The sequence below is a fragment of the Teleopsis dalmanni genome, chromosome 1 (genome assembly GCF_002237135.1).
Source record: "Teleopsis dalmanni isolate 2A chromosome 1, ASM223713v2, whole genome shotgun sequence".
In the NCBI taxonomy this organism is placed as follows: Eukaryota; Metazoa; Arthropoda; class Insecta; order Diptera; family Diopsidae; genus Teleopsis; species Teleopsis dalmanni.
The window spans coordinates 55,922,935-56,039,508 of NC_051846.1; the positions used below are offsets into that span (position 1 = coordinate 55,922,935).

At 27.3% G+C, this 116,574-nt stretch overlaps 1 protein-coding gene across 1 annotated transcript; it reads left to right on the top strand.

Annotated features, from left to right (window-relative positions):
* Window positions 1-33,382: 33,382 nt before the first annotated feature.
* Window positions 33,383-88,873, top strand: LOC119666469 (putative uncharacterized protein DDB_G0277255). Its single transcript, XM_038075750.1, has 11 exons — window positions 33,383-33,918; window positions 58,349-58,612; window positions 59,111-60,172; window positions 62,875-63,759; window positions 67,573-67,749; window positions 84,537-84,710; window positions 84,814-85,876; window positions 87,473-87,620; window positions 87,760-87,986; window positions 88,064-88,458; window positions 88,535-88,873. Exons 3-11 carry the CDS (start codon window positions 59,582-59,584, stop codon window positions 88,871-88,873), a joined length of 3,999 nt encoding a protein of 1,332 aa, XP_037931678.1. The 5' UTR covers window positions 33,383-33,918; window positions 58,349-58,612; window positions 59,111-59,581.
* Window positions 88,874-116,574: the final 27,701 nt, after the last annotated feature.

A 116,574-nucleotide genomic window follows, 5' to 3' on the forward strand; every position in this document is an offset into this window, starting at 1 on the left:
TAAAGTGTCTGATTGGATTTAACATGGTAAATGCCAGCGCGATCCTTGTCAGTGTTCTCTCCAAGTTGACACACAGCCTCCACGTGGTTCCTCTGGATAGCTACAATCATCCGTGCGTAGTGAACTAATGTGTGCAGCGAAATCCACCTCAGGGATATATGAGGTTATGCGTCGGGCTTGGAACCCACCATTTAAAAAATTCTTTCAATGCAAACGAAGAGGCAGCCTCGGATAAGGAAACGATCTACTGATGACGACAAACGCAAACATATTAAGGAACACGATTTAAAAATATGCACCTGAAATGTCCGAACTCTTTACAAAGAAGGTGCATCTATACAGCTGGTTAATGTCCTCAAGGAATATAAGGCTGACATTACCGCTCTCCAGGAAATGCGATGGACGGGACAAGGATGCTCTAAACGAGATCATTGTGACATCTACTACAGCTGCCATGCAACAAAGCACGAGTTTGGAGTCGGATTTGCGGTAGGCCAAAAGCTGAGAAATTTGGTCTCAACGTTTACACCAATAAACGAAAGGCTCGCAAAAATCCGGATTAAGGCAAAATTTTTCTTTATCACTCTAATATGTGCGCATGCCCCGACGGAAGATAAAGATGACGACACCAAGGAAATTTTCTATGAACAGCTTGAACAAGCATATGAACGCTGTCCCCATCATGACATCAAAATCGTTGTTGGAGACTTCAACGCAGAAGGTATCTTTGGTGCTACTGTCGGAAAGTTCAGCCTTCACACGAAAACTTCTGATAATGGAAGAAGGCTGATTGATTTCGCCGCGGCTAGAAACATGGTGGTTAGTAGTACCAGATTCCAGCATCTCAACATACATAAGGCAACATGGCTGTCACCTGATCAAAACACAAGATCTCAAATTGATCACGTTGTGATAGACAGAAGGCATGCTTCCAGTGTCTTGGATGTACGTACTATCCGTGGAGCCAACATCGACTCGGATCATTACCTTGTTGCAGCCAAGATCCGCACACGTTTATGTGCGATGAAAAAGGTACGTGAACAAGCACAGCGAAAGCTAGACGTCGAAAAGCTGCAATCACAACAGACAGCTAATGACTTCGCTACTCGACTCTCCCAATATCTGGAAAATTCATCTGAAGAAGCCGATATATGCGCGCAATGGAACCACATCTCCAACTCTATGCGTACCGCTGCAGAAGAGGTGATCGGCTATCACCGTATACAAAGAAACAGCTGGTACGACCAAGAGTGTCGCAATGCTACCGCAGAGAAAGACGCAGCATATCAAGCCACCCTGCGGTCAGTTGCGACGCGCGCTGTTAAAGAGCGATATCGGCAAAAGAGAAGGGAAGAGAAACGTCTTTTCAGGCGAAAAAAGAAGGAAACAGAAAGACGTGAGTACGAAGAGCTTGAGAAGCTGGGCGACAGGAATATGGCTCGAAAATTCTATCAAAAAATTATGGTTATAAACCCGGAGCTAATTCCTACAAAGATGAAAACGGTAATCTGATGATAGATGTCCAAAGCATGCTTAATATTTGGAGGGATCACTTCTCGAAACTACTAAATGGCGGTAGTAGCAATGTGACTGAAAGCGAAGATGATCCCGAATTTTCAATCGTTGACGATGAAATAATCGTCCCGCCTCCCGATCATAATGAAGTTAAAACAGCTATAACGCGGCTCAAAAACAACAAAGCTGCAGGCGCCGATGGTTTACCGGCTGAGCTGTTTAAAGCTGGTGGCGAAGAGCTATCAAAATGCATGCTACAGCTAATTCGCAACATTTAGTCGGATGAATGCATGCCCAACAATTGGAATTTAAGTGTGCTTTGCCCAATCCACAAAAAAGGTGATCCTGCAAACTGCGCCAACTACCGCGGGATCAGTCTTTTAAATATCGCATATAAGGTTCTGTCAAACGTACTATGTGAAAGATTAAAGCCAATCGTCAACCAACTGATTGGACCTTATCAGTGTGGCTTCAGACCTGGCAAATCCACTCTAGACCAGACAGTGCGTCAAATCCTGGAGAAGACTCAAGAAAAACAAATCGACACACACCACCTATTTGTCGACTTCAAAGCTGCTTTTGACACTACTACTAGAAGTACACTCTATGCCGCTATGTCTGAATTTGGTATCCCAGCAAAACTTTTACGGCTATGTAAAATGACGTTGATACCTCTCCGAGCCGTTTGATACCAAACGAGGTTTCAGACAGGGTGACTCCTTGTCGTGTGACTACTTTAACCTAATGTTGGAAACGATAATTCAAGCAGCAGATTTAAACCGTACTGGCACAATATTCTACAAAAGTGTAATGCTGCTTGCGTATGCCGACGATATTGATATCATTAGTCTGAACACTCGCGTCGTCAGTGCGGCATTTTCCAACTTAGAAAAACAAGCAAAGCAAATGGGTCTTGTGGTAAATGAGGACAAAACAAAGTACTTTCTGTCAACAAACAAATCTCCTGAGCGTCTTGGGACCTACGTTACTGTTGACAATTATAAGTTCGAAGTTGTGAAAGACTTTGTTTATTTAGGAACCAGCTTAAACACCAAAAATGACGTCAACCTAGAGATTCAACGAATAATTACTCTTGCCAACAAATGTTACTTCGGGCTAAGTAAGCAATTGAGAAATAAAGCCCTCTCTCGACAAACAAAAATCACGCTCACAAATCCGTTATCATGCCTGTCCTGCTGTATGGTGCAGAAGCTTGGACAATTACCAACAGTAATGAGAAGGCGTTAGGAGCATTCGAGAGAAAAATTCTTCGAAAGATCTATGATCCCTTACGCGTTGGCGACGAGTATCGAATTAGATGGAACGATGAGCTGTATGAGCTATACCGCGACATTAACATAGTTAAGCGCATAAAAATTCAGCGGCTACGCTGGCTTGGTCATGTCGTGCGAATGGAAGAAAGTGCTCCAGCTAGAAAGGTATTTGACTCGGTACCCGCAGGTGGAAAACGCGGTAGAGGACGTCCGCATCTTCGGTGGAAGGACCAGGTGACCAACGATTTGGGGGCGCTCGGTACTACCAACTGACGTCAGAAAGCAACTAATCGGGCTGACTGGCGGAGGCTACTCGACGCGGCCAAGGACGACACACGTCTGTAATGGCCAACTAAGATAAAACTAACCTTTTTTTAAAAGCCCAAATCAATTCCATTTAATAAGCATAATTTTCAGTCAGATAGAGAAATTATAAGAAAAGAGAGAACGAGTGAAATTATCTTAACTATATTAATAAGTTAATTGTGCCTGCGAAATACATTTTTAAGATCAATATGTGTGAATATAGCATTCTGAGTGGCACATTTAAAACATTTATAACTCTCATCTCCCATGAAGAACTCTACAAGGGGGAGTGAGGAAGTAACACTCGTTGAGTTTCACTATATCACTGCTATATAACATACCAGTAATGAGATTTATGAATTACAACTGAAATCTATTTGATCACAAAGGGAATAATTTACTATCAAGGAATTTTGACTAGTGCAATAACAATAGTCATTGTATTACTAATTTTGAAATGTTTGTAAACCATGTGGATCTAATAAATTCATTATAGTGGAGAATACTTATTCTCCAGTTTTCTCGACGGGTCAAAACTAGCACTATTTAATTTGATATTTTTTTTCCAAGCTATATTAAGGTTAAAATTTATTTCAAAATATTTAAAGTAGCGTTTTTATATATTAAATTTTGTATATTAGTAAAACTTAAGGCTGCAAAACCACTAATTTCAATTCAAAAATGGTGTAAAATATCGCTACAATTTAAATTATGTTATATACATGTATAACATACTGCTATATACTGTTATATATTTTCAATTATAAACACAATTTATGAAATAAAATCAGAACTTCACTTCAATTTCTTTGCACTAAAGTAATGTAAACGTGCGTTGCTCTTCATCAAAAGCACCATTCATTTTTCTCACTCTCAAGTGCAACATGCACAATGCAATCCTTTGTTGTATGCATCGATTGCTATGCTAACATGTGTGGGTTGTATAGGGTTAAGGTTTATCGATTTTGGCTGCTGTTAAGCAAATCAAAATTAAATGCAAGGAAAAAGTTGAAATAACTTTAGCTTTTACTTGCGGCACTGTGAGATCTTTAAAGCTATGATGAGGATGCAACCGCAAAATCTGTAAAAAATAAAATGGAAGTAAAACATGTTGCAGCTTCAAGCAAAAAGAGTGAAAATTATATTATTTGTGCAACAAATCGATTAGTCGCGTGTACATTTATAAAAGTAAAAACTATTCAATATACGGAAATGTAGGCATTTTTATAATCTGGAAATAATTTTATTTTTGCTATTAGTTTCTATGATTGCTTTCATTGTACTCATAAAAACAAAAGGAAAAAGCATATCAACTGCTTCACAATAACTCTACTGGAAAAATACCAATACACCATCCGACAAGCAATCAGGCAATCAGGCAGTCATCAGGCATTCATTTTTTACACAAAAAGTGTAAAATTTGATATTAACTCTGTGTGTATAATCAGATGAAGGCACATGTTGCAGCTACAATCGTGTCAGGAGATTAGAGATTATGATAAAAATAGTGTGGATTAAAATTCGATTTCTTGGCAACGTGCACTAAAGTTTTAGGTACATTTAATGGTACTTAATTTTAGTTATTTCTTCTTTAAGTAATTACATTAGGCTTTCGATTAAATTTCCGGTTTGATTACTTTTGCATCAATAATAGTACGATATATTTTTTTTGTGCTGTGTGTATGTATATGCATTTTATACTAACAAAACCAATTTTTTTAATTCCATGAAATTGTTAAATTAAAAATATTATTTAGATGGTACATAATAGTGAAAAAACAACAAAAATTATTATTATTTAATTTAATTTTCTGGCTAAACATGTAACTTTTTGCTGTTTTACCAATTCTTCTTCATTATATGTTTTTTTTTATTTGTTGATTTTATAAGTCCATATATATTATTTTTGGACTCAAATGAGGGAAATAATATATCATTTTAGAAACAATTTTCTGCTTTCATAGCCTCGAACCAAAACTCAACCGAAACGACAAAATTGTTAGCTGAAAGCTCTAACTTTTATTCATATATACGTATATTTATTTATTTTATTTTTTTTTTTTGTTAAACATCTTTTATTGAATATGAATAGTACAATCTTAACTATGTGTTAATTTATTACTATTGTTGAAGTGTAGTCAATAGATATTAAGTAGACGTGTGCAGGCTTACTGAACTAGCTCCCATAAAAATAATTTATGATATAATTGCCGTAATTTTTTCTTTCATAGGACAAAAAAATACTCGCAAGTCCCGAAGGAAAGCATATAAAATAACAACAATACTCTTAAAATCATCAGAGTAAGGTTTTGCTCGTAAAAATTTTTATGCTTTTAGTTTAAGTGCAACCAAATTCAATAATCAATTTATTGTCAATATATACTGGAATTATATTGCAAAATTCCAGTCATCCATTAAAATCATGTGACCATTTCATTAACTAATAAATTCAAATACATAAATAAATTAATTAATTAAAATACCAACCATTGCCTTTATAATATTCTTTTTTATATTATATAAATTAATTAATTTTTAGTGTTTACAATTTTTATATATCAAATTATTCATAATGTTGTGTTGACATATGACAAAAAAAAGTTATTTAACATATTTTAAAAATGATACCAAATTGTTTCAATCAGACTTAATGCTGTTTATCACAACTCTGAAAGAAAAAATTACGGGTAATATTATATATGTTAACTCATGAGGTTTTGTTCACTTTAACCTTCTCAGTTCATTGGTAATATACGTAAATGCTTTCAAAATATTTCCAAAGTCAAGTTCTTAAAGTATATTAGATATACTTTAACTATAAGCTTCGAATAATTCTTTATCTCTAAGAAAAGATTAACTTTAAATTATAAATATTGCTAACATTATTTATTTGTTTGAATTTTATAATTTAAATTTTGACTACATTAGATCGTACACATCAGGTAACATAACTTTTCAGGAAACAGAATAATTTAGTTCTTAGGCAATAATAGTCCCGATAATTTAGGTGACTCATATCATTCCCAATAAATTTCAGTTTTTCAATTAAATTTTCACAATTTATATCTTGAAAAACGGTCCAAAAGATATTGCATAAAGTTGATACTATGAGAATTTTTGGTTTGATCTGTTACCTATGTATATTTGCTTCACCCGTTTATGTTATTATACTAATGTTCTTTCATGTTCACGTCGACTTTCATGGGCATTATATTGCATTAGTTTTTGGTGAAAAAATTTAACGAACATGATGGATTAAACACTATATTCCACCATACTCTCTACTCTAAACCGTACCGTACAGCGTACCTGTGTGTTATTTCTTTGTTCCCAAAACATAGAATTTTGCCTTAATATTTAAGTTAGGTTTTTGTTATAACTTTACACATTCGTTACACAACCTTATACATTCGTTACACAACCTTACACATCATGTCCGAATATTCTTACTTAGCATAGGTATTAGCGCTTTCCGACATGAGAATATAGGTTGGTTGCCAGTAGCAAAGCATCTTACAATTTCATATTGTTTTATTGTATTTCGGGAAGTCAATAGAGCGACCATACAAAAAATTTTGATAATGATGTTGAAGACCAACTTTATTCAGAACTATTTGGTCAAGCGGTATTATTGTATTTCAGCAAAGTTTTTTAAACTGATAGTAACCATAAAAGCATTTTGGTGGTGATGTCGAAGACCATACCTTATTTAGGACTATTGGGTCAGGTGCTTTTATAGTTGTATTGCACTTGCAACAAAATAAATTGTGATTAATAAACGATTTTTTTTATGCTTTGTTTTATAATTCTGTATTAAATAAAACAAAATATAGTACTTATATATACCAAGTTTTCATCTGGAACATTAAACATTAAAATTTGTCCTTCATAAGGTGTTTTAGATCTGAAAATAACAACTGTTTTAATTTTGCAATAAATTCCTTTACATATTTATGCTCTTTCTTTTATACTTGAAAGAACTTAAATAATGTTCCAGTCTTGCCAATAAAATGCTCAAAAAATGCTTGTAGCAAATCACGTCTCGTGAATAAAAATGCACCTTAAAAGCATTCAGCGAAAAATACTATTGTATCTAACTTCTTGTTAGCATTTTTTTTTTCAAATACATAACTTAGTTTATAAACAATGACTTAGTCCAATACAGTTTTAAACAACAACACAATTTAGACTACATTGGCTGCATAATATCACTCGTTGATTGCGTTGCAACTATGCCTCAATGTTTACTACATTGTTCAGAGAGATGCAATGCAATGCAATCAATGCAACCATGGTTGTTTTGTTGTTGCTTTTGTTTCACGCTGCCAACAATGCTCACCGAAACTACTATTTGACTGGGATTAACCTTTTGCGCTAGACTTTTACTTTTTAATCATAGAATTACATGTACACGTCTTTCTATTAGTTAAATACATTGATTTTGGCTCTGTTAATAGCCTGCAGTTAAATAAAGATCAGTGATGTCAAGTCTTTAGGTTTAATGGGAATTTAAGATTTTGACAGAGAAGGAGAAGATTACTTTTCCTGTTTATTTAAATTATTTGGTTCTACTTTTATTTATTGTACAAGTGCAATTAGTAATTATTGACTTGAGATCGATATCTCTCAAGTATACAGATAGGCGGCGCTGGCAGGTTGCAACAGGTGTTATGGTATGTATGCATTATGCATAAAATGTTATTAAATATATATTTTTTTCTTATATGTTTATATTTTTAACAAACACTTGAGTGCTTGCAATTGCATTGACATGCGAGCTTGGCATTCGGCTGACATGTGCTGCATATTTTCGCTCCTTTGTTTTTAGTATGTTTTTGACCCTAAGTCAAAAGACTCCGACGAGTGCAGTGCCTTTTCGAGTTGCTGTGTAATGAATGTGTAAAAGGAGTTTATTGCCACGATTTTCAATGATCGATCAGGGATTTGAACAAGCGAGAAACTTTTTTATTTTTATTATTATTATTATTGTTATTGTTATTTTTATTTTTATGTGAGGTGGTGTTATTTTATCTTGCATGCTTACAGGTGAGTGCCAGGTCAAAAATTGGTCAAAACTTACATGAATTTAATTTCTTTAAGCTTCTGGGCATGTTACGTTGTAATTTTTTTTTTTTTGTATTATTAAAAAATATTTCATTTTATTTGAATTTTTTTCTTTATGGTGTTATATAGCAAAACACCAAAGTTGTGTTTTATTTCTTTTTCGGTTTATGGTAGTTTTTGTTTCTTTTAAAAACTTTAAACAAAGTTATATATCATTTTCGTGCTTAAAATTATGCATGGCAATAAGTGAAAGTTTTTTTATACAAGAAAAAATAAAGCTTGTATATTTGTTTTTTGCTGGCATGAATTAAGAATCAACAGCTTATAACAGTTTTTTATATGCAAAAATGTAAGAATTTACAATTAAATTTGACATTTAATAAATTTTAATTTTTTGTTTAAATTTTGCACAAAATTATAGCCTTTTGTGCTGCAAGCATTTTATGCAAATTAACGTAATTGCCACATAGCAATTTATGTTTCTTTGATTTTAAATTTAATTTTATAATTTTTATTTTCATATATCCGTAACTGTTTTATTTTTTTAATAACCTAATTACATGCAATATTTGAAATGCCGTTTCGTTGCTCATTTTCCAATATAATTTTGTTTTTTATTATTAAGTTTTTTTTTCAGTTTTTGTGTTAATTATGTTTTTGCTATATACTATTAGCTTGAGGTGTTTGCTTAAAAATTCAGGGATTGACCAATTAGAATTTTACCACTAACATTGACTTCAAAGGTTAAAAATTTAGGTGTGTTTTTATAGATAAATTGTAGTCTTATTATTCTCAGGAAAATATTTTTAAAATTTTTCCGCAAGTGATTCAAAAATTCTTAAAAAAAATTTTATTAACGTAGTTTGTATTGTTAACTATTAGAAAAAATTTAAAACCAGGTGTTGTGTAATATCCATGCTTTTATATATTTTAAACAAAATTTAATTAATTGCTTAAATTTTTAATTATAAACTTATCTATCGGTCTAACCAAAGTATAATTAATAGTTTAAGATTTTAATTATAAGATTATCTAAACTTTGACTATAGTAATATTTACAAGGTCTAAAAGTTGTTAACATAAATTGAGTTTTTATGCAATATTACAGAGTTCTGTATTTATACAAAAAATTAATTATTTTTGAAATAATTTATAAATTATTTAAGTTTATAATAATAAGTTTATAAAGCTTACTTTTATTTTTTTAGTATAAAAGTTTTTATACTAAATTACTACCTATTTACTTACTTATTTGGCCATAACAACCCATTACCGAGTTTCAACCTGATGCAGCAAGTCTCCCAAGGCGCCTCTGCTGCGTACGCGCCTTCTCCCTAGTGGTTTCTCAACTTGATACCTCTACGTTTTCTTTCGTCAACTATTGCTTCAAACACCTTTTTTGCTGGAGCATTTTCATCCATTCTCACGACTTGACCAAGCCAGTGAAGCCACTGGAGGTTAATCGCTGAATTATATCAATGTCGTGATAAAGTTCGTACAGCTCTAGATTCATTCGTATGCGATAGTCGTCGCCAACTTGTAGAGGACCCAATATTTTACGAAGAACTTTTCTCTCGAACATTTCCAGTGCTGCATCATCATTTTTTGATAACGTCCATGCTTCTGCGCAATACAGAAGCACAGGGAGGGTGAGCGACCAATACGTGTATTAAAGTAAAAAAAGTTTTTTATAAACTTAAAACGTATAGCTCTACCATTTTATTATGTATAAGAATACTTAATGAAGTGTCTATAAACACTTAGCTACATTAAGTAATGATTCTCAAGTAAATACTTATTAAACATATTACTACCTGAAGTATCTATAAATACACAGCTAGATATACAATTAACAAAATGAAAAATTATAATTCACATTGAAAAATTTGATATATTGCGTATTATCCCAGAAGTATTGTGTTATCCTAGAAAAAATACTTGAAATGATTGATAATATCAATATAGGCTTTATTTGGTGGAAAGACATATACAGTTTCAATTCAAACAATATTTAATGTCTATCTCCTTATGATACTATTCTATCTTTCAATATTCAAGTCGAATTCTTTAAATATTTTCTGATACGGTGGTATGAACTATGAAGTACGAGAACAAGCCTTGTAGTTTTGTGAAGCGAACCTTTTTTACAATAAAATTTTTTTTTTGATTAATCAAAAATTTGCAAATAAATATAATCTCTCGAAAACACTTCACTTAAAAAAATTTTATAGTGTGAAATATGGTACGGTTCCAATTGTTTTTTTATTAAAATTCTTATATTTATTTATTTATTTAATAACAACAACAATATTATTAACAATAAAATTAATTTTAAAGTTAACTAAGAGTAAGGAACTGTACTGCTAGGTCCTTTGTCCTGATATTTCTTGATACATGTTTCACTTTAGTTGTGAATTATATGAATGTGGACAGTTTTTTGTAAGCACATGAATTTCAAATTAGATAGTATTAAAATATAATTGAAAATATATTATATTTAAATTAGATGTAAATAAACAAAGTTTTATCACTGTTTGCATTCATTTAAGACACATTTTCGTACAAATTTCTATAGATCTTAAGTAGGTAGGATATAATAATAATTCAAGGATCTACTTAAGTTTATTGGTCCACACAAATCTTGAAGACTTTATAAACATGTAAAACATACAATGATTCTTGAATAGAAGACTTTATAAACATGTAAAACATTGAGAAAGCATACAATGCTTCTTGAATAGAGATTCTCAGCTAACTAAAATCGTCTAAAAAATGAGCTCTTAGCATATTTATTCTTCGTGCAAAGTAAGTGTAATGCTGTTTAAGGAGAGATCCTAGAGCGGACAAGGATCCTCTAAAAAATAATCTCTTCGATAATGTATTGATGTATTTTATTGCTTTAAAAATAAAAGCATTAAATAAATGATAGTATTTTTTAATGAACGTTTAGTATTTTAGTACTAGTATATTAGTACTATTTTAGTACTAATAGTATTTTTGAAGATTTGCCAGATTTCAAAACAAACTTATAACAAATTAAATTAAAATAACTGATAGTTTTAACATTCTATCCCTTAAATAGCTTATAATCGGAGAAATTGAGGCTGGTAACCAGTAATTTAATTCGTTGCTAATAACTTGTATTTCTATAAATTTTACAAAATCTACTATAAACAGCGCTTTCTGATTTTTCTCTTACATAACTAAACTGTCACTAAATTCCTGTCATTAAAATTAATAGTTTTTACGTCTCAAAAAATAATTAAAATAATTTTTATAAATAGTGGTGATTTCTCTTCAATCTCATATTTATATGTTACATGAATATTTTTATGTATGTCTTTATAATAAAATCCAAATAAAGTTGGGTATCAACTAATAAACGTCAAATTCAATTTGTCATAAAAGTGCACCGCAGCATTGTAGCTGTCAATTTAGCCTAATCGGGTACGAAATCATTTTTCACATTTCACATGAACTTCTTCCAAGATATCCAAGATGCTCGCTCATGTCCATACCATATCATACCACGCACTACTCGTACGCCGAAGGTTGTTGTTAAAACAGTTTTGCTGTCACTTTAATTATGATTATTAATTTTGCTATATTTGGCATAGCCAGTATCATCAACAACTCGTCAAGTGAAGATTGGATATAGGAAAACCTTGTTTTGTTTATGATTTATAAACTGTGATAATCATATGTTGCAACATTTAATTAAAATATTCAAAAATCAATCAAAAATCATTTTTGTTTTTATTTGATTTTTTATATTTCTCTATTGTATCTTCGATTTTAATGCCATAAGTTTGCCCTCAAAACACAATAACATCTGCATAAAAGTTCACCCATTGAATTCAATGGTTTTCGTGTTGAACTATAAACTGATTGTCACTTTGACATTTTTATATATACTTTCGATTAATTTTTTTTTTTTTGTTTTATTATTTTTCTTATTGTCAGTTTTGTCTTCAAGAAATTGGGGCATTTTTTTTTTGTTGATTGTTATTTGATGTGTTTTAAGCACTTCAAAATCTTTGTGCTCAAGTAATCAACCCACATCTATTTAATCCCAAAGAATTTGACACTTAATCCGTTAGTGGTTTTAAATTGAGTTTTTTTATATCTGAAAATCTTTGCATTTAATTGGTTTAATTTATTTTTAAGATATTTTAGTATTAAATAATGGATATTTATCTTCTAAAATAGAAAGCAAAGTTTTGGACTTTACTTTAATTTTTATTCTCTTTGAATCAATAAAAATGAAAGGAAATCGATTATAAAATTTATTCTTTTCTTTTTTTTAATTTCAGGTATGTTTTCATTCCATTTAATTAATTCGAGTAATTCGTAAGTATTATATTTATAAAAAAAGTCATCGAAATTATGGACAATTTGGTAAATTAAATAATATCACATTTTTAATCATTTAAAAAAATTTTTAATTTTACTAAGTAGTTTGTAAGATGTGACCTAAATGGTATTTAATAGTTAGTTAATAGTTAGGAGATATTAAAACATTGAATAAATATTTAATTCGCAGAGTACATCAAATGTCAAATAGAACATAATAAATTTTTTTTATAAGATTTCAAAATATTTCTTCTCTTCAATATATATTTTAATTATAGAAGAACATTCATATAATGTATTATAGTACGTTCACATTGTGGAATTAACAGTAGATTAAAGCAATCATCGACATTATCTTTCAAATCTAGTTCTTAAATTGTAGACTTCCATAGGAAAAGAAAAATCTAGTTCTGTTCGAGATTATTAAAAATCTCATTTAAAAAGGGGGGCTTAAATATTGGAAAGCGAAATACAATGTAGTATGTGAACATTTTAAATGTATTTGCACAACTTTTTCACTTATTAGAATATTAAGTGGAAGTTGATGTTAGGCAAATTCACATTTCTTCCAATTTTTAGAAGAGATTTGAGTATTTTACTACCAGCCAAACACATGCGGTGCACTTGTAGTATTTATTTGATTTCTATGTTAGAAATGGTGTGTCGATGTATTTAAACTTTGAGAGTGACACTACGGATGTTGTGGTGTCTCTTACTTTGGTGTCGACGATTACGATCTACAAATGTTATGATAAGCAATGCCTTATATGATTTATATTGACAGAATAAAAACTTACCATAGATGTAATAAGTCGCATATATCTTCTTAGTGCTTTGTATTAATCGCATTTCTGAAGTAATTTTACAGTGAAACAAAACCAATTAAATATAGTATAAAATATTTATAATTAATCGTTTGATCGATATTATATCACTACCATAATATGTCCTTTGGTTACTTGCTTCATCCCGAACTAGTTTCTTATATTAGGAATCTATCTTAAAAATTTGTTGTAATCAAAAATGTTGAATACTTTTGAAAACAACTAAATGAGTGAATTTAAACAAAAAAGTATTGAAATAATAAACGTTAATTTCAAATCAGTCCATTCAAATAAAACTTAAATCATCTCGTCAGTCGCATATATCTTCTCAGTGCTTTGTACTAATCGCATTTCTGAAGTAATTTCACAGTGAAACAAAACCAATTAAATACAGTATAAAATATTTATAATTAATCGTTTGATCGATATTATATCACTACCATAATATGTCCTTTGGTTGCTTGTTTCATCCCGAACTAGTTTCTTATATTAGGAATCTATCTTAAAAATTTGTTGTAATCAAAAATGTTGAATACATTTGAAAACAACTGAATGAGTGAAATTAAACAAAAAAGTATTGAAATAATAAACATTAATTTCAAATCAGTCCATTCAAATAAACCTTAAATCATCTTGTCAGTGCTTAATTTTCCCAATTTTGTTGTATTTATATACAAAGTTTTTGATTTTGCGAATGTTTTATAGACAATATAAGTACCAATATCCACGTTATTCAATAAGTATTTTTTAAATTGGTTAACCATTTTTAATAATTACAGCAAAAACTATAAAAAATGCCAGAAATATAAAAAATGCCAGCTAACAACACCAAAAATAAAAAGAAAATTATGCAACAGAGTTTCATACAGCAGTCTATAGAAAATATTTGTTTAAACATTTTCAATTTTTAAAATAGAATCAATATAATTTAATCAGAATGAAACTATCGGACCTATTCTGTGCACTTTATAAACTTGTCAAACATTGACACTTGTCAAAATTGATTTCTGTAAAGGTTTTGGTATTCTGTGACATAAATAAAAAGCTTTTTTCCTTGTTAGTTGTCAATACTACAAATGCTGTTGACAACTATAAAAATATGCTCTTTTTAAGCATTTTTTATTTTTTGCATGCATGACAAATATTCTTAACTAAAATATACGCTCTTTACAAGCATATTTTTTATTGTTATTTGACTGCATGAAAAATGCTTTTGGCAACTTAAAATATGTGCTCTTTACAAGCATTTTTACGAACAGTTACGAACAATTACGAACAGTTTTCTATACAAAACACTTTACACCATAGTGTGGTGAGAAGCATTAGGTAGTTGAGCTTTGAAATTTGTCAAGATGTGTCCAGAATACCAAAAAGCTTTCTGCTTTATAAAAATCAAAAATTGTATTAAATAATTTGACAAATCTGTCAAGTACACAGAATAGATCCGTATATCTAAATAAAATGTTTCGGAATAAAGTGCTCCTAATATAGTAGAAACGCTGCACCCTTAAAGCTTTTGTATAAAAAAACGCGACTTTAAACTTGTCATTTATTTTCAAAATCGTTTTCATTGTAATTAGGTTGTTTTAAGATCCTCTATAGTATTTATTTCAAATCGTTAAAATAAAAAAAGTTGTTATGGATAAATACTTGATGATCTCATAATTTGTTTTATATATCTTAGTTAAAATGTAAAATTTCTGTTTATTAGTCAAGAGATGTGGTGAAAGGAGTAAACACTAATTATTTGTCTTAATTTGTGGCTTTCTATGTCATTTAATCAACTTAAAAGCAGACACCTTAAAAATAATTAAGTAGCTAAACTCTAGACTGTATTATCTTTTTAGTGGAAATTTGCTGCACCTAGTTTAACACTTTGAATAAATTTGAGCAAAACAAAAACTCCATTGTATCAAACACCTTTCCCCAACCCTATTTTGGCTTATTTACTTTCTATATTTTTGTTATAAATAAATGGCAAAAAAATACACTAACTAAGCTAAATGTGTTTCATTTAAAATAATTAATACGTTTTTCCTGATTTTTCCGACCTCTCTTATGTATATTATGCGCTCTGAAGTAGGAAACTCTTCCATCATTCCATTTTATGTTTTATGATATTACATTGTTTAGTTTAATTTAATTATAAATTGTAAGTAAATTAAAGGAAATTGTTGCCAATATTAGCAGTCGAAAATGGAAGTGGCTTCGTAAGAGCCATATAAATGGCTTCGAGTGCACTGAATCACAGTTGGCTGGCTGTATTGGTACTTCTCGTACTGGTGCCAGTTGCTTTGATTTTTCCACTTCACTGTTCAAAATCGACTTGTAATTTTTGGCCTGTAAACCTTGTTTTCATATTTTGACCGTCAATGCAAATCTCTTTTCCTGTTTCGTGTTATTTTGAATAAAAAAATACTTTTTAAATAATATTAATATTATCACCTGCGGGTTTGTTTTAATATTTTTAATAGTTTGATTAATTTTTATAGTTTAATAAAACATGTTTTAACGCTAAATTTAGTGTTTATAATAGTTTCTTACTGACTATAGTTGTATCTTTTGGTTCGAACCAAACTAAACAAAACTTGTGACAGGTTTCACGTTTAAATGTGTACAAAGAGATTAATGTTATCAGATATTGATCGATAGATTAGGATCTCTAATATACGTTTTGTTGATTTAGCTTTTCTCTTTTCAAATATTAATATATTTTTGTTAGTTATGAATTGCTTTAAATTTATGCAATTTAACTATTTCAAAGAAAAGACTAAGCCGGACTTGACTTTAACACTGAAATCAGAGACCAGAAAATTACACTCATTAATATTTATATATTGCAAATAAACGGTTTTCTTATAAATATTGCCATACATTATGGTCATGAAAGTTAAAATGATTATTAAAATTGTAGATATTCAAGATAAAATTAAGATGTGAATGATAAAAATATTGATATACATTACAGATAAATGGATTCACACCTTAAATGAGGTTGTATTACAATATGTCGGAATAATTTAAAAAAATAATATTTTCCTACAATTTTGTTTTTGGAAAAAAAATTACTTTATTAAAATGACTAAAGTTATATAAAATAGTATACCTATCAACTAGTATATGTTATATTATATAGCACATTTTTCAAAAGCAAACATTCACAATTTTGTATTTGTGTTATTCATATATGCATTCTGGGCTTGGTTTAAATACCGAGACTCTTTAAACGTGACCAAGTGCAGGATAATAGAAGTAAACTGCATCTGCAAAAGTAATTACAGTTACTTATAACTATGTATATAATTATATAATTACTGTTTATAATTTAACAGTATGCATCTATCTATCTATATAGATGAACACAGAGTCTCTCTGTTTTTAAGCTAAACGGATGTAATACTACTAAATATCTTCGTTGTATACAATACATGAAGTTAAAAACGGATCTTTAGCATATATGTTATTATATGAGCCGATATCGTAAAACCACATTTATTGTTTATATATAGGTTGTTTCCAACTTATTCGGCATAAATGCAGAAAGTTATTAATTGATCAAAAAAATCGGTACACATTCACTTTTAATATTTACCGAGATATCTTATATTTAAGAAACAAAAAAAATTGCAGTAATGAAATCTCCAGCAACTCAAATATAGTTTATTGTATATAAATTACGTGCTTTTTATATCAATCTTTATTTCATTAAATATTCCTTATATATTTATACTTATATTGGTTTATAAATTATGATGGTTCAGTTAAAATTTCTTTTTTAAATTTATATATTTTTCTAAAGAAAATATATAATTTTTTTTTTTTTCTCGTTCATTTTTGGTTAATCAATATTTAGTTGTACTATCTTGAATACATTTTCTAGAAAGAGTTTTTCTTCTATGGAAGAAGCTGATTACTCATTTTTACAATAACAATATACATACAATCAGTATGTTAGCTACACAGTAGGTGAAGTAGAAGGAAAATCGAATCCTTCTCAATTAGCTAAGAAAACTATTTTGATTCCACATTCCTCAAAGTCATAGTTAGAAGGTTCTGTATAATAAAACCAGTCGGAATTAGTGATAAATGCAATTATCTAGACAGTTCTAATTTTAATTCTAATTCTAATTGAATGAATTATTCCAAAGAAATATGTACTGAAGTCTTAGTAATAAATTATTTAAAATATTTTCATTCATTTATGATGGTATGCTATAAAAATAAAATAATATATTTTTTCAAAAAAATTTGCATAATTTGCATGGTAGATTAGAAACATGTCGCGAATCGTACAAATGTTAGTCGCCGGACGCATGAGTTTCGTAGGCTCTACTTTGGGCAGCCCTGATCTCGAAGATCACTATGATCACTGAAGAATGAAATGTATATTTTTTGTGTATAGAATAAAATTAATTAATAATTAATCAAAATAAAGCTAATCATATATATATATATATATATATATTTCGAAAAAAAAGTTTTTTTAACATTAATCTAAAGAGGTTTTTTCGAACAGTAGTGAAATACAACAACAAAAAAAAATTTTTTTTTTTTTTTTTTATATTATTTTAATTAATTGAATTTTTGGCTGACCATACAGCTGTTTCGAGTATTGCCAAATACCCATCATCAGTGGTCTTGGAAATAATTCTTGTATTTAATTATTCGTAAATAATTATTTTTGAGACTGCAAGTACCAGGAATCGAACTCGGGTCCTGCCAAATGTGAAGCTCAGAATCAGCGCACCTTAACCAACTGATCCAAAGCCGTACTTGACTTTTTTGTTCGCATATTTTTCTGGAGTTTTGTTACTATTACTATGAAAGTTTTTATTAACAATTTTACTTGCTGTGTTTATATTAGAACGAAATCATAAACCAGCTGTAGAATAATTGAATTAATTAATTAATTATAATTTTATTTTCAATTGTTAAATTTCAATACTATTCTGTTCGCAGAGGCATTATTAAATCAATATTTGCTTGTAAGTATTATATAGTATACTTATTCTATTAGCACATACATAATAACAGCCGGGTTTCGTGTATTTTTAATACAAAGTATAAACCAGTAGTATCTGATTTACTTTAAAAAATTTATACGATAATAAATATACAATCTCGCTTTAATATTACTAAATTTAATAACAACAGTTAATAGCATATAATTAAGATATATATTTTATAAATAAAACCAAATGCAGTCGAAAATGCTTATTTTTATTCTGCTTTTCATCGGAAAATAGTTAATTTTATTATCATTTTAAAAGTATCAGCTGCTACTTGTAATAACTCAAATCTTTATTTTGTTTATTTTTATTTATTAATATAAAAAATGTTATAAAAAAGCAATTATTTCAAATGAGTTTAATCAAGCTTATCAATATTTATATATTAATATTTTTATATAGATATTTTTTAATTATTGTTTGTATCCGCCCGTTAAAAAAAAAGTATCTAAATAACGCATTTTTGTAATATTATTTTCCCATTACTAATAAAAAAATATGCTTTTGTTATTATCATTTTTCTATACCAATTATTTTATAATATAATTTTTCCATCCAACTACAGTTACATGAAACTAAAGTAATCTAATTTTAATTACCAAAAAAAGAAAAATAGAAAAAATATTACAATATTAATTACGCTTTAACTGCACCACCTTTTTTATTGGTTATTTATTTCGTAAGGCCTTCTTTATATGCATTTTTTTATAAACAAACAAAGGCTATCAAAAAACTGCCAGTGGACTTTAAAGCCACATATGCCTAATGATAATTTCATTATACAATATCATAAAAACATAATACCAAAATATGTGTAGTGTAAGCAATTACCACACCTCAGGTAACCAACAAAACAGAAACTCAAAACAAATAAAAAAAAACGCGTTGAAAAAGATTGGTAACTATAATGTGAAAAATCTCACATGTGTACAATTTCTGCCAGACACTTACTTTTTGACCACAATTGAATTGCATTTTAATGCAGTTGAATTAAGAAAAAAAAAAAAATATTATTGCTGCAACGTGCAAGTGGGAACGTTTTTTTCTTCATTCATTTTTAAGTTGAGCTTTGCACATAAAAGTGCATAACTTTTGACAGTGTCAAATTTCACACCACAAACCTAAAAACAATTACTTTTTCATTTCTCAGTTAAAAGAACAGACATTAAAAATTATAAAGCCTAACCAAAGCCACCTCAAAGTGACCCTTAAGCTTTGCAATAATAATTATTCGTTTACTATTATGTTTCGTTTCGTTTGTGGGCATGAAACCAAAAAGTGGCACATCTACAAGTACTAAATTTTTGCAGAACCCATACACTGACTGCCCCGACTGCCCAATGATACTTTAACCACATACTTGGTCCAATAAACTGAATGACCTTGCAACGGTAATGCTTGTTTATGTTTGGCCTTAAGGCTGCAAACCTATAGTATGTTAGACCATGTTGTTTACTCTATTAATTATTGTTAACTGTATTTTTTATTATCATCTACGTTTATTTTTTCCATACGTAAGTATTTTTATTACGTTGAAAACCAGGTTTATTGGCCGGCTCTCAGCTTGTGCGAAAATTTTTGTAATTTGATGCAAAATCTTTCATTAACTTAACTGGCCGCTGCTTGCATTGTTTTAATCTTGACCATTCATCAACTTCATTATGATGATGGCTTAAGTGATTATTTTAATAGCCAAGGACGTATGCCATTACATGCTGCTGGTACCTGCATTCAACATGTGTCCATTATTATGTACATAACTAATATATTGATTTGAAATTTGATATTTTTTATTACTTTTTATTTTATTTTTTTATTTTACTAAAATATATATGGCTTCGCACAATTTGTTGTTTTTTTTTTCTCTCCATTATAAATCTTTACAAGTTCATTAACATTATTGGGAAATTTTTAGGGTTTTAATGAGATTTACTCGTAAACTTTGCATTCAATCAAATTTATGCTTTATCTGCCTTATAATTAAGCCATATTTTTGCAAACCTAGTTTGAAATTTTTAAATTTTACTTCACTTGATATTTTTTTTTAAATATTACTTTGAAACTATAAAAAAGTTTAAACTTTAAAGTGATTAATTTATTTAATAAAATTTCGTGGAATTTTTAATTAAATCCGAAAAATTCATATGAATATTGTTTTTTAATAATTTTTAATAATATAGCATTGGCTATATGAGGTGGAGCCACTTTATTAATAAAAAATCATGAAAAATAGTTATTATTAAAATTATTAACTTAACATGACATAAAAATATTAATTTTTTTTAATTTTCTTTTCACATAGTTATTGGCCCCGATTTAAAATATAGACCACCTAAATTTTTACCTAGCTTTTTTGTTAAATTTTTTTATATATTCAAAACTCGGTCATAATTGCATTATTCACGCCGCGACAAATTATACTCCAAAAAATGTTTTAAAAATATGAAAAAAGGCATATTTTTAAAAAATCTTTTAAAAAAATGCATTGGCATGTGGTTGATTGAATGATAGTCGAACTTCCATAACTCGAAGTACCATTTTGCAAGGAAAAGAATTAAAGAATTTTTTGTTATTGTATGTAATTTGCTCTCCAAACCCTGTTGCACCCTATTTAGTTTGAGTTATAGAAAATTCTAGTTATAGAAATTTGAGCTATGGAAGTTTGACTGTATCTCCTAAACTTTATAAAATTGAACTTATTCATTATTTAAAATATGCTATATATTTTGTTGATCCAAAACTATTTTTTGGGTTTAACAATTTACGAAAATTTCGATCCACTTTATTGATTGGTTATTGCAACCGTAGTATGTCAGAGTTTGGGCGCATCTAACATTATCCGCCCGTCTCCTCTAAATATTGCTCGCTGATTATAGAGAGATTGATCATGGTGCAACAAGTTACCCAGTTGTAAATAGTCTTTCATTTTGAAGAAATCGATCCACTTTCTCGATTTTCAAAACGCTTCAAATATTTTTTAATTGGAGCATATTTTTCCATCTCAAGTTTGGCTTAACTACTTATATCATTGTGGCGATACAGCTCATATTATTATTATTATTTTTTTTATGACAGTCCCCACCATAAGAGACATGAGAACTCACATAGACCAACAGTTTGTTGTGACTTTATTAGAGATACATCGCGTCCTTTTATCGAGAACAATATTCACCATTAATCCTGATCCGGTAGATTATTTGAATTTATTTGAATTGTAATTTTGCATAAAGTATAAAAATTTATTTAATAATTTTTTTTAAAATATTTATTAAATAATTTTATTATTTTGAACACATTTTATATTTATTATCTACTGTTTCTATAATGGGGTTCTGAACTGATATACATCGCTTTGAAAATGTTTGTACAAAGGGTTGTTTTGCAAATTTTGTTCCTCTATTCCTCTAGAACAGTACTTTTTAGTGCTGTTTTTTGCCAGATTTTGGTGCTGTTATCTGATAGACCATTGTTTTGTCATTGTGTCATTGATTTTGTTTTTTGTTTTTTTGTTGGGATTAGCTTTTTCGCTTGTTTCATCTGTTTTTGATGCTATTAACTTGCACTTTGATTTTTGTTTATTTATTTTAGTATACCTATATGAACCAATTTGAAGTTTACTATTAATATGAGTTCAGTATATTAAGGAAAAACATGAAAAATACTAAAAGTAGTTTCAATAAATAATAGAGTTTTTGTTATTAATTTCTTGAAAAAATATTATTTAATAAAACAATAAATTTCGAAACATTTGCTACAAAAAATGTTATTTATTTCAAAATATTTGCATGAATTGATTTATACATTATACCTTAAAAACATTTAATATACGCATAATATATCAATATTTAAGAATATTAATAATAAGTCTTTGTCAGAAATCATTCGACTACTAATTATCCATATAATTGTCAATTTTACTAATAATCACCTAATAACAATACAAATAACCGAATCACGTATATTACACACATAACAAAGATACATTTTATATCTTCATGTCATTGAAATGTGAGACAAACAAGAAATATTTCATTATTAAAACTGAAGCGGAAAAATGACAATTTTGAAGAAAAGCGACTCTAACCAGAAAAACAATTACAAATAACACGAATACTGCACATATACACATCCGCAACGAACAACTCCATTTCTTATATACCAATGTACAATAGATAAAAATGAACTACATATTTAAAAAAAATAATATAGTTTTTTAACTTAACATAAGTTAACATAATGACGCTGACAAATTGATAAGCATGCAACATTAACTGAACCTACTAAGACTGAGATAGACTCTGGCTTTCAGACCGACTTTGTAGAACAGATTTTGTCGGACGGTACAAATACTTATATGTACTAGAAATAGTTGTAAACAATAAACAATAAACAATATTCACGCTTCATATTATTGGTATTAACTATGGTCATAAGGAAGTGACGACTGAAATGGTGATTAGCCGGTAGAGACATCTTTGCCAGTCTATGGCATAATATTTAGTGCATCTCAGATGTCACGTTGTAGAGACAAATTACACGCTTCCACATACTTGCGCATGTGCATTAGAAAACATTTTTCTGACACATGATTGTGTCAGAAAATGAGTTTGTACTCGTACGCGAGGTTGATTCAGTGTTGCAGTTTTAAATGCAAGTTGCGGCACATGTATCTTATGTTCTGCTCCAAACATATTTGACCTAAAAAGTCGAAATGTTTAGAACGCTTTGAAAGAGAAAAAAAAACAAAAAAGGAACAATAAACACAAATGTTAAAATAAGAAGTTAAATAAAAACAAGAAATCGAAAGAGAAATTTTTCTTCGAAAACAAAAAGACCATGCATGGTACGAGAAAATAGATGCTTTAGGAAGAAACACGGTTGAGTAAAAGATATCAAATTAAACAATGGTAGACATAATCTCGTCAAGATGTCACGTTCAGATTTTTTTACAGTTGTATGTATTCATTGGAAGAGTGTGGATATTATTGTAGTAACTTTGTTTCTTTGCTGTATGATGAGGCGCATAATGACACCTCTTTCTACTTTTTTGTTGGCGTCACGTTTAGTGGAGTCTTTGTAGTATTACCATAATTACTTTTTTATATTAATTTCTACTGTGTCAGAGCTTATTATATTAAAAACGTTTTATATACAATATTCATCTTTTGTGATATGATGAGTGGTTAGTCTGGTTGGTTATAAAAAGTTATTACAACACTTTAAAATGCCATTTAAAGTTTTACCGGGATTAAGACGAGCTTACATAATAACATGATTAGTTTATATAAAAATTAAAAAATAAGTTTAATTTAATTTCTAAGCTAAAAAGAAAATCAAAAAAAAAAACAACTTAAGTTTGAGTTTACCAAAACTTCGATAGTCTTTCTAGAAATGGTGTTATTATTGATCATTTATTCAATATTTACTAATAACATTTTTTCAGCTTTATTTATGACATTTCTAACAATAAGCGCACTTTTATTGAATTTATGAACGTAAGTTTATCGCTGTCAATTATTTTGTATAAACGCCACATGATTTAGTCAAGTAATAACTGTAATACTAATTTGTCAGTTGCAGTACTTTAACTTCACAAAGGTTTCACTGTAAAGAGTTGTGTGCATCCTAACCTAGTTCTAGGACATCAGTTTATTACATTTTTGTTTTGAATATATCCATATGAATTTTTTACATAAAAATTATAATGAACTTAAATGACAATTCACAATCTAAAATTGGTTTTAGGGACTTACAACTTAAAACGCTTTAAAGATTGCACAGCACAATCAAAAAATAACTGAAGAATTATTGCGGAATTATTAACCGATCACTGTAGATTGAATAATTACATATCGAAGTTAGGAACTCAATCCAACTCAGACTACAGATACTGTAAAGAAGAGTAAATAATACTGTGCTTGAGCAGTGTTTGTGGAATGTCCGGCACTGATGTACAAGCGGAAGAAACGCCTAGGAGAGTATTTTATGGATCATAAGGATTCAAGACTAGGAAAGATAGGCGCTATACTGTCTTTCGGTAAAGAAATCGGACTTGAAGAAACACTCTAATCAGACTAAGGGGCACAATAGATCTTTTAGATTGTAGTGCACCATCCCTTTTCTTCAACAACATAATAGATGGTAGTTTGCGCCCTTTATAATCGAGGCAGCATATATGGCATTGTGTAATGCTCTTACAAGCATTACTTTATTACGAGATGGCATTAATAACTATACTAATTTTCTGTTGTTTAACTGTGATATTGGAAGTAGTTCCAAAAAAAAAAATACGGATGGTTAATATTGTTAAAAAATGCACAAATAAAAAATGGAATTATAGGTTTATTTATTATAAAATATTAATTGTAGTAAAATTTGAATACAGTAATTAGCTTTGTTTTTTTTATATGAGGTATGTAGGGTTCATTTTTCTTATAAAAATTTCAATTATAATCAAAATGTTTTATGAAAAAAAGCAGCAACAAAAAGTTGTCTAAACTTATATATAAGTATATAGTTATCATTCTTAGAACTTTTATCCTCAATATTATGCATGCTTTTTATATATGAACATTTTAAAATAAAACTCAAAAAATAATTATTAAATTTGCCTTATATGTATTATATTTCTCAAAAATAATTATTTGATATACTTTTTATTTTTTCGCGCAAACGTTACTCTTAAAATTTTGGCTTTTATTTTAAAACGCACTAATAACTGTTACTTTTACGTTATAAATATACAAATCATGAATAACTGGCAATTTTTTGCCCAATACTTTTAAAACGGAAATATAAAATGCAATTTTCATACAAAGTAGTTGTTTTTATAATTCCATACAGTATGTATTTAAGGGCTGCCTATTGAATTTTCACGATCATACAGCTATTTTGAGTATTGCCAAATACCTATCAGTAGTCTTGGAAATTATTTCTCATATTTTATTATTCGTAAATAACCTTTTTTTTTTTTTGAGACTACAAGTACGACTGGCTGAGCTCATGCCCTGCCAAATTTGAGGGTCAGAGTCAGTGTTCATTAGGCAACTGAACCAACGCGGTATTAACTTGTATGGTCGAACTCGGAGTTTTATTAATTTACTGTGAAATAATAATTGAATTAATTTATATTATAATAATAATTTATTATATTAATTAATATATGAATAAAGTATTCGTGTTGCTGTAAAGCTAGACTTTCTTTGTATGGTGACAAAGAAGCTTTATTAAAATTTAGAGGGGTTTTGAATAGCAAAGCAGTCCAAACAAATTATATAAGGACTATAAACTAATTAAATAAAAATTCGATTATTCCAAAGACCACTGATGAAGAGTACTTGGCAATACTCGAAACAGCGTTGTATGGTCAGCCAAACTTCAATAAAATTAATATTTTTAATTTCTATTGTTAAATTTTAATAATATTCTTTTGTAGAATCATTATTTATTGCATGAATTTATCATTCTTGTGTATAGAACCTTATAATTTTATTATCCTAATAACTTATGTTATTATTAGTAATAATTATAAAAATATAGAAACTATATGAAATTTTACTTTGCTAAATATTACTTTATTGAAATAAAACATTTGGTGGCGAATTTAAATGAAAAATATGAACATTTTTTTAGTAAATAAAAAGAAAACAGTAAAGGAATGCGTAATGTTTTCATTTTGGCCATGAGTCAACGAACCTAGTTTGTATCGCCTCATTAAATGAAAAATGAAGAAACACTTCTGGCGTCTTTCAGCGCAAAGAATAAGAGCACACATCTTCACGGTGTTTGTAGTCTTATGACTGCAGTCATGTTTTTCCCCGTCTGCTCAATACTTTTTAGACATCTTCTTCAATGGCCGCTAAAGTTAGTGGCTATGAAAATAGCCTAAACTCTGAATAAAAATTTACATTTAAAAAATTTTAAATAAAAAGAAAACTTCAACAAATAAATTATAAACATACACACATAGATAAAAATGACACGTAAGTGTGCGTCATGCGTTTTTCATTAGAAGCCAAAAATTATTTGAAATCAGAAATGAAAAGAAAGCAGCAATAGACTAAAAAATGTACATAAAACCTAAAATTATTCGCTCAAATCGTTGCCAAAATATTTCAACGAAAATTTAGAAAGATTTTCCACTAAGAAATGAGCACATCACATCAATTTAGCCTAGTCTAATTGTATGAGTATCACGTATTTGGAACTATCGTGATCTCTGAAGATCGAGTAATTGATGCAATTGAGGTTGTCAAACAGGGAATAATTGTAGCATTCAAAGACTTATAGAAAAATAATTGAGAAACAAGGACATTCACTTTTTGTTAATTATATTTTGTTTTCTGTATATATTAGCATAGTTTTAAATAGATAATGCATTTCCCCAGAGTAAAACAATTCATTTAAGTTCATTTTTATTGTAGTATATTTTGTCTACAGTTTTCGTCTCAATTAGTCACGAATTTCGAAAGAAATAAAACTGTTTTCAGTTGTACTCGCTGTTTGTGGTGATTGTAATTTTTATGCTTTAAATCTCTGAAACTGATAGACAAAAGATTTATGCAAAATATGGGAGTGGCTCCTACCTGCCCATAAAGCATAGAGAGAAAGGCGCCTAAATAGCAGACATTGTTCAGAATTATATTCGTGTAGATAATACAATTCAATTTCAATTATGCCAAAATATCAATAACAATAATAATTACAAACAAAGAATATATATCAGATATGCGTTTTGTACAATTATTTTAAGGCCATTAGAACATTTCTATTAATCTTATGATTGACAAACAATAACAAATATTTTTAGTTCTTACAGTTTTTACATATAATGTAAATAAAACATTTATCTGAATAATAGGCGAGTTATGGATAAATGTTTGTCAAATCTATTTGCTAGAAAAAAGAATTATTAGAAAAAAATTTAATTAAAATTATAAAGCAATAAGTATTTCTTAATTTTTTTTTATTAATGTGAGTTAAATACAAGTATATTATTAAAAGTATATAAAAATATATTCTTTAATAATAAAGTATATTATTAAATGTATATTTTATATCACTTCAAACTTTATACTTACTCTTTATATATACTTTAATTACTTAATAATACTTACGGACCTATTCTGTGCACTTTATAAACTTGTCAAACATTGACACTTGTCAAAATTGACTGCTGTAAAGGTTTTGGTATTCTGTGACATAAATAAAAAGCTCTTTTCTTTGTTAGTTGTCAATACTACAAATGCTGTTGACAATTATAAAAATATGCTCTTTTTAAGCATTTTTTATTTTTTGCATGCATGACAAATATTGTTAACTAAAATATATGCTCTTTACAAGCATATTTTGTATTGTTATTTAAATGCATGAAAAATGCTTTTGGCAACTTAAAATATGTGCTCTTTTCAAGCATTTTTTACGAACAGTTTTCTATACAAAACACTTTACACCATAGTGTGGTGAGAAGCACTAGGTACTTGAGCTTTGAAATTTGTCAAGATGTGTCCAGAATACCAAAAGGCTTTCTGCTTTATAAAAATCAAACATTTTAATAAAGTAAGAATTTAACAAATCTGTCAAGTGCACAGAATAGGTCCGTTAATTTAAGAAAAATTGAAGTAAGTATAGTGCATCTCAAGATATTTAATCAAATCTTATTGTCTGTAAAACAATCATCGGTTTCGAGTCAAATAAGCAACTGTAACACCTACATAATTCTGCCACTTAGAAGAAAAAGGTTCTGTATAATACAAAAGCAAGTAATAGTATAACGATAATCACAATACTGTAATTTACACAAAATGTTATTTTATTTTTTTTCAACACTTTACAGTTATAGCTGTCAGAAATTTATTGCTAGTGTTATTTTAACATTAATATTACCACCATTTTATTTTTTGCTGAAGAAATTACCTTCACCATTGGAACCAATCGATCCAAAACTTCTTTCTTCTGCTTTTCCAGTATATCGACAGCATCAAAAGTCATCATATAAGATTTTAACTCACTTAACTAATCTTTTAGGAATAAATAATTAAGATTTTAGCTGTTGAAAGTGCCCTGAAAGTCAGAGTGACGAAACCCCACTCTAGTGATTAAAGGGATATTAAAAATTATTTGGCTTAATGCTTAAGAATCTATATTTATAGAAGTCAAAGTAGGAAAACATTATTATTGCCAGGCTAAGAGCCGCTGAGGGAGTTTTTTTATTTCCCTTATAAACCACATTTCCACATTATAGTACTTATCTAAAATTGAACAGAAGTTCAAATATATATTATTTCTTTCTTTAACTAAGAAAGCTAAATCTTAAATTCACATATTAAATCTTAATATCATAATATCATAAAATTAAATTCGACTTAATCTTTTTTAATTTTATAAATAAACATAAATATTCATAAAATAAAATTCGGCTTTTAATCTTTTTTAATTTTATAAATAAACACTTTTTTCGGTCATCGTCATCATTATTAATTCACTTATTCAAAATATTTCTTTGGCTTCGTTAATAAATTGCAACCATGTACTGTACTTACCAAAAAATTTAAAAAACGGATTATAAAGAAAAGCATAATTATTGAATGCTGCCCATTGCATAGATATACCTAGTGTTATCCACCAGTTTGTACCATTTTTTTATGTACCGATAGGGATAAAGCCTACATATTTCATATGATCGTTTTTGGATAAACTTCTTTCATCATATTGTGGTAACTTTCTAATATAGATTATGCTTTCTAATCTATATTTTATACGTTATACTATGATTTCTTTACATCGACTAAGGTACTTTGTTAATCTTAAGTTTCCTTAGGTGTACACACGAATATTTTCCATGCGGTTTATAATTCCAAAATCTTTGGTTAAAGAAAAGTGAATTTCTAAAATAAAAGCTAATATAATAACTTTAAACTATGCTTATCATACTGTTTGAGTAGTAAAAAAAATAACGGGGTTCTGGCCTTCAGCAGAATAGAAGACTGTTAGCATATTAAAATGTTTGTGCTACTTACTGCCCCTAACCTACCACAAAATATTCTGCCATTCCATTGAGTACCAGCATATATTTTTTATAGAATGTTCTTATATCAGACAAAGATAGAGATTACTGGTCAAGATAAAACCCGAACCGTCATTAGAAGTGTTTCTATAAATGTAGATGACATTTAACATATAACATACTATATAAATTACATGTAAATATGATATTTTCTTATCTAGATTTAAAAGATCGGTAAGCTACCACCGAACTTATGGAAAGTCAATGAGAAATTAAATATATATCTTTGATTAATTAATTTGATTAATTAAGTAGCAATGTATTGCAGTAATAAACGTTATGCTATATTTGATATATGTATTAAATATCTTAATATTTTAATAATGTACAAGGACCACGTAGTCATCTTTTAAATTTTTTTCTTTCGGATAAGTATATATGTTGTTAGAAATTTTTTTAAATAAATAAAAAATATTAGTGTTAAATATATTTTACATTCATTAATTTTTATTTTATTGGAATTTAAAAGTAATGAAAATAATTTGTTTTTAATTTTTTATATGAAATAGAATTTAATTTATTATATTTTCAAGAAATACAACAATGTTGTCGAGCCAAATACCCGCCTAACTGCCAAATGTCATAATCAACTTAAAGCTTATATTCTATAAAATCATATAATTTTAAAACTAAATCATTTAATTATAGTAATACTTAAAAGAAAAATTCATCAATAATTATTAAAGTCCACATTAATATAATAATGTCATAACATAACATTATTTAGTAGAAATAATATCTTGAGGCTTTTATTCTCACAATTTAGACATAATAATGGTATACCATACAATACTGATAGCACAAGCAACTAGTGAATGGAGTGAGAAATATATAGTAAAAATGTCATTGTACTCTGTACTATACAACAATAATTTAACTTATGTTCCATTTATATATATATATATATATTTTTTTTTTAATTTTAAAATTTATTGCGCAAAGCGAACGTACTGGAGCAGTGAAATCCTTTTTGCTGTCGAAAAAATTATGATGTTGCGCTTGTAACGGTGCAGTCGTGTTAAAATAAATGTCCACCTTTTGCCACTTGTGACATTTGCATCGCTTGGATGTGTCAATTGTGTTTGTTATTATGCTTGCTTGGTTAGTCACAGTCTTGTCTGGTGCAGGTGGAAAAACTGTAACCTTTTTCACCTTAGACATGTTGATTTTTTCCACTCCAAGTGCAACCGTCAATCGCCGAACGCTCATGAAACCACTGTCGATGCAGTTTTGCAGTTTTATTTGCTTTACGTGAATTGTTTGTCAAAATAAACTTTAATTGACAATTTATTTAACATTTACCGTATTTTTATATTTTTTTTAAAATTTGTTTTTCCATACATATTTCAGTAAATTATTATCTATGATCCTTAAAATTATGATGCAATAATGCTACTAAAGGTTAACTAACACATTTTACCATTAATTTAGTAAGCACCTTTGAAGTAAAATGAATGTAAAATTTAATAATTAATTTTATGTCAAAATACTTTAAATATTGTATTTTAAAAGAGAAAATCATTAAGTAATTTATTTTATTATGATAGATATTTATTATAAATAAGTAAATAAAAATTAAGTGAAATTTTTAAGCTAACATTAACAAACATTTGTGCATGTTAAACAAATTATAATTAACAATAATAATTATTTAAAAATAAATTTTTATAGAAAGTTTTAAATAGTGAGTTATTAATTGTAGGTTTTATGTTTTTTTTAAAGAGTAAAAAGAATAAGGACTTCTCACTAAAATGGTTATAGTTAAAATTCTTTGGATAATTTCATGAATCTGGATTTATATTTAAATGTATGAATAAATATATCAGTAACTCATTAACGATAAACTACTTCAATTTTTTTTTTATCTAAAATAAACTTATACTAATCTTTAAACTGTAAGATAGAAGTTATAATTAATTTTGTTTTTTATTTTTCTGATTCGTATTTACATTGAAAAGGTTTATACTCAACTTTTCAGAAATTTTCAAACTTAACAACACTTACTTTAAATATAATATATATGAAATTTGATTTTTACGTCGACATGATAGCACTTTAATAGACTTTATTATTAGCATTATTTTTACTTTAATAGAAACTGTGTTTGTAGTGAACTACAACAACAAATATTATTTTTTTATATTATGTTAATATAATTTTTTGTTCTTATATTTACTACTTTTCGAAACCTCTCTGTAATATATATGTTTATATTAAATATTCAAATCAACAACAGAAGAAACGAGAAGAGCGCACTAAAATTTCAATTATACTCATATGTTGAAAATAAATCATAAACCAGCTGTAGAATAATTGAGTTAATTAATTAATTATATTTTTATTTTTAATTGTTAAATTTCAATACTATTCTGTTCTGAGGCATTATTTGTTGCATGATTTCTTCTTTCTTATGTATAGAACCTAATCTAGGAACGTAATGCTGAGAATTAATTTTTAATTTTATATGATGTATTACTCTTTATGAATGTTTATAAACTCTTTTAGTTATATACCACAACACAACCGACCTATAGATCTTAAAAGACCCTAGCATTGTAACAATCCAAGTTGTATCGTAATTACCCAAGCTAATGTCCATTTTCAAGTACGATTTTCTCTTTTTTTATTAAGAAATTAATTAGTCATTACCTTAGTCTTCCTCAATTTTTTGATTTTAAATGTGTACCCAAGATATCATTAATAATCATTCATATAAAAATATGAATTAAATATAACAGAAGAAATTTTCATGAAGATGTTAGTGTATTTAATTTACAGAGATTATGATCTACTGTTGATCTTGTAAAGATTTCTAATCGTCAATCATTAAATGAAAAGTAAAAGATAGTATAAGACTTATAATAAATATAGTAAAATACTACTAGTAAAACTAAGAATATAGTCACAGAGCTGACAATTCAAAAGCAAAAGATTTGCTTGAAGCACAAATTATTCTTAAAAAGAATTTACATTAAGACCGAAAAGTTTTCGGAAATTCTCATTTAAAATTCGCGCGCTGTATATTTTTCGATATTTTAAGTTTATGTAGTTTGGCAGCACTGTCCTTAATTACTATGCCAAAAATGAGCGCGATCTGTCAGACAGTTCGTTTACGGCAGCTGTTGAAACCAGTTCACCTCAGTAGGGCGTTGCGAAAAAAACAATGGAAAAAAATATTGAACAAAGAGTTTGCATCAAATTTTGTGTTTCGAACGAAATTTCGTGTGCAGAATCGTTGCGAATGCTACAAAAGGCTTATGGGGAATCAGTTTTATCGAAAACTCAAGTTTATGAGTGGTACAAAGCCTTTCAGGACGGTCGTACGACCGTCGAAGACATTTCGCAACGCACTACTGAGGTGAACTGGTTTCAACAGCTGCCGTAAACGAACTGTCTGACAGATCGAGCTCATTTTATTTAATAGTATTATATGTAGTAGAATAGTATATTATTATTATATTTAATCCTTTTATTCCTAGGTGGAACAGAGGGCCGTAACAAATAGTTTCCATTGAACTCTATCTAATGCAAGACGTTTTGTTTCACTCCAGCTCTTTCCAGCATTTCTTAATTCGGCTTCAGTTTGTCGTTTCCAAGTGTTGCGCGGACGCCCTGGTCTTCTGGTCTTCTTCTTCCTGGTTGCTAATACGAAAATAGTATTAGCACTCTCACAACATTTTTTCTAGAAATCATGAATTTTCATTGAAAATGAAAATTTTTTTAAATTTAAGTATTAAGTACTACTGTTCTATATTTTATATTAGTTACTAATTTTCTGGTAAAACCAAATTAAAAATGTTCATTCCAAGCGATTCAAAATAATTTGTTGCACTTTCAAAACTTAACACAAATTTATCTTACATTCCAATTTTTATGAACGATTTTAATGATTTTCTTAATTCTGCAAAATTTTTAGTACCACTTCTTCCGGCAATTCTAATAATATTCTATCTTTTAAATATTTTCAGGTGTTATACCATGAAATAGTATCACATGCTCGAGTGGTAAGTGCATGCATACGTGCAGCATCTGAAAGAGAACAGCAACAACAATATCAAGAAGAGCAGCAACAGCAACAGTTGCAGCAGCTGCAACAACCGCAATTATTCAACAGCAACTTAAGCTCAATTGGTCAACAAAACAATTTATCGCTTTCATCGACAGATGAAACATCAACAACTGCATCATCATCGATAACGACTCAGACGATAAGCAGCATCGGTAGTGGCAGTGGCAGTGGTAGTGGCAGCGGTAGTTGTTATAGTAGTGGCATCGGGAGTGAAGTTACTAATTCTTTAAGTGGTTGTAAAGGCATCACTACTGAAAGCACTAAAACAACCGCAGGCGCACATCTAGCGGTAGGGGCGACAGCAATAGCAGCAACTGCAACTAAAAAAAGTGAAGGAAATTTGGAACGCTTACAGAATCGTTATCATTTGCTATACTTGAAAGCGTTTGAGGTGCAATTGTGTTTAGACGGTTTATTACGCAAGAAGAGCTCATCAGCGGTAAGTTTATTGCAAATTTTCTTTATCTGCAATTTTTATATTTTTGTTGTGCCAACATAAGTACAAAAGGAGGCGTAACATAGACATTCAGTTCCCTCGGTTGTTGTAATGAAGCCGTCATTAGTGTTGTTCATAATAGCATAAATTGCGTAATAAATGTACTCTACAACTTATTCACCTATTCATTTTATTTTAAGTATTTCCGCCCAGAAATCTTCACAGTAAAAAATAGGAAAATATAAAAATAACTTTGTATTTTTACTTTACAATGTTTGAAATGAAGAAATTTATTCAAAAATGCCTAACTTGAACTTGAAAGCACTTAAGTACCAGAAAACTTTCGATAAAAATAAAACATTATTTTCACTCACAACACATGAGATTCGTTTGCATTCGTTAGGAAACTTGTTTAATTTCATTAAAAAAATTTCAAATAATTTAAATATTTTAGCTGCATTTTTTCATAGCTTGGCAAAGAGTTTTAGATAGGCAATTTGAATAGGTGTAACATGTAAGGAGAAATATTTATTCGCCATTGTTATATGAAATGGGGACATTGCACTAAATACTTTACGAATTTTTTTTGAATTCTTTTTACAGTCGAGGTATTATTTCTATGTAGTTTCTGTGGTACAATCAAAAGTCTTTTAAACAAACACTGATACGACCGGCAATTCTGTCTGACTAAACTAGATAGACCAGCGATATTACACTGTTATAATAACTGGCTGAACACATCTAATTGCGTGTGATGTGGGATGTAATTAGAATTCGTTTTTTTTATGCACTATCTCTGCTATCTCACTATCTCTGCTCTCATTTCTTGTAGGCTTATTTACTATAGTTAGAATAATCCCATAGGTCAAATATGCGGCGTAACTTGTTGCCAATTTGAACGCATTATGTCTGTCTTATAGAAGTCCTCGCCCCTATTGACAAAAAATTGAGACAGTCAATTTTCGGAAACCTCTCTTGAAGCGAATTTTTTACCAGAAAAAAAGTTCGCCATGAACAGGAACAGATGGTTATCAATTAATGCCAGGTCTGGACTAAACAGATGTATAAGAAGTTTCCCACTAAAAAAAGGGGTTTTTTGTGCAATATGTAATCATTAGCTCTTAAAGAATCGATACAATGTTTACATGACGGTTGGATTCGACATGAATTTCACGATTTTATCGACATTTTTGACAATTGACCTTCAAATTCGTGATGCATCATTGACATCGAAATTACCGGAACGCAAATGACGAAACCAAATCCACTATTCACATTTTCAACCATTTAGATTGCGTTTTCGCCCTTATTAAAGAAAAACTGTTAAACTTCGTATGAAATTTCATCTTTCTTACCTTATTTCGGATGTCAGTATGCTATTAATGAACATATTCATCAAATTAACGAATTAATATCATTTAAAAAATATTAAATTGATTGTAATGATTATATATCTTTCATTCTTTCATCGAAAATCCATTGAACTTTCAGAAAATCCATATGAGTACTTCGGAGCATGAAATATACAAGATTCAATAAGTTTTTTTCACTGTAAACTGACAGCATAAATTTCACCAATTTATATACAATGTATTTACTAAACATTACATCACATAAATGCCAATTTAAAAAACGTTAACAAGTTTCAGTCAATTATAGCCCAAAGATTTTTAAAAGCAACAAATTGCCTCCTTTCGATTTGTTATACATATAGTAGATAAATTTTATACATTGAAATTTAATTATTATGCCAATTCGAATGTAGACTTCAACATCTGATTGAAATTTTATCACAAAATTGACGAATGCATTTTTCAAATTGTTAAAAAATAAATCATTAAAATTGTTAACAAGATTGTTTTGTTTAATTATTGCTATCGAATTTGATTGCTTATTAAATTCGAAGTATCTGCAAAACTTGCTTCGACTTTTAATAGGTATGCACTGCAGTCACGCCCAAGTCGTTTACAACAAAAACAAAAAAAGCAATTGTATTACATTGTTTTATAAGCAAAAAAAATATCTAAGCAATTTCACTACAATTGTTGATATATGTAAGGCAAATTCACATATGCCTCTAGTTAGGTTTTGAATTTAGCGTAAAGTATATATCTTATTTAAATTGGCTAACACATATAAAATAACACTCATCGAGACACCTGGTATGCGATTTTAACGAGATGGCTATCAAAACTTGTGTAGAATGGTCACAACTTGGTGCAGGCATGCTATTTGAGAATGTTTCTTTAAGTTATGAAAAAAAAATCTAAGCTCAGATCAATCACTAGTTCTTTAATGAGATATGCTACTATGAACTACCACTTTCAAAGTTGTGATTAAAAGAAACCGACACATGTGAAATTTGTAAGATACACACTAAAACTTTAGCAGATCTTTTGCTATTTTTTTTTTTTTTTGATTGTGCGGAAGATCAATAGCTTTACATGTAATGGTTGGTTAGTTGCAGTGGCAGGCCATTAGATAACTTCCATGTACTTCAATTAGCGATTTTTCGCCGTTTTGCTATACCACATTTCTCGCAAGAATACTAGTATAGAAGGGTTATGACTAAATCCATTCCGACGAATTTAGATAATTAAATAGGTCTTTCGTCTTCATTAATGAACAGTCTGATAGACTATCAAAGATATGTCTTCCTAAGAATCTCTATCTTCTGGACGCTAAAGCCGGGCATTTTTTTTTTCACTATATGTAATATTTATTAAAATTTTTGTTTCATAAATTAAAGTCTCTTCAAATTATATTAATGAAACTACTGTACTTTAACATTAAAGAATAACCATTGTTATTTATTTGTATTTTTTTTAAATATAAGACCCGAGTACCTTTCATATTTACTTGTTTTCCCCTCCGTCTCCTTATTTGTTATTTTCGGTATCCAGCTTGAATTTTTTTTTTTTATTTATTATCTATAGCGTCTTACAACTTCTTCGTATGTTCATTTTATCATACTATCAATCTATAATAACAAAACTTAATAGTTTATCTAATATTGACTAAAGTGATAAATGCAGACATTGCATTTACATAATTGTTGTTGTGCGATACATATGAAGAGTTATGCTAAAAATCAATAATTAGCTAACAAAATTTCCATTTTTAATAAGTCATTTGCAATAAATAGTTTACTCTTTCAATTATACATTTAATTTAATTTTAAACTAACAAAAAGATGCATGTAGTTCATAAGTCAACATCATTGTTATTGCAAGTTTGTTGTTTTTTTTATCATAGTATTTGCATTTACCATTTTGTTTCTTATGCTCTTATGCCCTTCAATTCAACTCTAATGTGTAGATTATGCTATGAAAAAGAAAACAGTAATAATTGTTGAATGAAAGTGCCACTGGACTTGAAAATGTCTATAGTAAAATCTGTATAGAAATTTTTATTGTTGAATAATCAAAGTCTAAATAATTTACTAAAAAATATAAAATAAACATTTATATTAAAAATAATATATTAAGTTGTAAATTTCTTAAAAATTTCTCATATTTGTGCACTAATTTTCAAACATTTATCACTTTTCATATATTTCAAATTTTAAGTTCGTACTATACATGTAAATTAATGACACAAATAAACTCATAAACAATTTCAGTTTTACTATAAACATATTTCCTTTTAAATTCAGTCAAAGAAGTGGAGCAACATTTTTCCGATTACCTACCTCAGGTGTTTTTATGGAGATATTTTTCCTTTGGTGAGAAAGAAAAAGTGTTGAAATTGATCGTGATTTGGAGCGATACTAAATGTAATCATGCAAATCGTAAATAAATTTTTTTTATGCTCCAGAATTGTGCACATGAAAAATGTGTCATGGAAAAAGTATAAAAAACTGAACTGAAGATAAAATAAAATTGCTGTAGTAAAATCTAAATTACAGAAAAAATTTAGTTTCAGATTGTTCAATACTTGGACTGATTGATGGATGGTTCATGAAATAATGTAATCATTTAAGCAATGTTAAAGAAATTTTTTTCTTCTTTCCAACACTCATTGTGAACTTTACTTTCAATTGTAAAACTGCACTAGTTTCGTCTTTTATATTTTTCTATTTTGAGTTCTATTTTAAGTATTAGTGTTTTTTTGTTTTTTGCTCGATGTATTGCTTTTAATGGTCATAGAAAAATTGCTTTATAAATTATTCCATAACCTCTAGGCAATATGTATACATCACCATCGATTGCCATGATTTGTTGTCTAATACAATACATTGTGACCGAAAAGTTTCCGGTCATAAATAAATAAAACGCAAAATTCTTAATCTTCATCAATATTTATTTTATCTCCTTCAAAATATGCTCCATTAGAAGCGATACACAAATGCCAACGTTTCTTCCAATCATCAAAACATTTTTTATAGGCGCTTTCCGGTATGGCTTTGAGTTCCCTCTGCGAATTCTGTTTTACGTCTTCTATGGATTCAAAACGCGTTCCTCTGAGTGGTAATTTGAGGTTGGGAAACAGGAAAAAGTCACACGGTGCAAGATCAGGTGAATACGGTGGCTGTTCGATGGTATTTATTGAATGTTTGGCCTTAAAATCGTTGATAATGTTGAACAAATTGAGGTGAATCGGAACAAGCCGGGCGTTGACACGTCGCATACACAAATTGTCCACCAAAATCAAACGAGCCATCTCACGACCGATGCCTAGCTCTCGTGCTATCTCTCTAACACTCACATGAGGATTTTTGAACACGATTTCCTTTGCCTTTTCAATGTTTTCGTCGGTGGTAGAGGTCGAAGGTCGTCCAGAACGCGGCATGTCTTCGACGGTCGTACGACAGTCCTGAAAGGCTTTGTACCACTCATAAACTTGAGTTTTCGATAAAACTGATTCCCCATAAGCCTTTTGTAGCATTCGCAACGATTCTGCACACGAAATTTCGTTCGAAAAACAAAATTTGATGCAAACTCTTTGTTCAATATTTTTTTCCATTGTTTTTTTCGCAACGCACTACTGAGGTGAACTGGTTTCAACAGCTGCCGTAAACGAACTGTCTGACAGATCGCGCTCATTTTTGGCATAGTAATTAAGGACAGTGCTGCCAAACTACATAAACTTAAAATATCGAAAAATATACAGCGCGCGAATTTTAAATGAGAACCTCCGAAAACCTTTCGGTCACAATGTAAACTGCGATTTATAGATGCAACGGAAAATATCGTAAATTGTGTAAATTAGTTTAACCCAATTTTCGCACTTGAAATCATACACAATTAAATCAATGATTATAAATTATTGAAGTTTTTGTAACTAAAAGAAAGCCTTTAGGTTTTAGTCACGAATAATATTTATATATCTGTGTGGTTAACTATTTTGAAAATAGATTATGAAATTAAATTTTATAATCTTAATAATTACATCAACAAAAAAAGTTACTTCGCATACAGGACTTTCCTTAGATCTCTAAACGTTTCACTTTCATAGTGCATATATATATATATATATATATATATTAATTATATATAAATATATATTAATAAATATATTAATATATTAATAAATTGTAATGTCTATTTTACTTAATAGAAACTATTGTAATTTGTTAGAGAGGTTTCGAAAAGTAGTGAACTATAATAACAAAAATTCTTTTTTATATTGCTTTATTAATCAAATTTTTGACTGATGATACAATTGTTTCGAGTATTGCCATATACCCATCATCAGTGGCAATACTCGAAGCAGTTATATGGTAAAAAATTCAATTAATTAAATAGTATAAAAGAGAATTGTCGGGTGAAAAAATGAAATAAATTGAATTTTATTTGCATCCTAGTAATAAGACCAGAGTAGCCTAATGAAAATTTTAACTTAGAGAATTTTTGTTGTTGTAGTTCACTACTGCTCGAAATGTCTCTAAGAGTTTTCTACAAAAACAATACTTCCATTTTTAAGTATTATTAACTGCCATTTTTTTACTTCGTATTTGCCTTATATTGTTTTCAACACATGACCAATATTTTAAAAACGTTTACCTAGAATGTATATTTAAATCACCTGTCCAAAAACTTGACTATTTTTTACCCTCATTTCTGACTTATAGCCCCACATAAAATATTGAACAAAGCTAAGCCATCCAAGATAATTATGCTTATTAAAGAACAAAATAGATTATTTGATTAGCAGTGCATACTATATCACATACAGTAATCATTAATACCTTAATCTATTAGGAGCTTAAATATATTTAATAAAATCTTAATTAATTGCAATACTTACCTATAGATTTCGTAAATATTTCGTTTGCTATTATTTTTCGTCAATATCACATAAATCGTCGTCTTACGAATCTATCTACATATAATCTTTTGGTTTTCATTGAAGAGTTTCATTGCATATTACATAGGGTGTGTCTATATATTTCCAATTTTTGATATAAATTTTAATATTTTCTTAGTTTGTGCCTTGGAATAGCACTGCGCCTATTTGAAAAATATCTCTAATAGTAATTTAAAAGCTTCTTTATCTATATTTTATTTTGTATTTCATTATTGATTCACCAAATATGAAAACCAAAGACGAAAACAGAATATATACAAGCGTTGTAAATGTGAATATGTATCTTCAGTTAAGTAAATTATTTATTTTAGTTCAATACGTTACTTAATACGGTACTTAATATTGCTAAAGTGGTTATTACTTTAGGTTAGTTTATGCTGGCAGATTATAAGGCCACGCGTAGAACATTAAGGTCCATTGCGACACCAGATCAGAGTCTTAATTTTTTAAGTGATAGTCTGCATCATTTAAGATGTGCGTGTTATTAGCGAATTTTATTAGGATTTCAACAGAAACCTCAGATATGTGCTAGAGTTCTGTAAAACTGACAGTCCCCAAGAATTTTTGTCGCATTCTCAAGACAGCAGAGACTCCACAGCAGATGCTCCAGAGGTTTTTAGCGTCCGGCTCGTTGCATTTTCTACAAGTTTTGCTGTGAATTTGGTTTAGTTTATGCGCATGTGATGGGACCAGACAGTAACCTGTCAATACACCAATTAATGTGCTATACTTCATTCGGCTGTTATTACTTTAGATACTCTACTATATATATATCGCTTGTTGCACCACAAATGATGTTAGCATAAGTTAGATGATGTATGTGTAGATTCTTTTGACGATAGATATCGACTTGAAAATATTTATGTATAATTTCTACCAAATTATTAATTTTTACTTAAATGTTTCCTCATTTGGTATAATCTTGATTTTCGTGGTGTCAATTAACTATTCAAGATATCCATTTGTATTCAACCTTTATTTTTGCTACTTCCTTACATTAATACTATGCATGACTCTTACTATCACCTCATAGTATTAAATTTTTATTAGGTTCATGTATTTTTTAGTGCTGAACAGCTGTATCTGCCCAAAATTCAATAAATAAAAAAATAATAAAATTTTGTTGTTGCAATTCTCTACCGTTTGAAAAACCTCGTTATTATTTAATAAAACAAACAAAATTTTATTGTTAAAATGTAGCATTTTTGAAATTCTTAATAATGTATCTATTTGTGTTTGTATATAAAATTTTAATACATATTTTTGGAAATCAAAAATTAAGATTGCCAAAAATTCAGTTGAAGATAGACTTTATTCTGCTTAGTAATATTGTTAGCTGGACACTAATTATGTTCAATTTGTCATATGGAAATATTTTCGTTAGGAAACTATGTTTAAAAAGCTTGTTTGTGATGCAATTCTTCGGTGTTTTATTTAAAATTTGCTTACAGTAACAAACATATGCCCTTTAATATATTTTAGTTTTACCACTAACCCACAAAATGTTATTTGAGAGTTATTTGTATTTATCTCATCTGTTTAAAAATGCTGTTCACTTTTATAATAAAATATCATATGTATTATTCATATAAATAAATGGCTTTTTTTTAATAATCACAAAATCGTTTCTTATACTATTAGTAATATATTTAAAATTCAAAAACTCAATACTCTGAACCATTCAATATAGGAAGACCGTTGAAGAGTGGTTTTAAATTACATGTAAATTTATTGCTTTTGTAGGCTTTAAGAAAATCGTTGCACTAAGCGCCGCTTAAGCCCATTCGAAATGAAAGCTTAAAATGTCCAGTAATTGACTTTGCATTTAAACAGTCAACGTTATTATAACAAAGACAGACGAGTGTCTCAGTAGCCAGCCAGTGAGTTTTCATTGATTTTCGATTAAAAATCATATGCGGCGCATTTGAAAGACCACAAAACAAAAGTGTCATTTTAATTTGTTTTATGTTGCACTACACATTGCATGTTAACTTTAAGTATGATCAGTTGTAAGGCATACGAATTAAGTGCACTTAAGTGTAGTTTTTATTTCATATTTTTTAAGACGATGTATAACAAAATTGACACTTGTAAGCTGTGTGGCAAATGCCGGCACACGTCGCCTATTTTACTGAGTATTTATTTGGTACCAAAGTAAAAGCTTTAGCATTTAAATCTAATTTAAATATAGTTGGAAACTACAAGTGAACGATACTTGCAAAAAGTATTTTCAAATTAAATGAAAACTTAAAACAGTCTTAAGATATTCACCAACCATCCTCATTGATTTGAAATTCAAAATAATATTTCATATTGCATCGATGTTTGGCAATCAACAAATGCTTCCGCATTGCAACACTTGATGACTATTGATATTTCGATGTATCCTTATATATCTCACTAATGTTTAACATACTTCTTGCATTATATTTTTATGCTCAACATAAAAATATTGATTTTTAAGTAGTTTGGAAAATATTAAACTCCCCTTGCTCGATATAATAACATTTTCTGTTAATCAACATCACGTGCTGCCTGCTGCACTGAGTTGCATAATAAATGCTGCTGCACGTTGCCAAATGCGGTAGTAGCAAGGTTTGTTGCATATAATTTGCATTTCGAAACTCTTATCCGATCATGGCAATCTCAGTTTTCATTTACTGAATGTATAACAAAACTCAAAATTTTTTGAAAATATATGAGCAAAACATGTTTGTTTTAATATGCAAATCATGTTTTATGCTTAAAGTACATTTTGTGTGTTTTGTAAACGTTTAGACATTTCTGATTGATTTTTTACCGCCTTAAGCCGTCATAATAACATTTAATTTTTTTTTTATTTATGCATAAATTTATACAACGTGATAAGCATAAAATTTATTTAGTGTTAAAAGCCGATTTAACGTTATTTAAATATATAATTTAATATTGTATTTAGCAATTTTAAGTGATTTTTATCACTTGTTAATTTGTATATAAATTAACATTTACTACTTTATAAATCATCATAATTATTGCAATTTAAAATTACTTAATTATATGTACAATCTATTATGCGGCTTATTTTTATAAGTTTTATTATAATTTATTACTTTTATAAGTATTAATTAACTACGTAAAAGTGCTACCTTTAAAAAAAAATGAGTAATTTGCTGTACTTGCTGTATAACTTCATCAACTGCATTCGTTTTTAAATATTTTTATTCAATGACATTTATAAATATCTCTCATTAAAGATATATTAAGCTTTGAAAACATTTGACTACATATAAATTTCCTAACAAACTTAAATTCATATCAACGACGAAATAAAAACTATCACTTCAATCACGCATGCTGTCAGTGCTCATACATTAATGTAATAAAATTTATTTCACCAAAATTCATTATTAATTTATATTTAAAAAATCATATAATAAATTTGATTAAGTTGCATAAAAATATAGATTAAGTACAAACTAAAGTCAACATAATTATTTGCATATATATTTATATTATATATCTTTGTAGTAAAACTTATTTCACTCATATCGCAAACTATTCCCCTGTTTACTCGGAATTGAGTAGAGCTAAAAGGGTTAAGGCTCAGTTAGTCGGTACGTACCGTAAGAACTTAAGCGAACTTTAACCTAAGCGAAATAGACAGTATGGTTGGTTGTGCATTTTGCTTTGACATAAGATCTTACGGTACGTACCGACTAACTAAGCCTTTACTATATTTTGCTAATAATTAAATCCTACATAAATGTAATGCCTACAGTGCATACTTAAAGGCTCAGTAAGTCGGTACGTACTGTAAGGACTTAAGTCGAAGCGAAATGCACAACCCACCATACCTGCGTCTTTGATACGACCGAAGCAAAGAAAAGTTGCGAACTTTGTTTATTTCGTTCCTATCAATTACACAGGTTTGGTTGGTTGTTCATTTAGCTTTGACTTATGTTCCTACGGTACGTACCAACTAAATAAAACAAATTTTTAAATACCTTTAGTCAAATTACTTTGTGAAGAACCATCAGTAATACATACATATACTACAAAATATTCTTTAATATCAAAAATTTACCTTTCTATTTACCAGCTCAGAACTTTTGTAGACATTTTACCTTAACCTGAATCTCGATTGTAAGTAGTAAATCTTCATTTGACTTTAACTGAAAGTACATTACTACTTTAGAGTTAGCATATTGTGAATATACCATAGACACATCTAACACACTTTATGTTATGTCGTAAAGTGATAAAAGTACCAAAATCAACTATCAGGGAAGGAAATATTTGCCAATTACAAATAAAACTACACCAATAAACATGATTTTTAACTTGTGACAAAAAAAACTTTTTGGCAACAACTGTAAATATTGCAGCAAATACGTGCCGTGCCGTGCAAAACTGTTGCCACACATTTTTGGTAGCCATATTGACGTCGGCTACTGCCTAAAATGTATACCCACTGTGCCCATATTTACACCAACACTGCTACTTTTAGTCACAACACGCAATTGAGGCTTGTCAGGCCATGTGCAAGCGCACATTTTACATTGAAGCTCATTAATCAAATGCAACCAAATGCAATTCAAATGCAACTCTGCAAAGCAACAGCATTGATGCAACTATAAGTATCAGTATCAGTCTCAGTCTCAGTTTCAATTTATGTTTCGTTTCATCATCAATAGAAACTTTTGGTTGTTATGCCTTTTATAGTAAATTTCCTTATTTCCAAACCGCACTCCCTCATCTCCCTCATCTGTCTGCATCCGACTTCAAACTGCCAAACTGCCGTTACGAGTTTTATTTGCGGCAATGTGACATTTGACAAATGTCACAATGAAACATATTTTCCCTCGATATTTATGCAATGTTGCAGCAAGTGCAATCTGCATTAGGTATGGTAATGTCAGCAAAAAGTTTCGCTCCACAACTGCTGTACTCGTACACCACAGTTAACTCAAAACTGTAGACAAGTGCTTGCCACATTGTGAACACTTTTTGTTAAACCGCCATCGCATATGTTGGTTGTTGGTTGTAACTGTTGCCACACTTAAAAATTAATTGGTTCAAATTTGCTATGCCACCAGCTCTTTAATAAATTACTATTTGCTCTCATGTGATTGATGTTTGATAAATTTACTCAATTTTGCTACTTGAAGGCGTTTTGCATCTAATTTTTTGTCATTATAGGAAATAAATTTGTTTTGTTATTGTGATTTAGTGCTTTATTTAAAAAAAACCTTGATGTTTATAGTTAACATTTTCATGTAGCTCAGTTTTTATTTTTGCATTGGTGACATAAACGTGAGCCTTTTTTAGCTGAGACTATATTAAATTTTAATATATTTTGTGAAACATGACTGTTGCAGCAACATTATCTGACTGTCATATCATATTTGTTGAGTTTATTGAATTTTCTTTACAAATTAGCTATGGTTGCATTTTATGTGAAGTACTTTTCGGATATTAGGATATTAGGTTTTTATATTTGTGAGAAAGTTTAAATGGGACAAACCAAAAAGCATTATTAACTGCTTGATATTTTTGGCTGACTATACTATTGTTTTCAATACTAAGATAATGGGAAAGATAATATTCAACTGTCTCGCCAAACCTTAACTGACTACATTAGATCATTAACAACTATTACGCCATATTGGCAGAGTAGCTAGTGTTATTGATGGAGAGTAGTACAGCTGGATATGCTTTGACATAACTATCATAATAAAGTTTAACCATTTATTATATTGTTAAGAAAAAAGCACCGAAGTTTTGATTGTCTTCGACATTTATGGGTAAATGACTAATGATATGGATTGTGTGCATATCGAATTTTAGTAAGTCATACTTGTAAATTTAAATAGTATACTGATACTACTGTATCTATATTCTTCTCTTTTCTTTTCTTTTTTCTTCTCTCGCTCTCTTTTCCTGTATTCTTCAATACAGGGGTATTCTGAAGGTCCATCAAGTATGTATTTTTGCTAGCTTTATACTCATATGTGAAATTATTAAAATATAATTATGGCTTTGTTTATGAATATGTGGACTGATTTACTCTTAATAACATAATATAAATTTATTTTTTTTTTAATGAGAAGTCCCAAAAGACATTTATGCTGCACTTTTACTATATTTTCATTGTTGCCATCTTTCTTATAGATAAGAAAGAAATTGAATTCGAAAATGTATTTATACTAAGCATTTCATATGGGCAGCATTTAAAGTTTGTCTTTGGTTGATATTAAATATACGTATATATATTTATTAAAATTTCAATTATTAAAATTAAAATTGTGCTCAGAGCGTATTTCCATTTAAGTTTTGATTTACTTAATAATTCTTTATTAATTATCCATTATTTAGTCTTTAGTTGCTCAAGAATGAACATAGCTTATTTTACTTTACATATAAGTTATTTTCTAATTTATTTAATACTTACCTATTAAAAAATTGTTATTATAAAATATTTTTAAAAACAAATAACATATATAGCATAATAAAAGCTCATAAATTATATAAAATTATATATTATATTGAGCAAATTTTCATTTAATAAAGCCAGCGCCTTTATTATGTTTAATAATGAACATGTTTTATTTTTATGCCAAATTATAATTTTAATATTAAAATATGTTTAATTTAGTAATCAGTATTGACTAAAACTATTCACTATAAACAGACTATTCTTTTTATCAAAATGTTAACAATTTTACCTTTTTCACTTTACTTTGGCATAATATTGATATTTATATCAGAATTTCTTTTGTTCTCACAATAATTTACAAATTAATTAAAACACAGCTGATTTTAACAGCTGTCGTTAACAAATCGACACAATCGAGTGTGCTCACGAGTTAAAATAACTGCTTGCACTTTTACTCGGTAACCGAGTTCATTACTCGAACTCGTGAATACCCCTATTGAATCATAATCAAATTTTGTAATTCACTCTCTGAGCACAAATGCTTATTTTGCAAATGAAAGAGTTTATAGTGTTTTCTTATGGTGTTTTCAATTGTTAAATCTAAATTTAATCTAAGTTTACTCTAAATCTGTCACATTTTGTTGATCAATCACACATTTTTAGAGTAATCTAATATTTTTTAAGAAGTCTTAGTAAACATTTATATTTTTCATGAACACAAATATCGATCAAATCATACTTTTTATGTCAACAACTCTAATTTTAGGGTAATCTCACTACTCTGGTAAAATATCTAGTGTTTATAAATTGCTCTCGAGTGTTAAACATTTTGTTCCAGATTTATTAACCGAAAATAAAATTGCGCTAAAAGTGCATTAAAAGAGCATCTTGTTTGAAAAATCAACCCAGATTTACTAATCGAAAATGCTATTAGATTTATGGTATACTTATGAATAATTATACGTTGTTGCAGATTAAACCGCGATCGAACGGCAAAATTCAAAATTTTGTTGTTTTCTGATAGACTTTTGTTTGACAATCTATATTGCGGGTAATAATGAAAATACATTCCTTTAACATATGATTTTATTCGTTTCTCATAAGAGGAAGAAATCACCTATCAGCTTTAATGCGTTTTTTTATATAAATTCAATATAACAAACTATTATTAATTTTTGCTTTATTGTTCATTGTGTATTAAACCAAAATATAATTTACCAATCATTGTGTAATATATTGCTGCAACTATAGCAGACATGTTGTAATCCCGCTAACAATTAAACCATTTGATTTCTAGTTAAATAATAGTTATATTTTATGACATATCACTAAAGCTGAAAACAAATAATTACCGTGTAGTATCTTAAATGCATAAAATTTTATGTTTTTTAGATTTAAATTAGAAACGGTTTTTGGAATCATTTCTTGCGTGTTGAAGAAAAACCATTAAATAATATGGACTATAAAATAATACTCGTAAAAAAAAAAGATACATAGAAAGATTGAATTGTTATCATAACATTTTTACGCCATACCCCAAAAGTTTACCATAATATGTGTGGTACTGATTTTATCTCTAGAACGTTACCACTATTGTGTTGTGTGGGTTTTATAACATTCATTTTGATGCACGCCTCAAAAGACATTATAATATTTTTTCTTTCAGAAATCTCATAAACAATTCTAACATTGTTCTGTAATAAAATAACAGAAAATATATAAAAACAAATTAGAATTATAAATAAATAATACGCTATACGCGTATAACAAAAATCATGGAAAAATACAAATATAATACCAGCATTTGTCACTTCTGCATGTCATTCTCACTGTCAAAAGTAACATTTTGTGGTTAAGAAACTTATTACCAAATAGGCTGAACTTCGTCTTCTTACTTTTTAATTTCATTATACACATACACATATATAACTACTTTGTGTCATGCAGTTATGTATATAAATATATATAAAATGTATCTTGTCTTCTCAGTGTTCAATGACCGCGCGTACTCGTATATACAACCGGCATTTCAAGTGTTTCATTATTTGTAATTTATTGCGTTATTATGAATGTACGCATGCGCATGCGTACACATAAAAAGTAAGCTTCAGCAGTTGCTATTCAGAGTCAGTCACTATAAGATATATTGCTTTGAATGCAGTTTTGTGACTGTACATTGGCTTATATGGTATGCTACTTTTGGATATGGGTAGCTTAGATTAACTTAAAGATATAATTGGCGCAATTACTTTTCTATTAGGCGACAAATATTATTTTAGAATAAATTTTTTTCTTTCCAGAATTTATTTTATATGTATATTATCTTTTTTTATGCCTCTACAGCTTTTAAGTTACTTTAGGTTACATAGCAGGCAGTTCAATGTAGAAACTTAGATCCTTTCGTTGATTGTAATACCATTACATAAGTCTGAACTAACAATTCATCAGCTGTTAGTCAATTATGGAGTAATTTCAAAGAGCAAAATATTTTTAATCTTAACACTGTGCACTTATATAAGGAACTTCAAATATAATTGCCTTAGATATTTTCTCGGGTTCTGGCTAAAGCAGAAAAAAATGTACCTAAACATACATTTTCATATATTTATTAAAGTATCAAAAGCAATATATATATAATATTGAATACAATTTATGTTAGCCTTAACCTTAAAATCCAATTTAAAATATTATTCTAAATAGAGTCAGTTAAATTAAACATAATATTAATTATTATAATAAAATATATTATAATTATAATATGATTATAATATAATACATATATACCAACAGAATGGTATTAAAATTTAACAATTAAAAATAAAAATATAATTAATTAATTTAATTACTCTATAGCTGCTTTATGATTTCGTTCTAATATAAACACAGCAAGTGAATTTATTAATTTTTATTTATTTTACCACCAATTAACAAAACTCCAGAAAAATATGCGAACATAAAAGTCAAGTACGACTTTGGGTCAGTTGGTTAATGAACGCTGACTCTGAGCTTCAAATTTGGCAGGGCACCAGTGAGACTCCTGATACTTGTAGTCTCAAAAAATTATTTCTGAATAAGTAAATACAAGAATTATTTCCAAGACCACTGATGATAAGTATTTGCCTATACTCGAAACAGCTGTATGATCAGCTAAAAATTCAATTAATTAAAAATAAAGAATTAATTTTTGTTTTTGTAGTTCACTACTGTTCGAAAAACTTCATAATAATATTATAATAAAATTTTTAATTATTTTTATCAATTTTTCTTACATAAAAACCTACTTCAGGCCAGAAAAATATTCAATATGTTTTAAAAGATTTAGCACTGATATATTCGAAAAAAAAAATTATTGAAAATAATAAAAATATAATAAAATTATTGTTTGTAAACATCAATAAAAAATTTAAACTAATTTTCAGATACAATAGAATGTTTTGAAAAATAATGTGTTGCCACAACAAAATTATATTTTTTAGTTAATTGAATTTTCAACTGAATAAAGAACTACCGATCAATATTATCTTTAAAAATGTTTTTTGAATTTAGTTATTCGTGAGCAATAATTTTTAGTTTGTAACTACACTACCAAGGATTAAAGACAAGATTCGATTTTGTTATTGGAATTTACATTCTAAAATATTAAATAATTAAATCCAAAAAAAAATATTTTATAAGACCGCTGGTGGTGATGGGTATTTCGTAGTATTCGATACAGTAAACCAAAAATTCAATTATTATAAAAATAAAATTTTATTGTTGTAATTCGTTACTGTTCACTCCTTTTACGAAAACACAATATTTTATAGACCAGTAGTTCTACTGTCGCGGACCGACGGTTGAAAAACTTTGGTCTATATAGCGTTGACTACCATTACTGCTACCATTACTGAAAATACTGAATAGACAGTAATGCCAGCTTACTCTGATTTTATATCTCACGAACTTTGTGTAATATGCAGTTACAATGATTTAGTTGCTGTCATTGTTATAGCTTAAGGCCCACAAAGTGTTTGTGTCACGTTAATTTATAAGTTTGTAAAAAATTAAACATTTTAATTCATGACAAGTTAGTTTTAAATATTTGTTATGTTATAAGTTCATATAAGTGCATATTAAATAAGCAGAAAAAATTTATCAATTTTCATTAATCTGTAATTATTTTATTACTTTTTTTTTTATAAAGAAAAGGTGAAAGTAGCGGGGTGGACAGTTATAATTATTTTGAAAAGTGTGCTTGAAAATGCTACCACATTTCCTTCACGTCAGCACGTGATTAATTTTACTTATAAACATTTACATTTTGTAGATACTATATATGTATATACGTATTGCACTAAATCTTAACGACTTTATGTGTTGACAGGTTCACACCTTTAAAGCAATTAAATGTCCATGATCTTGAATGTAACAATTCACCGAAACCGTATTATTAAACTCAGATTAGTCAAAATGTTTGAGATAAACATCTTACTAAGTTGTACTTTACAATTTCCACTATCTTTTACTACTGCAGTTAAGTGGTAATTTTATGTCATTTGTCACAAAGTGGATCGAGTCAATTGTTTGATTTTAGTTTCAAATCAAGACTAGATTTTATTAAAGAGTATAGTATTTCAGTTGAGTTTCATATTATTAAAATTTTCCTGCGAAAAACTTTTACCAAATTCATCAGTATGCATTTAGATTGTGGGAAATGTTTTCATGAAATTTATTTAACATTTACTTACACGTTATAACATTATATGCTATATGCTATACATATGTAGTCTCGTCAAAAACATAAATTAATAATTTTATACACGCAACGTCTTAATTGCCGCACTTCGTTTTGTCACGTCCATATCGCGATATTTGAGGAAAACATACACGTGATTTGTAAAAGTTTTTATCTTCATTAAGATTTTATATTTTATAAATATATTAAAATGAAACTCAAAAATTAAGAAATATTTTTTTTCTGTTTTTCTATATGAGTAATCAAATACTTTAATTTTATATTTAAGAAAAAAAAACCATATAAAAATATTAAAAACAAATATAGTTTTTTATTACATACATGTGTGTGGAATCTGTCAAAGAAATGTTTACAAATTGTATTTAATTAAAAATCAATTAAATAAAAATAGAAATAACATTTAAGTAAGTTTCATAATTTTTACATAATTTTTTTTTTATAATTTTTAAGTAAAAAAAATATAAGAAATATAAAATGTTTGTAAATATTTTATTTACACTCTGTAGAAGCAAAATAAAGGGTGCTTTTGACCTAATAACATAACCTTAAAGAAGATACTTTCATATTACATATAAAAAAGCTGAAATATAAAATTAAATTAGACATTGACTATGCTTTAATTACTAAGTGTTTTTACTTTTTTGTTTTGATTATTTATACAAATAGTTAAGTTGGAAATCTATAATTCTGTATCTGTATTGAAAATTTGGAAATTAGATACAGAAAATGTCAATATCATAACGCTTTTGCAATAAATACTATTTTGTTGAAATAATTTTTATGTATACAAGCCAACTTTTATATAGTACAAATGGCAGTTCGGTACATAGTTTTTGCATTAACATGGGTGCAAAAAGCAGTAATATGCTTTAGTTTCTTCTTTTAATCAATCACATATTGAAACTTTTGAAATAAAAGAAAAAAGGAACACATACAAAACTTATAGCAATGAGAATACCAGGAACATTATGACCATTAAAAACTATCTGAAATATAAATTTTGTAAAAAAATTCAATATCTCAAGACTGAATGATGTACCATTCTTTAATCCCTTTATAATATCCCTTATTTTAATATCTAATATATTTTTATATCTGATAGTTTAAAATTACTTTTTGGAAAATTTACTTTCTTTCTTTTTAGAAGACCTCATTTATCCTTTTATATCAACATCTGCAATCATGTCTCTAAAGTAAAAAACACCCTGTATATGCTTGTATATATTATTTTCTTTCATACTTGTATCTTAAAATATATTTTGTGTTAATAAAAATACTTTTTTTATATTTTTACTAAACATGTACAACCTTGAAAATAAATCTAAATCTGAAATTGTTTAAAGTGTTTAGACTTGTATATTCTACAGCTTCTTTCGCAATATTTTATGTTCTTAGGCAATTAATTTTGAAATGCTTAAAAATATCTCAGGAATTTTACATCAATATTTCAGAATTGAAGAAACGTTTTTAGATGTTTTTGTTTTTTTCCTTTATGTTTGCTTATTAGAATATAACAGAATGTGCTTAGATGAATGATACTTTTTTTAGATAAGGCCAAGATATGCCAACAGGGCTCTTAGAGATTTGAACTATTAAAAACAAGTGTGCTTTTGATGTACTACTCGTTTATATTAATGTACTATACTATACATTTATATGTATAGATAAACTACCCACTTTGAAAGTTTTTCATAGAAGATATTCTTTCTAATAAAAGTACTTTCTGTTAGATATGATACCGATATATAAATAGATTTATTAAACTGATCATTGACACGTAACTGACTTGCTTTTCTTATTTTGATAAGAATAGGAAATAATCTTTAACTTATATACTTTTACTGAATAAATCAGTAAACCAAGTTTTATTTTTAAAAAATTGTTTGGAATGAAGTCATATCGCAGCTATAGAAGAGTAGCGATATTAAAATGGTAGGTGTACAATTGTTTTAGAATTTAATATTTTTTACTTCCACTAACCAATAACAATTTAATTAAATTATTGTTTTATTTTAGATTTTTAAATGTTGAAATAGGCAAAAATTTACAAATTCCAAGCCATATATTTTTCCTTCTACTACACACTATCATTATCATTTCTTTATTAAACCCTTACGTTTGATTTATAGTTCCTAACCAAAACGATTTTTTCTTCGTTTCTTGGAGAAAGGAATCAACTCCACAAGTTTCAGTACTTACTAACAAGCATGTTAAATGTATGATTCAAGGCAATTCAAGCAGAACTCTACAGTTTAATATGAACAAACGTGAACTCAGTTCCTCAAATTGTCTTTAAAGACTTTGTGTCTTCAAGACTGTCCTGTCCGGTGACAGCGTCTCCATTATTAGGCATTATTGGATTGCAAATGCATGATTCAAAACAATATCAAACAGAATCCTACAGTTTAATATGAACCAACGTGAACTCAGTTCCTCAAATTGTCTTTGAAGATTATGTATGTTCAAGACTGTCCGGTGACAGCGTCTCCATTATTAGGCATTATTAGATTGCAATCAAATGCATGATTCAAAGCAATATCCAACAGTACCCTACAGTTTAATATAAACAAACGTGAACTCAGTTCCTCAAAGTGTCTTTGAAGACTTAGTGTCTTCAAGACTGTTCGGTGACAGCGTCTGCATTATTAGACAATTACTCAATCAACGATGCAAATTGCATATGAGTAGACAAACTTGAAATGAAATAACAAAGGTCAACTGCTATAAGGGGCGCTGTTTATGACATGGACACATTCAGTCTTGAAGTCACGTATGCAAAATGTCATTGAAGACTTTTGACTCATTTGTTCGAAAGTATTTTCAAGAACATTCATTCACTTGAATCGACTTTAGATATGCGTTAATTTCTTTGAGACGTATCGATTCGTTTCCAACTGGAATATCTTTGCTACAACGTTATATAGTGGCTTGTTAAAACGCATAATATTTTGTCATTGATGTAGTTTTTGACAGTATCAATTCGTAGATCTCTGTTTATATTCGTAAGTAGTTTTCTGAAATAGCACAGCGCTTTAACAATTCCCTTCACCGGTATGCTCTCAAAAATTAGTAATTGTTTTATGGTTGTCACAATAATCCTCAAAGGATGCAGTGACGCGGTGACAAGTTCCCAACCCATTTTAAAAATTGTTTTATGGTAGATTTGCATTGACCAAGCTTAACAAATATTTGATCTAACAATTAATCAATTAATTATTTTATTAATATGCAAAATAAAATTAAAAATAACATTTGTTAAATTTGTTAAACATTAAAAACTGTTTTTATAAAATTATAATTGATTTGATGAAATTAATCATCGCTTCTAATTTGACAGGCACGAGTTCTGGCACTTGTAGTCCAAACAATAGGGACTACAAGTGAACTATATATACGGACTATAAACTAATTTAGTAATTCGAATATTTCTTAAGACCACTGATGATAAGAACTTATCAATACTGGAAACAGCGTTATGTGTTCGAACAAATTTCAATAGATTAAATAAAATTTATGTCCTTGTCTTTTCATTGCTATTCGAATCGGTCTAATTTTTTTTTTGTTAAATTAGTTCAAAAAAATGTTTTGTGTTTTATTAGTAGATAAATTGAAGTTTGAATTGTTCAGTCGACTTAATTTTCTATAAATATCTTAGGCTTATTATGTATTGCAATAATTACATGTCTTATTAAAAAATTTTCGTTTAATTTATTTGAACATAGAAAATATCAATTCAATTTTGTTAAATGTGACGGAAATTGTTTGAATTTAATTTTTTCTATCTACTCAGTAAAATGTAACTGACAAAAAAAAACATATTTTCACATAATTAAATTCCAATGCATACAGCAATTTCTATAATCAATATTTGCTGCTTTTGGGAGATTGCAATCTTATTTTTCTCAATTTGCACAATTTTTGTTTGTGCAATTTTGTGAATGTTCAACCATTCGAGCATAAGTAAGATTTACAATGTATCCTAAATCGTGGGTTTCGTGTCTTTTTTCTGAAATTCTATACAAACATTTCTTAAATGTGATCACGAATGTTGCAGATAATGTCAGGTATACGGCAAAAATTGACAAGTCATTTTTTCAAGAATTAAGTAAAGTATTTTCTTTATTTTTATTTTTTATGAAATTTTACATTTTTTTTTCGATAATTGCATTTATCATTTAACTTGCATTTATTAAAAATTTATTGCGGAAATTAAAAAATATTTATGCATAATATAATTTTTTTAAATCAGAATTAAAAAAATTAAATTAAACATCATTATAAGAGTAACATTCGATTGCAGTGATCAGGGCATAGAACAGAATTTCAGAAATCCTAATATTTATATAGGTAAAAATATTCTATAAGACTGAAAGAGACAACAACGTTTGAAGAAGTATAAAGATTTAATTCAAATAAGACTTGTATCAAAATACTTTAATAATTGAATTTATATATCCGCGGTTATATTTAAGACTTGAAGAGGATTAAAGTACAGCTACTCAATTTAAATTGTACTCAAGTTAGATTGTAACACGTGGTAAGATTGACTATTTTCTATCTACTTTGTATTTTGGATATTAAGCTTAAGGTAAGGTAAGCTATATATCTGTCTTGTTATAATTCTCGTTTCTGTACCGTATTAAAATTTTACAGATTTTACAAGTTCTTTCCAACTGTTTCTATGCCTAGCCAAGTTGGTCTCAGTTCGTTAAACGATTAGGCAGTCTCCAGCAGATTCTTTGTGAATACAACGTATGGTATTCAGTCACATCCTTTACTAAATGTATGTGCTATTCTTTCTTTACTTCATTTCTTCTTCTTCTTGGAGTTGACATTGACTTTATTCAATTGTTACCACAACTCTTCGTTGAAGATGGTCGTCGGATACCATCTATGTATAGAATTTGTATATATTAAGAGTGAAATTATTTAGACTTAAATTGTTTTTATGTGTTTTGATTGAGAATAACATTTTATTCTAACTTATAACTACATTTTATTCTATTTTATTACTTTTTACTAATTACTATAAGTAGCTGACTAACAGTATAATAGTATTTATACGATTAAAAGATTTGTGTTTCATTCTAATTTTAATAAAAATTTTATAGTTGTGATTGTTTCTCCTATTCAATTACAAAATTAATCATTTCAAATGAGTATCGTTTCCATTTAACCACAAAATTACTCAGTTTTGAAAAACATGTTTAAAAGTCCAAATAAACTTATTTTAATTACATATTTCTAAGAATGGAGATATATTTATTGTTTATTATATAAAAAGTGTTATTAAACATTAATAATTTTATATTAATTAAAACAAATAATTAACCATTTCTTGTGCTGTTACAAAATAATCGTTATTCAAATATATTATCGTTGAACATAAAAATTCGTATCTCAAAGTTGTCTTTATTAATAACTCTCAAACAATTATTTCTTTGAATTATTAAGAGTCAAATTTGCAATCACAGAGCTCCTTTTAAATGAGAAATTTAATTTTAATTCGCAATGTTATTCTGTATCTGCTACATAATAAAACATGAAGCAATTTTATTGCCGAGTAGTCCGCATACCAATGTTTGAGGAAGTCTAGCTTAGATAATAGTTTCGTTTTTTCCACATATGTCAGCAATTTCATATTTCTTTGATTTTTGATTACAGTATATATTCTGACATACACAGCTTTTTTTTTACATTTTTATAAAACGTATTAATTTCGTGCAAACTCCCCGATTTTTAGATCTTAGAGATTATATTAAATTTCAATTAATCTATTGGAATCATCAACAATTTCTTGACACTAACTATGAGTTTTATATTTGGTAGTATACGAGTTCAACTCTTGGTACTTGCACTCTTGAAAAAATTATTTACGAATAATTGAATATAAGAAATAATTCCAAGACCACTGATGATGGGTATTTGGCAATACTTGAAGTAGCTGTATACTTAGCGAAAAATGCAATTTATTAAAATTCAATAAAAATTTGTTGCAATTTACTATTGTTCGAAAACTCTCTATTGTGTCGTATGATATAATATAATACTAAATAAGTCTAAGATTCGAATGAACTTCAGACTCTGAAGTCATAGTCTTTAAATTGATAATAGTCTCACCACAAATTCTTTCTTTTTTTTCGATACACTGTTTACTTTAGAACCCATCTTGTTTAAGTTTATTATTTACTAAATAAGAGCTTTTTAAACAAAATCTTTTTACAAAGGTTTTATAGTGCCTTTAGTTAATACTTTTTTCTTTCTTTTTTTTTTTTCTTTTTCTTTGAACGCAATGACACTGAGGGTCTTAATTATGATTAGTAAAATTAATGTTTTCTATAACTATAACCATATTTAAAGTAATCTATGATTTATCAGATCTTTATTTTGAATAATATAATTTTATGTTGTATAATTTTATACTTGAGTACTACCAAAATTATGAGAATACGATTACATCATAGTGTATGTATTTCTTGTCTTTCAATATGAGGTTTAATAATAAATCAAACTACTATAAAACGCTAAACATTTATATAAGTTAATATTATATTAATTATTAATTTTAATTTACTTAACGCCACTTGAAAATCAGTTATAACATCATTTTCTAGACTTGTTTCTTCGTTATACTGACAAAATTTAAAAAACTGCAATCCAGTAATCAAACTCCATTGAAACTTCATCTCATACCGTTAGTGTTAATCAATTGATTAATGAGAAATAGTAACGTTAGTGAAAAATATATATGATACTATATTATTTCTTATATTATGCGATTAAGTAATTAATTGTTTATTAGAAATAATTTGCGGAAAATTTGAAAATTAGTGCCTTCCCCAGGTGCTGTGGTGTTGCAACATAGTTAAACCATTTCAGGCCCCTGCAGTCTTAAGTATTAAATTTTAATAGGTTTCGTTTATGCATATTTAAATGATTATTAAATGAATTTACTTTTCATTTCATTGCAGAGCGTATTGGACGACGAAATCGAAGACGACGAAGACGAAGACGATTATTCATCGGAATTGTGTGTCGATGGTAGCGGTGCCGCCACAGAAGATGATTTAAACGATGTTGCTTCTGAATTAGAAAGTGACGACGTTGTTACCAATAATTCATCGTCGTTTTGTGAGTTGGTACGTTGCAATATTGACAACAAACACTTGTCAATTGAAGCAACATCTCCAGCAGCAACAACAACAGCGCAACCACGTGAATGTATAAAAAATAAGGTAAGATTAATTTTTTTTATTTTTTTTTTTTTTGTTTTTGATTTTCTAGTAACAATATTAATAAGAAACGTGAGTTAGAGTTCGATTTGTTAACGTTGATTGTCGTTTAACTGACACTTTATGCATGCAGTACTGTCAACTTAGTATATTTGGAAAGTCAAAAGTAATATTGTTTACCTTTATTCAAAATTTTAGTTTAGATGCATTTTTAGATATAAAATTTACTAACCAAAATTTTTCTGTCAAAATTATTATGCAAAAATTACTGCAATAAAAATAAGTTGACAAGACTGCAGGCCCTGCGGCCTAATACCGCATGCACCCGGATCTATACTTGTGTTAAATGTTGTGCGCGTTCAAAAAAAATTGTTTGTTTTCGAAAAAAAATAATTATGAAATTTTATTATATAAGAGCAAGAAAAAGCTTTAAAAATGCTTTCTTTTTGCATGCTTTCCTTGAATTTCTTTTAAAACTAAACTAAAAATTAACAAAATCAGCTCGATTGTGAAGACGGTGACGACGAGCAGGAAGAAGGGGACGACGAAGACGAAGTTGATACACCCAACTTCCAACAAGTTTGCCGCAAATTAAATTACAGCAGTTTCTCAAGTGCTTGTGATAAGAGTTCAAATTTTGGAAGAAACAGTACATTTAATACCACAACAGCAACATTGACTGATTTTGAGGCTGATTCTGAAAGTAGCGATTACGAGACTTTCAAAAATTTCGGTCGTCGCAAATTTACTGATTTCCATTGCAACAGCAATTACGTGCAGCAACAAGTAAAGGTATCAACGAACCTACACCCAATAACAAAATCAACAACAACTGAACTGTTGACTAACAATTTCGGCAAACACTCTTCAACACAATTAGTAACAATTAATCAAAACGCACCATTAGCAACAGACACAGCAAGAGCAACAGCAATTACGCACTTTACTAACAATGTTACTACTGCTTTAGGCATGGATAATTTGTGTTATCAACAGTGCATCAAATTACCGGAAGCAATAACTAACACAACCACAACTGGGGAAACGGTAGCAACTAAAGAAACTACAATAACAGAAACGTTTAATGCTCTTGTAATGCAAACCAAAATGGGTATAAATGTTGTTGATATTCAACAGCAACAACAACAACAACCGCAACAGCAGCAACAACAACATCGTACCACATTGTTACAAACCTTAAATAATATGAATGTTGATACAGAATTACAAAGTCAGCAACAAAAATTGCAAACGTTCTCAACAAACAGTAATAGCAGTCAGACGATAACGTCAGCGGGCAAACAAAAAAATATTGCTATTATAACACCTAACAATAGTCATAATAATAGTGGCAGCAATAGAATTGTTGGTGATGCTAATAGCAGCAAATCACCAAAAGTGTTGCGCAAACGTCAGCAGCAGCAACATCGCCACATAGATATATCCAAATTTAATCGTTCCAATCGTAAATCAAAGAATTGTGCCATTTTCTATTTTAAACATTTGGACACCGACAATGAAACAAATTATGGTCTTTCCTCATCGGCATCTCATACCAGCGATGTAAGTAAAATATTTAAACAGCAACATGTACGTGTATATATATAGGAATACATATCTATATTGATATTCGTATGATGCCTAGTAGAACTTTTAAATTCATACATACATACTTATGAGTTTGTGGGATGTTGCTCGTCTCGATGGGTATGGAAAGAAATGTGAATAATATTTATGGATATGCAAGTCAATGGTTCTGGTTTTGCATAAGTGATGACTAACAAAAATTTTTATTATATTCTAGATTTGCATATAGTTTGTTTTATGGTTGTGGAATGTTCAAGGCATTTTATATATTTTTTATTGAATTTAAAGTAATATACTAACAAACAAAGAATTTATGAGTAATGTTTTACATATATTTCATAAATAAATATTAATAAATTTAATATATTAAATACAGTAATAACTCTGTTAAGCGGATGCTTAATCTTTTTTAACCGCACATTATTGCTGGTCCATGCGTATACCTTCTTTTATACGGACAGTTATCTTAACCGGGCAAATTTGCTAATCCAATCGATGTCCGCTTTCACTGAAATACTAAATGTAGTAATCGACAAAAAATAAATAAAAAGTTCAATGAAATCTTTATTAAATGAATACTCTCCTAAATGCATATTTCACTTAAACGTAAAGGGTTATTAGTCCATAGTTTTTACGTTTTATACGTCGAAAACCGATATTAATTCAGAAACGAAAACCGGAACCGAAGCGATATATTTGTTTTCTTTTGAACGGAACGGAAAAAATGGCAGTTCAATCAGGGCTTCGAACCGGAACCGAACTGAAAACCGCAAAAAACGGATATTTTTTGCAGTGACGAAAATTGGAATCGAACCGATATATTTTATTTGTTTTGAACCATGCGTGGAACAGACAGTTCATTTAAACGAACACTATTGCTGATCTAGTTTGCATTCGCTTTAATTATATTATTAATTCGAATATAAGTAATTATGAAGTAATTATTATTAATTAATGTTTATTTTTTTTGTCGAATGTGACGAGTTCTATGACAAAATGAAAGGGTTCCAACAATAATGAAGAAGCAACAATAAAAATTTGATTAATTTATTGAAATTTAGCTGACCATGCAACGTTGTTTCGATTATTGCCAAGTACTCATCATTAGTGATCTTAGTAAATATTCGAATTTTTATTTAATTATTTTATAGTCTGTATATAATTTACTGGACCCCAAGTACCAGGCTAAGGACTCGTGCATCTCAAATTACTACTCATGTTTTTCCATAAGTAGCCAAGGCTACACAAACTTTTAATGCTCAAGTTCCAAGTTTTTTTATCACTTTATTTGTAAGTGACACTAACCAAAGTAGTTGCCATCCTTTTTAAATTAGAACGAGCTTATAAATTATAGCTTTATTTGGAAATACGATTTCAACGAATTGAAATTTATTTTTGTAGTTGTCTATGTTTTATTTCAAAGCTATTATAATTATAATTAAAATAATAATTATAATTATTAATAATTTCTTCATAAATAAACTGTAGCATAAAAAAATCTTATAATGGATTCATCACACTAACGCCCCCTTTCTTGACGAGCAATTTTTTCAATACTTTTTTTTTTAACAATAACTAAAATGAAATGTGAATTTTATCCGGAGACTACAGTGGAACGTATAAAAATTGACTGGGCAATGCATATCCGCTAAAGAGAGTTTTCACTGTATTTACGTATATATATATATATATATAAATTTTAAACATGATTAATCCTAATATGCGTATAATATCACTAATTAATTAAATTTCATGTAGGCTATGCTTAATTATTTTCCCTTTTCATAAAAAGAAATTGAATTGATTTCACTCTTTAATGGAAAGCTGCTGTCTTAACATCGTACACATCATTCAACTCAGCTCAGAAAGTTGTCATCATTCGTAAAAATTTATAATTAATTATTGCGATCAGTCATCCATATTAAATTGAATTCATTATTAAAATCCAGTTTGCAATCATGTTATGTCCTTTATTTAAAATATGCAAAAAAGAAAAGAAAAATAAATGATATCGTAGTTAATTCCTAATCGTAACTCTCAAATCTTAATCAAAATATCCGCATTCAATCAAGCTCAATTCGAAAACATTTAACTCTAGATAATCCATCATTTTTTGCTAATCATTAACGAGTACCAAAAAGATATAAACATGTATAAAAAAATTCATACAATTTAAAATTATATATTTGTGAAAAAAAGCAAAATATTGAATTTTTTAAGATTAACTAATCATAATGATTATAATTAAAAAATCAGCAATAATTTAAAATCACAGTTTGCTCTACAAATGAAATCATGAATCTCATTTCGCATTTCGCGCTTAAATTTGTTAAGATTAATCATAATTTTATTATCGTTTTTCATCTTTGCTTATGCTCATTTATGTTAAATGTAGTTTTTATTTGTTGTTTTTATTTGGTAATTTGTATCTAAATAGTCTATTACATAGCGAGATTTTTGTATCTGCAAGTTGCAATTTGCCATTTGTACAAGTAACGCTAATTAAGCTAAGCCTCATGTATTTCTTCTTTCTATCAATTTATCTATCTATTTTTCTTTGGTTTTTTTTTTTTGTTTTAATATGTTTGGCATAATTGCGGCGCGTTTTTGTACATTTTCTCATTATAATCTTTTGCTATTTTCTCTTTGAATTTCTTTGCTTAACCGCAAACTCACAGTTACTCAAATCCGCTGATGCATCATCAGACGACGATGAAGGTTGGCTATATACAACGGCACCACCAGCAGTCACAGCTACACAAGCAACAATAGCAGCCGCAACAGTAACCGACAACGATTTGGATTGTTTGGATTCTACTTCTGCAAATAGTACGTTGAATTCTTCCATAGTTGCCGATGGTATTCAATCTTCCACAGTGTCATCTTCTACTGGTGAAACAATTTCAACAAACGTAACTGCTGCTGCCGGTACCTCTGCCATTGCTATCATTAGCGACGATTCTGATAAAGAGAATAAGGAAGCTTTAGCAGCAATTGCAGCACATAATCGCATTGTGGTCACATCATCATCAGCATCATTATTGAATTCCGCACAATTTTCAAACACCGATTTTCAATTGACAACAACATCAGCGTCATCTTCAGCTGCATATATTGCTAATAACAGCATCATTAACAGCAACTGCAACAACAGCAACAACAACAAGAACAACAACAGCAACAGTAACAACAATAGTAGTGGCAGCAGCAGCTGTAACAGCAGTAAGATCAGCAGATCAGATTGCGGCAGCAGTTGTTCATCGAATGATTTGCTCACTGAAACAACAACAACTGCAACTACAACAACACAAATAACAGAGATGCATTGTCAGCATTTGAATCGTAACGAAATGCAATTACAAATCAATAATGGTCACAATGGCAACAACAACAACAATGTCGAGAAATCAAATCACATCATTGTTGCCGGTAATAACAATAGCAATCATGTCAGCTATAATAAGTACTGCAATAAAAACAATAATCAGCAATGTCTGGATATGAAAAATTTGCACCAGCAACATTTGTCAGCAGCTGAGGACAACAATGGGAATACACAAAAGGTAAGAGCAATACTTAAAGATAATAGACTTAACTAACGACACAAAATTAATTACATTGAGTATACTTATGTTATTAGCAAGCGTGCATATCCTCGATTTGCCATCACAATTAGAAATAATCATTTAGACAGGCCAACGCCAGATCAATGTTAGATTTAATGAAAATCCGATTTCACTTTGAAACCATTGATAATACTCGTGTTATTCAAAATAAAATTAAAGATATTACAAAGAAAAGATGGTGATAAAATGTTTAATAATTCAGATAGTATAAAAACATAAATTGGTTTTAGGTTAAGTTTCAGTGAAAAGGCTGAATTAATTAATTATCAATTTTAATTCAATTTTCTTAATTAAACCCTTGTTTTTATAAAAAATTAGCTTAAGTTTTAAGCGCGAATAGGTGAAAAATTCCACTTGGATCCCATATGGGTTTTTTGTGTTATTCTAGGATTGTTGTTTGATTATTAAAAAGATTTCTTTGTTTCGTGTACATTAACCAATTTATTTTCTTTAAGAATTTTTTGTAAAACCTCCGATATAGCGATAAACAATAAAAAGTTACACAAAAACAGTAGCCCTCTTCCTTACCAAAGCTGGTCTTCTATACAATCGATGAAAGCATAAAAATTTTCCTATTTCCTTTATATTCTTTATATTGTTAAGCAATACCCGGTTACAAGAGATTTAATATAGCCGATTTTAGTCCTATTCAAATAAACTAGTTTCCTAATTCTAAATGGCCTTATGAATAGGTAAATTTGTTTCTTTTTAGCGTTAGTGTTCTTTTTTACCTTATTTGTGTTTTTTAAGTGAAATTTATAGTATCATACATTTACAGGTTTTGATTTGTTTGTAAATATCTAGAGAATAATCTATGTAGTTATGGGTTTCAACTTTTCGTTCAAGTTCATATGCTATATAGTTGTCGTGGTAGTGACTGTGTCATCATTATATGTTTCTATAATAAATTCGTGTAATAACATTAATTAATCATTTTGACTTGTCGATGCAGTAAAGGAGACCACATAACTCTAGTTATAGAAAGTAATCAATAGACACCTTCTCCTCTTTCTCATTTTAACTAAGTTCGCTTGTTGGAATATATAATCATCAAAGTATCGGCACAATAGTATAGTGTCTCATTTGTACTACAGTAAATACACGGTCTATAGATCTTCTAACATCTACAAGATTTTTCATCTAACCTAATCTTAGTCATTGGTTATTTTTTATTATTAGATTTTACATACCCCGTACTACTAGTTTTTAAGAATTTAATAAAAATTGAAAAACTTGATGAAATCATATAACAATAAAAATAGCTCTTATTATAAGAACTTTCTATTAACGAGGTACGAAAATAAAAGGTGGGAATTGGGATAGAATTTGTATTGTTAGAGAGAGAGATTAAAATGAAGTATACAGTATAGTAGGAAAACTCAAAGTTAAATATTTAATAATAATTTGTTTCGACAAACTTAGCAATAAATGTCATAAAGGTATATTTAGTTGTCCCCTGAACATATCTCAATATTGGAAAAATTCTTATGTATTCCTCGATTTATATATTGAACAATTTTTAAATAAAATAGCATGTGCTATTTATTCTTATTTAAAAATAAAATAAACAGTCCGTTAAACTTATATAACGGACTGTTTATTTATTGTGTATAAAAATTGATTTTACATAATGGAAATTTCTGTGATATTTAGAAAGTCAAATTAGAAATTGTAGAACAATTACAAATTAAATGTTAATTTTTTTTTGCCGAATGTGGCGCGTCTTATGATGAAAAGAAATTATATAAAAGTTAGAAGGGTTCGAATAGAAATGAAAAGACAACAACAAAAATTTAGGTTATTTTTTGATATTTGGCTGATCATACAACACTTTTTCGAGTAATGCCAAGTACTCATCATCAGTGGTCTTAGGGAATTTTGGAATTTGTTTTCAATTACTTTATAGTCCATATATAATTTGTTAGAACTGCAAGTTCCAGACTTCGAACTCGTGCCTGACTAATGTCTTTTTCCACAAGTAGCTTAAATTTAATTATAAATTAAATTATAATATTTTTATTTTAGTATTTAACATGGAAATACTCTGCATTAGTTTTCGTTTTATATATTTTTTTTATTAAATTTTTATTTTTTACTGCATGAAATATACATTTTGGTTGAGTTGAAAGTAACTACCTCTTTGAATAACACAAAAAAAAGCTCTATATAAATGCAAAAACTATGTACAAAAAAGCTTTATATGCGCAATAAAGCTCATGATGTGATCTAAGTTTATTTGACAGTACAAAATTTATTATTGGATCTTATATACATAGTTACTAAGTTAATAATTAATTGATTTGTAATGTGTTTATTCATGTGAAGGGTATATCGATAAGAAAGTAAGTCATCTTAATAATAACATTTTTAATGACTAATTTAATTGCAATAGTTAATGATATTGAGGACATTTTTGTTTTTGTTGATTTAACAACAAAAATGCTCCGAGACTCTGAATTCAATTTTATAAATGTAAAAATGATTTTAATATCAATTGAAATTACCTAATAAATAATTTTATAAGTCAAAATTAATCCGGATTTATTGTATCATTAAATAGTAAATAGTACAGAAAACCAAAGCAATATTTGCCTATCGTTTATGTCCAAGAAAGTGATTGCCTTTTTATTTCATAAATCATGAGTACATTAATAACTAAATTAACCTATTAACCCATTTTGCTATAATTAATTACTTGCAAATAAAAAGAGTTTATTATGCATTATTAAGCTTTAAACTGAAGTTTGCAATAACATAGGATTTTTGTACAATAATAAAATTGTTCAACATAAAAAGGCTTTAGGTTCAACAATTTTCTTCATTAATCACACTTTTACTATTATTTTAATTGTAGTAATTTTTTTTTGCAGGTTTTTATATTATTATTCATTTAAAATTAATAAATTATTTCTGTACTTAATATACATTTTTTTGAAATAAGATCACTTACTTTCAAGTTCTTCTCATGGGTTATCATGATTAAGCAGTAAAATAATGAAAGTCAATCATGCACTGCTACCTTTTACCATTAAATCTGTTGTATTTGCTACTATTTTACTACCACTATTATTATTTCACTATAAATAGCAGCCTTAGCTTTCCAGCAAAGGCCATCAAAACTTTTTAAGGTCTCTCTTTACTTTTCTAATGGCGATGATGCTGATGACGATCATCACGACGTTGATCATGAAAACGAAAATCATGTTTCAACTTAGACTAAGCATGGCATGTTTATGTTCAATTTTCATTTGAGAACGTGTGATTTATGACTTTATAGAAATTAGTTTCAAATCGTACAATTATAAAAAAAATGTATATAAAGTAAAATTTAAGTATTCATTAAAGAATTGAACAAAAAATAATTAAAATTTAATTTTACAAAACAAAAAAATTTTAGCAGTAAAGTAAGTGAATTTCAAAGAAATTAAAGAATTTTACTAAGACTTTCTTAGCATAATTTTTAATAGTAATGCTTTTAGCAATAATAGCAACAAGTTATATATAATACTAGTATATTTTATTTTCAAAGAATTTTCATTTTCTATTTAATACAAAATAATGTTAAATACTTTATAGTTTTCCTTCTTCTGTCTGCCACTTACCACCATTAAATGATGAGAAATTTTTCCGGTTTTTACTTTTTACAACAAATCTTTTTTATTTTATTTCTCAATAATAACTCAATATGGTTTTTCTATAAAAATTTATTTGAAATAATTTTTTTTTTATTATTATTTTCTGCTAAAACAGGATAAATTATGTTTCTACACACGCGCCGACATCTGCAATATAACCGTCAAACCAAGCGATACAATGTACATTCAGCAACAACAATTGTTAAGTCCAGGAAAGCGTTTACCTCCACGATCACCGGCCAAATCGCATAAATCCAAAAGTGGCAATAATGCAACTATGTCAACAACAAAGGTAAGAAGCAATTTTTTAATGATCGATTTAATAGCTAGAGAAATATGTAATTGAAGTTTTTTACATTCGGTAGTTATGAACTCTTTTACTAATATCTGATTCATATGATGATAATTGATCAGATTATAATTTGATCTTGATGATAGATATAATATTTGTAGTCATTATATCTATGACTGATTTGTAGTCAAAATAATGAAGATTTGTAGATCACTTTAATTTAATTAAAAATCTTTAACATCAGTGAACAATAGTAAACAATAATATATATATTTTTTTTAATTTCTGTAGCATTACAAACTTTAGCTTAAACTTTAATAATTAATACTACCACAACACAAATATTATTGAACGAACAATCAAATTTTGAATCAAAATTCATAGAACTTTTACTTTTTGTATTTATTTATCTATATATATTCATTATCTATACTAAATTGAATCTATTTGGGACATAAATAAGGGATTGACCTAATTGAATTTTCTTGTATAAGAATAGTAAAAAATTCAAAATCATAATAACATCAGAAAGTAAAAACACAATGTATCTATTTTAAAGTGATGTCATATAAATATTACTGCATAAGCAGAAAAACAGTCACTTGCAGTCACCAGATAGATTTAGCCAAAAATATGACATAGAAGATCAAACACTACCTTAAATTCAATAAAAAGTTCTTACAGTTTATATCCACTATGTCTCTTTTGAATAGTTTTGCAAGTAAATAGAATGGACGTCAATAGAATGGAAATAGAATGGAATACAAGAGTAATTAGGATAAGGACATAGTGAATACGATTTATGCTTTATTTAGGCACTATTTAACTCTCTTCAAGCAATGCAGTAAACTACTTTGAAGATTATAATTTTTAAATTGAAAGAATTCGGTATAGTTGATTTAATGTAACTTATTAAACTTATCATTGAAACCTGATGGTTTACCACAGGTTATCGATGAGTTTATAAAAACTCCATAATGCAATCTCTATCTAAATCAATAATAATAAATTCTTGTAAAGAACAACGCATACGTGACATCCACTTTGTAGTTTCTAATATTTAAAAATAAAATTTACAAGAATTTTAAAAAACTAAGATATATTTAAAATTAAATAATTTCTATAATGCTAATGTCTCAATAAAAGTAAAAAAAATTATTTTAGCTTAATTTCCTTATAAAATGGATATTAATAATACATACTTATTTCCAATAATCACAATTTGCAGAATTTGGTCTATTTCAACATAACATACTATCTAATAATCCTATGGCACAAAAAAAAACTTCCAAATCATATTGCAATAGAAGGATATATGTATAAATATCCTGAAAAGTCTGTATTAAAATCTAATATTATTGTTTTTAAGTTAGTATCAGAAGCTAATAATTAATAAATTTAAAAATAAATTAAGATTTTTAATTTAAACATTTGTGCTCACTTCAAAAATTAGCTAGGTAAACATAAACTGGCTGTCTGTTAAAAATGATAGTTCTAAAAATACTCACCTAACCTAAAAATTGTAAGAAACTATATATAATTTAGGTGTATAATATATCTATGTTACATATCTGCAGATGTTGTATATGGTATATCCGTATATAATATAATAGAATTTTAGTTAGTTGTGGTAGACTTTTTTATTAACAGCTAATTTTAAACTAATATAAGACAACAAAGTTTTTTAAACAAAGATCTAAATCATACTTGTTCAGAATTTTGCAATATCAGACGGTGGGAAAGAGCTCAAAATATTATTATTGCCAAATATAGACCCTATTCTGATGGCGATTAAAACAACCCGTCAAGTAACCTGCTAGCAATCTGTTTCAATGTGGAGCGAAATCTTTTTGGAAATTGTATCAAATTTACTATAAGCTAGTTGGAAATTATAATGCTAAGGAAGATATGACTAAATATTCCATATTGAAAATATTGTTATGAATTTAGAACTTAACTGAACTAAGAAATAGTTTTCCGATTATGGCAGTTAGTTGGGAAATAAATTGTATAATATTAGGATTATTAAAGAAAATTGTTTATTGGCGATTGCTAGAAGTTAGTGCAATAAAAGAGCTTATATAAAACTAGACTCAACTATTTAATTGTTTACAACGCTCCAGCGATTGCATACGGCTACTCCGAATTCGAAATGTACGGAACTATATATTACTTACGACCTAAGGAAATCTCATGTTATAGATCCTTTCTATAGAAAATTTTTAATGTTTTGTGCTCTTCAAGTAGTAATTAACTACTTATGGGAGTGTGAATAAGAATTACTTTTACATATGTTATAATCTTAACATTATTTTGCATTTTAACATTGGGTGCACAATAGATCAAGGTGGTTGCAGTGTAAAAAGGCCTAAGCCTAACCTATAAACCATTAACAACATTATTTTTTCTAAAAAAAAAAAAACACTTTGATTTCTTTAATATTAAAATATTTTATTTGATTCCTATACCTAACAACAATTACAGATATAGTTAAAAAAAATTTATATTGTGTTTGCACCGAAGAGATAGAGTCACAAAACTAACCAGCCACTTCTTATCTGTAGTGCGGATTGAAATTTATTATTTTTATTAAAAATTCTATCAAACTGAAGTTAATCGATAAATTAATGTTTTTATGCGAATAAACGTGATCGAAGTCATGCTTATTCGTTCATCTTGGCAGTTCAATTTTCACAAAGAAAGAAAATAATTGCTTTCACTTTTATTGGAGATATTATGGAATTTTGATATTTCGGCTTAAAAGCATTTCTTCGTTTTCCCTTAAAAATGAAAATCTCTGCTATTTTATTAAGATATTTTTTTTTTATATCGATTTTATTGTATTTTCATTTCTATTTTCTGTCACTTTAGCAACAAATCAATGTCAAATTTCCTACGCTTTGCAATTTATTTAAAAAATTGTGCTGCCTCATGCAAATGCCGCCAATTCGAACTTAAAAACATATTCATCATGTCAAATCAAATGAAATTTGTTGTTACATACAACAATTCCGACTTGGACTCTGACTCTGGCTCCTTTAATTTTTTGTTTTTTTTTTCACTGATTTAAACGAATGCTTGAAAGACCAGACTCCACGTACCGCATATCACACGTTTTCGCCGACGCACTTTATGGCTTATTTGTCGCTATAAATCGGTAACAATTTTCGATGGTTGATTTGCATTGGTGTGGTCTGTCACTTGCAATCTATAAAAATGTGGCAATTTAACTCAATTGACAAGTGAGTTTTTCCATACTAAAGTTGACAACTTTATTTTTCATTAAAAAGCTCATTCAATGCATCATTAAACAAAATTCCACCCAGTGGCACCTCTTCAGCTTATTGTATTCTTCTGAATGTGAATAAAAACGCGGTTTTGGCGCCAATATATTTAAATCTTAAACTTGTTTTGGATTTTAATGAAATTTTTGTAATGCGTTGACTTTATTCAGATTTACAGAGATCACTTAATCGATTTATTGCAAATTTAAAGTTACTACACAAACATTAAACTTGTGCTTTCTGTAATAACACGCCTACCTTTCCCGAATTTCATGCCTGTTAGTTTCAGTTAGTTCCAGTTTGTTAGCTAATAACAACTTTTACAATGCGTTGATTTTAATGTGTACTCGTACCGTATCTTTTTATGCATAAATATTGCACGCACTTGACCATAAATAATGTTTACAGATATATCCATTCAATGAAAATGCTGCAAAATATATATTTGCATATTATTCAAAAATGATTATACAAATTACTCTGCCAATGTCATGCAAGTTTTCATCCATTTATTTGCATATTGTGCCTTGTGCCTTGTGCTTTGTGCGTTGTGCGTTCAGAGACGCATTTTCCCCCATTTTCAGGCTTAGAGATCCACTCTTTCGGTTTTTCAGTTGAATGTGACTTGCATCATTTGTTGCGTTGGTCGTCACAGTTTGCTTGCAGTTTGTATTCGGATAAATATTGTTTATGGTTATGTACGCCCCTTTCATGGAAGCAATAAAAATCCTACTCTAAAACCTTGAAGTTTATCTTATCAATTTTATTATTCATTATTGCACTTACATGAGACTTTGTTTGATAAATGTGTTTTATTATTTTTTATATAAATATTTTGATATCATAAAGCCTGCAATATTTTTATTTTATTATTGTTTAATAAACATTTTTCAGAAAATATTGATATTCACAAGTTTGTAGAGTTTTGTTTCTGCTTTTAATGTTAATACGTACTTCTTTGTAATAACGTTTATGTTATTGCACACAAGTTTTTAATAAATCACGAACTTAAAAGGTTTACAAAAAATAACAACCAATAAAAATTTAGATGTCGGTATTTTAACATCATATTGTTAGAATATTATAAATAAACTTATTGCAATCCAAAAAATATAGTATTTTTCTTTTAAAAAAAATGTTTTTCAATAAAATTATACATACTCGTATCCTAATATATATATTATCTATAAATATTTTAAATTAGAAAATAATACATACTCATATCCTAATATATCTATTATCCATAAATAATTAAGATTAGACAATAATACATACTTGTATCCTAATCTGTCTATTATTTATAAATATTTTAGATTAGAAAATAATACATACTTGTATCCTAATGTATCTATTATCTATAAATATTTTACATTAGGAAACAATACACTCTCGTATCCTAATATATATATTATCTATAAATATTTCACATTAGAAAACAATATATACTTGTATCCTAATGTATCTATTATCCATTAATATTTTACATTAGAAAATGATATATACTCGTGTCTTAATGCATTATTGTTCCAAATTTATAAACTCCTCAATATTATTAAATTTAGATAGTTTTTTTTAATACCTTATAGGTATTATTAATACAAATAAAATATAAGAAGCAAGTAGGTTCCTTAAAGAATGCTGTAGCATGCTTGATTATTGAATCTGTGTTACTTTGACGAAATTACATGTTTTCCTTGCGTGAAAACTGTGTATGCTAACATTTTATATATCTACAAGACACTATTTTTACAAATACTAAGAAATAGTTTGAGTTGCAATCTGCAACTCTCACATCTATTATCACAGACATAACACATCACTTAACACGTGCCCGATCTAGTTTGGTGAAAGTAAAGACCATATAACACACAGGTTCAAAATTGTCACGGTTTAAGTCCTGTCTTTTGCACCCCAAAAACTATATATGGACAACAAAACCAATAGATTTCTCCAAATATCTTTAATGATTGATAATTGACGATATCCGAAACAGCTATCATCTTTTCATTACAAAACTTTCTATTGGATGATTTTATATAACTCCATACTTTTATGTATAAATTTTTTGGATGATTCAAACCTGGATAGTCTTAGGCCATCTGGATTTGTCGTTTAATAAAGTAAAAACTTACTTTGATTGAAAGTTTTCTTTCCTAACAATTAACTGAAATATTCACAAACTAATTTATTGGACAGGTTATGCAACGAATCTTTTATCATATAATATATTTAATTTATCTATCTAGGCATAACAGAATATCACAGTGATATTCAGTAATTTAATACTACCATTTGCTGTTATAGAGAAAAAAATGAAATGCCATGGAATAAATTTTTGATTTCGGCTCAACAGTAGTATATTAAGTATTTATTTTTAATCTAATCGTTATTATTTTTAGTAAGTATGGAATACTACAACATACCTACACCGCGAATAAGTTGGTCAACTGTCTAATCCTAATTGTTTTAAACGATTATTAAGCTTTTTATGAGGCTGAGCATCTTTGGAAATCTGTCAAGTTCCATATATTGTAAGGGTAATAGTCGCCAATGTGAATTAGTCTGTTCTTGATTAGTTTAGGGCATTCGCAGAGACGTTTCATCATCCATCCAATGTGATTTTTTCGTCTATTATTTTTTTTTTCAAATTTTACACTCGCATACGTAATCATAAATGCTAGAATATATTAAACTTCATTCTTATACAATATGAACTACACTATATGAACTAATAATTTATTTCATAAAGTTTTCCTTTCTTTATATCAAAGAACCCTGATTTTTTATGCAACCCTAAAAAAATAAAATAACTAAGATTATTTAGAAAATCAATATTTTTTTATTATCTATCTAGTCGTATACGTAATACATCTTTAATAAAAATTATATTTGACATCAGATAAATAATGATAAAGTATCATAAATATATAATTTTTGGTATTGAAAATGTCGATAAAGTAACAATTTTTTATAAACATTAATCATTAAATTGATAAGTAAACTTTGGTACCATAAATTTTGAACAGACTATTTGTTTTGACTTTTCATAGCAGTTATCTACGGAGATAGTTGAATTTGTTAATATTTTGAAAGCACCCAATAAATTGTGGCTATATATACTAGTGGTGAGAAGAGATTGATATTTGGAACTATCGATAGTAAGCTATAGGTTTTCAAAACTAACGATAGATTCGACAGTAACTCAATGAGAATAAAAAAGTTTAAGAGTTTTAAGAGTTATTTTCTGTTCAGCGCCTTGCAGTTCTCTTCATCTCTCTTGCTCCTGTTAAAGTAGATTTTGACATGTCATCAGTCTCACATAAATCTATTCAGTTTGCTTTCTTAGCGGATGGTCAAAATTCAAACGAAATGGAATTTAATCTCTTTTTAGATAGAAATGAGAAAGAAGTGAATGCTGATAAAATTTTGGATATGTCTTTTTTTGTATACTCTATTTATTCTTTTGGTCTTGAAAACTATTTAACATTCATCTTTTATCAAGTTATATGCGTTTGTTGTATACACTTTTCATATACTTGGGTCATTGTTGTCCTATAAATAATTTTCTAGTGCGATAACAATATATAATATATTTCGTTATCACATATTGTTACAATCTTACAAGACTAATACTCAAAGTAGTCATTTTCAGTCATTTTTACTTCTATAGATTTCAATGCATAGTGCAGATCTATTACGAAGTGCTTTCTTACCTAAATGCTTCTCTACCAAAACCTTTTGTTTCTTTCTTTCTTTGTTAGTTTCTTTTGTTTTGCCTTTTTTTTCAATTTTTATTTTGTGTTTTAGTGGTTTTTTTCTTTTATTTTATTTTATTTTTTCTTTTATTTTGTTTTGTTTTTTCTTTTTGTTTGAGTTGGCAAGATAAAATGGTTTCCGAAAGTGGAAGAGGCTAAACATATAAAACAATAACGTTTAAAAACCCTCAAGCAAATGCTTTTCTACTTGATGGACAGTGTAAGCCTATATCTAGAGTCTCGCTACCAACTGCTTATGTCCTCTTTGTTTGAGATGGCGACCATTATATAACATTTCTTATGCTTTTATCTCGACCTCTTAAAACTCAGATCTTAAATTGTTCAATCCCATGCTGTAAGTAGCTTAAATAGCTCCTTACGTATTTTATTTTTCTGCTCAAAAAGTATAGGGATTTTGTTGTTTGTTAACTACTACTTAATAGACCTTTTTAATAGATTTTTTTGTTACGTTGTTTTTGTTTTTTTGTTATGTTGGTACACCCTTTCTTGACATATGGTACAAATTTGAGCGCCATCTGTCTGTCAATTCTGTGTCTGTGCATTTAGCGATTTTTACTATGGAAAATTCTTTTTGTACGCGATTTTTTGACCACATGGCACCACTGTCATCGCTCAGGCACCATATTCGCCACATCTGGATCCGTGCGACTTTTTCCTAAGTCGATTGAATCGGTAAAAGAGGATTCGCAGAAGAAACTAAAAGCCATACCTTCACGGGCCTACGAAAAGTGTATGGAAGATTGGGTTAAGCGTTGGCATATGTGTATTGCTTCAGAAGGAGCTTATTTTGAAAGAGATAAAATAAATTTGGAATAAAATTTAAATTTGTGTTTTATTTACAAAATCCGAGTACTTTTTGAGCAGAAGGTATACATTATCTGTTTCCTCATAAAGAACCTAATTTTATAAAATATTGGAATTGTATACAGTGTACAATGAACAGGGTCTGAGTGATGTTTATCTGAAAATCGGTTTTATGGGATTGAAGTCTTGAATGTACTGTGAAATAATAGAAAATGTTAGTCTAAAACCTTTACTTATATATGCATGCCTTCCTAACTGTTCTTCAATATAATTTTGCATTTGTTGAGTGTATATTAATTAATTAGTGCAAAAATAGATTTGCTTTTTCTGTTTTTATCTTATCGGAAATAAATTAAAGTAAATAAATACAAAAAGAGTAAATAATCACCAATTTTTTCCGCTGTTGTCATTATTTACATACTCCGTAAGTATGTATGTACATTCACTGGTATATCACTTCAATGAACTCATTTGTATTTCGTAGATACAAAAACACATTTGGCCAATTACACATTAGTTATGTGCTGTGTTATCTATCGAACTAACACAATTGCTGTATAATTGTGTATTCTCCGTTTCCGAAACCTCAAACAAACGAAACCTCAATTGTATCGAATTTGGAAAAGTTGTTGTTGTGTTTGTGTCAGTGAAATGTTTGCAGCGCATTAAATCAGTGCAAAAAATTCACCAAAATTTGCAAGTTTAAAAAGTGCAAAGTAAATTTCCATTTCAGTTAATAAAAAATTGCTAACAAAGCAACAAAAGCTGCGCTATTAAATGAATTACAAGAATAAATAAAAATGCAAAAATAAAACAAACGTTAATTGTGGAAAATTAAGTAAATTAATTTTAATCAAATCTCTTGTTAATTAAAAGAGACTAAGTACAAAATTAAAAAAAAAAAACAACAACAACAACATTTAAATGAATGTGTTTTACAATTTGTGCACTTTGTTAAGGTGATACGAGCTTGAACCAAAACAATCTCATAAATGAAGCTAAATAAATTTAATTCATTTGTATGAAATGGAACTGAAATTCACGGACGAACGGAAAGGTGCGTGTATCTGAGCAATTAAATACTTAAATTGTTATTATTTTATGGGTCTGAGTTTATCTTGCAATTTTTCTTATTTATTATCACAAAAATTATTTGGAAAAAACGAATCCAATTAACATACTAACTAACTCTGCTATATGTGAGCAAAATGTATCTCGTTATTTATCAGACCTGGCAATCGTTTAACTGTTCAACTTTGAAATATAAGTTTCCTTTTTTTTTTGTTAGGCGTTGCTCCTGTTTTTCAAAATAGTAAAAAAAAGCAAGAAAATGCATATACCAAATACGTATAGTTTGTGCTTCTCTTTATTTTCCGCAATTCAATTCGATTCGATTCGATTCTATTATTAACCAAGTTAGTTATCAATATTTGGTGCTTTCTGTCGTTAAAGTTGAAACATTTTAGCCTTTTTAAGTGACATTAGCTGCTCTAAATCACGTAGATACATTTTAATGTGCCTAAAAAATGCGTTGTCAATTCGTTATCTCAATCATTTAATCGTTATTTTTTCCGTTCGAACGTTCGCAGTTTTCATTTTGAATTTATAAAAGGAAAATATATATTTTTTTTATTTTATTTAAAAAAATTTATGGTTTTGTAGTACATAAACTTACCAGTTTACATATGCAATATTGAATGTAGTCAACTCTTTAAATTTGCATACAAATTTAATTGTATAATATTTAAAAGAAAAATTGTTTCCGTTTTTAGTGAAGTTTATAATTTTTCAAAACTTGACTCCAATTACTGTGGGTAAAAATGGTTTTGGTGGAAGTGCCTTTCGGTTATTTTCTACTTAATAACTGCGATACATAAATTTATGTGAAAAAGTGATATTGTTATGTTATACGTTAATTTCCAGTTGAAAATTATATTTTAAATTATATATATGTATACTAAATTATATGTTAAATAATAAATTATTAATATATTTTTTATACAATATATACATGAAGACTCGTTTAGCAATTAAAGCAACGCTACAAATTGTATACACAAATAGATTATAATTATGATAGAAGCATAATTATATTAACAACATAAATTATAATTAAGATTTAAAAATAAAAATATCGACTTCAATTCAAGGAAGATACTAATTATATTTATTTATTGTAAAATGCATATATGAACAAAATATAAAAAATTCAAACATAAGCAATAAATTTTAATATATTTTGTTGAATATAAGCGACACAAACTATAGAAGATCAGAATCAGAAGACTTTAATTATTTATTATTTTATTGGCTAATAGTATACTACGAAATAAAAAGTCGAACTTTTTAAATTAATTGATAAGGCTACTAAACATTTTTAGTTCAAGAATAATATTTTATTAACTCTTCAGAAAGAATTTAAAACATTATTAGGACCTACAGGAAAAAATGGTTCTACATAAATTTTTATTTCTTTATTCACATATAATCATTAAACATTAACTTTATTCTTATCTCTTCCATTATTTATTTCATTTATAATAAATCTAGAGCTTTGGGAGCTCTGTATCTAGAATATAAAGTACTTTTGTATAACAGCATCATAAAACCAATTTGGACATAAGATATCCAGCTATTTAGTATTACTACTGCTTCAAATATTAGAATTATCCAAAGAGCTCAGCCAAAAATACTGCGTACAATTACTGGTGCCCCATGGTATATTAAAAATGAAAATGTCCACCGAGATCCACAAATTCCCTTAGTTAAAGCTGAATTTGACAATGTGAGAAAAAAAATACAATTAAAGGCTGACAGAACATGTTAGCAAGGAATCTCGCACTGTTACCCATTACTCTCCGCCTAAAAAGAACGTCCAGTCATTAATTAAAATTCAATAGCTTTAAGTAAAAACCCCACTCTTCTGTTTAGTAACCTGATAAAGTTTAACTGCTTTCTTAATAAACCACCTAACATTCACTCCAATGAAATTTAATCCATTGATCTAAGTGAGGTTCCCAAACATCCCAAACATCATACGGTTTATTGAAGTCACGGGGAAAGTACTAGACATGTTTTATGGCAATAGCAGATAAAATACGTTGAAGTTTCACTCTACATTTCACAGAATGTGTTGGTGTCGATTACTTTTTGCCCCATCTTTTAAAAATTGGTCAATAACATAAGCATATCCATATGAAAACCATTTGTTGATTTTAATTTAGAACTATTTACACTAGGAAACCTGCTATATTATCGACCTGAAAGAATTTTAGGACCACGTTCAAGAGATAATAATAATACAAAAATGATTGCTACTTCTATAATGCTTATAATGATTCCAAGACTCTTTTGATTGCTTATTATATATTCATTTTTACTAATCACTTTTTTTTTGGTAACAATCTATTTGTCCCTCACACATTATCTATTTTTAGATGACTCAGATAAATACTTGTAAAGCAATCAATAATGCATCAGTATCAGATAAATAATTTTAATGCAGTCAGTATTATTGCAATAGTTCTATATAAACCAAATGCATTTAAAAAACTATAGATAATGCGCTCATAATATAGAAGCTCAAGAAGTCATTCATCAACTTGCTTTCCATTCTCTCTTTGCTTAAAATTGAGATTTTTTGACACCATTGATATAGCGATGCATTTCATGCCAAAAATGTCATAATCATAATGTCACTAACAGCTTTAAATGACAGTTCTGCCGGTCGAATCAAGTTCTGTAATTCATAAGAACGATAATAAAGATTCTCAAACATTAATTTCTCAATTTTTTAGAAGTTTTTTCGTCATTCTAAATCTTATTTATTAGTTGGATCCTAATTTTCAAATGTCATCTTTTTAGTTTCCTAAAATTTTTTGTTATTTTTAGACATTAAATATCGGCATTTGCGCTTTTATACATTTAAGATTTCGTAAGTACTTTATATGATTTATATATCTGTTATATCATAACAGTTATATGGGATCCATTGAAGGTTTGTAAGTTATAAAACAAGGCTTTTATATAATAAATAATTAAAAACAGTGGAGGGATCCATTAGCAAAATATTGCATACTTAATTTTGACATATAAACTTCTATATTTTAGACCTTCGTTTATACAATGCACTTTAGTAAGTGAAATTAGTAATAAAGATATAGAAAATGTTTAACTTCACAAAACCCCCAGTAACAGTTTTTATTAATATTATCCCTTTGTTATGTACATTATCTTCTTATCTATAGTTGTTAAATGATATCTTTCGTTTCAAAGTGAATTGCAAAAGAAGATAAGTATCTTTGCGAAATAATATTGCATAATTATATATTCAATTTGTTAATTATAGTAGATAGGCGTGTATACTTTTAAATACATACATTAAATATATAATATAAAATTAAGTTAAATTAGATACAAAAATTAGATTAGATCTCATATGTATAATAATTCTGTAAAATTCGATTATATATTTATATGCATATAAATACAAGTCATTTTAAAATAATTATATATATATAATATAAAAGATAATAACACAATAACGTCAAACCTCTAATGAACCAAATAATATTGACGTAATATCTGCTACAAAAATATTTAATTAAAATTAATTTTATAATTTAAAATAATAGTACTTGTCTCACTCAACTAGCTGTTAGTGCTACGAACTTTTGATAATATTTACTTCCAGGCCCGTATTCAGAAGTTTACTTTAAAAAACTATCAGAGAGTGCAAAAAAATGTTGATGACTTATATAAAACGCCACATTTGAAGAGCACGTCAAAAAATAAGAAATAAATATTTTTATTTTGTTAGTAATAAATAATATATATTATTTTTTCTTGTGTTTTATAATTATTCAAAACTCGTGCACCTTTAACACTTTGTCGAAGGTTTAGCTCGTTACGTTCCTTTCTACCTTTCTCTTAATTATATGACTAATAGTTTATGAATAATTATAGGCAGATAATAATAAATCTGTCTATAAATAATTTCATAGAGAAAGAGAGACTACTTTAGTGCTACAATGGTTCATTTTTTTAATATCTACATTTTTAACCGATTCTTTTCCCAAACATCCTTATTTTCCTTTTTATTTTCAAAACTTTGTAGTTTATGGAACACCAGTTCTCAATATAATTACTTATCTAGTCAGACAATTAATACCTCCATCATGTTGATATTTTTATTTTCCAATGAAATATAGGATTTTGTAAATTATGGGTTTTCAAACCAATTTATCTGAAAAAAATTTGGACAATTCGTACCATTAATCGTTGGACAAAAATTTTAATAACAATATTTAATGGATAAAAATGTGACCATTCTAAATCTTTTTATTCTATCTAGTCCTATTTAAATACTAAATAAAAATCCATATTCGCTTATGGAAACTATATTTCCCCACGTTACAGTTGTTACAATTAAATTAAAAAATGAACTAAAGCTGCTGGAAGAAAGTACCAGCAGTTGCAGATAATGCAAAAATAAGACAAAATAATACACCAGTAGAATTGCATATATCTTTACAAATTGTTTCTTGACACATTATTGATCTCACAAATTCTGACTATATATAAAAATCATATATAATATATATGATATATATATGATATATATATGATATATATATGATATATTGATATAATATATAATATATATATATGATATATATATATATATATATGATATATATATATTACATTTTATAATTATTATTACTTATGAAAGGGAATGTACAATGGTTCAAGAAGATATTTTCCATTATCTTTTATTTTAGATAATTTTATTCTTTATTCCAAAACTTCGCAGGAATCATTGTCATTTCTTTTAAGTGACGTTAGTTCAATATACATTTTTATATCTCTTCTGTTGTGATTTGAAGTAGTTTTCACTTTAGTAAGTTTATAGTTCATTATATACTTTGCTCTCCACTGTTTGGGCCTAACAGAATTCAATAAAGCTGTTTTCTTACCATTCGCGAATAATCTCATAACCCATATATAATATCAAAAATTCGTACATTAATTTAAAATGCAATTTATGAGAAATAATCTATCTAAGTAATATATAAGATTCAAATTTTACCAAAAAAAAATTATACGATTTCATGATTACAAAAACTTTTAAATAAATAATTAAAAATAGTATTTATACTATTAAAAAAAAACATTTCAGGTAATAAAATTAATTGGCTCACCCAAATCAGTTAAGCTTATTTTAATTTTTCACTTTTCGTTTCGTACTTTCAAGAACATTAAAAAAATCAATGGAAAATCAAATGCCAAGCATTTCTGGAGGCTAAAGCAATTCACTTTTTATTGTTGGGAAAACCTTGAATTTTCAATTAAATTTGAACAGAAACAGAATTTCTAATTGTAGATTCATTGGTAATGTTTTGTTTATGAGAAATATGTGAACTATTCTATGTATCTGTAAGTTCTGAATTCTCCATGGTAATTACTTGTAAATTTGAAACAATAAACTTTTAATGCTCTTTATGCTTATAATCATATATAAAATTTATTAGAGCATAAATTTAACTAAATTGAATATTTTTAACGGAAGTTCATTATGCTTCAACAATTTTCAGCACATCTTTTTAAATAAAAACACTGTATACATATATATATATATATATATATATATGCATTTGATTTTAACAAAATAGTAAAATTGTTTTAAATATGTTAAAGCATTCCATGTTACGTGTGAATAAATTTGGTTTACATTTGAAAGGAGCTCATAATTACTGATGATGTAAACTTTATTATATCGTTAAATGAAACTATCTATTTGTTAATAATATATACAATCTATTAGTTTTTAAATAGCATTTTGCATAGTAATGCTATTTAAAACTTTACATAAATAAAATAGTTTTTGTCTACTTTTCTGCTTGCGATTAGTCAAAGTTTTCTTTTACTTTACCTAATGAGTAGAAATATTCATTTTTTATAAGAGTAGTGCTTTATGTACTAGTCCCCAAGTGTACTATATCTTAAGCAATGCCAATTAGTTTTATAGTTGAAAATTCGCAGTGACTGAGACCAACATGGAATTAACATCACTCACACAATGTAAAAAATATCGACAAATACTCAATGTTAAGAGAACAATTGCTTTATCGAATTACTATATTGTTTTGAATCGAGACATCCTTCAGTTCAAAACATTTTTTATGTAATAGTAATAATTTCTTTATAAATAGTGTATGTTTATACCTATTCTTATCGCATCTCTTTGGCATATTTTTTATATGGAGTGTGTATGAATTTTATATGAAAAATAGCAAATATTGCTCTATATTTGACGAATTAATTATAGTAGAGTTGTATTGTTCACCTAAACTTATCTTGTAGGCAAACGATTTAAAAAGGAAGGATATTATATTATATTATTACTTCTTTGACTACTAGATTACTAGTACAGATTCATTTTTTGGTAGACAATAAGTACAATAAACAATTTTTTCCCATATTCGCAAGTTTATTCATGTAAAGAAAAACATAAAATTAATTATAATAATACTTTTAATATAATAACACTTTTCATAATAATTTTGTTTTTTAACGGACTAGTTTGTCAGTAGTTAGATAATACACAATATTTTGTTTTTTAAAAGATTTTATTTGAACCGATATTTCGACTATATTCTATAGTCATCATCAGGGTAACTTTTCTCAAAAAATATTTATTACAGTTTCAAAAATATACTGATCTTGGTCTAACTGCTATATAAAAGTGGCAATTTAACATTGACATTAAACAATCTTATATTCATTCGTAGCGAAATATTCAAAAATCTCTGTATTTGGTTTCGTTCATACTTAATTCTGGTTAATTTATGACTAAAACTCTATTTACCCAACATAAGTAATAGTGATTTTGCTCTTTCATTGTGATTTTCCTCTTTTAACTGATTTTGTTTCGCTAAAAACCTGTTCACACAGCAAATCTTAAATTTATCTTAATTTGGTTTATCATATTTGTTTATTTACAAAAAAAATTATGCTTACTTGTGCTGTGTGAATAGACTATTAGTCACTATATGTGGATAAGGCAACACATGTTCTCTATCACATTAAGTCCATATATTTTTATTATTTTTATTTTACTATTATAGCTCAAATTGAGTTAGTGTGGACCAAATATGCTGCAAATTGTTTGATGTAATAAATCAAACAATAATGCATACAATTACAGTACAATTGTATGCATTATAACGGAAAGTCTGATCTCATAGCTAAATATATGTATATATAATTCAAATAAAAAAATATTTAATGAAGTGCAAAATTTATCTACAAAAATGTCTAAAATTAGTATAAGAATATTAATTATTGAAATTCTTTTAATTATCAATTTTATTTTGTTCGAAATTGCCAAAAAAAAAAAACATAATAAAACAGCGAGGTGTCAGAATTATATGTATTAACTTTTAAAAATAAAAATATTAAACACCATCCATTGAGTTCCAAGATAACAAACGAAAACATTTGTTTTTTATTTTTATATATTTAAAAAAAAAGTGCATGAAAATCACTCTTAGATTTCTGCAACTGAGTATATTGTTTATTTGAGAAAGAGTGTAAGGAGCGAGATAAAGTCGAGCGTTCAAATGAAAGAGCCATGATTATCATCAGTAGCGATAAGTGACCGCCCGCCCAGACGTCTACCGTTTTCATTATTAGAGTTAAACTGTGCTTTCGCATTTAGTTAGCAGTTGAGTTTTATTAACCCGTTTCCACACAAATACTACTTGCACATATCTACAGTATACTTACTCATATTATACTATATGTATTTTTATATAAAATATTATTTTACTTAATAGTAATATTAATTTCTCTTTACTCTTTTTCTATTTGAGTTTTCTATGTGTGTATTTCATGTCTTTGTTTTAATTACTTATTGCAGGGAAAAGTATCGCATGAATCCATTAAGCAACTTGTACTTGAAGCAGAGCATTTAGTACGTGACGAAGCGCTCAAGACGCCAACCAAGCAAAAACATTCCGCCGCTTTGAAAATATCAACAACAGTGAAGAAACGCGAAGTCATTATGCCGGGACCCATTAAACAGCGTGTACAGGTGAGTGAATGCAATAAGCATATGGTTTTTTGTTATTTCATATGTATATACTCCAAAAAAAATAATAATAATAAAAAATAAATAATATCATTTTCTTTGTCAGGAGTGGCTGGAGCATCAACCTACAACACCGTCACAAATGCATAACAAAACTCATGATACGCTAAATGGTAGCAATAATCTTAAAGGTGCTAACAATCGTACTGACGATTGTGAAGCTTCTGGTGAAGCATCTGAAACAGATTCTATACCACAACAAGTCTCTGATTCTTCAGAAGGTTTTACCGATTCTATAGCAACTTGCATGCAAACAAGCACAAATTCTTATGGAAATTCTACAGAACATATGGGTGGGTCTGCAGAACCCATCATGATAACAAATAGTAATGCTGTTGTACATGGTTGTGGCAGCAGCAATCAAAGTTTAAATATCGTCAAAACAGTCAATAGACGTCAAAATAATACACGTCGTAAATCTGAACGTCCATGGTCAGTATCGTGTTTGTCACAATTAACCACTGCAACACAAGTAGCTAAAAATGTGAATAATACAAATGATCTGGCTACACATTCGATAAGTGAATCAGCATTAGATTCATTGTCACCAAGACGTCCGCGTGTTGCGTCCACATCAGCTGCACATAACAGGTCAGCTGTTAAAACGTATGATAGTAAAGGTTCACTTAAGCGTCGCAAAACACGCAAGAAGAAACTTTCAAACTCTACAACAACAACAGCTGCTGCTGCCGCCGCTTATTCAATAGGCAAAAAAACCGATTCCGGTTCAGAAGAGACGACCGAAATTCCTAAATTAACACACACGTTGCTAATGAAATCATGTGAATCAATGTCAGCTCAGCAAATACAAGAAATAACTGCGGCACTGTTGAATTTGCAAAAAAGTACCGCTTCAACATCAACGGAACTAATTGCTAATGTCAATGCCACTGCAACAGCATCAAAACAACAACAGCAGCAACAACAACAACAGTTGCAACAACAGCAGCAGCAACAGCAACAACAAAATGAAAGCGAAGAAGAAGCACAATTGATGAAACCCAATTTCCGTGTTGGCTCATACACTACAGCGTATATGCGAAGTGAGGCGCGTTTAGGCTCATTAGCTGCATTAGCCACATATATGAATGATGAGGAGCAGCAAGGAGGTAAGTTACAATACTACGTATTTAATATGTATTTAAAAATATATAAGCTTTTAAGCTTATTTATTTTTATTAATTCATTTATAAAGTTTTATATGTTAATTTTATTTTGATTTATTTTTTATTTTTATTTTTTTGTTTATAACCACAAAATTGCTTTTTGTTATTAGTTTAAAATTAAACTATTTACAATTTAATTTATTTCTTTAAGTTATATATATATTTAACTTAACACTCTTTGTATTAACTATAAATATTGCACAATTTACTTTAAATACTCACTTTCTTTGCGTTTCAAGCCGTCACACCAGTGCCACAAAAGCGAGGTACTTTCATTATTTATGCAATTTTACAGTGCACCCATTAATTGTAATCTATTAAATGCTTCCATGTTTATATATTTCTTTTTATAACATCCAATGAAACAAAAAAAAACATTTTCAATATCAACTTTTTTATATAGTTTTTATCTATATGGTACAGATATATTCCAGATAAAAAAAATTGGTACAAAGTTTAATGAAAATACGAGTATACAAAAACAGTAGTATTTAATGTATAGAAAAGTTGATAAAAATATTATTATTTAAATTTGTTTTTTGAACTCATAAACATTAGCTCAGTTAAATAATAGATTGTAATGAATATAAGCTTAAATTTTTAAAAAAAAATTGCTGATGAATCAATATTTTGTTTATTGAAAACAGCTGTGACAAAATTAATATTACAAAATTTAAAAAAAAAATTAATAAAACTCTTAAAACAATTTTAGATAGATCTCAGTTTTATAAAAAAAAAACTAATATTATACAGTGAAAGCGTCCGGGTTTCATAAATGGACATCTCACTTAATCATACAATATTGTTAGTCCCCAGTTTAAATGTTTCATAAAAATTACATACTTTTAAGCGGAGAATTTTCTTTATTGAATAGTATAACTGGTTTCAATCCTGGTATATTTAGTGTTGGCCAAAGGAGTATCAGAAAACTTATTTGTTCTTTACTCCCCAACCTATATTACTTTACTCTATATATTCTATTATCCCAAACAAACTATTCTCTCCTCACTCAACCTTTCAATCCTTATACATGCATTCGTTTTCTCATTTTTGTTTTTTTCGTGCTATATAAATCTCCAAAAGTAACAATAACAACAATAATAATTTTTTATTTTCGTATTATATGCAAAAACAATTTTTTAAGAAGCTATTATTGAACGTGTAATTGCCCAACAGCCGGTACTGCGACCAGAAGAGTCCTATTATACCAATTTCACTATTGATTAAACAAAACCCATTAAAGCTTTGTAAACAAAGTCCAGAACTAAATCTGGAAAAGAGCTCTTAATCTGTTCTGGTGACAAAAATTCCATATGAAATAAGTTTCTTACTGCACTTAAGACTTAAGTTATATCAATGTGAAAATAAAAAAAAAAACACCCTGTAATGCTAGTGCTAACATATGTTATAGGTTAAGAGCGCTTTCACCTAAGAGTTTTCTTTCCTGAAAACCATTTACCTTTACTCTATATTATCTACTCTACAAATTAGCATTACTTTAATTATATTTAAATAAAATGTTATTCTTTTATTTCATAGAATATACCACAGGTACCGAAGATCATCATAGCAGCTTTTCAGAGACTGCCTGGGATAATTATCAAGAGAAATACAATTCAGAAAATTATTCTGAAGGCTTTGATTCAGATGCAGCACGACGTCTGCTAGAATTTGGCGATGATTATCGGTATGTGTTACCTTCAGCTATTGAAATATATATTATGTATTTAATATATAAACATGTATAAATATTATATATATATAAACAAAGAATATAAAAAATATATTTATATTAAATTTCGGTTTTCGTCTCCCACTTTTAACAGCAATTTTATCGATTCGCAATCAGATTGTTGTTCATCACTTTCGGCTGCCAACAATTTAGATTCATTGTCACCACCACGTATGGATTCATTGCAACAAAATGAGGCAAAAATTATAACACAAGACACAATTGTAAGTAGTGTCGATCACGCCAGACGTCGTCGAGCACTCGAATTAGAATACGAGCGTCGACGTAAGACATTAGAAGTACGACGTAAATCGTGTCAAGGTATGTGAAATGTTACTGTACATTCTATATTTATATATGATTTTTAAATTATTAATAATTAATTTTCTTTTTACTAGACTCTTCAGATAATCAACCGCGTAGTCCCACCATATCTTTGTCATCATCAGCTAATGCTTTGACACCGAAGAACGGTGAAAAGTTCAATTATCAACAACAACGTACAGATTCGATTAATCGTAAACTTGACTTTGGTATGAGTCATTCAGCGCAATCATTACGTCGCACCTCTGAAAGCGATACATCCACCAGACGGCGTAAAGTTGATGAACGTCGTCGTTCTTCTAGAAATTTAGAAAAAAGTATTAAACTAATACCAGCCACAACTTCATCTAGTTGTGATGATTCTGATGATGAAAAAGAAATGCGCAATTTATTAGAACAAAGTCGTAATCGTTTGGAAGATACACGTGCACTTAAAATACGTTGTCATCTATTACGTCCTGAAGATTATGTACGTAGTCAATTCTTTTATAATATTATTTTAAATTGATTTTATATTTTTTACTATTTTACTATTAATATTTTAGTCTGAAATCATTAACACTTGTCGCGACAACATACGTTGTCTGGAATCGGTACTACGTGGACCACCTGGTACTGTACTCTCAACGCAATGCGTTAGCCAGACTAAAGGTGAGTTAAGAATTTACTTCGTGCATGCCAATTGCAAATGTGCGCCCATTACACGTTTTATCGCACGCGCTATCGATTACATTTTGGATTTGAGCAATTTTCTTGAGAATTTTACGCTTTATAGATTTTTTATGAATACCCTAAGAAGTCTATATACACTAGTTAATTACAAGCTAATGCCGTTTAATAAATATTTATCATATTTTAAAAAAAGCTGTATAAAAAATGATTAAAGTACACATTATTATTTAAATATATATTATTATATTTATATAAATTATTTTATATTAAATTGCCTTATTTTTATATTTGTTTTTTTTCCTGTTTTTTTTTAAATTTTTAATTTTGTTGTATAGTTTTTTGATTAATTTTAATGTATAATAATTTTTGTAAAAATTTTTTCTGTAATTCTTTTATCAGAACCTCTTTTAATTTGTTTGAGTTATTTTTTTAAAGTGTTTAACGATTTTTTTTGATGTGTTTTATTCCTTATATATAATTATATGTAAAATTTTTTTATTTTTATTTTCTTCTATATAATTTTAATTCAGTTGATTTTTTTCTCTATAAATTACATATAATTTCTTTTTTTCTTTTCTGCCTTGATATAAATTTATTTTGCTTTTATTTTTTTATATATAATATGTAATATTTTTGTATTATATTAACGAATTTAAAGCAAGTATTTGATACTTTTAAATCTTATTACTTTGTACTTATAATTTATGCATTTGACATATTATTAATAATTATTTAGAGATTTTATTTATATTTAAAATTAATTAAAAATTTATTTACAATTTTATTTACATAAATATATTCTGTCTTAATAAAATAAAGTTTATATATATTTAAATTAATTAAACAAAACCCAAGACTTTTTATTTCAAATAAAAATATGTCTTCTTCATTTAGTCATTAAAAATATTTTGGCAATATATTTTTTGTTTATAATATATAAATGTTAATTCTGTATGATTTTCTGTTTAATTATTTTTATTTTTTGTGTTTTGTCAAATGTGCAATATTTAGTCTTGGTGGTTTTATTATAAATATATATTGTTGATTATTGCCTAATTAATGTTGTAAATATGCTTAATGTAAAAACGAAACAGAAACTAATCCAAAAAAATGCGCGGTAATGGGCACACCTTTGTTGTATATTTCCTATTTATATTATTATTTTTTTGTTAAATCTATATTGTGTTCATTTTTGTTTAATAAGTAATTTTTTTTTTGGTTGTAATTTGTGTTGTATTGTAGACAATAAATCTTTTTAGTATATTATATATATTTAAATTTTTAAAAAATAATATAATTAAAATTTATTTATAATAAAAATTTCGAACTCAATACTTTATAACTATTTACATAACTGTGAACTTATAATTTAAAATAATTTCTCTTGTGTATTTAAAATATTGTTAAAAAAATTGAATTAAATTTATTTAATTATTAATTGAATTATTAATTGAGTAATTAGTAAATTGATTACTCCTTATATAGTAATTTAAAAGGGTTTCCTAGAGAGATCAAACTTTTCACAAGTAAGTAGATAATATTTTATTATCACAATAATTTATGTTTTTAATATTTTTGATTGTTTTTTTAAACAATATTAAAAAAAAACCGTATACACGATACGTCTGCCAGTAATAAAAATTTTTTCCACACATGGTCTGGGTTGGAATCCTATTCAAGTCTGTTCTCTTTAAAACATATATAAAAAACCCTTGCTCGCTTTATCAGAGGAATAAAGCTCTACGCCTTTCTTAAATTTACACAAATTCCTACTCTAAAACTTAAATAGAGATTTAACTCTATCTGGTAATCAAAAAAAATAATAAAAAAAAATGTTGTCCTTGGTCGAGTTAGATTTTTTATTATCACTATTTTGGTTATTGATCACTGAACTGTGTACCAGACCCATCGTGTTTATTAAGTATCCTTACTTCATCAAAATTAAAATACGATTCGTTATAATACAATAAGTCAGTAGAATTGATTTTCAATCAACAGGTGTTAAATTACCTTTTAGATCATAACAAATGACGAATCCAATTAAATAATTGATTCCGTTGCAATAATTATAAAAATGGTGTGTATATTTCGAAATAAATTAATAATATATACCGCATTGTCATTCTTTTTTGAAATATATAAACAATTTTGCAAGAAAGATCTTATTTTATTAAATGTTAGAAACTAAATTAAAAATCGTCATTATTCTTTTTGGAATTATGTAAAGAATGTTCCAAAAAAGATTGAACTTCATAGTAAATATTATAAACTAAATTAATAATAACTCATACCTTTCTGTTACTCTTTGTAGAATTATATTGAGTTTCAAAAAAAAAAAAACTAAATTTAATAAATGATAAAATCGATATTAATAACCTAGAACTCTTCATTATTATTTTTAGAATTATGCTAAAAGTTTTCAAAGAAAAATCTGACTGTAGTTAATATTATAAACTTTATCAATAATTTAATCTCTCCATCTTACTTATGAATGAGTGTTCAGGTTTTTTTTTATAAATATTATTTTGTTCTGTCTGTGTTAGTAAAAAATTGTTTATGTTTTTTTATCATTATTCTTTGTTTAATAACAAAAAATTTTCATTTTTACAGTTGCAATAAGTTCTCACTTATCTCTCTTAGTCTGTATGTAAACGTACTTTAAATTTGTCGTACGCTTCCTTTAATTTTTGATAAGGTTTGTAAATTCTATTGAATTTCACATTACTCATTGTCTGTAATTATTATATATATGAATATATATTCATATAAACATTTTGATGAAAGTAAACTTTATCAATGTTTTGTCTAGAATTATATGTTTAATAAAAATATTTCCAATACTTTTAATAATGTAAATGATTATAACATTTATATTATAGTTTTTATATTGTTTGTCTTTGTTTACTAACCTCATATATTGATGTCATTTAAAACATTATGTGTGAATCTATTTACTTAAAACTTCATTAGTCATTTCTAAGTAGATTAAATTACTCAAAAAAACTCATTGGATATAACATTTTTACGCGTTATTGTCTTTATGTTTGGGAACCTAAATGTTTTATTAAATAAATAATTTTATGATATTAAAATGCATGTTCACAGAATTTCATCGAAATCTTTTAACATAAAAATTAAAATTAATATATTCATCTTTTATATTTTGTATTTGTTGCTCTTCATGGAAATATCTCAGAAGCATTAACATGGTACTACAGTTCTTCTGTCAATTAGTTTGGAGATACATCTGTATGTGGAATATTTGAGAAAAAATATGCATATATATAAAAAAATGCATGTAAATATTTTATATATTTATATATATAAATTCATATATATAAATATATTTAAATAATTTATTTTTGTAATATTGCCAAGTAAAAATAAGAAGAAATCATTTAAAGGATCTCCTAAGTTAATATGGATACAAATTACTTCTATTAATTAAGACTATTCTTAGAATATCCTGTGGTTTAACATACCAGATCTCATACGGTTTAACTTTAATCAAATGGTAACACTATACTCGTTTCCTGAAAACCGCAGCACACCAGTAGTTTTCATTTCACGGAATCTGCAGTTGTCGGAGTTCTTTGAAAGATAACAGTTAACAGAAACATGTCCGCTTAAAAATAAAAAACTAGTCACTTAAGCTCACATCTCACTAGTAATAAATTTTCAGTGTAGTTTTCATTGACCTGACTTAGTTATTTCCATTCCCAATAACCTTTGCATCAGTCCATGATATCGTAAACAATTTATTTCAAAGTTTTTAGGAACTGATATTACTATACTCTAACAAAAGTAAAGGACTGTAAAAAGAAATACTAGAGAACTACTAAATTAGTATCTATTTAGTATCTTATGAAGAAGCAAAAAAAATATGTCTGATAACCAATAAGCTACTGCAATTATATTATAGTTAAAATTCTCTCGGAAGTTTTATTAATTTAATATTTCACAACGTTGCCAACATAAGCTCTCCTTTTTTTATTATTGTTTAGAATGATATATACCATATATACCATATCAGAATGATATAGTACAATATAAAAAAGAAACATTCCATTAAAATATTCTAAACTTCAAATAATAAATTTTTTTACTATACTCCATAAAAATCTTATTTAAATTTAAAATAATACTGTATAATAGAATTTACTTTATGAAATTATTAAAATATTAATAACACAATTTTATGAGTCATATAAATATAATCAAAAAGTAGTAAAGCAGTGCAAAACCAAGATTAGTGAATAATCAGTGCAGTATATGATTAATCCATAATTATTTTCTTAAAAGAACAGAATGATAATGGAAAATTACAATATTATCCAAATAACGAAAGGTTCAATCTATCGTTAACGAAAATCTTACCAAAATAGCGATAAAAGGTGGAACCAATATAGAAGTGACAAAACTCTTAGCAGTGCTGAACACCGGGTCATTGTACCCATGTAAAAAATTGTATATCCTTTTCAACCAAAAATACAGAAACTTCAAGGAAGAAGAAAAAAATAACAACGGAAAACTCTCTTTGCAAATACCCAAGCCTTTCAAAACTACTTAGACATTCCTAAAATAAACTAACGAACCTGGCGGATATCTAAAATTTAGACTTTTTAAAAAATATATTCTTTACCAACTGGGCTAGTTAATTTCAAGAGTAAGATTTGGATGATCCCGTTTATGGTAACAAAAGAGCGCTTAAACGTTTCTTGAACAGAGAAGGAAACTCTGTTCTCACTAAAAAGAATTAACCATAACCGGTGCTTATGATTACATTAGAACTCAAAATCTATCTTATAAGAAATATTGTGACAATAAATTTCATAAAATTTGGTGATTGTTTATATAATGCTATAATTTGATCTAGTCTTTGCCTAGAAGCCATTAATAAAAATATTCGACATTTAGTTATTTCTACAATTTAAAATAATATGGTAATAGAAAAATATTCCACTAAGACCCAATATATGGTAAAATTTAATAGATTTTTTAAATAAATTTAAGTATATTTCTCTCTCTGAGAAATGCTTATAAAATATATATTTTTTTAAAAAAATCACAAATGTTTTGCAATTTAAGTTTTTTATCTTCCTTTGCGAAATATTTTAAAATTCTCTTTACTCCACTGTGGTTTATGATGATGTAAACAATTATAATGTAAAGTTACGACTATAATTAACAAGAATAGTTTTGATATCAAATTTTAATAAAAAGATTAGACTTTATTGTACAAATATTTGTACTTATATATGCTTAATATGCATATATATACCAATATATACCGAAATAAATAAGTATTGTTTGAATTGAGGTATCACCATTCATATTACAAGTATTATAAAAATTTCACTTGAACCAAGCTCTTAATTATGTGACCCTGTATTTTTTTTTTTTTGTTTTTCGAACGTTTTTCCGACATAAGAAAGATCACTGTACCCCTAAAAAAATATAGTTTAATTTTTAATGCTGACGTAATTTAAGCACACAATTAAAAAAATTTCTAATTTTAATTTTTTTTATTTTATCGTTTGGTTTTTTTTTTGTTTATAAACAAAAATATATAATTTAAACAACAAACATTTTTTTATTTTTTTTTACATATTCTTGTTTTCTGCAAAGTCTTTTAAAATAGACTAAAAGCCGTTATACGATGAAATAAAGTCATGCATCGTTGCTTTCGAGAGTTCCTCAATATCTAAATAATATTTTATTTACCATGTCAGCTCTGTGTTACAGAGGGGATACGGATATATAAATACAATAAAAAAATAAACATGCAAATTTTACTAAAGCGAGATTAAATAAAACTTTTTGTGCCTCAGTGGTTAAATAAAGATTAACAAAAAATAGAAATGATGTATATGATTGTATACATATATTTTATATACATATATTGTACATGTACAAATAAATTAACATTGTGCGTCATCATAAATAAGAACTGTTAGTCCCACATTTATAATATTTAAATTATCGAAAGTTTTGGAAAAATTTTGTTTTTAGAAACAGCTGTTCATATATGAAATTAACTAACAATAGCATACTGCAAGAAAAGCTCTTATATTTTATGAATATTAACACTTGTAGATATGTGTATTTTTTTTTTGTATGACTACGTGTATTTTTTTGTTACTACAAATACACGCCTTATATTTGCGACGTAAGGTCAACGACAAAACTTCATAAAGTTCAGCTGCGCCCTTAAGTTTGTCTATTCCTTCCATTAATTTAATTGAAAGTTCTTTAACTGAAAGCAGTTTCTTGAAACGAATGAAAAATAATTCAATTAATTTTATTAAGCTTTAAGAATTTTAAAACTTAATGTTTGTGTCCTTAACAAATAACAATTAAAGTGGAAGTTGCAAGTAAAATACTTCAGACATTAAACCTGCTATGACTCCCTCGATATAAGGAACGAGTATGTTTTTAAAATTTCAAAATTATTTACTGTACAATATTTGTTAAAGGACTAACATTTTCTATTTTTAAACCTAAATTTATCGAACTAATTTAAACTTTCCTAAATTTTTGCTAAAAAAAAAGTGTCAAACCTACTATCTGTCTATTATTCTGAGTTATTGCTTCAAAGAAAATCATGTACTTAGATCGAACACCACATATTTCTGTCTAAACTATTATGAAATTGACGTAAATTCAACTTAACCATTTAAATTTATTTAAAATTTAAACTAAATGAAATAGAGTTATTACTTGGAATGTGGCAATTTTACTGAGTCCGCAAAATGTTTTGCTTTCATCTGCAATCCTTGTTCATTGAAGGTTCCACTAAATCAACGCATATTAATACACATAGACTATATCACTAGAAGTATAAGAAATTATATATATATTTATACAACTATAAAACTTTTATATTTTAAAGATACTTGACAAACATGTCCCGAATGGTCTTGAAAATAGCACCCACTAAACTATTACTTCCTAAATAGAATATTTATAATATTTATGTAATCATAACCAACTTGGTGAACTGTAAAAACGCTTCGACAAAAAATGCTTCTAGTATATCCCGCCAAACTCTTGGTAAAAACAAAGCTACGCAACATCATTAAAATATTGGCCAACTACTTATATATGACGCAATTTCCCAAATATGTTCTAAAAACTAAACAAAAACCTTTGTGACACCTAAGAATCATAAGAATAGATTCAAAAGCATAGTATGTAGAAGAGAAAAAATATATAAACAAAATAAAAAGAATTGAGAGGATCCATCAACTATAGAGATATTTTATAAGGACTATAATTCATATAAAAGTAACATTTACTTTTATACTTTTAGTATTTTATAAATATATATTTTCAATTCTATAAGAATAAAACATTAAATAAAAAACAAGGAAAATAAATGCTAGTTAATTAGAATTAAAAACAAAAGTAAAATTGATAAAAATTTCTGTAAAATATTCTAATTTTTCATTTTGAAATCAGTTTTCGAGATATTAATTGAAGTTAAATATTTACATTAATATATACAATCACAAAAAAAAATAAAAAATGCTAATTAACTGCACTAAAAATACTGAATAAAATTAATAAAAATGTCTGCAAAACACTTTTCTCACCCCAATTATTTCACAAAATACAACAATGACTTTAAAACTGTATGTGAATATTTTGCTGTAACAGCTTAACATCTGTGTTATCTCTGCTAACAGTTTCTGTATTTTGTCAATGTTATTTTAACATTTCAAGTTTTGCTCTGCTCTGTTGCCGCTCATAAGCTTATTTTGCGCGCAGCAATTCTATAAGTGACTTGAGGGTTCAGTGTAAATTTTATGCGCAGTCAAAGTGGTTGTTTTTTTTTTTAGTTCTCATGAAAATTAACTTTTTAATTCATTAAAAACAACGTGCGTCGTACGTGTTTTTGTTGTCTGCAACAGTGAATCTCATCTCAATACTTAAAAAAATTCCTAAATTGCTGTGATACTAAATTTAATAATAATTAAAAAAATTACAACAAAATATAAGTAAATAAAATGTGTATACATTGTAATCATATATAAGTGTCGATGCAAAAATAATTTTATATAAACAATTTCCGCATTACATATATATACTTATATATATAAATATGTAGATATATATTAGTATATATTTGTTATTGCAATAAATATAAAAACAAAAAATCATAAAATTGAAGTGTAACTAATTAAATTTTATTATTTTAAAAGCAAATTACTCATTTTTTTTTTCAAAAATATACTGTAATAAAATACATTCATCGTTTTTTCAATAAATACAAATTTTTGTTGGTTTTGTTTCATAAAAGCGAACTGCACAAATAACAATTAATGAACATTGAATGGGGGTTTGAAATAAATTAAATAAAACAATAATTTTTAAATTGATTCAAAATAAAATCTCTTAAAGTCTTGAAAGTGCAGATAAGATTGTTTTTAAGATTTCAATTTTACATATTAAAAAAAAAACACAATATTAAAAAGAACATTTCTTAATTGTTTCTATTAAAACGTGAACTTTTAATGCTTTTTTGATGAATCGAGATATTTTATTTTATTATTTTTCTTTTGTTGTGAATTAATATTGTAAATACTCACGCAATGCACATGCGGCTAACCTAAATACTTGAAGAGCCGCAATGAAGGAAAACTAGGTCAACTTAATGTAAACATTAAAGTCTTAAAAGGGTGTGAAAAAGCTAACGCTGCACTTGAAGTACACTGACAAAAATATTCTAAACCATAAAGCAAATTTGAATTTAATATAATATATAATATAAATATAATTTTTAACAAGTATTCTACAAGTGGTTTTGCTATATAAATTTCAAATTGACTTGGAAAAAATATGAAAGTACATTAACGAAGCTAATGCTGCACTTGAAATACACTGATAAAAATATTCTAGACATAATAAAAATTTATGTTAAATAAATTATAAAAATTTTATGATAATTTTAGAAGGGATTTTAACTTTATTTAGAGAAAATATATTATTAGGATATTTAAAAAGTTAACACTGCACCTAAAATACACTGAAAAAATATATTTAACAAATTTAAACACAAATTTATTAGTAACATAATAATAATTAATGTTAAATAAAATATAAAATTTTATGACAATTCTAGAAGTGATTTTAAATTTATTTCAAAAAAAAAATATATTTAAGTATATTTAAAAGGTTAACACTGCACTTAAAGTACACTGACCAAATACATTTCACAAATTTATGTTAAATGAAATATAATTTTTACAAGAAATCTATGAGTGTTTTGCTCTAAAAATTTTAATTTAACTAAAAAGTATAATAGGTTAATAAAAGGGCTAACATTACATTTAATATGCACTTACCCATAATATAGTAAGTTGCATGTAAGTAATAATAATATATAAAATTAAGTATAGCTTTTAAAAATTATTCTTCAAGTAAATTTCTAAACAAATTTCAATGTTAATTTAAAAAAAATTCAATAGGTTAAATAGAAAAATTTAATTAGTTAAAACACTTAAATAATTATAAAAGTGATCTATTTCAGTAAAGTTTAAACCATATTATGCAAAAATAATAAAATTTAAGTACAATATAATAACAATAAAATTTTAAATAGTTCATTAAAATAAGAACACATTAACTAATGTTAATGTTAATAAAATGTTAAAAACATATTAATTTTAATTATATTGATATTATGATAAAAATAAAAATTAATTTCAGTGTTAAATTCACAAATAAATAAATAAAAATAAAAAATCTCTTTAATAAAAAAGTAATAATGTAATATTAATTTTCTTAAAAAGAATATTTAACTAATTGTTAAATAAATAAATAAATAAATAAATAAATAAATAAATAAATAAATAAATAAAAAAAATCTCATTAATAAAAAGGAATAATATAATATTAATTTCGTTAAAAAAAATATTTAACAATTATACAACAATAACAATATTATTGTGTTTATTGAATATTCAAAACAAAAGTAAAACAAAAAAAAATATATTTAAAAAAATAAATAAAATATAAATATTAAAAACTTTTAGATTATTTAATGCTATATTACCAATTAAATAACAAAAAAAAATTAAAAAAAATATTTTACAATTAAACAGTAATAATAATATGATTGAGTTTATTAAATATTCGAAACGAAAACAAAAATAAAAATTATTTATAAAAAAATAAATAAAATAAAATATGTATGTTCAAAACCTTTAAATAATTTAATGTTATATTAAAAATTAAATAATTATATTAATTTTTCATAATTTAAAACTTGGTTTTCTAGAAGTAATAATGAAATAGAATTAAATCAGGGACACACACAATTATTAAATAAATAATACTCAAATAAAACAAATAAAGTATTTATAAATTAATTGTTTAAAAAGTATTAAAGAAATTTTTATTAAAGTATTACAAAATAATAAATTTAAAAAATTTTATTAAATTAATTATAAAACATAATGGAGGAGCAAAAAATAATAAAAGTAAGCGTTGCTGTACAAACTGATATATGTGAAATGCTTTCCACGAGTTCATCAGCCACAACATCACGTTCCTCTTCAGAGCCAGGTAAATTTATTACTTGTTAACAAAAAACCCTACAACACTAAAGGGTTAAGAAGAAAGTGTTGTAATCTACTGTGTCGGCTTTGCTTGCGTTACTGCAGTTAATATATAGCAAAAAAACTCAAGTGATAATCATGAAAATTTTTTTAACAATTTTTTATAATGAAAAAAACAAACAATCTATCTTCAGTTTAATGCACTTTGGTGACGCGTTTATTAGCGTTGTAATTTATTTAATTATTTAATCATTAATGTCATTTGAAGTTTGTTTGAGTGAAATTTTTATTTGAAATATTTTCTTTAAAATTTTCACACTATTGACAGACACAATTCATAGAAAAGTTTCGAACAAAATTATTTGAAAATGTTGTAAAACTTTAATATAATTTTTTTTTCTTTTAAATTTTTCATTGTTTTCGCTAACCTGAGCTGCATATCTAATTAAAGTCTTCTCTGATGCCATAAATATTGCATACCAACTTCATAATGCAGTTAATTACTTATAAGCCACAATTTTAACGGCTTTCTTTGCCTTATAAGATATTTTTACACGTATTTATGGTACTAATGAGCACTAAAAAGCCAGTAAAATTCTACATTGTCTTTCTGGTAACATTTTTTAAAATATTTATTTATGCAAATAATTATTTAATTTTTTTTAATTTATTTATATTTGTGAGCAGTTTACTTTTCAGTATTAGAGCATATTCATTAACGCCGAATTAAGTTTTTTTCAATTTTACAATAAACTCGTTTCTTTGGAGCAAATTAAATTCGAAAATAGTTCAAATTATTTATGCATGTTTATAGAACTTGAAATAGAAGTTTACACTCAATGGAAAAAAAGTTAAAACTTCTCTAATATTAAATGGAAGACTATTTCGAAAGAGTTTCGAGTTTTTTTAATAGGTAAGAAAATATTTTAAAATTCCGTTTGAGTTTATAAATAAATGAAATCTAAGAAAGTTAAACACTATTACGTTCAACAATTTCAATGGAGTTATACGATGCTTTAAGTTTATAAAGCCGTAAGAAAGATGTTGAGTAAAATAATTTAAATAAATAAGTGAGTTTTAAATAAACTCCGTACAACCACCAAGGTAAAGAACTGATACGGTCATAAGAGTATGTCGCTTTCTAATATAATACAGTTGATAGACTGTTAACAGATTACTTAATGAATTATCGTAATCTACATTATCATCTTAACATGATGGGTCTGTCTGATTAGACAGAATGTTTGTTCTGTTTGGAGGTAGATGAGACATTTGCAATAAGCGATATGTTGATACATATTTGAAGAACTGAATATCTTCTGTTCAGTTAATCTCGATTAACAGTATTAAAAATCTGCTAAAGCCGCAAGGCTTCACTCTACTTAGAACCTAGTAACAACCTGTTAACTCATATTCGTGGTTAGAATGGTTTATTTTGGTGACCCATTATTACAGTATTATGTAAAACTCGAAAGTTTTAAAACCTTTTTGGGCGATTATTAGAAACAAAGAACTTCTTTAAGATTCTTTTTAATATTTACAATGTAAATATTTTTCACATTTATACTGCATTGCGTATAAGTTTAACAGTGACCAAATTTTTTTTTGTTTTTTTTTTTTAAAGTTGAGTTAAAAATCTATTAAGGAAATATTCAATCCTTATTGTTTTAATGGATAGTGTTCAGTTAATAACCGCATTGTATTTTTATATTTACCAGAAATCTCAATGAGATCGCTAATTTTTCTACAGGAATATAGTGTTAATCTTTTCCATTTTGTATTTTGAAATATATATACTCAGCTCGAATTGATTTGCTTATCCAATTGTCTATCTATTATTTGCTAATATTTTTTGCTCAATTTTTCCACTAGACAAAAAAAAAATTTGTAAGATTATGTTTTAGAAAATGGTTCAGACCTCAAAGACAATTTCATTAGAATCAGATTTTTATAGAATCTGCAAGGATCCAGACAATGAATCGGCCCAAATATCATTTTAACGTCTCATGTTTGACATGAACTACAAAATTACAGTCTGGGATTAAACAAAACAATGATTGTTAGGTTTCACTCTCAACATGTTTAAGACTTACTCACTCAAAAAATAAAAAATAATTTTATAATAATTATTTATAATTTTTTAAAGAATAATTTTATTTAAATGTGACAATAAATTAAATTAATAAAAAAACAAAATTTTGTTGTAAGTCACTACCATTCAAAAACTCTTCAATTCATAGAAATATCTTTTCGACATTATTGACTTCAAAACATTTTATTTAATATAAAAATATAAATAATTAAAAATATTAATATTTTAATAAGCAGTGATTTGGTTCAATTTTAAATTAAAGACTATCAATTACTTTTGTCTAGTATCCATTAGAGTAAATACAGAGACAAGATTGTGTCCCACAAATTATTCCTTTATTTATTAAAAACATGATTATTTGTTTGCTACATATTACATATTCTATGATTACATTTAAAGTCATCATTAATCAAAAACCAGAAATTTTATACGATTTGATAAAGTTTGTAATTTATAAAATTTTCATCACCTCATAATCTTCTCTGATACGAACTTATAAGAAACCCATTTATCAACGTCATATTAAGAAAAATCTTTAAAGAGTAACGTAATATTTTTTCATAGAATTTTTTTTACGTTTGATATGCTTTAATATTTTTAAATTTAATAACCATTTAAGAATATTATTTCATAAAACAAAATTTTTATCTACATTATCTTAATTATTGTATAAAAAAAAAACAAAAAAAACTCAAGCGACAGTTTATTTGCTGACCTCAAAATTAAAAATATTCACATTATCTCATATTTGATTGTATGCTGCATTAACAATTGAAATTTAAACAAAAAGATTTTTTTTTTAATTCCTTTAAATTAATTAATATTTTCTTTTGGGTGTAAGCTAGCTGACTGTGCTTGTTTATAAAGTCGCGCTTTTTTAATTAATGACATTTTTTTTAAATACTTTTTTATACTAAAAATATTAAAAATAAATAATTAAATATTTATTAAATCTAAGAGAAATCACTATCTCAGAGAGAACTCTCCATGCCTCAAGTTTTTCATAAATAGTTGTGGTTATATTCCAATTCAAATCTGTTATAATTAATTTGGTATGTAACCATATTTTAAATTGTAATTAAAATAAAATAATTAATTATTAGAATATTCTTTTTAAAAATTAATTAAAAATTGTTTTTCTAATTAATTATTTTAAATTATTCGCTTATAAAATTGAAACCAACTTCTGCCTAATTGGCTTCTCTCAACAGACACTTCTAAATCTGTTTTCTCATTGTGCGCATATATCTTGACCTTCAATTTGTATCTCTGTGAGATACTATTACATCATTATACCAGTTGATTGTGGTTATAATGAATGACGTTATTGTTGAGGTATATCGGATTCAAAAAAAGAAAAAAATTTGTGTATAATTTGTTTGTTTGGCGTTTGTTGTGGCGTTTTAGTTGCTACCGATTTTTTTCTTTGCATTTTGAATTAATCGAATTTCTCATTTTTATGTGGTTGCGATAAACTTTTTTTTTATGTGCAAATCATTAAGATTTATATATTTCCAATTAGCTGTATTTTTTTTTATTTTAATAATAAAATCAAATTTATTTTTGCACAACACAGAAACCAATTAAAAATAGTTGTTTTCGATATTCAGACGTCTATAATGACAAACTACAAAGTTAAAATAATTTTAAAAATTTCTACAAAATAACATTACTTACTCATAGGAAGTTTTCGTAGTTTTCGTAATTTTAAATTAATTAATATACTTCAATATTTTAAAATGTTCTGATCTATATAGTTCCCTTCTGACTTTTGTGTTTTACAATAAATAAGCACGTGTCGTGTGAAGGAGAAAGGGGGAGGGGGATTTAAACTTGTATGTGTACGTAATTTGTTTAATCTTACAAAGAAAAACTAGCAATAAGGAACTGGTTTATTTTTGATTTTAAAATTAGATTTGCTTTAAATAAACAAAATATGTTTTAAAGTAATGATATATAAGTTGCTAAAAACTATTATGCTAGTTATATCCAATAATATTTATAGGATATCTCTTAACTATATATTTTGATCATATTTTATATTAAGCGTCATTTTTAAAGGAATTCGTCATAGAGAACAATTTTGACAAAACCGTATGAATAGTAATAGACATTTCTATAGACCGTTTTGAGTAATAATTACCAAAGTATGTTTCAGACATACGTTTCCATATGCCAAAAATAAATTTTAAGCTTGTAAAATTAATATTATTCTAAATAGATTAATAACAATAACGAAAACTTACCTGAAATTTAAGTCACAGAATCTTATAATAATTTATAATGATATATAGACAAAAAATATCACACGAACCATCTCAAAATTAAGTTAACATTTTTTTGACACGAATCAAGTTACAAAAATTATATAAAAAAAATATATATTTAGTTTTAATAAAAATTATCACCATCTATTAGTAATTTTTTTAACAACCATTTAATCGTATTTAATGATAATTTGTTTGTTGTTCCCGTCTATCCAGACCACTATATTTTTATTTCTTTATACATAGATCCTATAGATCCTACTTGGACATCGAAAACAATCTGTTAATAATTATTTTTTTATTGATCTTATTTACTTTTAGTATATATTTTCTTTTTGTATATTTGCTTAATTCATAGTTTTTTCATTTTGGTTACTTTCATATTATATTTTGATATATTTTATACTAAATAAATTACCTACAACATGGAGAGACCCCTAAGCTAAAGATTGACAATTCAAAGCCATTTACAATTTAATATTGGAGGAATAAAAGTCCCGTTTGTTTTAATATCAATTGTAGTATTCCTAAAGAGAGACTCCTAATATAATCTGGACAAATAAATCTGTTTAGAAACCTAATAATATTGATTAGTTTAAGATCCCAGATCACACAGTTCAATAAAACCGTATAATTGTACAGCACCTATTTTCTGACAAACGCAGATTACATGCAGATAACATCATCAAAAGTTCAAGCCTGCATTTCACAGAATTTGCCCTTCAGTGCCCTTTTAAATGCAGTAATTGACAGGAGCATATGCGGTTAAGAAACCAGATAAGTTTGAAAATAATTAGCTCTTTAAAATGAAAAGGTTTTAAATTGAATATAAAATCAAAACAATAAAGAAAAATCAAGTATTATCTATCTCTGATTCAACATTAGTTCCTACATTCAAGAAAAATTACTCTTAATATTTATAACTGAATATCTACACTCTCTTATAAACAATAGTTTAAAGTTGTAATTATTTATTTTGTGCTATGTTAATAATGCCAAGGTTACAATTTATTTAGGTACATATAGCATGTATTTTGAATATATCAACTTCAGTTATTCACTACATTGGGGTTTCAGTAATTATCTTTAAAACTATATTGCATACTCGTACATGTTTTTGAAAATATTTAATTATATGTAAACATATATGACCTTTACTATGTAAACTGTGTTTTATGGTTTCTTCTGACTTCACTATTCAAAATTAATTACTGTATATGCTTACAAATTTGGCCATAATAGTTTGGGGGGGAAAAAAAATACTTTATTTAAATATATATTTAGCAAAGGTGTGAGTTCATTAACTTATTTTAGTCGCACGCATCACACTTGTTAGAAATTTGCTCAGCCAATTTTCAGTCGATTGACAAATTCAAGCAACTTGAAGAGTTTAGCACTTCACAGCTAAGTGCCGAAATATTTAAATTGTCCAATTTGCAGCTTGAAACTGTTAATTTATTCAAATAATATTAGTAATGATTTATACAATGATTAAGTACAGTTTTGAAAATGAACATTTCACAGTATCAGAAAAATATATATATAATTATAAATATTTTTAAAATGAAATAAACTCAAAATTACTTAGATTGATTAAATTCAGGAAAAGATTTCTCTATCAATATTAACTTAAAGTTATGAATATATTTTTTAATGGTTATTGATTTTTTTCAAATAAAAGTTAATCACTTTAATTAGGTGAAACCATTCCGCAACCCAATATATTATTAACATCAGCTATTGTACCACCATCAGTTTAGATTAGTGATGCCCAACCGGTGGTCCGTGAGTTGGTTAAAAATGGTCAGTAAATCAAATTTAACAGGTATAGATAGATAGCTTGTGATTTGTCCCCTGAAATCACAAAAAATTTCCAAGTAATTATATACCTATTTTATAGCCTATATACTGTACCTATATAATATACTTATACATTTCAATATACATTATACCAGAGATGCATAAGGATACAGGATATAAAGGATTAAAGGATATATTTATGCAGCTTATTATTCTTAAACTTTATGGTCTCTGCTAAACACAAAAGTATCATAGTGGTCCTTTGTCAAAAAAATGTTAGGAATCACTGGCCTAGATAGTGTTATCCAATTACTCAACGTTTTCTGCATTTTTAATATAGTTTCCTTTATTAATAATAGTTATTGGCGTAGATATAACTTTTTTAATACTAATGTGTAGAGATATAGTGGTCTTTCGTCAAAAAAAAATTAGGACCTACTGGTCTGGATAGTGTTACCCAATTACTCAACGTGCTCTGCATTTTTAATATAGTCTCCTTTATTGCTAAACGGTGATTGGCGTTATTTGAATTAATTCTCAGAGACATACTGCTAAAATACTGTTAAAATAATTGCAGCGCACTACTAGTGCCTTAAACGTTTTGTTTTCTATCACTATGAGTTCGAAATAGTTCGGCTTCCAGAAGACTAGCACCTACTTATATCTGTCTGTATAAGAGTATTACAACTTTGACAAAGCCTAACGAAGTATACTTTTTTAACATTTTTTTTTTTTGTAAATTATTTGCCACAAGATTATTATACCCATAGTTTATATTTTCATCATTATAATATTATAGTATGTATTCTGTTGCTACTATTTTGTACCATTGTGTACACTTGTCTTAACAGATATTTGCAACATTTAGCTTTGATTTTATTATTTATTATATATAATCACGCAATGAATTTTCAATAAAAATTATTTTCTTCTATTTTCGTGAAAAAAAAAACTTTTTTTTTTGCGTGCCTTTAAGAAGAAAAAGTAAATATAAAAATTACGAAAAGGCAGGCAAGTGAACTACTTTGACTGCACAGTTTGCAGACACGCGAATTTTTCCACAACAAAAAAAAAATTCATTCAAAATAATCAATATTCAACATATGTACATCAGATACAAGTTTTAGTGAGACTAATTAACTAGAAGCATATAAAAATTAATTTAAATACTTGATCTACCTTAACAAACGCCTACGTCATTTATAACTTAACACTTATAGTATAATGCCTAAAATTATTTGCTTTGCAACTAGTTTTTAAAAATTATTTTTATTTATTGAAAATAATTTTATTTATGTTAATATTATAAATAATAAAAAATCCATTGAACTATTATAGATTAATTTTAATATGAAAAGTCATGACCTACTCATATATTTTGCATATTTATAATAGCAAAACATATGCCACGCCACACCCACTCTAGATTCTTCATTGCATTATTATTTATATATAATATTTATGTATATATGTTATATTATGTAAACATTTATATATAACATATATTTATAGTGCATTAAATTTTTTTTAATATTATTTTTTATTTTATGTGTGATATGATAGTGAAAATTGTTGTTCTCTTTGCATTTATTTGCCAAAAAAATATTTGCATTACTTCATGTTAAATTGTTTATGACATTTATGAATTTATTTTGTGTAAATTTGTGTTTATTGTATATTAATTCAAATTTATTTAAATATTTTAAATTTAAATATTGTTGGCTTTTCATACTATCTATTTGAATTTCTGCATACATATATACATATATATATACATACATACTGCGCTTCCATCCCACAAATTAATCAATGATATGTTATTTTGTAGAGAAGTCTACAAGTAGATTCATACTTTTTCCACATTTCTATTTTATTTAAAAAGATTTACATCATCTTTAATAAGTCACCTTTAAATATCTTTGCTACTAATGCATTCAGTTCTTATTCTAGTCTCTAACTATGGATTATTAACGCCTTTAACATTTTTGGCAACAGAGTGGCTTGTCATAGTCTTTGCTTATAGTCTATAATAAATAAGATTCATAGCCTCAAAGTTATGATATTTAATAATTTTTATTAAGTACCACTAATGTTTCGAATAAAAAATGTAAAGTTTTAAATTGTTGTGAAAGTTTTATGCACAAATTCACTTGCTGTATTTGTATTAGAATTTTAATTAATTATAATTAATTATAATTTACTTCATTAATTGCTAACGCAAGCAAAACAAAATACTTTGTAATGTTAATTTTTCCTAGTCGAGAGTGAAGCATCTTTATGACGAAAAGAAACTATTTAAAAGTTTGACGGATTCAAATAGCAAAGAAAAGACAAGCACAAAAATTTTTTTTATTTTATTTATTAAAATTTGGCTGACCTTACAACGTTGTTTCGAGTATTGCCAAGTACTTATCATCAGTGGTCTTTGAAAATATTCGAATTTCTTAATTAGCTTATAGTCCGTATATAATTTGTTTGGACTGCAAATGCCAGGCTTAGAACTCGCGCCTGTCATATTAGAATTGATGTCTAATCGTGTTTTTCCACAAGTAGCCAAGACTGCACAAACTTTCAGTACTCTAGTTCCAGGTTTTTTTTTTGCATTTTCTTTTTTAATTAGTGACATAACTAAAGCACTTGCCGTGCTTTAAATTAGAACGAGCTTATAAACAGCTTTATTTTGGAAACACAAAGCTACTCTTTTGTAGAGACATTTGTTATGTATAATTTTTACTTACTATATATAAGAACTTTATAATTTCTAATAAATTTTGATGCTCTCATTCTAAAACTTATACGACATACTGTTTTGATCATATAAAATCAAATGATCCAAAATTGCTACATAATTATTAGATGGCATTAAAAATTATCTAAAATATTTATAAAAAATTTTTAATTACAAATCAAAACATGAAAAATGTAGTAATCGATAATAAAAAATGACAATTTCAATAAATCTCAACTCTCCCAGTCGACATCTGAGCCACGATATCGTATTGCAATCGGTGCATTATTGGCTGCTGTTTGCAAACTTAACGCTTTAATGGCTTGCCATCTAGCAGTTTTACACTTAGTCTCAGCGGTCTTCCAATGCGATAAAATTTTAACAACATAAGATTATTTTTACACTATTGTGGATTGATATTGGATTTCATTTTATTGAAACGTGTTTTATTTATGAATACAAAACGGGAAATTTTAAATTAAAAATAAAAATTCGCATTATCACATAAATTGCAGCGAATGCGTTAACATTAAAGTTAAGTATTTTGATTATTTGTATTTTTAAAAGTGATTGCACTTGCTTGCCACCGATCGCTGACTTACGATATCTCGATCTGGTTATCAGATACATCGTCAAACTGTCTGATCATGTGTCTGTCAGTTTAATGACATTTTTGTGCAATAATATTTTACGTTTTTGTGCAAGTCTTACGCACTTTTTTCCCAAATCTATTTTCATTGCATTTTAATTTTTAATATTTTTACGAGGGTCGTATGATAAGTATATTCAATTTTTTTAATTATTAAAAATTAATTATTATTTTAGTTAATAAAATAAAAATTACAATTTTTATAACTTACTAATTATTACTATTTTGTTAAATTAATATTAATCCCTATACTATTTTTAAAATATGGCGAAATGAAAAGCTTACTCATGGTGTTAATAGTCTATTTTGTCAATTGACGAATTGATTGAACTCAACGAATTACATACAGTGAAGTTTTAAATCAGTGCACGATTTCAATTTCTCCGGCGCACCTATTTGAAAGCGAATTATTTTGAGTAACTTATTTTACTACACTTTATGCAGATAAGCTTAGTTTTTGAAATATCGAGCATTTGAGCTTAAAATTTTTATATCAAAATAAACGCTAGATGGCGACTCTAATTGTTGTTGTTGTAATTGCATATACTAGAGTCAAATTTGGTAGGGTATATAATGCAAACAGTTTTTTACTTTAAATTTGATACCTCTAGAAGGTATATTGAATATAACATCAAGGAAAATTTTTGCTGAAAATAGCCAAATATATAGAAATTCGTTGCAAAATCCACGTGACAGAGAAATTAAATTCGGGTCCAAGTTAGAAATCAAAATATCGGAGTGGTTGTTTGAAACAATATTTCAACAGAGTTTGTTGTTAACAGAGTTTAGAGTAACTGACACCAACTGTGTTATTGAGACGGAAGACTTACCACCTAAAAAGATGCGCTCTACGCATTAATGAATCGTGCTCAAATTTATTTGTACAGAAGAACAATTGAACGAAAGTTTGAAGACAAGAAGATCTATAGCACATTGGTATATTCTAAGCTAAATTGACTCAGTATAATTTTCACGGCAATCATAATTAATAATTTTTTAACACTTCCATCTTTTACAAATACAATATTTTCACTATTTTAAACTATACATACGACCCCCGTATAATATGTTTTAACACTATTATTTTTTTACTTAATTAAATAAATATAGTGGAAGAAAAACATGTTCGTGCAAAAGTTGTCATATCTTTTTGTCGCTGCAGATATAACAGATACAAAAGATACAAACTGTTTGTTTATCTACTCCCCAAACTGCATAACATTATTTACAGTGATATGTGCGCACATATAAATAATTTTCTGGCTCAATAGGCTTAGGCGTTACACCGGTACCAATTGAAACTGTCGCCCCCAATGTTCTATCGAATCTTGAATAAATTTTAGTTTTTTGTTCTTTAATTATAAACCATAAATGGTTATGCACTCAATCCAATAAAATCTAAATGCAAAAAGAAAAAACGCAGAACTTTCGAATGTTCTAAATCTAAAAATAAGTTCACTGAACAGACTTTGTTTTTATAACTATCCAGAGTCGTCTCTGCTTTTTTATTTGAAATCCATTGCCGCTATTTAACTGGTACCTATGCAACAATGGTCATGCATCATTACCAACATTGCAGTTGTGGTGCGCTACACTTGTGAAAAATTAGTTCAATACGACCAACAATCAACTAATTAATCTCCTCCTCTCTCCTATCTTGATTTTTGTTTGACAATTCAGAAATGGATCTTAATCTAATAGTCGCGAGAGGTATTTATGTGAACATAACTGAAAATCGTGTCTATTAATAAAAAAATTGCGAGTAAGTATTGTTGATCCTGAACATATTGTAGTTACTGTTATCGTGGCATGTTCCCGATTCTAAAATGTCATAGAAAACGGAATTTATACTTAATTTTCTAAAATTTAATATTGTACTCCTAAAAGTACTCTTCTTTTATTTACAAAATCTTTGATTTTCAAATTTTTTCTACTTATATAGACCGCTTTTTTTTACGACCCACTTATTGCTCTAACTGCCTTTAGCAAGTGACAATGACATTCCTGACTGAAAAGACGAAACATTCACACAGCTGTTGCTTCAACTTCAGCTGTATAACAGTTAGCCTTCTAGATTACATATTATTCGAGCAAGCTACAGAACGCATACGTCTGAATTTAATCCAAATATTAGCCTTTAAGTACGAAACATAGATAAAATTTATCTATTCTACGTACATAAATTCTATTCTACGTCCCTCAAAGTAAAATACGTAAAAATTATATCAAAAAAGGCCATTGAAGACATTATAGTATATATTATGTTATTATGTAAAAGTTTATTCTTGAAATAGCTTATGGTGATATATTCCAAATAAAAACTAAAATACAAAGCATTAGAGAACAAAAAATAATTACTTATGAAAGATATCAAGTGAGTAAAACTTACTCATCGTTATTTAAAACGCATTTTAAATAAGGTTGTTATATAAAAGTATAATAAAATCGTTTTATGTTAATTTCAAGACGTTCATTACGTTGTACATCAGCAGGATATTTCTTATAGTATCACTTATATCACTACTGGATTTTTTTTTACCTTCTCTTAATTTTCTTTTAATGAAATATAAGTAATAAGAGAAATTTCTCTTTTACAAAAAAAGTGGACTTGAATAAAATTTAGTAAATCAAATTTTAAATATTCCATAATGTTTTTTTTTAATTTATAAATTGTTTTTGAAAGTTTTATTATTTAAAGTTAAATAAAGTATTTTTGCATTTTCTTTAACATCAGCGGTACTGAAAACGTTCAAATATAGTCTACCATCTCTCTCCAGTTTAATATTAGGTCTGTTCCACGAGCTACTCGTAGTAAAACTCAAGTAAAACACAAGTAAAGTACAAACTGAGTGCGTAACACAAATAAAGTGCCAAATTACGCTCTTTACACAGATTTTCATAGAACAGTTTTGTGTAAAGCTTGATGAGAACACCAGTTTCGCGTAAATAAACAATACAAAAATTCAAATTCAAACCCAAACAGCTGAATCACACATCTACACAAATTCTACTTGAAATAAGATATACGAGTAAAGTCTATGTAACATTTTCAAATTTCGACAGGGATGTTATGCTCTCTCAGATGCTCTCATTTACTCGGAAATTTCCTAGTGCAACGTACTTGTGTTACTCAAAGTGACTTTGAGTAGTTCGTGGAACAGATCTATTATTTCTAATACTTTCTTAAAATAGGTTGGATTATTATGTTTGCGAGTATTTCTAACAAATAAATGATTATACAAAGAGAAATAAAGAGTTTATTAATATCAATGATTTGATATTTGCACTTAAAATAAAACCGGAAGAGTACATTTATATAAACTGCATTAAATTTGATTCTTACTGGTCACTAAAGTGTATTATATTTGAAATAAAAATTTTAAGTAGTGCATTTTACATAGTCCACATTGCTGCTCTACAATGCAACTCTTTCCATACACAAGTCACAACCAAACCTACTCATCATAAACTTGACTCTTATTTATTCTGCTTCGGTGCGTCGTTGTTGGTTTGTCGTTGCTTTTTATGGATAATGTAAACGATGCAATTGCAGCCAAGTTCATTTAACCAGTTTTCCTTTATCGGTACGGGAGTGCAGTTCAGCTCGGCTTAGATAAAAACTTTGCTTAAAGTTGAGCATTTTTCATATTTAAGTGAATCGATTAGATATATTTTTTCTTTTTTTTAAATAAAATAAATTTTATAAATTATTTTAATTTGCTTTGCAAACATTTTACATTAATTTTAATTAATAATTCCTAAACATTTTTTAAAAAAATTGTTCTCTAACTTGAGAAACCATCTTTTGGTAGCCTCTTCAAGTGACTACGCCTCGAAGTTCACACATTTCTTGTGAATTAACATGTTTATGTTCGTAAATTACATTTGCTGTAATTCATCATTGATTTTAATTTAAATTTTAATTTACGCAGTGAAAGCATAATTAATAAGTTTTTGCGGTTTGCATAAATTTGTGAAATTTTTATAAATAAAAACAATTTTTGAAGATTTTTCACTGGCATTTGTTTGCTTACTGCGTGTGCGTACGTGTGTAGTTAGTCCGAAAGTGTTATTTGCAGTTTAAAGCAAAAAGGAATTTGTCACAAATTATAATAAATAATAAATTAAATAAATATTATTTTTGTATATATATTAGTTATTCAAAATAATTCTGAATATCAGGTGAGTTTAATATTAAAATTTAATATATACGAGTAAAAAGTTGTGATAGAAAAAATTTTGATAACTGCCTTACCTATACTCTGTCTAATTATTTCATAAATCTTCAAAAGAAATGACGTCACGAGACCTCCATCGGTTCATATTAATAATCTTAATGTTCATATATAATATTTATATGTCCAATTATTTCATAAATCTTCAAAGGTAATGACGTCACAAGACATCCATCGGTTCATATTAATAGTCTTCAATGTTCATATATAATATTTATACCTATGTGTCATTATTGAAGTTTTTAAAATATGTTTGAAATAAATATCATCAAACGTATCAAAAATAAGAACCTTCTCAAAAATAATGAGATTTGAAACGTCATATAATTACAAATAATGTTAATCTCTTGAAGCTTTATATACTTGTTTCTGGATTTCTTGACACATGGCATAAATAATATATTTATATTTATATATATAGTATATATTATACTAAATTTAAATAATCATAATATATAATAACTATAAAATAATAAGAAAGAATATAAATTATTAATATTATTATTATTTATATAATAATATATAATTATATTTAATTATATATATATATATTTATATTATATTTATAATATTATAATATTTATATAATATATATATATTTATGGTGCTTTACATCAACCTTTTTCTTAATATAAAAACATATTGAAACGCTTTCAAATTTTAAAGGCAAAAATCCATAACAAAAAAAACACCAATTTCACCAGACAAATTATATTTTATAACGATAATTGAAATAAATCAAATATATTTTATACATAAAACATCGTATTTTCTTTTATATATTATATTAATAGAACTAATAATATGGATAGTTAATTTTTAAATATTTACAGTCCAAGCGATTCTTTTCGCCCCAGTATAATTCCTTCCAAAGTAACTACTTAAACTGTAAAACAACTTTTTCACATCCATCTTATTTATTTTATTACTTTTATATTCTATCTCTACTTTGTACAATCTATAATATCGCTTAAATTTGATGCTTAATACATGGATCGGTACTACCATAAATAAGGAAATTATAATGGGAATAATTTTTTTGGTTATAAAATTGTCAATCAATCTCAGTTTTCTTAGAATTTTTACTTCATTTTCTTATATTAATTAAAAAATTATTATTATATTATTATTATTATTGATAGTGCTTGATAGCAGCGACACCCTGCTATCAAGCACTGTTTTTCTGCAAACGTCTTTTAAAAGAAGCATGAGTATTAATGATCTAAATTATAGTTTTCTTGAAATTTACCCTCGTTTTACAAAAAGTCTAATTTTTAAAATAATTGAAACGATAATTAAATGATTTAATATAAAAATGTATCTTAAGTCCATATTTAAATAAAATAAGCAAGTGTATGTTTCAATCTTTACCTTTAGTAGCTAAGGAACAATTCAATTGCATTCGAACCTTTTCGAAATTCTATATCAGCTACTATTTAAATCAGTAGAAAATCATTCAAGGCCAATGTCTGGAGAGACTAACATCAGCATTACAATTATTTTCTTCTTAAATGTAAATTTAAGATTATTTACCTGACTGTCAACATTGAAAGTTTATTGATTTCGCAGGATTTTGTAAAGTCGCAATAGAGAAGAAATCCGTATCTAATTTAACATATTATATGATTTACTTGATGTAACAACACATGTTGTTGATGAAATCTTCCTAAATTAGAGTAATTCATAAATATTTTAACTGGAAATACAAACTATAAAAAAAAATGTGGAATACGCCTAATAAAACCCATCACTTTATTCACATAAAAATAAATTAATTGAAAAAAGTATACAGATTCAAATGAAAATTGTTTTATGTTATACACCTTAAATGGAAATCTGTTTTTAAATAGATAAAAATATTTACTTTTGCTATTAAATTTACATAAATAAAACTATACAGAAATAATATTAGTTATTATAAATTATATAGAAATAATTTTATTAGTTCTCAGAAATGCAACAAAAAACTAAATTAATAATATTGTGTTTCATAGATGTTTAATATTTACTAGAGATCAACTTCATGGTTACTCTTACATTTTCACTTTCACTTATTATTTTTATTATTTAATCGCTTTCAGATATTAATTAATTTAATTAAAAATAATTTATATATATTTGAATATTATATTTAAATTACATATAAATATAATTTTTTTTTCCTCGCGTTAAACATATTTTAATATATACTACAATATTATTTTGCTTACATTAAAATTATATTATATTTTCATTCAAATTAGTTATCTTTAACTCGAACCATACATGCATGCATGTACCGTTTGTATGGTTCCAGTGTTATGTGTTATGAAATGAATTTTGACTAGCTATAGACAAAGTTTACAGCTCGATCGATTTAAAATCTAAATACATGCTTACTGTGATGTAAATTAGTTAGAAATATGCCACGCATAGTTCATTGGCGAACTACTATAGTCACTATTTAAATCAATTGTTCCCAACCTGTTTTTGACTAAGGATCATTATGATATTTTTGGTTTTAATAGGGACCACAAAGTTTAAACTTAATAAATTGTATGATTATGTTAATATGCTTTATGTGCATAGGTATAGGAAGATATATACTATAAAATTGGAATATAATTCCTTGGAAATTTTTTGTGCTTATTTTCTAATAAGTGAGATCTCAGTGGACAAACTACAAACTATATACCCATACCCATTAAATTTGATTAACGGTTGGGAACCACTAATTTAAATTGCCACTATTAGATTCCAGTTGTTGATACCTCCATTTTATCATATAAACTGGAATCCTATTGTTTAGTCACTTTGAAAGATAAATATTGACAATATAATCAACATGGCATAATATATAATTGTTATGCTTAAACAAGTTTGCATGTATGAGCTTTCACTGTTGGCAATAAGACTCTTCACTTTGAAAATATATAACGCTGGAGTTACCAAACTAAATAAAATATTTCATGTAGTGACTAAAAAGCCATTAAAAAGGAATATTCCTATAATTCTCTAACAAACAAGTGACTGAAAATTCAAAACATCGAATAGGTTGGATATTAGCTCTATAGTCAGTCCTGCTTAGGCACCCAATGACTTCTAAAAAATTTTTAATAAATCAAATACAAGTCCTGTGGAAACCGATATTTGTCGATCTACGAGATTTGATTTGACATCCTTATGTTTTGGATATTTCTCAAGTGTAATGAAATAATATAAATTACTTTAACGCACGCAAAATTGTAAACATCATTAAGGATAATATTTTGAAAAGCCATTAAGACATTCTCAATGGAAAATTATTATTTTTACTATTAGTAATAATTACTGTTATTACTATTAGTATTAATCACTATTATTACTATTAGGGATTAAAATAGTGATCCTCGCATATAAGTTTTGCTGCAAAAGATAAATGTGAAGTCTTACACTATCAATATTCTCTTCCATATAATTATTATTGAGCAATTTATATATTGCCCAAAAAGATTATTAATGTAATTGAACTATATATATTTTAGCTTCTTTAGTATTTTACAAATTTGTTGGATTTTCTCACACAAATAAACCAAACAAATGTTTTTGTTCATTGAGCTTT

Excerpts from the sequence above, each read along its gene's own strand:
- LOC119666469 (XM_038075750.1), top strand. The coding sequence starts at position 59,582 with ATGGATAATTTGTGTTATCAACAGTGCATCAAATTACCGGAAGCAATA. Across the intron at positions 67,750-84,536 it reads CAACTATGTCAACAACAAAG|GGAAAAGTATCGCATGAATC; the intron begins GTAAGAAGCAAT and ends TACTTATTGCAG. Across the intron at positions 87,987-88,063 it reads ACGACGTAAATCGTGTCAAG|ACTCTTCAGATAATCAACCG; the intron begins GTATGTGAAATG and ends TCTTTTTACTAG.